The 109007-nt window shown below is 34.2% G+C and overlaps 11 protein-coding genes and 2 long non-coding RNA genes across 26 annotated transcripts; 2 read left to right on the top strand and 11 right to left on the bottom strand.

Annotated features, from left to right (window-relative positions):
- Positions 1–12573: 12573 nt before the first annotated feature.
- LOC111015603 (gibberellin 3-beta-dioxygenase 2) lies at positions 12574–14416 on the bottom strand. Its single transcript, XM_088128347.1, has 2 exons — positions 13751–14416; positions 12574–13628 (listed from the first exon to the last, which is right to left on the bottom strand). Exons 1-2 carry the CDS (start codon positions 14239–14241, stop codon positions 12998–13000), a joined length of 1122 nt encoding a protein of 373 aa, XP_087984473.1. The 5' UTR covers positions 14242–14416; the 3' UTR covers positions 12574–12997.
- Positions 14417–17878: 3462 nt separating this feature from the next.
- LOC111014937 (uncharacterized) lies at positions 17879–21265 on the bottom strand. The gene is made up of 8 exons (XM_088116965.1): positions 21262–21265; positions 21050–21135; positions 20883–20946; positions 20606–20746; positions 19508–19609; positions 19215–19358; positions 18365–18439; positions 17879–18153 (listed from the first exon to the last, which is right to left on the bottom strand). The coding sequence occupies exons 1-8, from the start codon at positions 21263–21265 to the stop codon at positions 18068–18070; spliced, it is 702 nt and encodes a 233-aa protein (XP_087973091.1). The 3' UTR covers positions 17879–18067.
- A 177-nt stretch (positions 21266–21442) lies between these two features.
- ERH3 (P-loop containing nucleoside triphosphate hydrolases superfamily protein) lies at positions 21443–25706 on the bottom strand. 4 transcript variants are annotated; one of them, XM_022295225.2, is made up of 8 exons: positions 25428–25706; positions 24582–24742; positions 24262–24476; positions 23426–23620; positions 22760–23004; positions 22493–22651; positions 22269–22356; positions 21443–21954 (listed from the first exon to the last, which is right to left on the bottom strand). In XM_022295225.2, the coding sequence occupies exons 1-8, from the start codon at positions 25547–25549 to the stop codon at positions 21673–21675; spliced, it is 1467 nt and encodes a 488-aa protein (XP_022150917.1). In that variant the 5' UTR covers positions 25550–25706; the 3' UTR covers positions 21443–21672. The 4 variants fall into 4 exon arrangements, with proteins under 4 accessions (XP_022150917.1, XP_022150907.1, XP_022150913.1 ...); XM_022295215.2 differs by having other exon boundaries at positions 24262–24742; XM_022295221.2 differs by having other exon boundaries at positions 24271–24742; positions 25428–25705.
- Positions 25707–26399: 693 nt separating this feature from the next.
- Positions 26400–31540, bottom strand: LOC111017541 (Pyridoxal phosphate (PLP)-dependent transferases superfamily protein). The gene is made up of 9 exons (XM_022293333.2): positions 30831–31540; positions 30634–30681; positions 29908–30036; positions 28946–29005; positions 28519–28675; positions 27721–27827; positions 27537–27595; positions 27172–27280; positions 26400–27093 (listed from the first exon to the last, which is right to left on the bottom strand). The coding sequence occupies exons 1-9, from the start codon at positions 30891–30893 to the stop codon at positions 26641–26643; spliced, it is 1185 nt and encodes a 394-aa protein (XP_022149025.1). The 5' UTR covers positions 30894–31540; the 3' UTR covers positions 26400–26640.
- Positions 31541–32678: 1138 nt separating this feature from the next.
- On the bottom strand, positions 32679–39128 carry LOC111022094 (cyclin-A2-4). 3 transcript variants are annotated; one of them, XR_015787415.1, is made up of 13 exons: positions 38929–39128; positions 37441–37788; positions 36823–37105; positions 36079–36206; positions 35146–35238; positions 34790–34923; positions 34445–34520; positions 33933–34009; positions 33798–33831; positions 33558–33707; positions 33335–33469; positions 33123–33243; positions 32679–32943 (listed from the first exon to the last, which is right to left on the bottom strand). XR_015787415.1 is itself a non-coding variant. In XM_022299261.2 (12 exons), exons 2-12 carry the CDS (start codon positions 37735–37737, stop codon positions 33190–33192), a joined length of 1461 nt encoding a protein of 486 aa, XP_022154953.1. In that variant the 5' UTR covers positions 37738–37788; positions 38929–39128; the 3' UTR covers positions 33029–33189. The 3 variants fall into 3 exon arrangements, 2 of the variants coding, with proteins under 2 accessions (XP_022154953.1, XP_022154959.1); XM_022299261.2 differs by lacking the exon at positions 32679–32943 and having other exon boundaries at positions 33029–33243; XM_022299267.2 differs by lacking the exon at positions 32679–32943 and having other exon boundaries at positions 33029–33243; positions 36079–36203.
- A 6088-nt stretch (positions 39129–45216) lies between these two features.
- On the top strand, positions 45217–49604 carry LOC111020805 (P-loop containing nucleoside triphosphate hydrolases superfamily protein). 3 transcript variants are annotated; one of them, XM_022297587.2, is made up of 12 exons: positions 45217–45617; positions 47246–47631; positions 47820–47899; positions 48006–48057; positions 48132–48173; positions 48274–48352; positions 48427–48464; positions 48553–48621; positions 48698–48772; positions 48928–49044; positions 49133–49183; positions 49262–49604. In XM_022297587.2, exons 1-12 carry the CDS (start codon positions 45419–45421, stop codon positions 49403–49405), a joined length of 1332 nt encoding a protein of 443 aa, XP_022153279.1. In that variant the 5' UTR covers positions 45217–45418; the 3' UTR covers positions 49406–49604. The 3 variants fall into 3 exon arrangements, with proteins under 3 accessions (XP_022153279.1, XP_022153285.1, XP_087974154.1); XM_022297593.2 differs by having other exon boundaries at positions 45218–45617; positions 48433–48464; XM_088118028.1 differs by lacking the exon at positions 45217–45617 and having other exon boundaries at positions 47317–47456; positions 47573–47631.
- Positions 49605–50535: 931 nt separating this feature from the next.
- Positions 50536–53514, bottom strand: LOC111019270 (auxin-induced protein AUX22). The gene is made up of 3 exons (XM_022295616.2): positions 53144–53514; positions 51989–52082; positions 50536–50794 (listed from the first exon to the last, which is right to left on the bottom strand). Exons 1-3 carry the CDS (start codon positions 53496–53498, stop codon positions 50710–50712), a joined length of 534 nt encoding a protein of 177 aa, XP_022151308.1. The 5' UTR covers positions 53499–53514; the 3' UTR covers positions 50536–50709.
- Positions 53515–63546: 10032 nt separating this feature from the next.
- Positions 63547–64363, bottom strand: LOC148208838 (uncharacterized). Its single transcript, XR_015787447.1, has 2 exons — positions 64295–64363; positions 63547–63920 (listed from the first exon to the last, which is right to left on the bottom strand). It is a non-coding gene; the product is annotated as an uncharacterized LOC148208838 (long non-coding RNA).
- A 571-nt stretch (positions 64364–64934) lies between these two features.
- LOC148208837 (uncharacterized) lies at positions 64935–65560 on the bottom strand. The gene is made up of 3 exons (XR_015787084.1): positions 65435–65560; positions 65172–65285; positions 64935–65086 (listed from the first exon to the last, which is right to left on the bottom strand). It is a non-coding gene; the product is annotated as an uncharacterized LOC148208837 (long non-coding RNA).
- A 4226-nt stretch (positions 65561–69786) lies between these two features.
- On the bottom strand, positions 69787–90967 carry EMB2753 (tetratricopeptide repeat (TPR)-containing protein). The gene is made up of 26 exons (XM_022290841.2): positions 90745–90967; positions 90243–90321; positions 90007–90089; positions 89761–89910; positions 82891–83006; positions 81650–81755; positions 81351–81422; positions 81078–81193; positions 80409–80541; positions 79473–79550; positions 79327–79380; positions 79122–79192; positions 77294–77348; positions 77102–77197; positions 76478–76606; positions 76282–76364; positions 75962–76192; positions 75241–75373; positions 75056–75163; positions 74847–74978; positions 74265–74321; positions 73368–73465; positions 73230–73288; positions 72466–72577; positions 72265–72365; positions 69787–70502 (listed from the first exon to the last, which is right to left on the bottom strand). Exons 1-26 carry the CDS (start codon positions 90793–90795, stop codon positions 70300–70302), a joined length of 2706 nt encoding a protein of 901 aa, XP_022146533.2. The 5' UTR covers positions 90796–90967; the 3' UTR covers positions 69787–70299.
- Positions 90968–93774: 2807 nt separating this feature from the next.
- ATXRCC1 (BRCT domain-containing DNA repair protein) lies at positions 93775–98799 on the bottom strand. Of its 2 annotated transcripts, none has more exons than XM_022294998.2 (8): positions 98641–98799; positions 97860–98230; positions 97567–97755; positions 96920–97031; positions 95717–95802; positions 95401–95511; positions 95091–95177; positions 93775–94213 (listed from the first exon to the last, which is right to left on the bottom strand). In XM_022294998.2, the coding sequence occupies exons 2-8, from the start codon at positions 98082–98084 to the stop codon at positions 93881–93883; spliced, it is 1143 nt and encodes a 380-aa protein (XP_022150690.1). In that variant the 5' UTR covers positions 98085–98230; positions 98641–98799; the 3' UTR covers positions 93775–93880. The 2 variants fall into 2 exon arrangements, with proteins under 2 accessions (XP_022150690.1, XP_087974177.1); XM_088118051.1 differs by having other exon boundaries at positions 93775–94171.
- Positions 98800–99576: 777 nt separating this feature from the next.
- On the top strand, positions 99577–104913 carry CENP-C (centromere protein C). Of its 6 annotated transcripts, XR_015786997.1 has the most exons (12): positions 99577–99836; positions 100471–100676; positions 100758–100846; positions 100936–101038; positions 101139–101350; positions 101532–102400; positions 102497–102590; positions 103103–103179; positions 103770–103839; positions 103932–104039; positions 104311–104509; positions 104644–104913. XR_015786997.1 is itself a non-coding variant. In XM_088116835.1 (11 exons), exons 1-11 carry the CDS (start codon positions 99675–99677, stop codon positions 104448–104450), a joined length of 2037 nt encoding a protein of 678 aa, XP_087972961.1. In that variant the 5' UTR covers positions 99577–99674; the 3' UTR covers positions 104451–104913. The 6 variants fall into 6 exon arrangements, 5 of the variants coding, with proteins under 5 accessions (XP_087972961.1, XP_087972962.1, XP_087972959.1 ...); XM_088116835.1 differs by having other exon boundaries at positions 101532–102307; positions 104311–104913; XM_088116836.1 differs by having other exon boundaries at positions 99578–99836; positions 101139–101227; positions 104311–104913.
- A 982-nt stretch (positions 104914–105895) lies between these two features.
- Positions 105896–108574, bottom strand: LOC111014969 (putative receptor-like protein kinase At4g39110). Its single transcript, XM_022289855.2, has one exon. It carries the CDS (start codon positions 108572–108574, stop codon positions 105950–105952), a length of 2625 nt encoding a protein of 874 aa, XP_022145547.2. The 3' UTR covers positions 105896–105949.
- Between the last annotated feature and the right edge of the window lie 433 nt (positions 108575–109007).

Genomic DNA, 109007 nt, shown 5'->3' with positions numbered 1-109007 from the left:
ACACAAGTCTTAAGGATAATAGTACCCTCAAGTATCTTTACAATTATATGATATTGTCTGCTTTTGGCTCAAAAGACCTTATATCAATAGAGATAATGTCATCACCTATATACGATGGATTATGCCATTTTCCCTCCCCAATATGGAACTTTGTTTGAATACCTTGACGAACCTAATAATTTTACCATCAAACAAAGTGTCACTTTTATCTTGCCTCAAATAATCATTCAGCCAACTACTCCCTGACACGAGAGCTTATCTGTTGACTCCTGACTGACAACGAGAGTCTACTCTTATCCAAGACATGCAGTTAGCATCAACCCCAGATAGAACACCTGCTACACATATCACATTGTGGGAACATCTGGTGTCGACGACCACTATCACACTCTCAATCTCCTCCCCTCAAACAAAGCTACACCATCATTTCTATCAATTTATCCGACTGTGATAGGTTTCTTATCAGTAAGGCATGTCTTGCTCATCACTGGAGAACATAACATATCTTGTTCACCACATGGAACACTTTTTATCTAATCTAGAGATTCATCCACAATTTCCGTAATGACTTATAAGGTTTGCCTATGGTACTTTTTCATCAAAAAAAACTTTTAAGGTTCGTCAATCATTCTTGTTCAACCTCCAAGGTTTCCTCACATAGCTAGGTTTTAAACCATGACTCTGATACCACTTGTTAAGGACAATGGTACCTCTCAGTATCTCTCTACAATTTTATGGGATATTATCTATTTTGGGCATAAACTCTCGTAGCTTTACTTTTTGTTTCACCCAAAATGTGTCATACCATGGAGTTAATTGTCCTCATCTATATACCATGGATCATCATCTACATAATCAATTGAGACTTTGTTTACACTTCTTTGCATACCCCAATAACAAGAAGCTCAACTTAATTTACACACACTTATATAATTGACCCTTGGAACAAACTGAATGCAATTTTGCCTCTACTACTACCGCAACAAACAGAAGTAACAAGCAAAAAGAAAAAGGGTGGAAAGATGATCAGTAAATTACATATAAGATGTGAAATTCAGAGAGAAGTGGTATTGAACTTTTAGATATTTCTTCATATGAACAAAATCTTTGTAGATTTAGGCATTTGCCATGAAGTTGTTTTCTTTTAGTTTTGTTAATTTCTACCATAAGCCCATTTGCTCCTCAATAGCGATTTCGAGGAACAAATTAAAAGTTCTAATAACTTTTGTTTCTCTCTTCTTCTTTCCCACCATTCATAAACAAGCCCCGCTCTCTCTATCTCTTGATTTGTTTGTGGTCAAAATGGAAGAAAATTAAAGATGTTATGAGTACATTAATGTCATGCAATTCCATGGCCAACCCTCGTTGGGAGGACCATCATAAATGGGACATATGCTCGTGAATCTTCCAACATAAATGCATTATATTATGGTCATTTTACATGCATATGACTCTCACGTGGCCTAAACATGATGAGGTCGGCTTCTAATTAACATACCACAAGATAATGCTATAATTTGCTCCATATATCTTATACTCAAACATCAATAAATAAACAAATATATATATTCAACGACAACATATGTATGTGTATATATGGGTATTATTGATGCATGACTTTGGCCAAGGTGACACTTCGGCGGGCTGTCTGATGTGGACTTTAACTTCAGTTCCGCTAGAACCAGTTAATAGAACCTAGCAGTAGTGTTATGTTTGGCCATGTGTACAATCAAAAGTTTAAATTAGAACTTAGTCTGAGCTGAGATATCGATTCGAGCTTATGTAGAACGCAAGAGTTTGCATACTTTTTTGAGGTGGGAGTTGGAAATCTAATCTTTGCCACGAGTATAGTTTGCAATGGATTTTTCCACCACAAATTGGAGGATCCTCTAACGACGGAATCATCCTTCCATTGAATATCAGTGAATTTCTCATCAGTCAAAATTATTATCAAGTCGGGGCTTAGATGAGTTCTGCTTACTTTGTCATAAGTCCTTGATTCTCTTTATCTTTAAAGATGACACGTGTCCAAACAGGAGAGGGTCACGTGTACGATTGCGCTTGATTTTACCCTTAACACGTGTATATAATATACATACATATACATGCACATTGACATGAACTAGTTAATTATATAGGTGAGCGATGAAATAAATTTAACTATAAGATATATAAGAAGAATAATGCAGAAGGTGGAAGAAGGGTGTTATGGAGAAAGGTGGGGACTGATGGTAATATCCAAATATTTGGAATTATCGAAGCTTCTTGTAGTTTTTTTTTTTTTTTTTTTTTGATATCAAAGCTTTTTGTAGTTAGGGCTAATGATTTAGGTTAAGAATATTGAAAATGCATGATATATAAAGAGGCCAAAAGATATGCTTTTATCTTTTACCTTATTCGGTCGCCATCATTCTCATTTTCAACAATGTGCTCCATGCTATTCATTGAAGTTGACATTCTCTTTCATATTCATTCATTTTTTTTCTAATTCTTTTTCTTCTTTTTTTTTTTTACCTCTTTGGGTTTTTTTTTTCTGTTTTTCTCTTCACTTAAGACCCAACAAATTAGATTTCCCTTTTAATTAGTTGAGGGAATAATTCTACTTGTTTTTTTAATGTGTAGTAATGAAGAAACAACATAAATAAGACAAAAATGACATCTGAAAAATAATTTCTAACTTTGGCCTTGACTTGTGATATAACTTATACGTTAAATAATAATATAAAATAAAAAACAAGAAGCTAGTCTACCATATCATAGCCTCTCTCTCTCTCTCTTCATCCTAGCTTATACGAATTCACCAAACTTTCTATTTGAAAAGGACAATAATAGATAGCAAAAGAGAAAAAAGAATAGAAAATAGAAAATATTAGTACAACCAAATTTGTGTAAATGCCAAAAAAAAGAAGGGAACCACACATCATAGTAAAAATTTAATGGGTGTATATATACAAATAATTTTTATTTATTTTATATATACAAATATGATTATTTTGATCTCATATTTATTTCAAGACATGCAAGACCTAGCTACCAAGGTTCGTATGTTGTCATGTTTAGGGAAGAAGACAAATTGAGCTAGGAAACCACAAGGAATGGGAAGAGAATGACACTTGTCGCCATCGAGTTGGACCATCCTAGGTTAATATGTTGAGGTAAAATCAAAGTCCAAAGTACAAATCAAAGAACATCTCAGTTATGTTTCCATAAAATGTTTAGTTTTACACGATTGATTAGTCGTGTTCTTTAGATCCATGATTCGATTGGATTATGAGATGTGTTAATTAACAAAATATAGAGGAAATATATAAATTTGAGAATAGTATAATTAGTTGGAAGTACTATTGAAACAGTTATTATAATATAATATATGATGTTTGTAGTGGTTGGTATTGGTACACAATTTCACTTAGCCCTTTTAAATGGAAAAAGAATGTCAATGAAATGATGTTAATATAATCACTACAATAATAAATAATAATTAGAGATTGACAATCACTTGATTAATCTCAAATCTAATTGCCAACACCCAGCGGCAGACCCCAAAAAAAAAGGCTTTTTTTATTGGGTTTTCTCCAAAAGCATGCAAATTTGGGGTCAATCACTCTCTTTTCAACCAATGAAGAGATAAAAGATTGATTTGAGGGGGAAAAAAAGTTAGGAAAAAACCCATTAGAATATTTATAGATTATGTCAACAATAACCAAAAATCAATAGCATGGGGCAATTGGAAAAGACAATTGATTTCCAATTTCCCACTTTTTTTTCCAACTACAAGAAAAACAATGACTACCACTTCTTTGTCCCCAACCCAATTTCCCCTTTGTCAAACCTTTGTTTTTTGCATTTAATTAGCTCATCATTAATTACCCATTTCAACAACAAAAAGTATAAACAGTCCAGTATAGAAATCAAAATGGACGTTTTGAAAATATAGAAATTAAAATAATAAAAGTTGAAAATACATGGACCAAAAAGATTCAAAATCGAAAGTATATTAAACTAAAAGTGTTTAACCCCACCTATATTCCACGGAATGAGAGAAGGAGTAGCTCGTGTCTATTATAAATTTTTATTAGGTTTCTTATCTTTTCAATGTGAGATCCTTTAACACATATCAATGAAAAAAAGTGTCATCATTTATATACCATAGATCACTCATCACTTCTCTAGTCAACGTAGAATTTTATTTGTACTCGTTGCGAAACCAACATATTTCTTCAGAGATAAGAAAGAGAAGTTATACAAACTTCCAAAACAAAAAAAAATTTATATTTTCAAGAAAAAAACAACCGTTACAGTTCTCAGAATTATTGCTTCTCTCCCCACTTCTTTGATTAGTGTTCTCACTTCTCATCTGCATCCATTTTCTCAACATGCAGAACACCTACATTATAAAATTGGCTTTAGGTTTTAACAAGTGTAAGAAACACACACACGAAAAAAGGTTACATGCAAGAGAAAAACGACAAGACAACCTTATCAAAAGTTAAACCAAGTGCAATGAACAATAGCATGAGTTGCATGCAAGATCGAATAAGGGTATTTTTTGGAATCATTTTATAACGAGTAATTTTAGCAAAATAAATTTAACGGTAATTGATTTTGTGGGTATAATTATTTTATCGTTTGGTTACACATTTTTTCAAGTGATTTTTATATAATTAAAAATAATTTTGAATTGTTTTAAAGTTTAAAGAGAGAATTCTACAAAATTTTTAGAAGGAGAAAAGTTGGAGAGAAACAAAACTCTCTAGAGAGAGAAATTTTAGAGGTTGGGAGATAAATTTTAAATAGAGAAACAAACTAAGAAAATAGATGAGAACTAAAATTAACTTAAGGAGAGATTAAAAAATTTTAGAGAAAAAATTAGAGAGGATAAACAAAATTAAAGATAAATAAATTAGAGAGTGACAAATATTTTAGAAAAGAGAAAAAAAAGTTACCCATAATTTAAAGTGAAAATAAGGTGAATAGAAAGATTATTTTTTAAATTAAGACAATAATCATTTTAAGAACTAATTTTATATTAATTTTTAGTAAAAATCACAAGATTCACAATCCATTAAAATGATTTTGGACTTTCCAAAATTACTTATAAATCTTTGTTATTAGAGTGAGAAGTGATTTTGGCATGAATAAAAATTATTTGAACCCTGTCAAAATAATTTTTAAACATTCTCTCGGACAACACTCTCAAAAGTGAAACACCCTTTTGATATTAATTAATATTTTTTGTTTTTTAATTGAAAATTTATAGTTAAAATTGATTCATTGAACTAAGCCCGGATTAGTTCAAAGGAATTGAGAATAAAAATGTTCACGTCTTTGGTGTTTACTAAATTACATCAACGAAATTAAGTGGTAGAACTCCTTTTTCAAACTTTTCGATCAAATCTCATTCTTCTCTTGCAATTCTATCAATTTCATCCTCATTTCTATTTTTGTAGGCTCATTTCTTTATAATTTTTATTAGTTGATGTGATTTTATTATACAATATTTCAAAATTTAATTTAATTTTTTAATCTGGAACTTGGTTATTATTAATTAATATCAATACATTTTTTAAAAATAAATAAATTTTAATAGTACTTTATATATACACTTTTTTTTAGTACAATAGTACTTTATATTAAATAATGGTTGTTCTAATAAAGATTAATTTTAATTGATATTGTCGGCTTTGCTTTTGATTTCACCCAAAATGCTTCACACCAATGGAGATAATTGTCCTATCTTATATATCCATGATCATTCCCTTTCCTAACCAATGTTGGACTTTGTTTGCACTCTCTTTATAAACCGAACATAATTGTTGATGTATATGGAAGTTTTGTTTTATTTATAGCAACGACAAATCAAATTGAATGAAACATTACATAGATTCAAACCCTTTTTGTGTTCTTCGAGATGAGCAATTAATGAGACAAAGATTCAAACTTCAAAGAACTCCCACCTTGAAAACCAATAAACTACCATTGTTGTCCATTTGAATTAACAAGTAGAGGAGAGTTACATGCAATGCATGAGAGAGAGAATTAAGAACCAGCCCTAACAAAGCAAAAATCCCTTTCAAAATTCAAAGATAAGATCAAAACAAAAATCCATGCAGATAAACACAAGAATTAATCCTGCAAGAAAAATTTGTAGTTAATTACTGATTGAGAGAGTTAATTAGCACATGCAATGGTGGAATCCAAACCCAATAACTCACAAGTCAAGTTGTGTAATTTTGTAGGGAACCCAAATGAAATGAGACACAAGAAAAAACAAAAAAGAGAGAAAGAGAGAAGCTAACTATATGAATAAACTTGATGAATGTGTCACTATTACCCTCTACTTTTTTCCTCCATATCCACTTACTTAATGCCTAATGTATGGTTCTTCCTCTCTTGAAATTCATGTTGTTTGGCCAAATAATACCAATTTTCAACTTCTGTTTCTGGACCCCTTTTCATGCATGCAACTCATCTTTCAACTTCCTATAAAAAAAGTCAAACCATGCAAGTTGGTTTAGCCAACTTCTTTTTAGGAAAATCGTGAGTAGTCGCTAAATTTTCGTCCATAAAAAGATCATAAGTTTTATAATTCTCAATAATGGCCGACACTTGTTTTACGAAAATTATATTTTTACTCCTAATTAGTTCCTTACCTATTTAATTCTACCTACTGACTCATTTTTACTTTTAATTGTTGTAAATATTCTTATACCAATTTCACTAATCATACTATTTATTTTAGTCTTTCGTCTACTGTTTGAAATTTTAAATTCATCAACATTAGGAATTCTAAATCAAGCGAAGAAATCACTGGTAAGATATAACAAAGATACAAAATGGGCCAATACATGTAGTATACAAGAAGATGTCATAAAGCCCAATGCTAAGTCCAAGGTTCTCAGGCCTACTAAACCGTACCAAGATCGGTTAAGCAATCCAACAAAATAATTAAGTAACAAACAAGGGAAATCCTTAGAAATTGCTGACGTTGAAAAAAATGGCCAAAGTTTTTCTAAATTGTATATCATCGTCAAATTTGATTTCGTAGAATTTAGGGGAGGTGTATAATTCTAGATTTACCCCTCCACATATTTCATGCCCATGTTGTCGTTGCACCCTTTCCCCATTTTAACCATCTACATTTTCAGCCTCCTGCAATTCCCTCGACACCAGAGAATATTCTCATATTTTTTTTACATAATTCTTGATACAATCTCGTATTTTTGATCTTCTTGTAAACCTTCGGAATATTTTTTGAAGTGTGCAAACCAAACATAATGATGCCCTTGGGTTTCACCAAGTCTAAAACCGAATGGATTTATTTTTTTGTCCCATAATCCCTCATTATTATAGATGTCATAACACGTAATATCTGTGTACCAACAAGATTCCCAACTTAATATTGAAACCACCATACTACCAAAACAAACCACCAAATCTACCTATATCATTCAAACTATTTTAAAATATTATTATTTTCTTTTTAACAAACCGGTTAGTAAATTACACGGGAATCAACAATCTTAAATACCTTGTCTCTTTAATATTCTTACACAAAGTTTCATCAATCCCCACCCATTTTTGTTACATTTTTTGCGGAATTAAATTAATCAATGCGGAAATACTATGCAATCACAAGCCACGGTTTTACATGATGGAAGCTAGGAGGGGCAGGACAATTATGAAGGGTTCAGTACTGGGTACGTTTCAATTTCATTCGATTCCACCCAGCTACATCAACTCAGTAATGTATCTCTAGAGATCTTCATTTTCCAGTAGGAAGAAAAATTAGACGACTTTCACTGTTCAAAAATCGTGCTAACAAGTCGATTACTATGAGGCTGTCAGTAGATAGGGACGTGGCGTGGGCCATATCTCTTTTGTCGGATGTCATGTGTAGTGACTGTTGCATAGTTGTGGATACTGGCATCGTATATAACACCATCTACCGGAGCAGTGGAAGTGTAGACGCCACTCAGAATACAGTTTACCTTAGGGGAAAGAGTTATTTTATTATTTGTTTCTCAGTCAACGATTACACCATCACCAATTTGGGGGTCGGATAGGGTCGTTACAATTAATTACCTTATATAAGTTGCATTTTGATAACATAGTATTAAACAGTCCATATACACAGTATAAGATTAAACTGGTTATGAAATGCAATCATCATAAGGGATTCCTACACCCGGTTGTGAAATGCAATCAGATATAGGATTAAACTGTCCATACATCGTATAAGTACTTGGTTACCCCATTTTCAAAAGAAAGCATAAACAAGTTACAAAAAGTGGTAACTTACTGATCCTGCAAGTCAAAAATAGGCGCCAACAAAAAAGGCAAATAATAAATAAAAGGTCAAAAGAAAGCATAAAAAATTACCATAACAGAGATCCTACATATGTTTATCAAATGCAACCAGATATATGATTAATATGGCCATACACAGTATAACTATGTAGTTACCACATTTTCAAAAGAAAACATAAAGATTGTAACTTCCTGATCCTGTAATTCTAGGATAGTAGTCAAACAAAGTTTGTCCATGCATAGTCTAAAATAGTAGCAAAAAAAAGCATAAACAAAGTGATTTGTCCATACGTAGTTTAAATAAAACATAATTAAAGTCTAACAGAAGTAAATGTTTTAGAAAGTTTCAGGCATAATTGTATCACCATTGCAGTTCCTGGGATTGGCTTAAGAGTTCAAACGACTCCGATGGTATCCCCTTTGTGTCTTCTCTTGCGCAATGCTTTTTCTCCTCATTGCGTCTATATAAATGCTCGTAGCAATATTTTCGGTGGAACCCTCCACCCTCTTCATTGTTGCATCACGAGGCAATAAATCTTTTTTTTTTGTATTATTATATTGGTGTTCACCTAAAAAATCAAATAGATCATGTTATCATGACAGCGCATGTAGCTAACTACATTTACAGTTAGGACAATACAGTACCTCTTGAAGTGCTGACCTCCCTTCAAGTTCAACCTCATATAGGGGAGTACCTGATCCTGTATTTTCATCCCTATAGCGACTGAAAATAAAGCATCATAACATCACCATTTGGAAGGAAAAAGAATTGTTCAAATGTTATAAAAATAATCAATGAAATTTATAAGAAAAAGAAAACTTTGATACAATCTCAGTATTGTACATTTTTTTTCCCATTTCTTAGACAATATAATTCTTTATCTTTTGAAACTCTTCCATTCATGTCTTTGATAAGACATGTCAAACAAACTTACATAGGCAAGAACCAAGCAGAAACCAAGAGGCAACCTTTTTTCTAAGAACAAGACACTTCTCACAAGTCAAATCCTTTAATAAAATCTCTACCTCTTCTTCATAAATTCCATTTCAAATAGATCAAAATGACACATTGAGCTTCACTTTTGATATAATTAAGATTTTGCTTCCTTGTAATTATTGATTATTAGCTTTATTACCTTAAGAGGGAAAAAATATAATTTTTATTTGGCTTAATGGATAGATTTTAACTTGAAAATTAAGTTACACTCCGTTCAACTAACCAAACACTCATATTTAAGTTTAAGCACCTGAACATAAGGTAGCTATAAACTCAAACATGTGTTCATGCTCGAACTACTAAGTCCAACTAAACAGTATCCGATACGACAATAAGAATTAGTATTTAGTACTCAAAAAAAGAATCTCGTGTTGGGTTTGTAAGGTGATTGCAAACAAAGTCCACATTGGCTAGGGAAGGGAATGATCATGGGTATATAAGAGAGGACAATTATCTCCATTGGTATGAGGCCTTTTGGGTGAAACCAAAAGCAAAGTCGTGAGGGTTATGCCCAAAGCAGACAATATCATATCATTGTGGAGATACGTGGGGTACTCTGGGTACCGTTATCCTTAACAAGTGGTATCAGAGCCATGGTTTAAACCTACAAATAAGTGGTGAGTCTCGAAAGGTGTGGTCATGGTGTAATCCGTAGGTGTGCTCCATTGGTATGAGGCCTTTTGGGTGAACAAATAAGTGGTGAGTCTCGAAAGGTGTGGTCATGGTGTAATCCGTAGGTGTGCTCCATTGGTATGAGGCCTTTTGGGTGAAATCAAAAGCAAAGCCGTGAGGGTTATGCCCAAAGCGGACAATATCATACCATTTTGGAAATACGTGGGTGTCTTCAACAAGAAGATTGTAGATAGCTAGTCACAAATCTTCGAAAAACAAACATGGATAAAAATAATTTTTAAAGGGTTTAATACTCTTTTGGTCAATGTAGTTTCATTTGTTTTTAATTAGTGAGGAGCCGGCGGCCCTTTGACCTTTATCCCCCTATTCTTAGAGTATGTGCAATGAGTTCCATGTGATTTGAATCCAAGATCTCAAGAATATTTCTTGAAGCCCTAAGTCGCCTAAGTTATCTTTGGGAGATTAGCTTCATTTTAGTTCATTTGTTTTGAAATTATAATGATCTAAAATGAACAAAATTTAAAAGTACGGAGATCAAATAAACTGAAGTCGAAAGTATATTAATCAAAATAGTATTAAACTCACCTATATATTTTCAAAGGTTGGAAGTTGGTTCCTCACCTTTTCTAAAAATTTTTAAAATATATATTTTAGAATTATATTTATCCTATGGAATGAAAAAGAGGTTAATTCCACGAACTTCCAAACTCAAAAAATAAGTTTTATCTTTTCAAGAATAAACAACCGTTGCAATTCTCAGAATTATTTCTTTCACCTCCTCCCTTTGTTTCTCTCTCCTCTTCTTTGATTATTCTTCTCATCTGCATCCATTTTTTCAGCATGCAGAACAGCTACATTAAAAAATTGGCTTTAGGTTTCGACAAGTGTAAGGAAATAAAAAAGAAAAGAAAAAGTTTCATGCAAGAGAGAAACGACAAGACAACCTTATCAAAAGTTAAACAAGTGCAATGAACAATAGCCATGAGAGTTACATGCAAGAGAACAAGACAACACTGTCAAAAGTGAATGTTTCACTTTTGCATGCAGTTTGAAAATTTATGGTTAAAATTGATTCGTTGAACTAAAGATTAATGTTGAGGTAAAAAAAACCCTTTTCTTAGTTATTTATTGGAAACAACTCGTCTAAACGTCGATAAAAAAGGACTGGATTACTTAATCAGTTTATAATAGTGTCATTGATATGAGATCAGAGCTTAGAAAACTCAAACGAGAACCGTCTAAAAATGGGATTTGACCAAAATATTGATGAACCCAAAAAATACCATCTCGAAGGGTATGTTATCCCACATTGAAAACATAAGGACCTAACAATGGTTTGTAATAATTAGGGACTATTCATCTTCTTGCCAATTCAATAAATTTATAACAAAAATGCTTCGACACATGTAGCACTCCTTTGACCCGATGATAGGGGAGCCGGTGACTGAAGCCCTAGTGAACGGTGGCCGTGACTATAATAGTCCTAAGGTAGCGAAATTATTTGTCGGGTAAGTTTCGACCCGTACGAAAGACTATCGATCTGGGCATTGTCTCGGAGAGAGGTTTGGTGAACTAGACATGTCTGTGAAGATGCAAACTACCTGTCCTTGAATAGAAAGACTCTATGAAGCTTGAGATTGGCTTTGGGTCTTTCCTGCGTAATTTAGATGGAGGGCGAAGACGACAAGTACAGAGAAGAGACAGCCCTAGCAAAGCAAAAATCCCTTTCAAAATTCAAAGATAAGATCAAAAGAAAAATCCATGCAGAAACACAAGAATCCTGAAACAAAATTTGTAGTTGATTACTTGAGAATGTTAGCACATGCAATGGTGGAATCCAAACCCAATAACACACACACAAGTCAAGTTGTATAATTTTGTAGGGAATCCAGATAAAATGAGACAGTAGAAAAGACAAAAAAAAAAGTGTTTGGAGAAGGAAAAAAAGAAAAAGCTTACATTTTGTTTTGGTTTTCAATATCTGATCCCTTCCCACGAGGGATAGAGATCTTCATTGGGCACATGCAGTACCTGTCTTGTTGTGAATATATGAATAAATTTGATGAATGTGTCACTGTTACCCTTTACTTTTTTCCTCTATATCCACTTACTTAATGCCTAATGTATGGTTCTTCCTCTCTTGAAATTCATGTGTTGTTTGGGCAAATAATGCCAACTTTCAACTTCTTTTTCTGTACCTTTTGATGCATGCAACTCATCTTTTCAACTTCCTATACCTATTTACTCCTTTGTACAATAACAACAACAACAAAGGTCAAACCATGCAAGTTTGTTTGAACAAGTTCTTCTAGGGTTCACAAAATGGGCCAATCCATGTAGGACACACAAGAAGATGATCTAAAGCCCAATGCTAAGTCCAAAAGTTCTGATCAGACTTACTAAACTGACCCAAGATAAGTTAAACAATCTAATAAAAGTAGTTTTTGTTTTTGAAATTCGGTAAAGGTTTCGAGTGTGTTTTTAAGAAAGATATTGATGCAATGATGAAGGGTGATTAAACGTTGAAAAGAATGAATCATGATGTGTCCAATTAATAGTTAACAATATATTATTTTCAAAGATATGCAATTTCGTTGCAATGTCCTTTTACATCGAAATGATATTTTTGGAACTAGGCAAATATTTATATTATTTCATTTAAAATTTTTCTTTTTCCATACAAGTCTAATCTAAACTTACACAACAAACAAAGACCAATAACATCACAACTCTCACACACACACTCTAGACTTGATATTACTTACTACATCCACCACTCTCCTATTATTCAATCCTATATCTAAAACGAAAAAAAAAAAAAAGAAAAGAAACCTAAAACAACACCTCCTTCCTTGAGTTGGTTTAATTACATTATATTTATATAGTTAGCCTGATTGGGAAAGTTTTTTTACTACAACAACGCTGGGAGTGGGGATTCAAATCCATGATCTTTTAGTTGAGGATGTCTTAACCAATTGTGTTATTCCCAGATCGATCAAAACGGAGGAAGTTGGCGCTCTATTTACTTGTACGGGATAGGGGAAGGGAGGGGAGGTGTTATTCCACATTGACACTGTTGTTATCATTGACTTCCGATTGACCAGTAAGAGAAGCGGGGAGGCGGATGAAAGAGAGCGTATCGTTGAAATGCTTGGCCTTGGTTCCGACGTATTTAGACCTAGCGATTCGAGGATAGAGAGGGGGTTGGGTTGGACCCAATAGTTTCTTGAGTGGTGAGATTTCAGCGCTTTCTGGGGACCCAAATAGGTACACAACGGATTGCCGCTTCCGGGTTCGGTTCACGACCGCTTGGTGGAGCACAGTAGGGTACAACCCGTTTGTCATAATGTGGAGCAGGTCTCCCACCTGGACCACTAGCCTATCGGGTACCGCCTCTACCGTCACCCACCGGTTCCCCTCCCGTAACACTTGCAACCCTTTAGTATTATTCTGGTACACCACCGTGAGGAGGCTGGTGTCGCTGTGGACCCCGAGACCCATTGCTCGATCGGGATTCGGACATACCGGGTACGAGTTCAACTGGACCACTGTATGGTTCCCTTGGAAATCGCCATTCGAGTCAGCCCATTTCACGTCCTCCCACGTTATCCCTAGTTCCCCCAAGGCCAGCCAAATCAGTCTCTTACATAAACTCTTCATTTCCCGCTCATATTCTTCTATCATATCACTACAAAAAAAAAAAACCATATCTTCCTTTTATGGAGCCATAGCGCGAGAATATTGTTGTTAAAACAAATATAACTCAACTGATTAAGGCATAAGTAGTTTACATGGTAGCGAGATTAGTACCAATATTTAGTGTAGTCATTGGGCCAAAGTTGGCGAAAATGGTCGCGAGGGGAGTCGGCGATGGTGAAGCCTTCAGACCACATACGTTTGGGGAAGAAGGAGGAGATGTGAAGAATGCCATAGCCTGTGACACCATCGGGGGAGCGAGCAGCCTTGAGTTTTTGATCGGGCGGGAGGGAGAAGAGAGAGTTCACGGCAGTATCGATGCGGTTAAGGAGAGAGCTGGGGATGCCATGGTTAATGACCTGAAATGCTCCCCAGGTGCTGCATGCAGTAGCAATGAGGTGGGCAGCGTTAGGGAGAGAAAGGTCAACAAGGGGGACGGTGTCAGAGTTGGAGTCGAGATCAACGACGGGAGGGAGGTTGGCAGGTTGGACCCATGCATAGGAGTCAGGGAGCTCTTGGGAGGAGTCGAAGTCCAAGTTTTTGTGGGCGGGGACGTGAATAGGGCGGGATTTAAAGGCGTCTGTTAATTTTGTGGTTGTGGCCATTATGATTTGATGAGGAACTTTCGATATGCAAAAAAAGAAAGGATTTCAAAACAACACATAAAAAATGGTGGGAAAGTTGTTGTAAAAGAAGTACTTTTCAGGGGAGGGGCAAAATACATAGGATTTGTAATTTGTACAAAGAAGATATAATATAAAGTGCAAGAGAATAGAATGGTATGGAATGAGTATTTATAGGGGATGATAGCGAACACGTAAAACAAAGAACAATTGGGAGAGAGAACGAGAGAATTAGTGAGGGAGAGAGACAGTAGTGGGGGAGAAAAAGACAATATTTTTTTACTGAGTGGCACAGCACCCACCGTTTAATTTTTTATAGGTAAGAGGGAGGAACGCAAAAAAATTAATGGTTGAAAGGAAACTTTCAATTGTATCTAGCTGGTATTGTCGTTCAAGAGATAGACCTGCTATCATGATAGAAGAGAGACTTTTCTTTTATTTTTTTTCTAAAATTAGTAGCGGTAAACAAGTTCATGGTTTACAAAAGAATTTTCAGGTAGTCTAATCAATAGAGAAGTAATGTTGGAGAGAGAATTAAAAGGAGTGCAGAGGATAAAGAGAATGAGAGGAATGAGAGGAAGGACGGGATGGGTACAATGTGGGTGAGACTAGTATTTTGTTTAATAATAATAATAACAACAAAAGAATGAAGAGGAATAGAAGAAATTACGGGGCATCTCTCACTCTAATGATAATAAATCAAATGGACTTAATATAATTTCCATCAAATAAACATGACTCTTTTTCTTCTCTATTTCCCTATATGCCTCTAACTTGTCTTCAAGTAAAAAATTATCTCAATCAAACATATTCCCCTTCTCTCCTTTCTTAATTCGTTCTTTCTGAGAGACCGTTGTATTGCTTCCACTGCTACAGAATTATTCTGGATCCGTCAAGTGCTCAAAGATCTTCATATTTACAGCTCAAAATCTCCCACTTTGTGGTGTGATAACACCTCTGCTATACAATTAGCTCGTAATCTGGTGTTCCATGGGCGTACAAAACATATCGAGATTGACTTTCATTTTATTTGGGAGCGTGTTCTTCGCAAAGACATTGAACTGTGCTATGTCTCTACTGCTTTTCAGTTGACTGATCTTCTTACAAAACCCCATACCTATGACCGTCTGCTCTTCTTCAGATCCAAACTTATGCTTTCGACAGCATGAGTTTGAGGGGGAATAATAACTCATATTATTGTATTAGTTAAATGAGTTTGTTAGCAGTTGAATAGATGTGTAGTTAAGCTTTAGTTAGACTTTCAGTTGTATTTGTTATTCAAATACATATAAATACGTCTCTTCTTCCTAAACCATACTCTCTCAAAACTATATGACAATGCTCCTCTTTTTATTTTGACTAAACTATACCCTTCCTCACCTGTATACCCACACAAGTGTTAAGAATAATAGTACCCTCAAGTATCTCTACAATTGTAAGATATTGTCGACCACTGTGAGCATAACTCTCATGACTTTACTTTTAGTTTCACCAAAAAGACCTTATATCAACAGAGATAATGTCCTTATCTATATACCATGGATTATGTCATTTTCCCTCCCCAATATGGGATTGTTTGAACACCTTGGAAAACTTAGTAATCGTACCCTCAAACAAAGTTCCATTTTTATCTGGCCTCACATAAACATTCACCGATCTACTCTCCGACATGAGAGCTGATCTGTTGACTTCTGACTGACAACGACCAATGTCTGTCTGCCCTTATCCAAGGTCTGCAATTAACATCATATCACATTTTGATAAGGTTGATTTTTTGAAAATCAACTTTATCAAAAGTTAAACCAAGTGTAATGAACATACGGTGAGAGTTGCATGCAAGATCGAGTGAGGGTATTTCTGGAAATAATTTTATAATAATTTTCAAACTTGTTCTCGCTCGAACAACACTCTCAAAAGTGAAACACACTTTTGATATTAATTATGTTTTTTCTTTTTTCTTTTTTTTTTCAATTGAAAATTTATAGTTAAAAATGATTCATTGAACTAAGCCCAGTTTAATTCAAAGGAATTGAAAATAAAAATGTTCACAGGTGTTTACTAAATTACATCAACGAAATTAAGGGGTAGAACTAGTTCTTCAAACTTTTTAATCAAATCTCATTCTTCGTCGGCAACTTTATCGATTTCATTCTCATTCCTCTTTTTGTATGCCTCATATACATTTATAATCATTTCTTTACAACTTTTATTAATTTATGTGATTTTATTATACAATATTCCAAAATTTTATTTAATTTTTTAATCAATTAATAGAATTTTGTTATTATTAATTAACATCAATACATTTTTAAAAAAATAAAGTTTAATATGTTTCAAAAAAAATTAAATAAAGTTTAATAGTACTTTATATTAAATAATGGTTGTTCCAATAAAAATTAATTTTAGTTGATGTAATTCTATTTTAATTATTTATTCTTTGTTAATATTAAATACTCTTCATGGTAGCTCATTGGTCCAAAAGAGCTAGGGTTAATTAAAAGGGAATGAGTTCAAATCTTATGGTGGCCACCAACCTTAGAAATTAATAACGACACCAAATATTATAAGGGTAAGACGGTTGCCCCAAAAAACTCCCACCTTGAAAACAATAAACTACCATTGTTGTCCATTTGGATTAACAAGTAGAGGAGATTTACATGCAATGCATGAGAGAGAGAGAGAGCAAAAATGCTTTAATCTTTTCTCCTATATATCCACTTACCTAAAGACTAATGTATGGTTCTTCCTCTCTTGAAATTCATGTTGTTTGGCCAAATAATACCAATTTTCAACTTCTTTTTATGTACCCTTTTGATGCATGCAACTCATCTTTCAACTTCCTATAAATAAAAAATAAAAAAAGTCAAACCATGCAAGTTTGTTTAGCCAACTTCTTTTCAGGAAAATCTCGAGTAGTCGTCAAATTTTCGGTAATAAAAAGATCATAAGTTTTATAATTCTCAATAAGGGAGAACACTTGTTTTACGCCGATTTCAAAATCAAATAATCTCTAAAATCTCAACCCTACATAGACGAAAATTACAAAATTATCCTAATTAGTTCCTTACCTATTTAATTCTACCTACTAACCCATTTTTACTTTTTATTGTTGTAAATATTCTTATACCAATTTCACCAATCATACTATTTGTTTTAGTCTTTCAATGAAATTACTGGTAAGATACATGAAAGATACAGAATGGGCCAATCCACGTAGGATACAAGAAGATGTCATAAAGCCCAATGCTAAGTCCAAGGTTCTCAAGCCTACTAAACCGTCCCAAGATCACTTAAGCAATCCAACAAAAGAGAGTAATAAACAACTCTTTTTTTCTTTGAAACCACCCACCCATTTTGATAAATGTCCTTAATTTACAAATGTTTAATATGTAAATAAGGCAAAAAAGTAAAATCCATGTCAATCAATAATTACTATTTGATTACCTAGAGGCTACATCAATCATAAATAATCTTTAGTCTTCACCTTATGAAATCAAATCCTCTAGAAAGTTCAAGACGAATGTTACCAAGATATCACAATGGGTCATTTTCACCAAGTCTTCATTCTTTTACATTTTTTTAATTATAAGTTATAGGAAAAAAGTAATACGTACAAATATAATTACAAATTTTTAGAACATAATAAAATTAAGAATGGCGGGAAATTATATATTTAACACGAAAGTATTCATATTACAACTTACGTGCTACTTTTATTAGGAAAATAACCTAATATAAAATGCTAAAATTATTGGAAATATATAGAAAATTTAGGCGTGATGTCCATTATTGTAAGCCTAAGCAGCTTTCAAAGCCATGTTTGGATGGTAACAGCAGTCACTTGAATGAAAATGGAAGGGAGATTCCATGAGCCTTTCAATTTGTTGGCTGATCCTGTCATATTTTATATCTTAGTGTTACGATGGCCAAAAATTATGGGCTCAAGGAAAAGAACAAGTACATCAAGCAATGTATCTTCGGAAGAATAGAAAACTCGTAGATTTGTTTATAGACTGGATAAGAAATAACATTGCAAGAATTCAAATTCACGACTTCCTATTATAATATTGCATTAAGTTATCATTGGATATGGGGAGAAATTTACCAATTATTTGCAGCACTGAAGCGGAAGAATTTCTTTGTGGAGATGTAGCACCAATACAATATTCTCCAAAATAGCCTGTAAAAATAGGTCGAGATAGTTGTTATCAGTCAAAACATAAAACATTAAGAAAGTCATACTTCTTTCCTTTACTCCCATGCTCTGCGCAGCAAGAGTAACTATTTACCAACCTCAAGATAATTGAACTGGTCAAGACATTATAACTTTTTGACCAGGTATTTTTTAACTCAAAACAAAAATAACAAGAGTAACTATTTACAACCAAACCAAAAACTTCAACAGAACCCCAACTAAAGTGAACATCTTTTAACTTTTGGTATAGTGAAACCTTTGGTTGGAATATAATATCACATAATAAAACCATTTTTCTTTTGTTGGATTAAGAGGAATTAACATTTATCTCGAAACTGGACATATGTCGTTTCTTTGTATAAATAATATGAACCTTCTCAGTTATTTGTCACACCATATTTATATAATTATCTTCTCGTGACCATAACTTAAAAAATAATGGAAGATGGCCAGTCCAAGATTTAGTCATCCGAGTGAAAAAATATATATATTATATTAACTTAAAGCTGCCTTCCAGAACTAGTATATTAAGGCATTATATCTTTCCGTACATTAGTGGGTGAGGCTCAAAAGCAATTACCACAATTGTTAAGACAAATGAAGACAAAACTATGGAATAAAGTCTATTTTACTAACCTCAAAATTCTTTAAGAATCATGATATGAAGTAATATGGCATTAAATAAAAATAATAAAAAATAGTGATATGGCTAAATTCAGGTGAACTGTTACTGTAATGCTAGAAATTTTCTCTTACTTACAGCGCTTAAAGCATGGTAAGAATGTCAAGTTCAATAAATTCTCGAATCCTTCGTGGCAATGGCAAGAGTATGGGAATGCAGCTGCTCCTGCTCCATCGGCCACGCAGGTTCCATTACCACACCAAACAACCCTGCAAGCTGAAACTTTAAAATAGAAGCTTTTTTATCAATTTCAAATACAACATTACTGAGTTTCGAGATAATATATATAACTTAAAAGTCTAATTGATTTACAGAGTTCGATATATAAACAAGAGAGCAAATTTCTTCCTGTAGTTTAGTGAGCAGCATACGGTTTGAGAAACCAAAAGGTGAAGGAAGGAAAGGAACCACCGTGGTTGGTGGCAGTGGTGGTGGAAGTGGAGATCCACCGCCACGTCGGAAATCTGGAATCCCTGAAAGTTCAGCAACAGCTCATAATTTGTTAAATTACAAGTTCGTCTCTAAATTTTCATAGTTTATTTAATAGATCTCTAAACTTTATAAAAGGTATAATAAATCTCAAAATATTTAAGATTGGGGCCTAATAAATTTTAAAAATTATTTATTATACGTAATTCAAAGACCTGCTAGACACTTTTTAAGTTCAAACACATATTAGAAACAACAGATACTTTTTAAAGTTTAAAGATTAAAATGGTAATTTATCTTTTTATTTTTATTTATCCTTTTTCCGAGGATAGCTTTGTCCGCTTCATGCACCGTACCCATTTCTGTTTTCTTCTATATTTTTTCTCCCTCAGCAGAGAGTATTGTTGCCGTAATTTGTTCCATGTTATAGCTAATCTTGTTATTCACCATCTTTGATGTGTTCTTTATATTTTATATTAATACGGATAAACTGGACACGCCTACCATGAGAAAAGACAGTTCTTCATTCTTGACACAAATTGTACACCCATGAATTTGACTAGAAAACAGTACACTATCAAACGTAAATAGATTAACAAGTAAAAATCGTACTATGCTATTACGAAATTTACAAATAAATGAATTTGATTTCTTTAAGTGCGATTCTTTCTCGTTCATATTTCTGCAAGTGTAAATGCATGACATGCGTCCTATTCTCTAGCTCAATGATGCAGATGTCTTTGTTAAAGGTAAAAAACCAACTAATTCACGTTGATTTTGAGGCTTTACAAAATTACATTGCAATTTTATCTCATTCGAAAACTATGGATCGATCCAATGGTCAACATAATTCATTAGTAGATTAACGACTTTTTACTTCTAAACTTTAATCACTATTCTATTTGATGCAATTTTAATTAGTATAACAAAACTAGGAGGCCTATTAACCATATGAATATGTATGGAATACCATTAATATAAAGGAGTGCGCGTGCGTTTGTGGATGTGTCATGTGTGTGTATAGAGAGAGAGATCCTTACAGTTGGGAAGAACACAAGGAAAGGTGAACGAACCAATCTGGAGTCTCCTCCAACCAGAATTGCATTCACAATCGAAACCAAGAAATGAAGCATTAGATGCCTTGCAAGTTCCTTGCCCACAATTTATGACTGAGCACACGCCTACAAATCAAATCGGAATATTTATAAAAGATTAAAACCAATCTAACTAACCCAAAGAAATGAACAACAAAAGCAAAAGCCAAAAGTATAACTTGACGCTGCATAGACAAACTCACATATAAAGGATAATGCCTACCTTGTGATGAGCTTGAAACCAACTCTTGTGATGAGTTTAGAGTTCTACTGGTTGCAAGGAAGAACTGGAGAGAAATGAGGATGAGGATGTAGAAATTGAACTCATCCTCCATGATTTTTTATAAATGACTGCCAAGATTTATTCCACTATTTAAAATAGAAACTCACCTCAACAACCCCCCCCCCCCCCCCCCCCCCAAACCAGTGCAAGTTTTTCCGCCGGTGGCAAAGATTGGTGATGTCATGAATGAATGCTCAACCTCCAGTACAATACACACACAAAACCCACAGTTAAAAACTTTAAGACAATAGAAAACTAATTAAACATAAACAAGTAAACACAAGGACAATTCGAGTATAATTCAAGTAAATAAAGGCACCCATACTTAAGGTCAATGGTTTGATGATCCTCATGCCCACAACAGTTGAACCTAAAAAAAAAAAAAAACAAACCAGCAAATGCAAGTACTATAAATCAAAGCTAGTTTCCGAAAATTTTCCCGATATTAATTTCATAGCGATGAGTCTCGAAAGAAAATTATACATTTCATAGGTGCAGAATTGAATCTCAATCGAAACTTCAACTTCTTCGTAATCAATAAGTTACATAGAGTCAGTGGTCAAAGGAACCAAAGTTTCACAAGCTGTATAGGACGCTGCAGACACTTGGATTACTATTAATCACACCACGACAACACAATGATTATCATAAAGACAAAATTAATAAACAAATCACTTAATCAACTGGAGAAGTTGTGAATCCGTTACTGATCTTGATAGTAGCTTGTAATTTATGCAGACCCAAAGTCTGAAAACCACTTCTCATGCCGTTCGATATCAGCAGCAGAAACACTTCGTTGTACCTTCTTCAATGCTTCTTCAAAGTCACACATGGCAACAGGGTCCTTTGAAATCTCATCCTTGGGCATATTCTTGATCTCATCGCGAGTTTTTCCAGCAATTTTCCGTCTCATTCCATTCAAGGAAGCATCTCTGCAAACATTTGTGAGATCGTCCCCACTATATCCTTCTGTCCGGCGAGCAACGTCATCAATATTCACATCAGGAGCCACCTAATATAGACAATCATAATTATTTTGCATCAAATAAGTTTATTCACAAACTAAGAAAATAGTTTTGCAAGGTAAGTTCAAACCAACGAACAAGTATAGGATTCCTTTACGAACAATGATAACTAAACCAAAAGAAGTAATTAAAACACAAACGAAGATAAGAGAACAAATATGATAACCCACTTAAGGCAATTGGTGCAAGAATTAAGCACCTAAAATTTTCAAAGGAGATGAGAATTAATATAAATCCCTGTGCAAGTACAGTCATTCCAACAGCATTACTTATACTAAGACCGAATAGTCACTTGATTTACCTCAACAGTTTTTAGATTTATCCTGATAAGCTCCTTCCTGCTCTCAAAATTAGGAAGAGGGATATAAATACGCTTTTCAAGCCTCCTCCTGAAATTGTAGCACCAATTAAAAGAAGAAATCAACTAGCAACCCCAGTAAGACTAACTGCCGCACCAATGCGTCCACCACATAAACAATCAAATTTACTTGAAGAATGAAGTATAAGCATGTTAACAGGACCAACCTAAGTGCCTCATCAATGTCCCACGGGAAGTTTGTAGCAGCCAAAACCATCACTATCTTACGGCTACCATCTTCGCCTGAGGAACTATTATTTACACCATCTACCTGAACTAAAAGCTCTGACTTCACTCTTCTGGATGATTCATGCTCACCTGAAGCCCTGAAGAAAACACCTTGATGCAGTTATTTTTCTCAATAAAAATAAGAGGAAGAGAGTTAAAGAACGTTGATCGTAAGCAAAATCATCTAATTACATGAAGAATCTTACCCACGAGCATTGCATAGAGAGTCAATTTCATCGATGAAGATAGTACTCGGTGCATAAGCTCTTGCAAGATCAAACAAGCACCGGACCATGCGCTCACTCTCCCCACGCCATTTTGAAGCCAAGGTAGCAGAAGAAACATTAAAAAATGTTGTGCCACACTCAGTTGCCACAGCTTTAGCAAGTAATGTCTTCCCAGTCCCAGGAGGGCCAAACATTAGGACTCCTTTCCACGGTCTCCTTATTCCCTGCAAGGAAGAAGCAGCAAGAATCAAGATTTATATGTATGACATATGGACACAGGTAACAAGCACGCTATGGCCAGCATGGGACAAAGAAAAATATTAAGTCAAACAAATGCCCTCTGCAGATATAAAATCTAAAGCTAAAAGAAATTTTAGGTTCAAATTCTGTAAAGTTTCAATTTCTCTATCAATCATCTGGCAGTAACATAATAAACCCTCCTAAAGGTCAGGTTGAATGGGCAGCCCCTAGAAAATATTATTGATTTCCATCGTTGAAGGCTAAAGCACTCATCAACAACAGGGATAGATATAACCAAGCATACTAATCATCATGGCTAGAAAATCAGTACAGATTGATGATTGTTTTGGTATCGTTCCACTCAACTAATTTACAGACTTGTCTAGTTCACTAATTCAATAATACCTGAAAATATTCTGGCATCCACAGGGGAAGAACAACAGCTTCCTCCAGAAGTCTTTTTGCTTCACTCAGGCCTGCAACATCATCCCATCTCACTCCTGGACTGGTTTCCAACACATCTCTTTCAAGCATAGCAGCAAGATCAGGATCAGGTCCCTCATACTGTCCCTTCTTAGACTTCCCATCATCATCACCATTCTAACAATATCATTCATTAGTTAAATGATCCATAGAAACATAATATATACTACACTACACAACCTTGAGATAGAAATTACAACAGATTAATAATTCATGAAAACAAATATAAATAAAAGTGATTTCTGATTTATGATTTCTGTAAAATGAATGTGGGTTTCATTAAAAATAATAATAAAATAAATAAAGAGAGAGAGAGAGAAAGGCAATGGGAGACAATAGATAAAAAGAAAATTGAGATTAAGGGCTTGTTTGGCAACCAATTCTTAAAATAGTTTTCAATTTTGGTTTTCAAAAATGGTTTCAAACTGTGATCTGATGCCTAAAGGTTAGCGCTATTGTGCACTGAAGTTATTAATCGCAAACCAAAATACGTTAAAAAAACTCCCAAACTGGCCCTAAATCTCTTTAAATGTGAGAAAACAAACTATAGACAGGTGAAAGGACAGAAATGGCTGAACTTGTACGCACAAGAGAAGAAGGTAAAACATCATCAAGGAAAGGAATTTCGCACGCAGAGCAATCAACTCAAAAGAAGGTTGGATCATATGTCTCATGCAACAAATGGAGAGTGTCACACATGCATAAGAGCCAAGTTATTCGTGGAGGAAAAAGGAATTGAGAAATAAATTTGGGCTTACAGAACTTACTGCAGAATCTGTCTTGCTAGATTTACCACTCGTACTAGAGCCTTTCTTTCCAGTAGTTGATCCACGGACGCCAGTGTTAGCACGACTTGAACCACCAGCCTTCGCACCACGCGCAGTAGTATTTGGTCTGGTGGAACCACGAGCCCAAGCCCCATCTTGTGGTGATTTCCTCATACCAACTTGACCAGCCCTTGCAGGCCTTCTACCTGTAGAGTCCCTACTTGGAGGCCTCCATACATCAGGATCATCCATTGGAGGGGCTGAAGAAGTTGGGTACTCATCTAATGGTTGAAAAACAAATGATGATTTACCATGAATTGGAGGAGAAGCTGGACGCCGACCCATGGGTATTTCCTTAAAAGCCTTCCTCTCTGCATCTAACTGCTTTACAACTTCTATTTCCTCAGAGAGGGCTTTTTTCACATTCATCCATTTTGCACGCATTAAAGGGTCATCTACTGAACTAAGATGCCTAAAATTGATAAATAAGTGGAACTTGAGTCAGAACCATACTGAAGAAAAGAATAGTTAAAAACGTCAAAGATTTAAACAAGAGGTATTCGGCAGGATTGATCTTCCCAGCGCTGGAGTACTACCAATCATCAAATTTTTAGATCTCTTTTGCTTCTACATCTTTCACGGAAACTAGAAACTAAATTGGCGGCAGGTAACATGGCATAGCATGATCGTTAATCAACAACCCCAAAATATGATCCACTAGTACAATTTATGGTCATACCAAGACATTAAGTCTAACTTAACTATCCTTATAGAGAACTACAAAAGCTGGGATGATTATCCTATCCCATTCCTCTACTCCCTAATTTTCACAATAAATTTAAATTAATATTAGAACAATCCAGAGCGGGAAATTGGGTTTTCGATTATCCAAAATAAGAAGAGACGATATCATATCTCCTTACTTTATTCTTCCTTTTTGGGTGCTTTTTCACAATAACACAACACAGGCAGCAAACTGAACAAGTCAAATCACATCAATCTGACTTCGTAAACATGAAGAAAATAAAAACTAGTTCAGTACGAAGAAGCAGCTAATTCAAAACGCAAATAAAGATCAAGATCGAAAAGCAAGCTCAAATGAAAATCAGGTAACAAAAACTGAAGTTGTAGAGATGAAATTGGTAAAGAGAGAGTACTTGTTGATCTGAGCTATAACACCGTCAAAGAAGATTATAGAAGTGTCATAGAGCCCCTCAAGAGCGTATTCCCTCGCCAATTTCAGATGGTCCTGGAAGCCCACCAGTGTAGAACCTCCCATTATCTCTCTCTCTCACTCGAATTGGCAACACCTTAAAGCATAGAACTGATGAAGATGAAGAAGAAATCAACCTCCACAGCCTCTCTCTCTCTCTCTCTTCTATCTCTCTCTAGCACGTCGACGATGCAGCGAACTATGACGAAGACGCATAAGCGTTCAGAAGCCAGAAGCGAGAAATCGGAGAAGAAGACTAAATTACTGAAATAACCTTGGGCTTCTTATGCAAGTTAGGTCCATATTCGCTTTCCCTTTGGAAAGGAAAAGGTTTGTTAGAACCGTTAGGATTGTAGGGCCGCCCCGCCCAATAATTTTGAAGTTAAAAGTTGGGCCGAAATGGGCCCATTAAATTTGAAGCTAAAAGTTGGGCCAAACTGGGCCCACTTCTACTCATTGCCACTCCACCATCTCTTTTTTCAATACTTTAAACGATTTGATTTTATTGGTATAATTTTAACACAATTTTTATATACAATCAAAATTCTTTTATAAAAATTTATAGATACATTTCAATAAATTTAGTGAATAAAATGTAAAAATTATGATAGAAATAAATAAGATAAAAATGAAAATGAATGAACTAAAATAACATTTACCAAAATGGATGTATTTTAAAAGTGTGGAAACTCAAATGAATCAAAAGGGAAAAGTATAGAAACCAAAATAGTATTTAAAAACATTTTTGAAAGCCTACATTTAGCCACTGTTCTCTAAATATTGATTAATAATTTCTACTTCAGTTGCTTGTTGATTATCAGTCATTTATTGAGTAAAGATAGTTTAAACATAATAACTAAAATACAAATTTCATGGTAACTAAAGTTGAAAGAGTAATGGAGGTTAATGGAAGCTGTTAACAGAAGACAACTTTAATATAAACAAAAACAGTCATGAGGATGTGATTGATGTTTTTGTGTCACATTTCAATAAATGTTATTACGTAATTCTAATCTTCTTTTTTTTTTCCTTCATATGCCAATAAGGTCATAAATACTGAAGATTTATTCAAATGCAGCAAGTTAATCTGTTGGCTTAACTTGGCAGCAGGGCTTTCAAATTTCAGCTGTTGAATCAACTATGATTGGAACTTGCAGTCACTGTACCATTCCATCACTGACCAACTCTTCCAAACCTTTCCTCAACCTCTCTGCCGCAGCTCGGCATTCGTCCTCCACCAGACCTCCGAACGAGATCCTGACATTTCCCGGCGACCCGCAAGCGGTTCCAGGGATCACAACTATCCCGTGCCTGTTGGCGAGCCACCGAACAACTTGGTGGTCGTCGATGAACTTGTCGGGAAGCTTGGCCCAGAGGTATATGGCACCCTCCCCTCCCTTAACAGCGCCTTCTCCAAGAGGAGAGAGTGCTTGTAGGATGATATCTCTGCACTTCACAAGGTCTTTTACTTGCTCGGTGACCCACTCTGGGCCCAGCTTCAGAGAGTTGAGAGCCAGATGCTGTGATAATATAGAAGCACAGATGGGAATGTTATCCTGAACTTTTAGAAGTTGAGCTGCAAATCCTTCAACTTCTGTAGGGTATGCGATCTGCTTGGTGATTTCAATCATCAGTTACGACTACACGAAAATTTACGATAAACAGATCGAGATGAGAGCGTAACTTACGTAACCGACCCTCCAACCCATCATTCCATAGGCTTTTGAGAAGGAGAATATATTGACAATATGATCGCCTTCGACACATGAGTGTTTTAAGCCATCAAACATGAAGTACCTGCAACAACAGATTTCAAGTATCTCAAAAAACTCTCATTCAGAGCTTAAGGCAATTGCAAACTGGTTACTCCTCAACAAGGAAAGACATTTATTATCTTTGTTGCAACAAAAATATAATACACAGTCCATCCCGATTACCAATGAGTTCGTTTTGTTGTTTTCTTCGGGCCTCCGCAATGAGTCTCTATAAATGTTTCTAAAGATGATAATGTATTCATGAGTTTAGAAAGAACGGCAAACATCAATGGACTTACTCATAGGTGTTATCCACAACCAGCCAAGAACCAGCATTCCTGCAAATATCTGCTAACCTCTATGCACGGCCCCGAGGAAGAAGCAAAAAGTCGATTCAGGTAACATTAAAAAGAATAAATTCAAAAGAAAAAGAAATGGAAAGGAAAATTTAAGGCATCAGATAGATAGACAGAGAATCAAGACCTTGAGAAGAGGTTCCGGAATATAGGTACCAGATGGATTCCCAGGATTAACAACAGTAACAAGCTTAGGGGTCGGCTTGTTTTCTGATAGTGTTTTTTCCAACCAATCTGAATACCGAAATATGATAAGGAACAATGAGTCGAAGAGCAGATGAACCACCGCAAAAGACTGTTTTATCACAAGACTTCATTCACGCGTAGAAACACAACTAGTTTATGAGTAACTTAAAGAGAAAAAATAGTATTGCCCTGTATAGTTAATAACCAATTTCAATACATGATAGATGTAAATAATAAACATATATTGAATGTATGAGCATAACAGAGCTATGCTCTTAGAGAATTCTGATCAAGCAAGAACTATGGTCTTAATTATCACATCCCAATTAGAAGAATCTTCAATGATACCCTTAGAAATTTTGCCCAGCTGTGGGAAGTCACTGTTTTTGTTTATTTTGTTCTTGTATTAGGTCTGAACTATTTTGTAACTAACACACAACACTACATCAGCTAAGACCTTTTTTGTAAAGCTTCCCCTTGTATGGTTCAATCAGATTGTTTCTCATCTTAAAAAAAAAATTAAAATAACATCAACCAGGTTAACAGCTGAACTATAGATCTCCTTTTTCACCATAAGAGCAGAAGCTGCAATTTCTTTTTTCACCATTATATCTATCTATACTTATATTTTAATAACAGGAGCAATGTAAGGACAAAATCAAGGGCCACACAGAAAGGGCTAAAGACATAGTGACTGCAATTTTAGGTTACATATATGTAATCGACAGTAAATGCTTACCTGCATCTGGATAGAGTGTTTTCGGGTCACCAGGACCTACCAATATATCAGTGACACCAGTCATTTGGAAAGACATGTAAGCATTGAAATAATACGGAGCAAACATAACCACCGAGTCCCCAGCATCACATAATGTAAGAACAATATTCACGAATGCCTGCAGTAAAATTGTTACTATATTTTACTATAAGAATAAAATGGATAAAAGTAGTTAATATGAGAGAATGACCGAACAAAGAAAAGCTAATATATGCATGCAATGCAATGTTGCATTTATGTTCGTCAACTGAGCCCTTTCCTCGGTACCCTTTAAGTCAATGAATGGCATCATGTCTAACAGATAAGTGATGCTCAACTTAAGCTGGGCATCCTTGCCAGTTTTGATTGATAATTATGAACAATTTCAAATGATCTGCCCAATTCTCACCTGATTTGCACCGGCTGTAACCATCACAGAAGACTTGTACAGTTTATTTTCCTGACGCAACTGCAAAACAAACAAAATGATAAAGTTTCCCAACGACTTTCCAGGATCCAATTTCAAAAAAAGAACACTACTGTCATGTTAAAGAATAAGAAAGATATTGTTATGGAAGATGGACAAGAATCTAATCTTTTCAACATGTCAGAAACTAAATAAAACGGTTAGTCGCAGAGAAAAATCCAGTAAGGTGAGTACAAATATAAATTGTCAAATGATGAAGAAGCCATCTGGAAAAAGAGAGAAAAGAAAAATGACTTCATATAGCAAACTCACAGATAACAGTGATAGGCAACAGTTGCATTGAGAGTTATAATTTATAAAGCAAGCGAAAATTTCTAAGACTAGAAACTAAAAGGGTATGAACTTTGACTGAGAGATGTGAAATAACGTTACTGTATGTTATGCATTTCAGTCAATTGGGAAATCGAAATGGTAAGAAGTTTGAACGATAATGATCATTTTTACTTGATAAAACAATGGTCAGCTTTAGAAATGAAAAGGGTATGAAGTTTGAGCCCTCTTTTCGTATATTCCTTGTATAATATCACAAGGAAGTTCAATATGTTGACATTAGTACTGATAATGTGAACCATTGAAAATATAAATGGATTGAAAATAAATCCCTGCAAAGGGTTAAAAATTTCAACACAAAGCAATTAACTGTTTTCAATTCAGTAAAAACTAGAAAGATCAATTCAATAGGCACAATGATTAAGCACAGGATTATGAATAAAAAATCCTAGATTCAGCTCTTTGTTCTCTTTCATTGGTAGTCTTCTATGAATTCAATCAACTTTTACAAGTATTGCCACCAAACTAAGAGATTGGTCTCTGAATCATAGACCACTGGAAAGCCATACTAAAAGAGAACTCAAGTATATTAAATTTGATAAAAAAATATATACCTTTCTTGTCAGTGCCTCTCTCAGCTCAGGGATACCTTCATCAGCCCCATAGCGACTGATTGAAGGCTCCCAAACAAGTTCTGTCACCTTACTCAGTGCCTGTTTTGGAGGTTTCCAATATACCACTCCCTACAGCATGTTAAAATGACAAACTTTTAAGTACCAGCAAAAAAATAGCCAGAACATGAAAGCTGCATCTGTAAGGGTTATTGTTAAGAGCAGTGGGGAAAAAAATCAACATTGATCAGCTTTTTTAGTAATCATAATTTGGTTCCAATACCGTAACAGTATAATAGTTTGGATCAAAGTTTATATTTACAAAAGTCAGTTTCTTATTTTACTCGTTTATTATTTGGTCACAAGGAAAATAAGGCAAAAAGAAACAAGTTGAATTATGCAAAGATTACTAAATATATAGAAAAATGTATATCCATTACTGGGAGAATAAAGTTTCCAGAAACGATTTTTTAATAACCTTGAAAAATACATTTCCGTTAAAGTTCACCCCAATACGAAAATCTGCATTCAGTTAGTTTCCAAACGCAATAAACAAAGAGAAGATTCTCCTTGTACAACACAAAAAACCATATAAAAAAATTAGGCCATCAACGCCATGGCAGCATTGAGAAGCCAATACAGACCTTTTTTTCTTTTCTCGTTTTCTGAAACTTTCCCCATCAGCATAACAAATCAAAAAAAACGAGTAATTGAGAAACACTTCCAAACCTGAGCAAGTGACAAAGCATTTTTAGCTCCCCGGAATAATTCTTGAATCTGCAAAAAATTTCACCGCCCATTATTCAATAATAATCACCCTGACCAAGAAATAAACAAGCACGCACATTTAGACATAGAAACACACACCAAAGTTGGGAGAGAGATTGAAACAGTAATCTGATGATAATAAGATACGGCTCGAATACCTGAACCATGATGGGCATCTCGGTCTCCAATGCCCTTCTCGCAAGTCTTCCATAGGAACCCATTTCTGTATCGCCAACCCCAACAGCTTCAACCCCCCAAAAAGACCCTTTAACTTAAAAGTTACACTACTTTACCCACCGATCTCGAAACCCCAAAAGAACCCCAGATTCTGAAACTTTCCGATAGACCCAAAAAATATATAATATAGAGGATTAGTTGATTACTAGCCTTCTTTTTTGTCTATTTCCCCTAAGACCCACCAACCCAAAATGCCCCAAAACTCAATTTTGAGGGCGAGAAAGAGAGCTGAGGTAACGGGGTTGGCACGCCTTGAAGAACGCCAATGTAATAATAAACAACATATGATTCTCGTCAAAGATAAGGCAAAATAAAGCCAAACGGCTTTTGATCTCCCTCTTTTTTATTCTACTTTGGGGAGTGGAGTGGGGAGGTTGGGCTACAATACACGCTATTCTGAAGTTTTTGTGCGTTACTTTGACTTCTCTGGCTTGGCTTTGTCTGCTTTTTTCACCCCCCCAGAATATTGCCAAATTTCGTCCTTTTAAAGTTTAAACTACAAATTTACATGGGTCTCTCAACTAGAGGACCCCCTACGAGAAGAAAGTTCCATTTCCACCCTCCCCCGCCACGAAAATCCAGAAAAAGGAGAGGACCCCTTTGGTAAAAGCCTCTCTCACAGATAAGATAATTGATGGAAGAGACCAAATTGCATCATCATCTTGTCCCTTTTCAATAATTAAGCAAACCCTAACTTTAATTGCTGCTAATCTGGACTCTCAAAAACTAGTTTTTCTTCCCCAATTTATATAAGAAAAAGAGAATACTTTTGGGAATATAATATTGCGTTTGAAATTTACCAATTTCTTGGATGGCAGAGACAAAAAGACCAGTTCAGGCTGGACCCAAATCAAATTGAATACCTTTTTTCTCTCTCTCCCTCCTTTTCTTCTTTCTTTTCCTTTTCTTTGTCAGTGTATGAGAAGATGACAAACGAGTTCTGGTTCTCTGTCTCTTCGCATCGATCAATCTGCGCTCACTTTCATAAATTCATGGAACCTATAATCGACCACTCATACAATTTTTCCACCATTTCTAGAAGAAAATTCACGAGAACAGAACTCAAAGTACGAATCCTTCTGGTATATATTTTTAATTTATTATTTCTGAACTCTATCTTTTTTGGGTTCATAAATTTGATCCTTCTGCCTTTTATACTTTGAATTATAGATATATTTTTAAGGTATCTAAATTTAAACTTTGGGAATAAATTTTTTATTATTCCCTTTTAAAGTTTAAATTAATCATTTTTTAATGGTAGTAACTTTTTATTTTTTGATAATGCAACATAATAAATTTGAAGTTTTAATCCGTAGGAAAATAGAATGTGAGTTGATGGATTTCAATTATTAGATTATTATTTATTAACTAAAAATTTAGTATCATATCAATTGACTCCTTCTATGTCAATTAACTAGAAAATGCAGGAACGGTAATTGACACACGTCTCTAATCAGGAGATCACCGAATCTTCCAACCCTATTTGTTGTACTAAAAAAATGAAAAGAAAATGAAGGACCTAAACCTCAGAGTTAAAAAACAAAATTTATGCTTATATAGTGGAAGTATGTTTAAATAACTTCGTTGAGCCAACATGAACATAACACAGCAGTAATTGACATATATTCTTCTTAAAGTCGAAGGTTTGATCATCATGTTCCCAAATTATTGTACTAAAAAGATAAATAAATAATCTTGTACTAAAAAAATAAATAAATAACTTTCGTTGAGAAGATGGGAGAAGTAAATATAAAAAGGATACAAATACATGATCCACAAGACCCAATTCAATCTTTGAAACAACTCCATGATACAATCCCCAAAACTTTGAAACTGAGCAAAAGGATGAGACAAAGTCTAGTAATAGAATTCATTGAGAATTTTCATGTTTTGTATCATCAAGCTCAAAACAAACAGGTCAAACTTTGGCAAAGTGAACCAAAGTATAAAAGAAATCTTGGGTGGCAATTCTACATGGTCTTACAGACAAAGATTCCCTTCTGTCACAATGTATGTTCAACGGCCAATCTCCACCTGGCACGAGATCGATTGGGGAGGAACATGACCAAAAGTCATAGAACTATAAACAGAAGCTTCAAAAAATGTAAGAGAAAGAATGTTAATGGGAAAAGGGTAAGGATTAACATTAGACTTCAGGCTTAAACATGTAGAGTTAATGACAAAAAGAATCTAGTTCAGGGAGAATCTCTAACTTCTATATCAAGTATATATGTAACTGTTGGCAAATTGTGGATGGTTGTTCTTCATCTAACTCGTGGCTCAGAATAGCGTGTCAAGTAATTTTGGGGAAGACAAAGTTGCGACGGCTTTGAACTGGTATTGAGACAACAATTTGTGAGATGACATGTGCATATCCAAGTAACAAGATATGGTTTCTGGTAGACTAATTCTTGTACTCATTTACCTTTTCTTGCCGATACTTGACGCGAATCGAACTGAGAGGACAACCATTGGTGTTCAACTGTAAATCTTGTAGAGCAAGAACAGTTTGTTTCAGATCCGATGCTTTATACGAGGTGTAGTATTCCAGTGTTGAATTCTGTCAAAAAGAGAATGAAGTTAGCAAGTCTAGCATGTACTTTAGGATGACTTGAATAATAAAGGATGAGTTAAGGGAACATGCAAACCCATGGGTGACTTGATTGATCCAATGTCCACTTGGAAAGAAATACAGCTGATGCAGCTATAACCGAGGGAAGAAAATTCAAGAAACCATAGTCAACCAGTGTTAGTTCGGCGAGATAGTTGGCAAGGCACTCGAGTTCAAGACTAGGGGTCTGCAGAAATCAATGAAAGTTAAGCATTATAGCTTTCCCTATAGGACAGAAAAAGCAAGGAAGCTCCCATTAAATCGACCATATTATTACCTTATACGTCGTTTGTGCAGCTCGAACATATCTCCTGAAAATCAGAAACATGCACAGATAAGAACACGGAGCCTACGTACACACAAAGTTGTATATGCACTGCCTTGCTCGTGCAGCTCATCAAAGCAAAAATACCTGAGAAAAGATTTTGCTGTTGGTGCAGAAAGTTGAAAGCCCATATGCTTCAATATTTGACCTTCCATTTTCAATACCTAATAAAATTCGCCGAACTTTTAATAACAGAGAACAAAAGGAGAAACCTAAACAGCACCCTTAATCTGATTTCTAGAGGACATTGATGTGTTACTCTTGAGAAATATGTTATCATCTAATGTTCTTAAGTCAGCTCTACAAACTTTAAATAATGATCTGGCTCTAAAGTGAAGCATCATGAACATGACCATGTTGGGACTAGGAAAATTCATTTTAGGACTCGATTCATTATTAAATGCAGACAACACCAACAAATCATTCCATCTCTTATATGTTTCTATCCCTCAGAGAAGTAAATTTCTTCCTACTTCATTCCTTTCATTGCTGTTCCTTTTTTTCTCCTGGAATCAGCCGTTCAACCACTCATCAAACCATGATTAACATCAATGAATCTCATATACCATCCACTATTCTGAATGGCAAATATGTCATACCTCCTCTTTCGTGTAGGTGCTGTCCGTGATGAAACAAAAGTCTTCAACACGTGGTGCACAAATTTCTTCATACTTCCTGGAGGGCACAAGGACCACTGTTGTTACTTCCTTCATATTCAAACTAATATAGCTCAACTAATCTTTTTAGATAAGCTTTTGCCAGTTCTCATATTAAATAGTATTTGCAAAATACTTGTATTAGAAAAGGGTTTGGGGATATTAATTGTGTTCTCATAATACCATCGTTAGTTGCATATTACAAGGGTTTATCACTTAACCTAAAACACAATTTAGACTTTTGGATGATGTCTATAGACAACTTTTCTGGAGGTCTGAGAAACTTACGAGGCAATTAACATGCAAGTGATACCCAACAGTTGTAGCTTTTGTCTCTCAATGTGATTTTGAGAGAGAAACCAATCAATGAAAAATACAGTTAGGTAGAGTGTGTCTGGTACTAACTTGTATTCCTCCGATACCTGAAAACAATAATTTGTTGATCAGCCATATCATAATTGTGTTTTTGCTTCAAGATGAATGCTCATCGCACTTTCCTTGAGGAATAAGTTCGTTCAAATATTAGAAATATGGAAGAAGAAACACAAGAATCGTCTACAGCTTGAGCTTCATGAAATCAGCTATTAGTCTATGATTTGTTTTTACAGACAAATGGTAAAGAAAAGGCATGAATCGACACTAACCTCTACAAGCCAATCAACCAGAATACCCCGCATGCTTTGGGTGATATCACTCTGCACTGTTTCCATGAAAGTGGAACGTGGTCTTCTGGTTAGCTATAGAGAGGGAAATGCAATCAGTTAAGATAATAGAACATTTTAGTTTAAAGCTTAAAAGTGGGAGTCGAGTTTGAATCAATCAATCGTGGAGTTGAATGAGTATATGACCTGACACCAATATTGCATACCAAGTACATCCAAATTTCTATTTTAAAACAAAAATTTCAGATCCTAAAGGCACAAAGCAATGATTGCATCATCCTAGCACAACGATCATGGATTGATTGATTACGTAAAAGATTTCTGCTTAAATCAAAAGTCAGAATAGAAAATGGTCATTTGTCATTTCAAACAGATTACTTAAATTACATATAGGGTTGATTATCTGAATCGAAAAATCAATTGAGGGATCTTAATGCTCTAATCCATGTAAGGAAACATGACACTCTTCAACTGTCCAACACATGCAGCTTTTGCACGCTGGATCATTTTCATTACTCGCATCCATAGTAGGTCAGTACTAAGTACTGTTTTCAAATCTCATAATGTGGAAACTGCTTAGAATAAGAAGTAACATCGATGTAACTAAAATCTTTATCAGAACTCGCAAATCCAAAATGATCAGACAGAGAAGAGCACAGGACTAAATTGTTGATGTTAGCATTTCTAATTTGGATTCCAACTTATTAGAACCCCTTATGGTCAATATAATCACGTTTATGCTGAACTAGTATTGTTTCCCTGCATTGTCAATGCTATGAGTGCAAGATCCTTTATGTTCTTCCCCTCATTCACTGACCATGAGCAAAAATGCCAAACGACAAAAAAAAAAGAAAGAAGACAATAACAATAATAATAATATTTAAAAATTAAAAAGACAGAATCATCATCACATACCTCAGCAACACGTAAATTGTTATAGATATCATTGGCATAGACGGTGCACAGTTGAGCATCTCTGTCATTACAATCAATGTCCGTAATGTCCAGGTTGCTTCTTGTCCCCAGAAGCAACTCTTTCTCTGCTGTTGCCATTTCAAACATGAAACAAATATGTCAGTTTTGTTTGTCTTCTGCAGTTTTATATGTTTGAGGTGGCAACATTATCCAAACATGAAAGTAAGAACTTCAATGTGATTTATTAACCTTATCCTTGAAGGAAGGTAGCTCCAAAGTCAAATTGCCATAGGTTTCTATAGTAAACATGTAAATACATATTGTTGCTTGAACTACTGATTCAAACATTGTTTCAAATGTTTCCTCAAAGCTCAAACACCAGCTTTGTTGTTAGTAAACCCAATACCAACTTCATTAAATTTGTGCTCCGAATCTGACTTCTAGAAGCAGGGAAAGTAACATGGTTTTTGAAAAGTAAAACAAACCTTGCTGGAATAGTCACCTCAAGCTAACCAAACTAATTAATTTTCTTTCGAAGTTATCAAAAAATTGCAATCAAATTTCAACATTATCGGCTTATCGGGCTCCATATCTAGTGAAATGCATGTAGGTTATGTATAAAAATAAGTGGAAGATGTGTTAGAAAGAGTTTAAAGCACAAAGAAAGCTGAATTTGCACCATTCCTACTTCTGAGAGTGATGAATGTACTCGAGTTTAGAGAACAAAAAGTTAAGAACAAGGACCTTTATTTTGAAAATTTTGAGACTCTGAATGACTTTGAGAACTCAAATTATCAAGCCGAAGATTGCTTGTGGCCTCCTCCTTTATACCATCTACTCGACGATGTATCTCATGGTCTTCAGAATTACTTGAATGTTCAACTTTCAACTTAGCTTTTGACTGGACTTTTTCTTGTATGCCTTGTGTTCTAAGATCAGGAGGGAACTTGGATTGAGCCACACCAACTGATGGGGCTCCTTTGGACTTCTTGAGACGGTTTCTGATCGTCAGTTTACTATTATTGGCCTGTCAAACAAAAAAAAAATGTAAGTTCCAATCCAGCATAAAGAAACCTGAATCTTTCAACAAAGCTGCATAACCTTGCCAGATATCTGTCTATTATGTCCTTAAAGCAAGTAAAACCTCGTATAAGAATGGCCATGCAAATGCAAAAGGAAATTACTAAATACAGCAGGGCCCACAAGACTTCAATTATATCATGATCTCTTCTTGCTCAAGCCATTTATTTAAGAATCATCAAAAATTGAAGCAATTTTAGAAGTCTCAAGACATGGGAAGACTATTGTAAGGCTCACAGAGATCCATAATCAAATATTGCGGAGAAGAAAAAACTCGTTCACCTGAATTTTAGCTGCATCAAAACATTTAGAGTACGAAGATTCACAGCATATATTGCTGACATCCTGAAGCACAGCCCTTCTCTTACATGGCCGAGATGATTTAGCAGTAGAATGGCAGCTATTTTCATCTGAAGCAGCTCTTTTCAGATTAGTCCGAGCAATCCTCTTTTCCGGCTGTCGTGCAGGAACTTTTGGAGGCAGCTGTGCTGATGCACTAAATGCAGCAGCCCGAGCACGTGTAATTCTACCTGGGAATTCTCCAATATTTGCCCTGGTGTGATTTTCTTCTTTTCTCATATTTGAAGGTCTCAAAGAAGATTAAATCATCAAAATGCATCTGAGTGAAACCTGTTGTAAAATGAACAGGACTCAAGTAGTGATCTTAACAACATTACTATTTTTACTTCAAGCTTTGGACTTCGGAGATATTTCCATTTAAACAAATTTCAAGAAGGTCTCAAAAAATTGATGGGATGGAAGAAAAATAGTAGAGTTCCATGATACAATTACACTTGAATGTTTTTTTTTTTCTTAGTACAACATGTGGGATGGGGGATCGAACTCTCAACCTCATGGTTGGAGGTATATGTCAATTACCGTTGAGCTATATTCGCTTTGGCAATTACACGAATGTTTAAAATTCTTACAAAACTTGTTATCGTAGCTGAAATTTTCAAGTGGACTGTTCTATTAAAATAGTGCACACTTTTCACATATCGCAGAACTATCAGAAGTGTAGTATTAATTTGTAGCCATGATTGAGATTACATTGGTACAACAATGAATGATATGTAATAGATTACAGACTCCAGAAAGATTGGAAGAAACAACAGGAAATTCAAAGTAAAAGATGCTGGTTTAACAAATCTATAAGATCAATGGATCCCATATGAGCTTCTAACATCTTGTAATTCTTGAAAATCCAAAAAAGTAGCAAATCTGAACTTACGTATTATGACAAATGACTCTAATTTCCCTATCCCCAGAAGTACCTCCACCACATTCTTCGACAATGCAGTGACCAATCTTTGAGAATATATGAAAAAATCTTACGATTGGAAAATTGAGCAGGTTAAAAGATTGATAATCACAACTTCTCCCTGTTAAAAAATAAGAAAATTTTGAGACAAAAAGTAACAAGCAGTACTTGGCCTCCAAGAATATAGAAGAAAAGGGAGGAACACAAAGGATCTACACAATGTGTGGCTCCACATCAAAGTTTCAATGCGTGTAATTTGCGTTCTTGCACTATGTCCAAATTACTATAATTCCATTTCCTTATTACACAGTCTTTTAAGAAATAATTTAAACTTAAAATTTAATTTCTTCCTCCAAATTTCCAGCTAAAAATCAGAACCACGAAAACCCATCTTCCCAACACATCAAATTAATCCCCAAATCTTCAAGAACATCATCAAGTCCACTCCGCCCTAATCCACAGCGACCAAACAATCGTGAAATCAAAAAGATGCAGACAAGAAACAAAACCTGAATCTATCGTCCAAGCTCCAAGACCTCCATTGGAGCTAGAGATGAAGATCGGGCCAGAGAGAGAGCGGAAAAGAAAGAAGTTGAATCAATGCAAGAATACTGGAGAGAAAAAGACAGTGTGGATGAGTAAAGTTGGAGTGGGAGTGAGCGGGATGCGATGGAAATTTGAAACACAGAGAGAGGAAGAAAAAAAAAATCGAAAATCAAAAAGAAAATTAAAAAGATTCAAAAGAACAAAATTAAGAGGAAAAAAAAAAGATAAAACAGTTAATTATTATTATTATTAAATGAATAATCGTGTTTAATGGCGTTTGCTGTTTTGACCAAAAAAGTGAAAAAGACACTTCGTGGACTCGGAGCTGTCAGCTGTTCAATTTTTATTATGACCTTACGGCAAGCTCGCGCGTGAGACCAGCTCCTCAATTTTCATTCCGCCAATTTACCTTATTACCCTTGCTTTTCAAATTCTTTTCCCACTTTCCTCGTCTTCTTTGCATCGTACAAAAGGCTACTTTTGTAATGTCGCCATTCAGGTAAAAATTTGTTACGTGAGGGAGAGTTCGGATCCTCTACTTTCCGGTCTTATGGAATCTTTTTGTTCGTCCTATGGTGCTGTGCCACGTAATGCGTTGAGATCTAGTGCTGTCTTGTGGTTGGTTGACTGTTTCGGGCCTAGTGAATTTGGCTACATGTGACGTTTGTTTTTATTTATTTTATTTCTGGTTTGGAACATTATCTGATAATTCCTTTTTTCTTCTTTGTGTTTTTTATGTTAGTTCCACTAATTTGGGAAGAAATTACTGGTCGTTGCTATATGAGGATAACAGATTTTTACTAATTATGTTTGATTACTGTCATTTGGAAATATAGTTGTACAATTAACTCATATACCATTTTAACGTCTATTCTATTTTGATTACTGGACTTTAAATTTTCTATTTTGGTAAATTTTAAAAATATAATTTTGATTGTTAAGATTTTCAACAAATAATTCAATTTCGTCATTGATGCTTATTGTGGAGTAGTTTTCGGCCGGATCAAATATACATCTCAACTAATCATTATAGCATCTTATTCATGTTTGAAGTCACAAGAAACCAAAATTGTTGGCCTTCATGGATCAAGAAGTCAAATTTTAACTCAAGTTGTATTTAGGTGTGATACTCAGTCAGTCAAGTAGTGTTTGACCTAGTAGCGTCAATTGTAACTAAACATATACGATGGTAAACAAGATAATCACTCATTTGTTCAGGAGTATCTAGTTAGTGAACAAGCAGGGTTGTACCCAAATGAAATTGTTTATGTAAGAATTTGCACAAAGTTTGACCTTGTCAAGGTCGAACTCGATCCAAGCTTAAATTTCGAGCACAATTGAAAGACATGCATAAGAGTGCAAAATCTTTAATGCTCAAGTCAGTAAGTAGCTCGAACTCAATAGTTGTTTGAGGAGAAATTCGATATACTTGAGATTGAAGTGGGGCCCTCTATTTATAGATGTAGGCTCCGACAGGCGATTACTTTGGTCAAAGTGAAGGGTCAAATCTGTTGGATCTCTCAGATCGAACCTGGACGGTTTAACTAAGGAATTACCAGTTAATGAAGAAAATAGTGACTAAGTCTTCCACCTCGGAAGGTCCGAGGTGGATCTGCCTAGAGCTTGTATGCTATTTCTTGACGAATCATTGTTCTCCACGTGCTAGTACGATTTTCACCCCAAAAAGAACTTATTACCACTAAACATACATATAATAATGAACATGGATATCACTCGGGTTTAAGAGTGCTAATCAGGCAACATAGGGATGGAGAATGCATCTCTATCCCTAAATTTGTGCGAGAGGATTCTCCATGAGGAAAATCACGAGGTTAATTCCCAGTAGGAAAATTATATATAACGAAACATTGTTTTTAAGCATCGCATAAATCAATTGAAAGACAATAAATGAAAAACTAAAGTCAGGGAACAAAGATTCCATATATCCTATCTTCCTTATTTAAAATGGGAGATTGTAACGACCGTTCGAAGCAAATGTATATCTACATATTTGTGTTATTGGAATTTTGCATGAATGCAAATAAAATAATAAGTCAGTAAAAAGTAGGAGTAGCAACCAACGAAGTCCAACGTGATTAAACATGCATGATTTTAAATGTGTGGTTAATTACTACATGAACCCCAATTTAAAATGACATAGTATTAAATTTGGGACTAATTAGGAAGATAATTAAGACTACTATTTTCATAGTATAATTCATATATACACATGCATGCATGTTAGAATCGAGGGAAGATTTAGATAAAGAAAGAGAAACAGTTGTTGTGTTGCAGTAAAACAACTATCTTGAAAGTAATTTCGACATAACCATGGTGTCAAATCGTATGTACGTCGATTACTCTCCAAGGTTAACACAACATACAATTTGAGCGTGCGTTTGTCGAAGCATATTAAAATCGAATAACTAGTTCATAATTTTGTAAAGAACCGAGAGAGAAAACAACAGAAACAAGTGGAAAAAACTTTTCATAATTTTGTATCTGTTTCTTCCAAATTGGCATACCTATATATATGAGTGAGACCAAACGTTATTAATGAATACAATTAATTTATAAACGTTGCAACTATTACAAATTAATATCATGAAAATAAAGAGATAATTTGTTCAAATCTCATGATGGTCCCCTCCCTTAGAAATTAGTAATTTCTATGTATTTTCCGACACCAAATATTGTAAGGTCATTTGTCCCATAAGATTAGTCGAGTTGCACGTAAGTCAGTCCAAACACTCACGAATATTAAAAAAAAAAATTCACGAAAATAAAATGTTTAATTATAAAACATTATTAAATTACAAAAAAACGTCTAAGATTAGCTTGCGAGGCAGTTCATTTGAGATATTCGATTCTTGGGGATGAAACTTCCCTTTGTGGCTAAAAACGATCGGTCTCTATTTGCAGCCTACATGCATGACATCTGGGTTCTTTTTATTAAATCGTAGTTTTATTTGGCTAAAAAATACAAATTCCTGGGCTTACATTAACAGTGAACCCCCATATTTATAAAGTCAACCTTCGGACCAATAAGAATTGCTACTCGAAATTAGTAAATTTAATCAGACATCCACCGTCGACCATGAAAAATGTCCCAATTTTTATTGCTTGCGGCAAACTAATTTCTAAGAATGATAAATTACTTACTATTTTTTAAATTATTTTTTAGGTTAAGAGGTTTATTTTGATTTCTATAATTTTAAATGGTTCGTTTTGGTCCATAAATTTTCAATTTTTACGGCACTACATTTAATATATTTATTGAAATATTACTAACGACTTTTCATTAGGTACATAATTCGTTTCAAACTTTTGTAAATATAGATAAAAATGATAATCTTTTAAAAGTAGTACCAAGTACGAATGATTAAAATTAAAGTTGTAATTACAAGAATCTAAGAGTATATTTTGACATTTACTTTGTTTATTTATTTCTTCCCAAATTACCCGTGTCTCTCTAGTCACATGTGCTCTCTCACCGCTGCCCATTTTAACCTTTTCACTGTCGGTTTAGTCTTAACCGATATCATATAACCCAAACCGGTCCAACCAAAATTATTCAAACCTGTCCGATTCAATCAATAATATAACCTACACGATCGAAGATTTGAATTTGGCCAAAAATCGAACCGAACCGAATCGGTGTTGAAATTCGACAATTTCTATATTGAAGGAAGAAGAAAGTAGATAAGATCAAAAGGGAATTTAAGGTAAGCTAGGTCGGAAAAAAAAAAAGGAAAAAAGAAAAAACTGGCGAATCGGAGATGGTGGGACAGTGGGACAATCGTATGCGAGAAAAAAGGTAAGAAAATTGGGCGGCGGCCCAAACCGAGAGAGGAGGAAGGGGCTCAAAAGAACTTTTTCACGGGGAGACGTGAGGCATTCAAAGAGTAATAATTCAATTTGGAACTCATATTTTAAAATTAATTTTCATTCAACTACTTCAAACGACATCTATAATTTTAATTAAGAAAATTTATAATCATATGATATTTTTTCAACATTTTAGCAAGCCACCTATACTTTTTTATTCGGTTTGGTTGAGTTTAAAAAAATATATATCTTTTTATTTGAGTTCGGGTATTTATGTGATTTAATTTCGAATGTTTTATTACTGTTAATTAGGGAGTTCACTGGTAGGAATAACAGTAGACTGGAGTGGGATTCCCCACATAAAACTTATGGGGTTGAATTCTCCATTGAAATTTCTTATTTTTTAATTAAATGCTTTCTCTAAATAAATTTATAATTAGTTGTTTAACTTTTAACGGCGTGAACAGGTAATGGAAATGGAGAAAATATTTTTATTAAAAAAAATGGAGAAAATATTTCTCACCTTGTCCACATTTACATAATAGGAAAAAATTTCTTCCATCCCTCACTATAAAAAATCGGAAATTTCCTATCCTCTTTTGGCCAGTGTCTACCCAAAGCCTATCCTGATGGAAAAATACACATCACTACTCCTAATCGTTCATGCTTGATGGGCAACTAATTTTCTTTAATTTAGAAGAATTATTGATTTCAGCAATTTTTTTTAAAAAATTAATAGTTTGATTTTGTAAAGAAAGTTATAATTTACTCACTAAAATAAATACGGGTAAAGAAAAAAAAGGCCTTGTTATCTTATCTTCCTTTTCCTTGTATATATTATATATTTAAATTTATAATATTTGACATTATTATCATGGGGAAGCACGAGGAGGGGACCATAAAAGCATTGGATATTGGAAGCGTCTCATATCCACCGCATACGTCCAAAAATATATTTATGGTGCTCAACCTGACTCTCACTTATTTGAAAAAAAAAAAAATCTTTAGCATCGGATATTACTTTTTCAAATAGTGATTTGAACTTACAACTGAGGATAGAAACGGAACGGGCCGGGGCCGGGGGTCATCCCCATCCCCCCCTCGTCCCCAAAATTTTGGGGATTGGGGACGAGATCTCCGGTTTGACTCCGTCTTCGGTTAAACCGGGGAATCATCGACCCGATCGGGTTGGGTACCCGCTGGGATCGGGTCCTGCATGTATTTTTGTCATCCCTACTCACAACCTATTCGTTTGAGATATATGTCAATTACAGTTTAGCTATACTCGTTTTGACAATATAGTGATGAATACTGAAACAAGACATAGTACGATACTATTTCATTTTATTGTCAATTAAATATATTAAATTTTAGGTAGATGACCATCATAGTTTTATTTAATTCCATCTAAGCTATTTATTATTTTTATTTTGTGTCTTTATATTGTGTGCATGTGCATAGGTGACAATATTCTCATATAAGTACTGTGAAACAATTTGAAAAGAAGTGATGTCTTTTGAATGGAATAAATGAGGGTGTAGTGAAGGCCAAGGTCGTAGAACTTATAGATTATAATTAGGTATATGAGGGTAGATTGAAACTAGATAATAAATAAAAAAAAAGAAACAATGAATGACAAAATTCCTCCTAAATGTTAGGAGGTAGATTAGAAGACGAGATTTAACTTGATATTATACCTTAGATGAAAAATGAAAATACAATAATTAATTAATCTTTCTTTTCATCAAATACTCGGCTTCTAATAGAATAGCTTACACTACAAGCTATTAGTTCTTAAGCGACAACAAATCATATCATATGTTTGAATTACGTGGTACTATTTGTATTTTGGAAATTTTAGACAAGTTGAGAAATTCCGATAGGGGTGGGGGACAATTCCATGTTATTCATTTATTTTGAAAGTTCTTTATCCTGTCTTGTTTTAGTTGTTGTAGAAACAAGAAACCAATTAAATAATATAGATAAAAGAAAAGCCATTGAGTATATAAACGAGGTATAACACCTCATTAATATTAAGTTTTTGGTGAAATTAAAAGTAAAACAACTAGATGAAAATTAATAATATTCAAAATGAACAATATAATATTATTGTAAAAATATATTTTGTGATATGAAAATTTATAATTTCTCCTCTAAATTTTCAAAACATCGATAGAAATTTTAAGTTTTCTTTCTCTTTCATAATATTTTTTCTTCTTTAAATATTTGTCAATTCACTGAATATACATGTAGGGTAAATTTATCCTCAACTATTTTCAGGAGTAAAAAACTAAATAGGTAATTCAGGACTAAATTAAAACTTTAAATAATAAAGACATTGAAAAAATACTCAAAAGGCTAAAATATATATTCAGCGAATATTATAAATCTAATATATTCTGCACAAAGCAACCACCGCATAGTTTTGATTTGAATATGTTCTTTGAAAAAAGAAGAAAGAAAAAAAGAAAAATAGTTTACAGATTTTTCTCAGAGAAGGGGAAGAGATTGTCATCTCGTGGTCACCTCAATTCATATCCGCACAGCTTTCTCTCTCTCTCTCTCTAAAACCACGAAGAATTGTAAAATGATAAGCAAAGCACACACAGGGACACAGAGATAAGAATGGCGATTCAGCCGCTAATTCCGGCTTCAACTTTTTCCTCTTGCTGCTACAATAACCCTACTCTCTTCTGTACCAACAGCAATGGCGTCGGTTTTTATAAATTCACCTCCTCCCTTCACTCCCATCATGGCTCTGTGCCTAAAACTAACCAATCACTTCCCAGGCTCTGTTATCTGCCGACCCATTTCTCTAAATCAGGTATTTGCGGCTCTACGAGTTTGCTTTCGATTGAATAGCGTCGGTGTTTAATTATGCGATATTATAATTATGAAATGTTCTTCAATTACAATTTCCTTTTCGTTTCTGTCTTTGTGCTACCCCATGATGTCCATTGTGTACTTCCTCTGTTTTCGTTTTGTCAAAAGTCTTCAATTCGTCAGCTCTGTTCTCTTCCATCTCCTATCTGGAACACCCAGATAAAATTTTCAAAATATGGGTTAACGTCAATGGAATGTTGTTAATATTTGGTTTTGTGCGGTTGTTCGTGCGATATTCTCTGTTTCGCATCTTGGAAATTTTTGGGGAACAGATGGGGATCTTTTTAGAAGTTTGGGCCGTTATGGAGGGACATTGTGATATGTTCTTCAATCATGGAAAATTGGTTTCACGATGCAAGTAGTGAAACATATGTTTTATTTTGCAATATCATTTGTTTTTAGCAATGAATTCTGTTTATTCTTGGTGTTTGGAAGTTTTGGTTTAGTCGTTCCTTTTTCTTTGATCTCACATTTCTCTGTGGTATACTATCATTTTTGGTCAAAATTTGTGGTAGTTAGAGGCGGCCTATGTTGTTCATCACTTTACAATTGTATCCTTGCACTTAGAGGTGGCAACCAAGTAAAGTCAGGCTGGATCAAGCCTTCCTAGAGTCAGTGGCCAAGATGATTTGGGCCTCTCTTATATAGGCTGTGGGCTGTAATGTCTCTAATCAACTTTTTCGCTACAAAATTATTATATATTTATCCATATTTTCTCAGTTCTCATCGTAGTTGCATATCATCATTTTGGTTTGAAGTACATGAGGTAGTTACCAGATCTTCGTATGTGCTCCGTCACTTGTATTTGGGGGTGTTGAAAAATTCGGTTTGGGCGGGCCTTCAAGGGCTAGTTGTCAAGTGAGGTTCAAGTCCTTAATGTGGGTTGAGAATGTGCTACCTTGGTGTTATTTTTTTTGGAGTCGTACAACAAGAGGTGGGGACTCCAACCCTAAGGAGGTATGTAATGTCTTGACCAGTTGAGCTATGCTGATGTACCTTGATTATAAGACCAAGGAAAGGCGTGACATTTAACATATGTAATTTTTAGAAATGTTACTTTCAGCCTATAAGGTCATTCTTTTCCCCTCACGTTTCTTGGTTGTTCGTCATCATTTCAGTTCAAAAGGGTAGTTAAAGACATATGTCCTTCATCACTTAAGGCCAAGGGTATCAAAATGGTTGGATTGGTATGGATGGGTCTTCATAAAAGAGATACAATCATTTCTCTAGATTGCACACTCTCTCTCGATTGATCTATTCGTGCTTGAAACATTGCTTCGTCCTTCTAAGGGACATTCTTATATTGTACTTCAGATAAATAAAGCATCATATCTAGTTTGTAGTGAAATCAGATAGTGCTTCAGGATTCTTGTATTTTATCAATAAACTTCTCAATATGAGTTGTGAAACTTCTATACGTAGTTTCAGTAAGCTATAGAATCAATCGTTTGATGGCCAATGCTGTTCTACTATATATTGTTTAGTATGGAAATGCCTTCTTAATATGTAGCCGCAAACTGCTTTAATCATTGATCTCTTCCTTTTGTGTCCTTTGGAATTTTACTCTAGGCAATGGATGTTCATGGATTCAACATAACTCCTTGTGTCACAGTGTTGCTGCCTCTGATGGATGTTATAGAGGCCCCATTTGTTATGCATTACCCACAAAGCCGGCAGAAATTTCCACTGTGGAGGATCTTTTTGATTTTATTTGCTCAGGTCCACTGATAGAAAAGATGGGTCTGAGCTCACAAAACGTGGTTGACTCAATAGATAAATGGTTAGCTTATGGCTCTTATCTTTGTCGATTGTTCAAGTTTAACGAAATGGAGCTCACAATTCCTCAGAAAGCAAGATTTTATCATTACTATATACCTGTTTTTCTTTGGTGTGAAGATCAAATATCTCAGCACTATTCCATGTTTAAAGAAGGAGAAGAAATACCTCCCTTAGTGGTAAGCTTTTGGAATTTCCATATGTTCGTTCTTCTTATTTCGAACCTACTTTTAATTATTATTTTATGTCCTTCCATGGACATTTTATACTCGAGGCATACTGATTATGCTGGCTAGTACTATCAAGCCTTAAAAGTAAAAACCGGTTACTCCCTGACTATTTGTCTTCAAATCACTTTATTGTGCAGATAGGATTTAGTGCTCCACAAGGTTGTGGAAAGACGACTCTCGTGTATGCTCTCAATTATCTTTTCGAAGTAACAGGCAGGTAGGCTGTGATGCTAATAAATATACGAAAACGAGAGCTGACAATTTGCTGCAGCAGTGATAAGAGTATAAAGAATGGAAAATTTCTGACTGAAGTTCTATCTCAGGAAGTCTGCTATGTTATCCATCGACGACTTCTACCTGACAGCTGAAGGGCAGGTTAGCTATCTTTGCCATTTTTCTCATTTTCTTTCTGTTGAAAGTATTATAAATAATTAAGTGTGAAATGGTAGGCACAACTGAGGGAAAGCAATCCTGGCAATGCGCTTCTGGAGGTAACTATTTGCGGTCTCTCATTCTTTTACATTGTAGAATAAGGAAGCAAGCTGTAGTTCTCCATATTTCTTCTGTTAATTATTTTCCTTCTAACTTTAGTTTCGTGGAAATGCTGGAAGTCACGATCTTGGACTGTCGGTTGAAACACTCACAGCTCTATCCAAGTTGACCAAGGAAGGTCAGCTTCTCCTTCACTTCCTTTGCTTTCGTTTTCCCTGTTTTGATATTTTACTCATAGATTTCTCTTGTAAGATGAAGGTTTGAAGATGAAGATCCCAAGATATGATAAAGTAAGTCCAAATTGCCATCATCTTAGTTTGCTTATATCCAATTCCAGCCACGTATGATTTTCAATCCCCTCAACTCTGTTCTATCCAGTCTGCATTCAATGGAAGAGGTGACAGAGCTGATCCTTCTACTTGGCCAGAGGTTGAAGGGCCATTGACCGTAAGTAAATTTTAACTTAAGAAGAAAACTAATTTATCCCGCATAGCTACGTAAACTTGGATTTGGTTACCTGTAGGTCGTCCTGTTCGAAGGTTGGATGCTCGGCTTCAAACCGCTCCCAACGGAAGCTGTCACAGTAGTTGATCCACAGGTTAGAAGTTCAAGCTGATTCTCCTGTGTCTATCATCTAACATCAGTTCTATCTCAACCACATCTTTTCCATACTCATCAAACACTGTACCTCTTCAACCCCACACAGTAGAAAAGAAAAACAATATCACTCAAATAAAGCTTCAAATTGTACAGCTTGAGACAGTTAACAACAACATGAAAGCGTACTATGATGCGTGGGATAAGTTCATAAAGGCGTGGATCGTGATCAAGATAAACGACCCCAGTTGCGTTTACCATTGGCGTCTGCAGGTAGGCTGAATTAACATGATCATACAATCCAATCCACCAGGGTTTCAGAAGCCTTAAAAAAAGACTTTCATCTGATGGGAATTTGCAGGCAGAGATTGCAATGAGGGAAGCAGGAAAACCCGGGATGAGCGACGAAGAGGTAAACAAAACGAAACGAAACAGAGTTCCAAAGTTGCAATAGTTAACACGTTTGTGACAAAGTTGTGGTGCTTTTCAGGTTAGAGATTTTGTTTCACGTTATCTACCGGCGTATAGGGCTTATCTTCCCACGCTGTACTCAGAAGGGCCAAGTGGATCAGATCCAAAGCGCCTGCTTGTGGTTGAAATTGATGAGCAAAGGAACCCAATTCTTGGTTATTAGGTGGAGACATGAACATAAAAAGGTGCTTTCCACAGCTTTCATATGCTCTTTTTGACCACCTTTTACACCCTATATAGTACATATGTTCAATAGTGAATTCTTTTATGAACAGCACTTACCTGCCTAAGTAAGAGCTATTACTTATTCCTTCCTTTGTATTTATCTACGTTGTATTTAATATATGAGTGGATTTCACTAATATAGTTGAATCATTAAACACGAACTAAATTGGAGAATAAGCCAACCAGAACATAGCTCAGCGGGGTAAGACACATGTATTCAATCTAGAAGTCGAGAGTTTGAATTTCCACCCCACATGTTGTACTTTAAAATATATATATGAGCTCTTACTTAAATTGTCGATAATTTCTTCCTAGTTGGGAGTAATATTCATATACTATTGTGGTACTGCAATTTTTTTGTAGACGACATATATTTTGGGTTAAATTCAATTTCTCTAAACTTTGTCCCCCTCTGGTTTATTTTCCTCTAAAATCTTTGTACTCTCAAACCTTTTTCTCTTCGTTTCTTGTTCTCTAAATTTTTCCTCTTAGTTTTTGGTCCTCATCTCTTATAAATTATTATTTTGAACTCCTATTTAAATTTATTTATGATTTTATAAATATTTACGAAAAATGAAATGATTTTGGAAAAAAAGATTCAGTCAGATTAAATTGATAACAAATAAGGGGTGATCCTAAAAAAATGGATAAATTATATTTTGAATACAAAAAATAACCTTCTATTTCATTAAAATTGTATCCTTCACCTCATTTTATTTGTCTTTTCGCTCTCTACCTTCCTCATAAATTTATATTCCTTTCCAGAGTTTGTATCCAATTCTCTAACTTCTTTCTAAAACATTTATAGGAATTAACAATATTTATTTATAGGAATTACGCAAATAGAAATGTAGTTATTTTATAAAAAGAAAGTCAAAACAATAATTAGATAAAAACAAAATATTTCATTAAAATAACTCAAACAAACCATATGTCAAAATGAAAAATGAATGCCAAAACAAAACTAATGTATCCATATTAAGTAAACTTCATATATTACTATAATCTATAGAGATCATGTATGTCCCTCCTAAAATAAATTAAATCACACCAATGTGACATTGACAATTAACAAACAATTAATAGAGAGGTCCTATTATTAATTAATATTAATTATGTGAATTACTTTTATGTCTATTTTTAAACAAAATGAAGTCATAACAATTAACCAAAATATTACAAAATTTAAAAATTAATCGAAATAAATCTTTCTCTAGTAAAATAGCATCATCTTGTTTCTCCTCATAAATCTTTGAATGGCAGGCCGAACCCTCTGACCTCCGATCTCTTCATTATCCTCAGCCTCTTGCACGATTCAATAAACATCCTGTAAAAGTTTTATAATTGTAATTAGAGAATAATTATTTAAAATATTAAATTAGATTATTATTATTTTTTAAAATTAGGCATGGGATGTGTCGGGGGAGGGGGGCAAGGAGAATTAAATTGAGGGACAGCTTTGTAATCTGGCTGACACTTTTATTAAGGTTTGGTTCGTGTCGGCATCATGTTGCCGCGTTAATGAGTGGGATGGGAGATCTGAAAAGACCATTTTGCCCACTCTCTCTTATCAATAATTTGTTAAATTTGAATTCTTAATTGCAATTGGTATTTGTCAAATCAAATACACCTTGATAATATGAGACTTGAATTTTAAGCACCGTTATCAACGGTATTATAAAACAAAATAAATAAATCATTTTTCTATTTTACAAATATTCTATTTTGATTTTGAATTTTTTTTCTCTCAAAGATTCTATTTTGATTCTACTATTTTTTGGGAATTTGAATCTAAAAATTTACTCGAAGAAAATTTGCATTAACTAATTTAACTACTATTAGATTGGTCGTCCATATTTTACTTTGGTACTTTAATTAAATTTACGTATTGAATTCGATATATAAATCTATATATATATTATATATATATAGTGCCATATGAGTTTTAATTTATTAACCTGAAAATAATTCAACTTAACATATATTGTAGATAATTAAATTTAAATCTACCGGTTGAACTTAAAAAAAAAGTTATGGACTTCAATTTCAAGCTAAATACACATGGCCCAATGCCCAGTTTGAGAATAGGAGGATGTTGTATGATCTAACTGGTTACAACATAAGTTTATGAGACAAGAATAAAAAATTGATAAAAAAACGTAAAAAAAACAAATAATAACCTCGAGGGACAAAATGAGATTTAAATTAAAATAAACTTTAAAACTCTTATATTTTAATTTTTATGATGTTTAATTTTCATACATTTTATTTTTACAATTTAGTCCTCATATGTTTAGAGTTAAACAATATAGGCACAAAATTGAGCAAAATAAGTATAAAGATACATGGTAATTTATGTTATAAGAGCTAAGTGCATAACTCTAATTTTTTATTTATTTTGTAACATATATATATATATATATATATAATATGAAATTAACATGGAGTTTGGTAAAAAGGAAAAAAGAAAAAATTGAGAGAGAGAAAGGAAAAAAAAGAAAAAGAGAGAAATAAAACTTACTCCCAAGGAACGTCTCCCACAAGCATCCAGTCCCCATCTTTGTCCTCATAAATGGGAACGTAATCAGAACTTTCTCCATGCTTTAATGTCTTCCCTGTCATTTTACAAATATGCCACTACTTTGTCATTATTCTTCCATATACATATTTTTTATTTTTTTAAAAATATACCACTAGTTATAGATTTTAATACTATTTTGATCTATATACTTTTGAAACGTCTATTTTGATCGTTATATTTTTTATTTTGTTTATTTTAGTCCTCATACTTTTAAAACGTCTCTTTTAGTCTCTAAAGTGAATATTTTGATCGATATCTACTTGTAAGGTTTTAATAGAAATATTATATGCAATAGAAACCTTTTAATAAAAATTTATCACTACATTTCAAGAAATTCAGTGAGTTGAAGTGTTATGTCTAAAATTGTGATACCAAAATGAATATTTTAAAAATACGGAAACAAAAGTTGTTCGACGTTTTAAAAGTTAATAAGCAAAATAAACCAAAATTGAAAGGCAGAAACCAAAGTAGTATTTAAAGCCTTATTACAATACATTATACTTTTTTTACTCTACTTAATTTTTCAATTTTTCTATCTCATTAATTCTAGATATAAAATTTCACTATATTGAATTCCAAATATTTCGTTTTATATCATAGCTCTAGGCAGAGCCGAGAAGAAAAGGGTCTACTTTTTTTGTCTTCGAACTTATCTTAAATTAAAAATTTAATTTTTTTTTTCGCTAATTTATTCTCTTAACTTTCTAAAATGGAAGGATTATATCTAAAAAAAATAAAATAGTAAAAGTTTGTTCTTTTTATAGAAATTTCATTTATTTCACATTACACTATAAGAGATTAAATAAATCAGCCAGAAATATTACTTCTAGAAGATTTACAATTCATTTTATTACCTCTACTAAAAAAAAAAAAAACCTAATTTCAAAAGTAAAAATTGGATTCTTGAAAACCACGACTCTAGCTCTTACTCTCAGACATATTCTTTAGACATCAAATTCTTCGAAAAGTGCTTCTAATTAAATGACAATTAATCTCTTATTATTTTACCATGCAACAATAATATATAATTAGTATCTAAACCCTAAAAAATAGAGAGAGGGAAAAAAAGAAAAAAACAAAGGATTAAAAATTTACCAGCTCCAAAGCAAGCAAAAAGCTTCTCAAGAGCGAGGGCAAGATCCGGGTATCCTTTATGGGAACCCAAGTCAAGCTTACGAAGAAATGGAGCTCCATCCATGCTAATCTTCACGTACATTTTCGAGTTCTCGTTCTCGTTCTCGTTCAACTCCTTATTTCCAAAGCTATTCTTTTTCCGATACGAACGCACCGGTGGCCACCCGACGACGTGGCCCTTACTCGTGTTATTATTTTTCCCCTCGACGATATCGGCGTAGGCTCGTTTCTTCTCGTTCTTGTCGCTGTTGCTGGGGAGACCGAGGCCGAGACGAAGCTCGGTGATCTCGAGTCCGAGGGCTTGATCTTTTGCCATTGTATTTGTTGAAAGAAAGGGGTTGGAGGGGTATGGAAAAATGAAAAGGGATTGGGAATTGAAAGAGAGATATATAGATTGAAAAGAGGAGTGGGGAACAATGACAGATGAAATAAGGGGTTAGTGGTCTTGGAGATGAGAGGCAAAATGTGGGGTATGGTTGCTCCCTAAGACGCTATTAAGGACCGACATAATAAGTTGGATGGAGGACTCTTGTTTTTTTTTTTTTTAATTTTTTTTAAAGGGTTTTTTTTTCCTCTCATGGGATTTATTTCCAGCCGTTTGATTAGCTCACTTCCTAAATATAATATACCATGTGATCGAGAAATTATTGGAGGAGGGAGGAACGACATTGTGGAGGATAATTGGGTGACACCGTTAGATATATCAAACTTTGAATATGATCAAATGGGATATTAGGAGGTAACAACATTTAATGTCCAATAACAAGTTTTAATATGGTAATGATGAGAATGTTTTAGGAGGTTGATTAAATCAAAAGAACTAAATATTGAAATTTTTTAAAATTATAAGAACTAAAATTGAAACTATATGTAAATTTGTAATTTATATATCTATTAGTGGATAATCTTATAAGAATTTGCTTATCAACGCACTCGTAGAAGTTTAATATGTTAAAATAGGATAAAAAATTTTAAAAAAATTAAAATAGTGGTAAAAACTTTGAACTATGGATGATATTTTAAGTCGTCAAGTAGATTTTGATTAAACTTTTACCTGATTTGGTTGGGTCAAATATTCTAATATTTGAGTAACTTATAACTAGAGATCAATTTGGTTTTATATATTTGTTGAGTTTGTAAGGTTATTCATGCAAATAAAGTTCCACATTAACTATGCAAATAAAGCCTCACATTGATTAGGATAGAAAATGATCATAGGTATATAGAGAGGAGAATTATTTCAATTGGTTTGGGGCCTTTTGAGTGATACCAAAAGTAATTAAAGGCGTGAGGGTATATAGATATATATACACATACATACATATACACGTATATACATATACATATATAATCAACTATGCAGGTACTCAAAAAAAAACAAATAGTAATAATAATAAACTAGTGGGGAGATAAAACTAGGTAAAAAGGCATATGTTATTTTTATTATTTTTATTTTAATTTTTTAGTACAACAATCGTGGGAATATGGAATGTCAAATATCCGACTTAATCATTCAGCTATATTCACGCCGATACTTTTTTTTTTCCACTAAATATATGTTTTGTGTCATTTCTAAAAAACTATCCCTATTTTGTTTGAAAGTTAAAATTTTTATCATTCACGTTAAGGATTTTACTCAAGTAAAAAAGATGAACATTTGTATTTTTAATCATATAGCGTTAAGGATTTTATTCAAGTAAAAAAGATGAACATTTGTATTTTTAATCATATAACTAGTTAACTATTGAGCGCACAAAGTTTACATTATATATACATAATGACGATATATATATATATATATATATATTTTTTGATGATTTATTTTGTACCAAATACATTGTAATATATAGCTTGATAGGTACAATAATGTCACATGTGAGATGAATGATTTTCTATGTGTTGTGTTGAACTTATATTAAAAAATATTAGTCGAGCATAGCATATAGATCTTGATCTTGATGTTTTGCCTTTTTATTTTTTCCTTTTTCAGAAGCAACTCTCTCTTTTTATCTTTAAAGTTTTTTGGGTCGGCTTATCATGAATTTAATTTTGGAAAGAAATACTTTCTAAGTTAGAAATGTAGAAGACAAACTTTCCCACCTCACAAAGCTTGTTTGACATTTTTCTGAAAACAAGACATTCTAAATAATAGTAATAAAAGAAAAACTTAGAAAACGTTTTTTGAAAATATAAATAATACTAAACAATCATTTTTAAGCTATTATCATTTCGAACTCTCTAATTTATATAAAATAAACTATTTATAATTGCTAGCTGAAACATTAAGGTCTCTTAGAACACTTGAAAGACTGATCCTACAATAGGAGAAGTTAGCATTTCGAAAGCTCGATGATGATGTGTCTTTTGTTATGATTCATCCTTCATCAATGATAGTATGAGTTACTACTCATATGTATTTGAACTCGTAACCTCATGATTGGAGGTATATGTCAATTACTGCTGAGCTATGTTCGTTTTGACAATTATGTTTATTGGCTTAACTCAATTGGTTAAGAAATATATATTGGTGAAAGAAAAAAATCAAAGATTCTGAGAATTTGAAAAAAGAAAATCTAATTAATATTTATCATGCCATATAAATATATACAAACAAGTAACTAAATCAAACAACGGAAGTTGGATTTATTAGTACATAAATGTAATTTATATTTATCCTTAATTTTTACTGCAAAATATATTATGCAACATTGTAGATGTTAAAGTTTTTTCTATGCCAATAATTTTGTTTTTTGGTTTAAAATAATTCAAGAACATCTCAAAGAGTACATAACGATAAACAATAATTACCAACTTGTAAAAGATGCCTCTTCTATTCATTTATTATAGTTATTTTTTCACGAGTATTTTGTAATAGGAATACTCTCCATTCTTGAAGATACCGAATTGAATTATTCTTCAGAATCAGATTATTCTTCTTCTCATTCGACATCTGAAGAAGCTGCTACCACTAGAGAAACAGAAGTCTCAGTTAAAGTTGAATTTGAAGACGCATCGACAGACGCATACGCAAACATTGAGGAATCCACCTCATATGAAGGAAGTAATAGATGAATTGATTATGTATACTGATCAAATGATCTTACGTATCGTTGTTGTACTAAAGAGAATATTAGGGGTGTAAGTATTGGAACCGAACCGAATCCGGTTCGGTTAAAATAAAAATCAAGACGGTTCGGTTCGGTTACACCAAACCGACCTTTATAAACACATAATCCTAGATTTGCTCCCTATGTTGCCCCGTTTACTCTCTCCCTCTCCCTTCCCCAAATGCTTCTCCCTCTTTCTCCCTCCCAAATGCTTCTCCCATCCCTTCCTCTCCAAATGCGTCCGCAAGAAAAATATCCACGAATGTAGCGACAAAGGATCTGCGGCGGTGACAAAAGGAGATGCGTGACGGCGACGGTGCAACGACCTCCCTACGCGCCGACGAGCTAATTGATTCAGGTGGAGTAACGACGAGATGGTTCTGATTCTGAAGTGAATTTTCATGGAGGTCGCTTTCGATGAAGAAGATTCTAAGTGGATTTTTTGGATTTTCATGGAGGTCGGTTTTGAAGACTAAGATCTGTAGTGGATTTCATGGAAAGAAGATTTGATTTTTGTGGGTTTTCATGGAAAGAAGATATGAAGAAGAAGATTTGATTTTTGTGTGTTTCTATGGAAAGAAGATATGAAGAAGAAGAAGATTTGAAGTAGGTTTTTTGGGCTTTCTAAGATCTAAAGAAAGTAAAAAATTGAAGTGGGTTTCAAAATCAAATCAAGATTTGTTTAGATTAAAGTGGGTTCAAAATCAAATTACACTAATTTTGTAGGTTTCTTTAAATTTTATGGTGGATTTTTATTTTAAGTGAGATTTCAGAGATGGAGAAGACTGAACAACCCATGAAAAGGAAGGAGAAGAAGAAGAAGAGGGAGAGAGAGAAAAAAAAACAAAGTTGACCCGATCCGACCCAACAACAACCCGAACCGAACCGACTTGAGTTCGGGCCGGTTCGATTTCTTGAGGAAACTGACCCGACCCAAAATTATTACACCCCTAGAAAATATAATAGACAATGATGACTTGGGGTTATATTTTTGGAAATAAGCTAAGAAATATCAAGCATGTGCATCTACCCATTTCTTCTTATATGTGATATAAATCTTATTTGATAAGCATATAAATATGGAAATAGAAATAATTAATCTTTTGATCTCAACCCAACAAACTTACAATAAAATTGAAAAACTAATCATCATTATTCTATCTTTTATACCATATACATGAAATTAATTATTGACTAGATCAATGATGTACATATAGTATTTAACACTTTTTTTCTATTTCATATATATAAATCCTCCATAATTAATAATTAGCATATAAAACAGGATTTGGTCCTGAGAAAAAGAAAGTACTCATTTTATTTGGAAAAGGGTATTATTGCAAACAAAATTATAAAAAACTTTATGATCTTTTACAAATTGTGTGTCACGTTTGTTTCTTTTTAATTTTAAATTGACTAATTATGAAGTAAATACATTATTCTAAATCTGAAGATGGATTAAAAGGTTAACTTGTCCCGATCAAATTGAACCAAATAAATTTAAATTGGCTTGCGGTTTTTATTGGGATTAAAATATGGTCTCATATGGGCTCAAATGTGGAAGATTCTATTTTATGAGAAAAATATTGTAAATATTGGGGGTTTTAGTATAGTTTTTTCTTCTGAGGGAAATTTTTAGTAGAGTTTAAAATCATGGGAATATTATACCAAAATCTGCTTGAGATAATTAACCATATTTCTTTTATTTGTATTTAAAGAATCATTCACAATTCTACGAACAAACTATATATGTTTTTGTGGTTCTAGCTATGTTTTCTCAACGTCAAAAATAATTCTATCAATAAAATAAAGTTAGTTTTAAGTGTTGATACTACGTTTATAGACAACAATTGAGTAATTTCATATATCTTCGTAGCAGGACAAATATGACATTAATCCACGCTTGGGCCTAAACCTACATGAGTTGGCTTTTAATTTCTATTTAAAAACAATAAAAAAATTCTACTTGCATACACGACCATCTTCTCTCTTCTCTATTTTTAACTGTCGTGTAACAAAAGTAATTATAAATCATGGGTCTTTTTTGGAGAATGTTTAATTAACTTTGATTTGTTTAATTTTACATTATTATTATGCATGAAGAAATGATTTTAGAAGAAGCACTTTTTGGTAGAAAGAAACGTAGAAAAAGAAAAAGGTGAAGCATAAAAGTGAATTGTTTGATTGTAGCTTGGATTCATCATCATTGAAAGAAATTAGAGAATCGTTTTGAAAGATTTGGGTGTGCGAAAATAATAATGAATCCAAGGTTTTAACTTCTGACATTAATTATATGTCTCCAATCAAATTAACAAAACCTCTAAACAATCATACATTTTCAACATTTATAACTCTCTCTCTTCTCCAAATATATATACTAATATAATATAAAAATATCATGCATATAATATATAGTCGGGAAAAAAATTATGGTATATATAGTTTCAATTTTTATCACTCTTTTAATCATGTCAATAAAAATGTTAAAAAGAATGATAATTAACCTCTAAAAACTGCCAAAGCCAGTATAACTCAACGGAAATTGTGATATATCTGGGTTGTGAGTTCAAATCTCTTCCCAACGTGTTGTACTAAAAAAAACCTCTAAAAAAATAATGATTAAAAAAATTAAAATCAAACTTTTAATGAGGTGGCAACTAAAAACGGTAACTTAATAGCAACAAGCCAACAACCAATCTTAAACCAAGTCGTAAGTTTTCAATTTATATAGTGGTCAACATATGTAACTTATTAAATTATGAGGTATATTTTTCAGCTCAATTAATAAAAACATCTAATTATTTTATTTGCCAATAAATTGTAATAAATAATTAATAGATGAATTTGAAAACTTTTACACATTACAGATAAAACTAAAAAAAAAGACACAAAATTTAGAGACCACATGATATATTTAGTCTAATTTTTAATACTTCCATTGAAATGTGATTCACATGAATGGTAAAGTATTTTGTCAACGGTACAATATATCATGCTATATGTAGGGATGAACCACAACATAACTTTGACTAAAACATCCACAAATTAATAACTAAATCTTAGTATCGTTAAAGCGTTACCTTTTGTTCAAAGCTTATTATAAATTTATGAACAGTTGCGACTAAAGCATATCTTATGGGTTATTAAATTAAAGAAGTTGGGTTATGCCGTTAGTTTTTGTTTAAGCTCAAATTATGTGGTTACTTTATTACATGGTGCAACCCTAATTTGAGACAATTCCCCTTGCCGTGAGATTAAGAACAAAGAGAAGCAGATTTTTGTTGTTTACCGAAATAGTCGAGGGTGAAAAAATCTATAGAAGAGCTTGTTTTTGTCCATTGTTTTCATCTTCTTCGTGGGTTGTTATGCTTAGAGTTTGAGTTTGTTATTCTCCCTCCTTCCGTTTGTATTGTTCTTGGATATTGAAGCTAATAGAAGTTTTGCTCTCACCTTGTACAGTGGATGTAGACCACCTTGGTCGAACCACTATAAATTTTGGTGTCGTCTTCCCTTCCCTTATCTACTTGATTCAGTGTTAATATTGTTTGGTGGATTATTTGGATCAATGATTAATATTGTCTGATAAAGAAACAGTGGTTATTGGTGCATTTTTCACGACAAAAACAATCTTGAAAATGTGAAAACCCCAATTGAGAACTATTCTCTAGAAACAGTCTACTTTGACTCGACGCATAGCTTATAGTTTGAGTATGGTCGAGAGAGATTGATGTTTGTTAGCAACCCAGCATATGTTTGGTTGGAGTTGGACAAAGGGGAAGAGGAGTGAGATTAGAAGAAGGGGGAGAGGCATATCCCTAAGAGGAAGGCACACGTGAAAGAGTTGTCTCCGGCATATCAATAGGGTCACCAATGTCTAATTTGGTTCTTAATTCACGCCAACCCATAAGGACATTTAGACCAAATTATTTAGATTTTGCCTCTCAACCAAATCTCTACCACTCCCCCCAAAAATATAAATGGACCCACCACCCACTTTCATTGCATTTCTTCCCTTTCCTTTTGGTTTTTTATTTTAGGGCTTAATTTTTTCACTTTCGATCACTATTAATTTCTTTATCGTATCTATAATCTTACCATTCTAGGATATGTATAACACATTTTTGTGTAAATTGAACTCATTAATGGATGATAGGGATTTGAAATAGGCCTACGGGTCAATGAGGGCCAATGTAAATAGCAAAGGACTTAGAGGGAATGAACTCAAACTATGGTGGCCACCTACCTAAGATTTAATATCCTACGAGTTTCCTTGTCAACAAAATGTAGTAGAGTAAGGCGGTTGGTTCGTGAATAGTCGAGATGCGCGCAAGCTAACTCAGACACACGGATATCAAAAAAAAAAAAAGAAATAGGTATTAGTGGCAGAAAGTGAGTGTAGAAAGAAATTTAGTGAGAAAAGAGAAAGACTAACGAAAAAAAGTACACGTACGTGGAGAGAGATATCCGTTGAAAGCTAATAGAGAGATTTATGAGAGAAAATACGAGCAAGGAATATTTTTTTTCCTTACCGAACATATATGAGAGAAGATTTGAACATACCTAATAACGGAGAGTAGTTAAAAAATAAAAAAAACCTCAATTACTAATATTAGGTTGGGGAAAGTGAATTAAAGGGAAGTCATGAGTTAGTGTGAGAAAAAGTTAGAGAGAAAACATATATACATAGATAAATTAGTGAAATATATTACTGAATTGTAGATAGAGCTAGAGATTGAAGGATAATTTTCTTTTTTTTTTTAATACAACATCATGATATGGAAATAGTCAAAGATAAGTGTCATAACCGCTAAGTTTGAGTCGATGATATAAAATTAATTAGTACATATTTATAAACGTATTTAAATTTTTTTTACAATACATATATATGTCCTATAAACCTAGAACATTTTAATAGCGTATAGAGTAAACATAAAGAATGATATCGAAACGAGAGGACAATGTTATAATAAATAAATATCAACATATATATTTGTGATCAATTATCTTTATCAACAATCAAACACATGAAATGATTTTTTTTTTTTTATGAATTTTTTTATCTCTCTCTTTCGCTCTCCCTAAATTATGGTTTAGCTGAAAGAAGTATAACAGCACATTTGTTTTGAAAAGGAACATGATTGTTGAATGTATGAAATTGGCTAAAAAGGAAGACATGACACGTGCAAGGGTCACATGCCCTAAATACAAACCAAATAAGAAACAACACTTGTCACATTCCCTCCTTTCATTATTTTATTTCTGGTCACACAATTTACAAATTCCCAAATTTTTAAAAATTAGTTAAATTGGTAGAAGCTATCTCTATGCTTACAACCTCGTGTACAAAAATTTGAAGTCTTTTTCAGTATAATAATTGTGGAGATAAAATTTGAATCTTCGATCTCAAGAAAAAGAGTAAATGTCATTTATGCTCAACTATATTCATGTTGGCGAGAATCATAAATCTTTATATTTTAAAAAAGTGCACATCAGGGTTTTTTCCTTTGTTTGAGTATTAAAGAAAAAGTTACTAGGAGAAAAACATTGTTTTAGAATGGGTTAAGATTTATGATTTTGAAGCTCGAATAATGTAGGCCAATAATATTTCGAAGTATTACTTATAATTTATTAAAGTTTATTTTGTTCATTTAAATTTATAAACATTAGTTCAATTTTAAAAGTAAATACATATATATTTTTTAAATACCACCGTACTTATAGCGGACTCATTTGGGTCATTTTACTTTTAAAATATCAATTTTAGTTTATGTACTTCCAATTTTTGTTTTTAATCTATATATCTTCGAAACGTCTATTTTGACCCTTGTATTTTAAAAAGTGATAATTTTCATCCATTTATTTTAATTTTTACTCAATTTTAACACGACACTTTCACCCAATAAATTTCTTAAAATATAATCATAAATTTATATTAAAAAGTTTAATTCCTATTATCTATAAAATTTGTGTTAAAATTTTGTTTAGAGACCGAATTGATCAAAGATCAAAATAGACATTTTCAAAAGTACAAGAATTAAAATATACAAAAATTGAAAGTACATGAATCAAACTGAAGTACAAGAACTAAAATATAAAAAATTGAAAATAGAAAGATGAACGTTTTAAAAGTAAAAATACCAAAATAAACCAGTGACAAATATACAGTGACCAGGATAATATCACAAAAATGACTTGCAAGTACTTTTGACGGGATTCAAAAACAAGGGTAAATTCGGAAATGCGGAATAGAAACAGGACAAACATGGACAATATTTGCATTAAATGGCGGGCCCACATATTCCTGGAGCTCGATTTAGTGGGTAAGAATCTGATTTTATACGAATGGCCCATATGTTTCCAAGCGGTGGCAAATATGGGCCACCCGTTGTTCTATTTTGGGCCACTGTGATCTTTCAAAGTCCGGACCAGACCATGGCCCATTAAGTCCAACAGATGTAGACCCCGATGGAACAACATGTTTTCATTTGCAATCAAATAATTCAAATAATTTATCAAACCGACTTAAATATAGTTCAACTATTCTTTTTTTTCCATTTAAATATAATATATGAGAAGTAGGGAAATTTGAAACTTCGACTTCAAGAAAATGAATAGGTACTCATAAACGTTTAAATATAGTTCAATTGATTAAGACATATAAATTGGAATTGTTCAAATGTGTATATTTGAAAAACAAAATGTGATATTTTAAAAATACATATTCAAAATTTATGTTATCCAAGAAAACTCTCCAGAGAAAAAAACCCACAAAATTTGGCAGTCTAACGTACCAACAAATTAATTAGTAATTTGTACTAAAAAAATTAGTAATTGGACATTAATTGACTGTTTGGAACTTCAGATTTCGAGTGATTTCAATTGCATTGGTTGTTTGTTATCCAAAGAAAAAAAAATTATTTATATTTATTTCAAATCATTCTCATTCGAAACAAGATTAAAAAAAAAATCTAAAATCATTCTCCAATTTCAAATCACGGATTTTTTTTAAAAAAATAATAAACTTTCTTGATGCCAAACAGAAGGCAAAGATACGATAGTTCGTTTGATTAATAGAATTGAACCTAACACGAAAAGAAAACTTCAACTCAATCTCATAGATACATATGGAAAATTGTAAACAATAAAATTAAGTAGTCCTACATGCAACTTGGAGGGAGATCTTTCGTATCTTTCAATACATCTACCCTACTGCGACATTAGGTCAAAAAAAGCCGAAACAAATGATTTTAGTCTTAATAAAACAAAAACCAATCCTTCTTAATCCCTTTTACACTCATGTCATGTCAATGCACCGAAAAGTTGTAAAACAAAACCTTTTATCGATTAGTTAACATAATGGAAATTGTTTTATTTTCGAAAACACAAAAAAAAAAACAACTTTATGTAGGTTTAGGTGTCCAAATGGTTCTTCCTCGAACAAGTTCAATCCCATCTGCAAGAATGGAGTGGTGGAACTTGATGTCTTTTCTTTTGTTGTGGTCATCGCCATTAATGTCGTTTTTCATGGGCACAGTGAGAGATTGCAACTGCTTGTCCATTCCACATTCTCTGAGGTACTTCATTGTTACGGCTGACAGCTGATAATTCTCAAACAACCATCGAGGAGTACTCTGAAACAAAATTTACTATTTTTAAGAGAATTTACTTTTTCTTTTTTTAAGTTACATCTTAATGGACGAGTCAAATTTAACCTTAAAGTTTAAACTATGTTGAAGTATCTTTTTAGCAAGGTTTGTGTATTTCTATAACTGGATCTTCCACCTTTTCAGGTCATGAATAATTTTTTTAATTTGAATTTGAGTAGGTCTTGATTTTTTTACTATAAACTTCTTAAAAAAAAAAATCGTTTATTGGGTAGAATTCACACTTTAATTTAGCATCAAAATTGACCCATTAAAGGGGTAATAACACATATAGAAGATTGTTGTGCTCAACCACTACCATAAAAAAATAAGGTAAAAAGAGGATAAAAGAGATAACATACCTCAAGGACGAAGTTGATATAACTAGCATTGTTAACGTGTAGATTCATATCTAGATCACTCGGCCTTGTCTATGAGTTAAAAAAAAAAAAAAACTATTTTAGTATGTGTTGTTAATTCTGAATTCATTATTAAATAAGAATCTAAATCTATTTGGAAATTTCCAATACTTGACTTACTAAGTAAATAAAAATAAACGTGAAAGTCTAAGAATATAATAAAATTTTAAAAAATAGTATTATGAAATTTAAACCATTTGACACATATAACGTTAAAGAAACAAATACCTAATAATCAAAATCCCATGAGAAATGAGTTTTCTTTTTTTTATCCCCAAAAACCTAAAAAATTCATTATTGGCATAGCCTTTCATAAAAATAGAAAATGTAATAATATAAATCGTTGTAATTTGCTCAAAATTATTTGTTTTGTTTTTTTAACTTTTTAAAGAATCAATTTTTAAGAACAAAAGCAAAAAAATTTTCACCAAAGTTTCAAAAATATTTTGAAAAAATGAGAATTAAGGGAAAAAAAACGGTTGATAATTATTACTAAGTTTAAAAGATAAAAACTATAACCTTAATTAAATAGAATCATACATTTTTTAAATAAAAGTACTTACAACTAAACATGTTATGTGGGAACCATCAGAATTAACATCTAGTTTATTTGAAATAATTTTCTCCTCTTCGATAATCGGATCACAATCCAAAAAGTAGGGAGTTATTTCGGTCTTCATTTCATCACAAAACTTTGATAATTTTCTTGTTTTCCTGTTCATCACAGCGTAGAAACTGCAATATATGCAAACATAAATTAACGTCGAATTTATTTTCGTTTTTCTTATGTTTAAAGTAGAAAGAGAAGAAAAGAACAGACCAGATTGCACGAATCAAAACTTCGCCAGTTTTATGATCTCGAATGATCCAATCTCGACGATAACCGTGCTTCCCATGAATACAACTCCAAGTGCTTAGTTGAACAACATCCTTCCTAAAAAAAATACAACCAAACACACATTTACATATACTTGTATACATTTTCCTACCCAAGATGAAAATGAATCGATAAATTATTCAATATGGCTATTGTTTTTCAATACGTTTAAATTATGGAATTTCAAAAAGAAAAATTATAATTACCAAGAAGGATAGTGGTCGACTACCACTTGCATTTTATGAACCACCCATAAGAGGTCCCTTTTATCCATTTCTATAGTTGTTCCCAATCCTCCATTCACCAACCCACAACTTTTCAAGTGGTTTAGTTTTGACTCCTAATAAGAAAAAACTCACAATTTTTTTATGTCTATCGGAATATAATTCGACATGTTAAGATACATTAATAATTATTCTTATAAGTTTAATGTTGGATCCAAACCTGTAATTGGTTGATAATGAAAAACATGGCCATATTTTTATCAACTCCCGACTCGTATGCTTTGATCAAGAAATGATGTTGATAAATCTGACCATTGTTTAATAGCTCTCCCATGCTCGAGTCGTCAATAGTCATGTCAAGTTTTTTCGGGTTGCGACTATCAATATTTTTAAACCCACCTGCCACCAAAAACAACAAAAAAAATCAATAAATCATCTCTCAAAAAACCCCAAAAAAAGTTGGAGAAAGCAGGATTTTTCATCATCATCATCTTACAGGCAGTGATTTGAGCAATGTTAGTTTTGAGGCGTAGAGAGGAATATTGGGCATGGCCTTTGAGCTGCAAATTGCCTCTTATTGCATGTCCAAAACTTTGTTCTCTCTTCGAAATTGTGATTATTTCCTTACCAAAATTACAAATATTTGATGAAGACATCACTGCCATATTATGATACTTACAAAAGATTTGATACAGTGGAGCCTTGGATGAGAAATCAAGAAAGCCATATTTATAGGAATTTTAAGTTTTCTCAAGTTACATCTAATTTTAGATCCCTTTTTTCCTTTTATGTTTTTACTTTTGAACTCTCTTCTTTAAATGTTTAGCATTAACGTTGTTTTTATGATTTTTCAAGCTTCAAAGATCAAGTTCGAAGATGATGAAGGTGTCGAGAGTTAGGATCCGTTCTGGTTGACGTTGAGTATTGTGTCACCATCCGTTAGCGAAAAGTCTCTCGTATATGTTTATATTCTCTTTGTGTCTCTGTTCAATAAATATTAATTTTTTTTATTATTACTATCTATCATATATTTTCTATATAATGAAATCATAGTTTTAGATTTAAAGAATTGTAATTTTATTTTAGAGAGAAATTTGAATATTTTTATAAGACAATAAATATATATATATATATGTATGTTTTTAATTATAAAATAGGAAATTAAAAACTTTTTTCAAAGAAAAAAAGGGTAATAAAAACCACATATTTTAAATTTTGGAGTTTCTTAAAACTGAAAAACCGAGAAATAAAGATCATTAATTTGTGAAATGTATACGTTTAATAAGAAAACCAAGACAACGTTATCAAACATTCTCTATATTAATTGTCATTAATTGAGAGTTTAGGAAATAGTTTTTTTCGTCTTTTTCTTGAAAAGTTTGGTTAGGCTAAGGTTAACTATTATCATTTATTATAAATATGCGAGTAGAGAATACTTATAATTAATAAGAGACTTCATAGGGATCGGACAGCTACAGGTACTTTGGTGTCTTTGAAGTCTCAAGTTTCGAGATCCAAAATTTTGTATAATTCTAGATTTCTCAATAAATTTTTCCCATTTTTTGGAATTCAACTATTGTATCATAGAGGTCCAACTTTCGATGTTTGGGAGGATGATGATAGGTGTACGTTTTATTCATTGAAATATGTTTGGATTGCGTAATTTAATGATTCAGAATTGATAGTATCAACAAATTTCAAATTTTAGGTGTGTTTGACACTTTTTTTTTTTTTTTATGATATTGTGTGTCTGTCACTTTTCTTATTTTTAACGCTTAAATATAAATTTTCCTAACAGTCCTATTGAAAAGTAGTTAAATAGCAGTGGTATTTCAAATCATAATTAATTACACGAAGTTGCTCTTCACAATAGGGTCAAAGTCCATAAGCTAATGTTCTAAAAAATGATAATGATGTAATTGCTAATTAAATTAAGTCCCTACCCTTATAAATAAGTTAGGTTCTACCCTCCAGGAATAATGAAAGCTTATTAATGCTGGAATTTTTATTCATCTACAAAATTATCAAGAACCTATCCTTTTAAATATTTAAAATATGTTCACATGTCAAGATAAGAATCAGATTATGTTAAAAAGAAAATAAAAAATTAGAACCTTTCAAATATTTAAATCATAAGCAGGAAATATTTTAAGGCAAAGTGGGTGAGATATCTCATTCCCGAGTCAAAAAAGTTAACAAATGGCCATAAGGGATAAATATACGGAAGACTTTTTAAAAAACCTAATTATATAAATAGTTTAAAATTTTATAATTGATATATTTACGCCCATGTGAAAACTATAAAGCTACCCATATTCATATATTTTTAATAAATAAATAAATAAATAAATTACAAATAAGGAAAAAATCAAAATTTCTGCTACCTCAAGATTTTTATCCCAAATTTAAGAAATCCTAATATCTTTCCCTCTCAAAACCTACGTCTCTCTCCCTCTCTTTCTCTCCCCACCCTTCTTCTTGTGTGAGTCGCCGCCCCCTCCTCCAATAGTCTCCTCTCCAACGACCTCAGACAACGGCGGTTGACGACCACGACAGGAGCACAGCGGACTATTCCTCCTCCACGAACTGACAGCGTCCCTCCACGGTGCAAATTTGCAGCAAACCCGACGACCCTACATATCGCTGAAGGTTGTAGCTACTTGAGAAATGAGAAAAATGAAAACCTAGAGTTGCTTTTGTTCAAAGAGATACTATATATTGAGTTTCATTTTTAGGTGTATAAAGTATATGTTGTGTATATCTTTCTCTTTATTAAATCAAGTATATACAACGCAGGTAGGATATCTTGTGGAGTATATATTGGGTACATTTAATATGGAGTAAATTTTGGATGTATAATATATTTCAAGATATATATTATATAACCTAATAGTTTAGTATATACCACTAAAAGCTATATATTATATAACATGTAAGTTAGAAATAGAAAAAAATGCATATATATTATATAACCTAATATTTAATATATACCAAAATAAAGTATATATTATATAACTTTTTAAAGTAGTATATATTTATAAATTATAACACTCTAATACCAATTAAAAATATATATATACCTTATATAACATTTTTTAGGAGTAAATGTTCATAAGGAAAAAACAGCCGCAAGAAAAAACATTGCCAAAAAATAATGTCGGAAAAAGTAAATTGGGCCCCGTGAGATTGAATTGAAAAAAATTGAATGGATTATGTTTAATACATGAATTCCAAATATGGGACCATTTTTAATCAACATTAAATCTAATTATTAAAATACACATAAATCCCATTAAATCAAACAATAGTAAATTGAAGGCAACTTACAAAATCATAACAGCTATATGAGCAATTTGGAAACAGAAACCAACATGATTGATATGAATGAAGAAATGCATTTTTAATCCAATGTATATTTTACCACCCAATCCAAAGTCAATTCTTAACATAAACCTTCTAAACCAAGTCATTTTTCACCCTAAATTTGTAATGGACCCTTCAAACTTTAATAAATATTACATTTTTTTTTTAACTTTTTCAAGCTTGTTATAAAAATATATATCATTATGTGAATTCAAACAAATATAAACCTTAAAAAAAAATATATATATATATATATACAACTTCAAAAAATACAACACCAAGGCTCGACTTTTATTCAAATCGATCAGATTTCACAGATTTACTTGCCATTAATCTTGAGACTTAATTCAAGTAAAAATTACAGCACTTCATCCAGATATAAGATTTGCTAGATGACACCAAAAAATTAGAAGAAAAATTTACTCGTAGGAGTAAAAATTGGATTGCTTTTGCCTTCTAAAAAAGATAGAAGTTTTTGGAGAAAAAATCATATCTTTAATGGCTTGTAGAACACCTACAAGTTTTTTCATGTCATATAGAATACATTACAAACTCATTTCCAATCGATAAATTCACTTCTACATTCTTCGTAAACTAACATTCCTTAAAATATACATCGACAAAGAAGTATGTCGTAGAAACTTCTACTTGCTTGATGTCAAATTGTCAATCTCCGAGCCAAATATAATCAACCAACTACATTTCAATCGAGAATTATCAGTCCGAACCTAACTCAAGTGAATAAGACTCTCTTCCCTGCAATTGTTGAACTAGAAAACAAAAAACCCTAAACACTAAAGCTCCACCGAGAATCTTTTCATTCTCTGTGATGGCTTAAACTGAAGCTACTAGAATCAGATATGATCACCAAAATGATAGCATAAAATTGAAGAGCCAATACATAAAGGTTGTCAAAAGTAATTTCATGGCAAAAATTTCCACATGATGTTTATACATAACAATGCAGTCAGTGAAAAAGTCCAGTATCTCTATTTTTCAGGATCAGGATGATGTATATATAACCAAGGAGGATATCGAAAAAGGGAAAGAAATCTAGCTCTCTTCTCCTAAATATAACCTCAGATTTCGAATTCGAGCAAAACCCATACAACATCCTTCGTCTAGGATCTACAAAAATTGTGAGCATACGAAAATGTCTAACCCTCCAAATGCAATGGGAATTGAAGTTATACACATTTGCAGAAGGAATACATATCAGAGAATTGGGTAAAAAGAAAACAAATAAAAGAAGGGAAAAAAAAGGAGAGAGAAAAACAAGATCTTAAGCAAACTACAAACCGGATCACCACAGCTAGCTATGGACCTAGCTTGTGACGGTGTTTGTTTGTTCCTTTGCAAGTCATTAATGGACTCCGGACAGCTTTCGGAATGACGCTTTCAAATCATCTAGGGGCATTATACCATCTCAAAAATGAACCTGCAAATGCAACAACTCGTTATATGTTTGGCATTAGACATTGCGGTCAAATAGTGAGCTCCTTGAATCCTTCTAGCTTTCCGTTATCAGAAATGGAGTTGGCATTTCGACTGCTTTCAGAACGACCGGTACCAATCCTTTCCACATCTTTGGATATCTGGTTGTTCACTGAGTTTGGTATGGCAGAGCTGAGGCCGCCCTCAAAGCACGTTGAGTAAGGAAAGAACTCAGAACAACGAGTTTTCCATCCTATGGCAGAATTCACATTGGCAACACAAAACACCAGATCAGAAATCAGTATATATAAATTAAATTTCAAAAATCACGCTAATTTGATACAAAATGATCAACTACTGTCTACTGCTGTCTGCCAGTATGCCAGTATCATTATTACACAAACTCCCCCTCCCCATTAAAACAGGTTGATAAATTGCAGAGAGAAATCTTTTTCATTATTTAATGTTTACAACCTAGCCATGTTCATATGCTTGATAGGCACGGTGATACAGATTTTACCGTGGATAACTAACATAACTAACTTCTAAATTACACATTACCACCCCACCAGATCACAACAATGTAACTGCCTACATCAATTTCCTCCCTCTAGAAATCTCGAGTTCAAATTTGTCATTACTGTTCAAGGGGAAGGCAGTACGTAGTATCCCACTACATATAGACATTGAATGTATTTGCTAATGTCAACTTTAGCCTGTATTCACTGAAAATCCTTGCAGGTACCAAAATCTCCACATCCACTGATCTCTCTTCTTCAGAAGTTGTTCCTTTACAGATTCTCGCACAAGAGCTAACTTAGATTGCAGAGGACCAATGACTGATAGGAATCCCTACTGTTAGCATATAGTTTTTTTTTTAACAAAGATACGAACTTCTCAGTGGAAATGCATACGGGTTATTGTTACTGCTTCATCGTTCTACTGCTTTAGTTACCCATCATGACCTTCAACTCAACTCTCTGTTTACCATTGGCAAGTGCAGGGTAGGTATTTGGATAATACGCTATCTTCTTGTTCACCACGATTTTTTCTATAGCAGGTGGATGCTTCAAAGTTCTCTTTCTTTAAGGCGTACTGCTTTCTTCTAGTAGTTATAACCGACAATTTTTCTATCTTATTTTAATCCATACATACCCTACTACTTGCTTGTATTCATATTCAAACAAGCTGTCGTGGGTGACTCTAGACCATCAAAAGTACACTCGGGCTTTGGTTTCCTTGTTGGCAATTCTAGCAGCCTCCATATAACAACTACTCATAACTACAGAATAAATGTTCTCCAAAAAAAAAATTCTTCCCGTACAAAACAGATAACTTGCACGCTAACTGTAATTTTGCTGGGGAGAACATATAAATATTGATCTCAGGCTTCATGCCAGATTTTCTCCCTCAACCAAATTCCAATTCATTTGAATTAGACTTCCATTTTGAGCCTGCTATGCGACCAGTCTCCCCTTCTTGGGAGCACTTTATCGATTATACAAATGATTTCTCCGTTGGAGAGGAGAGGAGGAAGGGGATGGAGGAAATGAGACAAGGGCCCTTGGCTTCCTGAGAGGGCAAGAATGTTCTCAAAGCAAGTTCTTACGAAGAATCCATCAAAGGATGTACACATGATTAAGTGAGATATTAGCCCAAGAATGCAATTTTAAGCTTACCACCAATAGTCTGCTCAATGCTCCATTCTTGCCACGAAATTTACATTTTCGGACTCAATTACCATAATATCAAGAGGTTTACATGCCAAACGAAAACCATTTGATCTTTTATCTAATGTACAACAAAGACTGGACCTGGTTATGTGTCTAACAACTTTGATATTAAAAGTTGCCAACTCATTCTAATGGCAACTGCTGCTAGTGATGAGATGAGGTAAGAATATATAATGACTAAATGGTTAGAACTTTAACATTGCACACTATGATATGAGTTTGAAAATTTGAAATTCAAAAAGACGTGGACATGTGATTTGGCAGGGAACTTGATTTGCTTACTTGATGCAGCAGCGTGGTCAATAAGGACCGTTTCCAAGAGCTTGTGAATGGCAATGCAATCCTTGAGCTTCCACTCCCTAACCGGCCCAAGTGCTCCATTTCTAATAAAACCAGATCTTACTTTGGTTACAAATACGAAGCCAAGAATCTAGAGATATCCCGTATGAAGAGTAAATAAGAGACTCATGAAGATGTGTTAACCTTGGCACCATGCCATTTGTTGACTCTTCAATCAATTTGATAGCCTCAGATCTTCTCTGAGGTGCTAATAAATTTAGCATTTCTGCAACTGCAGCTCTATGCATCAAGGAGTCTGCAATATGAAAAAAAATTGTTTTAAAAAACATATGAACAGATCCAAACACATTACGAAATGAATGCACACACATTATGGAGCTATGGGCCAAAACAAACATCACAAAAAAGTTAGTTGCGAGGAATGTTTTGGTCGAATTAAACATAGAACAGCAAGTTGCCTCGTAGTCCTCTTTCCAAATATTTTAACAATTATTCTTTCAAAAATTAATTATTGTAGGAAAACTTTTTCAAGTTAAAGAATTATCTTTGGAAATTGTATTTGTATTTTCAGGAGTGGGCTTTCTAATTTTTGTATTGATCTTTCGGGGAGGTTTTAGACTTGAAAAGGGTCAGACAGTGTTCGTTGCTTGTATTTATAGGTTGATTTGGAACTTGAGAATCTAGTTTATTAGTCAGAACTATTTTCTTGATATATTCTCATTAATTAGATGTAAAGTTTGCTTTCCTTTCAAAAAAAGGAAAAAAAAAATCCAGATCACTTGTCTAAACATGTCCTATTATGTACAGAATAAAAACTTCATTATGCAATACGTGTCGACACACTACATAAATCCACCAAGAACAAATATCCAATATGTGTCGATGTGAACAAAATTTAAATATTCAAGTTTTATGGTATACGAGACTGCAACAAAGTGGATGATAACCTTTGTATTTCTCAAGAAAAACTTCATTCGCCTCCATCAAAGATCTTTCATGCACTTGACTGCCGAAAGGAGTATTTGAGCCACTTAGAGTAAACAACAGAATAAATACTAGAATGTAACTAAAAGATATTCTAAAACCTGATCAGAGGACGCTCAGCATCTAACACACTCCAGACAAGTTTTTCACCGTCAGTTGTTGGAGCAGGCATTGAGTCCACCTTGCAGAAGAACTTGATCTGCAAACAAATATGAATGAGCTTTAAACAATCCACAACATTCAGACATGCTAAAGACCCACACACAAAACAGAAAAATAAGTTCTTTCACACACAATGAAACACCTATTTAGAAAAAGAAAAAAAATTCACCTTAAGTTTGTGACCTGGAAACAAGTTATTCAAACAAGCAATAGATAATTTTCGAGGACAAACAAAGATGTTGCGGAGAACATTTTGATCTAGCCAAGGCTTCTCAATTGTGTTCTCTTTCTAAATTGTTCATTAATTATTCTTGCATTGACATTTGTATTAATTGGGATGCATTCAAATCTCATCCTGAGAGTATTTTTATTTTTATTTCTTTTTACCCTTTTGGTAGTTTGTATTATTTAAACTTCTTTGTTTATTTTCATTAATCTTAGTTTTTCGTCAAAAAAGAAAATAAGGACTTGTTTAAGAATGATTATTTAGAATGGGTGATTTTAGTGAAAGAGATTTAATAACAAGTGATTTTTATATTATAATTTTAACATTTGGTTACACAGTTTTTTGAGTAATTTTCATATAATTAAAAGTTATTGTGAATGATTAATATTTGAAGTTTAAAGAGAATTTGACAAGCGTTTTAGGGAGAGAAAAAAGTTAGAGAGAAAGGAGGCAAAAAGACTAAAATGGTTTGTATGTCTTTGAAAATAAGCATGCAGGTTTAAATTAATCATATAATCCAGTTGTTTCAAAAACATAAGAAAAATGGATAAGATATCAAATATAGCCTCCTAGTAGCTCTATGAAACTATACACATCACATGCAACATACCAAACAACGATGTGAATCCGGGTGTTCTGCGTCCAACCTTAGAAGTTGCTTCACAGCCTACAGGAAAAAATAAGCAGAAAGGATGACTTTTTTTTTTTTTTGGAGAAGAGACAATATATTATAAACACAAGAACACAATAAACAGCCTACAGGCAAGGGATGAGGCATTCCCCAGCAAAACTAATGAAATAATGCTTTCCAATCTTGAAGAATCAATGAATCATGTATAGGCCATAGTTACAAATAAATTTCTTGTGTTTTAAGCACTACAAAGTAGTAAGATGCACACTATTTCTAATTTCTAAAAGAATCAAAAGAAGCTTCAATGCCCTCAAAAACTCTTTGATTTCTTCCCCTCCATATATGCAAAATCAAAGCTGTAGAAGCGCATGGAAAAGATGATAATTCTAATATAAAGGAAAAAAAAATGGAATAGCAGATTTGTCACAGCTGGAGCAACTATTTGGGCCAAAAAGATTAATCCGCAGCAATAAATAATTCTCGTGTACCACAGCTGGGGCAATTATGCTGGAGAAAAGCATGGGGCAGCCCCAAGATCTGCATTTAAAACGTACTACGTACCTGAAAGGCAAGCAAAATTTTCTGCTTTCTCATATTTACTTCAAAAGAAAGTAGGTGTGTCTCCAAGGAATCGGGAGAATGCTTCTGAAGTAACTTCAAGTACTTTGTAGCCTCCAATAATGGATCTTCAACCTATATAATTTGGAAATGAAACTTATGGAGCTTCACAAACCGACCCACCAACATACACAAAACAGACAGAAAGCAACCTGCACCAACTTTTCCCCATGCGGGTCTGTATCAACAGGTTTGATATGACGTTTCCCAGACTTCGAGACACCAGAATTATTTGTTTCTTCATTTTTCACATCTGCCTCCTAATGTGCAACAAAATATATTAGAAGCCAACAGAGAAAAGCCCTCCAAGAACAACTGCAATAATAAATCACAATACTTTCTTAGCTCGTGCTTCAGCCTTTCTCTGTTTTTGCCTCATCTTCTTTTTCTGAGAAGGAAGCAAATTTGACATATCATCATCCTCTCCGGTACTAGATTTAGGAGGAGAATCATACAACTTTATATAGCATCTGCACTTCAAATTCAAATAAAATGTTTAGAGTCCTTTCTCTAAAAAATAAAAAAAAAAGACCACATAGAAAAATTAACAATAAAAACATTTTTCTAAGAATGCAAAAATGACACTGTGAACAAATAAAGGGGATAAATCTCTTTTGGTTTTGGTCTAAGATTATGTAAATATTTGGCTAGCTTAGCTATGGAGGACGAACATTTTAGTTCTGGAAACTTTTCAATAACTAACATGTGCTGAACACTAAGAACACTTAACTAGATTGCTATATTTTTCATGATAGTTTTGACGCATGCACAAAAAGTATATTATAGAAATATGTAATTAGTTTCTTCACCTTCTTATACATGTTCAATATTTCAGTCTTTTCTTTATAGCATTTAAAACATAAGACATTTTAAGATTGAAAAATGAAAGGCATCGAAATGTGTAAAATCTTTTTCATGAACTAAAAGATATTCCCATTATGTCCATATCTATGCATCTTAGTTGGAGAATAAGAATGGAGAGAGGAGGTCATATTGGAAGTCAAAACATGCAAAAAGTTGCGAAAGAAAACAATACAGATCCTATCAAAAGGCTTCACCTGATGGCCCCTATAGCAGCTTTTTGAAAATATGCCTGTGAATGCAATCGATCTTGGAATCTAAGCATATCAACATATGCGCGCAGAGTCATCTTCCGCAAGCAATAAGAATGGAAGTCAAACTGATCTTCGGTGATATCAGCATAATGCTTCTCAACAGCCAAAAAATTCTTCAGAGCCCGTCCAAGATCACCTTGGCGGTAGTAACTTTCACCAGATGCAAGTTCATACCTTTTACAAGAAAAGTTGATCATATTTAATTGATATTAAGAACAATGGTATTGGATAGTTGAAAGAACCGGCAGCGGATGGAGACAAACCACATGCACTGCATATCATGAAGGTTGTTGTGCTGATCTCCATCTTTTGTAAACAAAACTGCCGTTTTTTCTGCCAAGGCTACCTTTAAGTACGACATTATTTAGGAAACATTAGTGGTGCCCAGTGATGGAACATAAATAGCCAAATTTTGCACCAGATGAAATATCATATCCAGAAATGGAAAAATTGTAAAACCTGATCTGCCTGCAGCATACGCTTGACACATTCACTATTAATGTAACGATCTGCAAGATCCATGCACCTCGCTTCATCTGCCAATGCAGCAGAAGCAGCTGCATCACCGGCATGCTTTAATATCCGGCTCTGTAGAATAATAACACAAAAAACAATATAAATCAAACATGATTCTAAATAACTAAAAGACGACGAAAGGTCAACCTGAGTATAACTCAACTAATTAAGACATATATAAAGCTTCGAATTCCCACCTTACATATTGTTGAATTGAAAAAGATTGATGAAAGCCTTCACCACAATTTTTAAAATTTACTACTGTTTTTCTTTAAATATTGTTACAAAAAAACAAGTTTTGAGAATATGTTTCATCAATCAGAACAAGCGTTCAAGCCTTAAATACATCAATAGGTAACATTTAATGCTTCAAGCTGCCTTCTTCTCTAGTACATTGAAGGCCTATTTATATCCAAGTGTGATCTGCCAATCATTTTATGAAACCCTAATTAAACTAAATCATACCAAACCAATCCAAAACATTATAGGAAAACATCCCAAACCATGGCACATAAACTAACATCATAACCTAATCAATGACAACATTGTTTTCCCATCCTGTATCACCTTCACAGAGTACAAGTCAATGACAGTTGGAGTGTGCTTTATAGCCTCATCAATCTTGGAGAGAGCAGTGTCATATTGGCCCCTTCTGTCATAATGCTGCATGCAGAATATCATGAGCACAAGCTATACTTTAAAGAAATAAAATCAAGAGAAAAAAATATTAAAGTAATCATTAAACTGAAAGACACTAACCTGAGCCAGTAAGAACAAAATCCACATGAGTGTTGATGGGGGCTCCTTTCCGGTACTGCAGCAAAGAAAATGGAAGGTAGAAGCAGAAATAAATGATGCCCTTTTTGAACAGCGAAGAAAAAAATAAAAGACACATTCCAGGCAGATCATCGGTGTCCACTAAATGAAGGATATAAATTATAAAATAACCCCTATATCATGCCAAAGATAGAAAAATTTTAGGAACGGAAGCACCCCTATATGATGCCAAAGATAGAAAATTTTAGGAATGGAAGGCCAATTGCTTTCTAATGCTTTAGCCAAAGCGAGCATAGCTCTGTAGTAATTGGCATATATCTCCAACTAAGAGGTTGTGAGTTCGATCCCTCACCCCCACATGTTGTACTCAAAAAAAGAATTGCTTTCTAATGCTTTACTCATCAAGCATGCAAAATTCAATCAAGGTTACAGAACTTATTACTAGTGATGCTGGCAAGGGTACTCCAAAACAAAACAATAGGATGCAAAAACCATGAAAACTAGTGAACTAATGGTCAGATTTTCAACACCACGCATCAATACATTAAGCAACTTTTTATAGAAAGGGCCTAGTAGAGAAGTACAAAGATTAAAAAAAAAATAAAAAAGCAACTACTTCAAAAGATCATGGAAATTGAATTTTCTTAGAAGCCACAAGGCACTAAAATGATAAATCTCTTTATAAAAGCTCATAACGTTGCAGCTTATAGGCGATAATAACTCCATCAGCTACCACAGAAATTATGAAGTACCAGAACAAACCAACTTGATTTTTTTTTTTTTTGGATAAGAGACGATTTATTAAGAGAATTCATTTGAGCAAACCACGGTAGCCTTAGAAGCCCTTAACATTCTCTAGGCATGCATAAAGCGCAGGTCAGCTTTGCTTTTAGGGCTCACAATGGCAGTAGGATTAACTTCTGAAAAATCCTTATGCACCAGTATAAGCCTAAGGAGCATAGACATGGACAAGATGTCATTTTATAAAAAGTCAGGACACAAACATGGCAATAACACATTTCTTTAAATGCACTTTTTCTAATTAAATTTGAATACTTCCATATATTTTAATGATTTTGACAATGGAAATATTATGCATTCATGTATTTACATATTTCTAAGATGCAATGTTTTAAAGCAAAAGTTGAAAAGATCCAAAACCAGATAAAGGATTTCCTAAATGATAAAATGAAGCCCTAAATGTGCAAAATCAATGAGATAATGAGCAATTACTCTTCCTTTTTATTCAAAGTCAACCAATCCATTTTGAAATCCATTGACTTTCATCGGAGAATGTTGTAAGGTATCCCCTTACAAGTTCTTGGAATTCAAAGCAAAAATGCAAGAAACACGCTAACCAGCAAATTCGAGAGCGCTGGTAATCTCTCCACACAGCAACAGCCATCCTCAATACAAAAATAAAACCTACCCTCCACCCTAAGACATCGATTACTCTATATTCCCCTCCCTCCAGTCTCTCTCCTCTAACCAAAGGGCCCCACCCCTAACTAACTTAATCACAAATTCCCTCTCTGCCCCTTCTAGCATAAACCCTTACAATTGGAGGCCTTACAAATGTCTTGTCCTGCAATTTGTACCTCATTTTTTCTTTATAACCCATTCATATACCAAGTTTTAAAAAATGAAGCACATCAACAAACTAAAGGCAAGAAGTCCAGTCATTGCACACTTTCCAAGTGGGTTAGACGAGTTGAAAGAAATAGAGTTTAGATACGTATCTCAATCTTCTACAAAAGAGTAAACACTTGTACCAGTAACAAAAGGAAAACAAAACAAATAGAAATATTACCTGCCAGGGTATTGACCGCTCGATCTGATTGAATGCTCTAACCAAAGAATTAATTGCTCTAGTATATCAGCCTGGACGAGAGTTCATTAAAGGGGACATTAGAAAATTTCATGAGTTGATTGTTCAAGCAATACAGACATTAGACAATTACATTCAACAGTTCGAAACTGTTCTAGAAAAATTCCCAGAAATAGAGCAAACTAACCTTTCCAGGCTGATCGTACAAAGGGGATAGATCAGAAAACAACGAAGGAACTCCCTAAAGCAAATAAAAAAAGAGATTCACTGACGTTCAGCACCCACTACAAATAGAGAACTAAAAAACATAATGAATAGCCATAACATAAATACCTTGGTTAAAAGAGGCCGAATATAATTATCAGCTGCATCTCTAAATTTGTCACCTTGAAGAAAATCAAGTGGTATTCTCTGCACAAAAAGAAAAAAAAATACACAACTGAAGGAGGAGTTTAATAATGTCAAGAAACTCAAACTATGATAGATGTTGACACGTTGGACAATAACAACAGAAACAATGTTGGTAAGAAAGGAATAACAAGAAAGACAATAATAACTGAATTATACAATATTTCAATAAAAAGTTTGGTTTCTCTCCAGAATGAAAAAGAATCAAGATTCTTTATACCTGATCACCCTCCTCGCTAGTTCTGTACAACGTCTTCCAAATAACTAAATGCACCCCACCCCCTCCCCTCCACACCGTCCTAAAGAAAATTTCTCATAACCTTTTACAGGGTTTTCATAACAACTCACGAGATTTTGAGAAGGGCGAAAAAGTACAAGTGGGATCCTCCTCAACATTGATAAAATCAACATAAGGCATCCTCCCTCAATAGAGAAAAGTTTCCTTTAGACCTTCTCAACTACCTGATTCTAGAAAAATGACGCCCTAGGGTGCGTCCAAAGGGCATACCAAGATACTCGTGAGGTAAGGAGGAAACAACACCACCCAGCTTAGTTAGAAAAGGTAGACAAAATGCATAAAAAGGAAACCAGTGAGCATTTGAATTTGTCATACGACTTTTTTCAATTAATTCAAAACTATTCTTTCACAAATAGACACGTCCTTGAATAGTATATTAATATGACATGCCAAGTTATCATTCCACACTAAAGCGTGCAAGAAATCCACTTGCAGTTAGAAATCTTGGTCATGTCAAGTTTTACAATGGACAATTATATTTCTCCAGCCAGTCTAAAACTCACAAAACGAAAGTTGAAGGAAAAGTTCAGAGAATTGAGAAAATATTGGTCAATCTGTCATACCTTAACAGCAGATGACCACCCATTTTGCTGCCCCAGAGATTTGTACAATTCATCTAACCGTTCAATTTCTTCTGGAGAATACTCAGAATTTTTTGAAAATAGCCCAACACAAACTTGCAGCCCTTCATAGTATCTAATCAGTGGCAAGAAAAAAAATAGCATCATCTAGAACCTAACCAAATGGATTTTCCAGACCAAATTTTTTACAAAAAAATCACACCTACAAATATAAATAATTGATCACACATCAAAATATATATGACATTCGTAGGTTGGTGTGAATACACACCTTTGTGGAAGAAAGAGAGATAACATAGTTATGTGGAACTCAGCTAAGTTAATCATCTTCTGAAGCTTTTCAAGATGTTAAGAAACTGAACGTGCAGAAAATAAAGTACGAGAAGGGTTTATCATCAGTAAGCATCCTTCAGTTTTCCTTTCTTTCCTCATTCATTACGTGTTTAAATATGAAACCTACTGGCCTATGCAATAGGAAGTAGAGTTCAGCAATTCTCTTTTTGTTCCTTTAAATGCCTTAGAGCCAAAGAAATATGTCCATCATCAGTCGTTCCATAAAGCCATACAGTTCGAGATCTTTTTATTCAAAGAGAGCACAACCGGAGATTCAAATCCTAAAGATCAAAGAAAAAAATTAAAGCCATCTAATACCTGTAATTGTCAGGATTAATGGCAAGTAGTGTCTTGTACAATTTTTCGCCTTCTTCCAGACGTCCAAGCTTAACTAACAGTGAAACCTCTTGTTCCTTGTAAGACAATTTGTCAACCTGTAAATGGACCAGATTGGTCATACTGAAGGTTCTTTTTTTATAGGAAACTTAAGAGATGTATTAATCACACAGAAAAGAACAGCCCAAGTGCAAGGGGGTAGAGAAAACCTTAAATAAAAATCCCAAGGAGATGGAACAGACAGGGCCAACTTACAATTTTCAGCTCTTTCTTGCGCAACTCATCAAGAGCTCTGTCAAGAAAGCCACACTCATCCAACAGAGAAATCTGACAGAAGCATAAAAATGGTTTATCAACCAAATAAAGCTTTGCTAATAACAATCACCAACAAAGTTCAACCTTGGATATTCACGTGCAAAAAATATGTATAGAAACCTCATAAAAAAATAAAAAATAAAATAAAAAGAACTGACAAAGCAATTACAACAGTAATTACAGAAAAAATTAGGATTACTGATATAGAATTTGTTTTTATAATTTGTTAAAGAGAATACCTTATATAAGAGCATCTCTCCATGCTCACAGCGTTCACCCTCTGGTGGATAATCATCTTCAAGTGTACCCTCGTATGCTTCCAAAATTTCAACTGCTTTTGATGGACTAAAAGTGACAAAAGAAGTTCAGTGGAAAACCATATGCCCTACTTTCAATAATCAAAAAGAGTAAATACTTGAGTAAAATAATGCGGAAACCCTTTACAAATAAAACCAAAATATTGAAACCTCTGCTAGCGGATATGAGATAGAACAATGAATTGTCTATCGAAGTAACAGTCACAGGTTTTCAACTTCTTTATCTAACAAAAACAAAATTAAAAGTTTAAAACCAATACATGAGGTGTGGTTTCTTACAACTAATTAATATATATACACACACACACTTCAAAAATTTTTTTCCAAAACATTGATATTATTATAATTGTCATTGTTATTAGCTTTAAATTGTGTTTGAAAATAGATATTTTTCATTTTCGGGAGCTTTCAGAAGATATTTGAACTTAAAAGTTACTCTAAAATTGCTTGGAAATGCTGTTTGAACTTCTCTTCTTTTTCTAAGATAGGGTTTCGTAAATTTAGACATCTCATTTGTATAAAAAAAAAATTATCGAAAGAAATCAAACTTTCATTGAAAAAAATGGAAGAATTCAAAAGGGCCCACAACCGGGCAAACAAAGAGAACAGAAAAGCAAGCATACAAAAACAACAAACCAACAAGGAGCCTAAATTAGCCTAACCGAACCAGAAAATGCTCAAATCCAAAAGAACAAGACCAAGCGAATAACTACAGAAGTCCCTCGAAATAGAGGCCCACAGCAAAGCACTAAACCTAACCAAAGACCAGACTTCCTCCCCCTCCCCTCTGCTTATTATACCTCTCAATGCAAATACACCATAATAATGAAAAAAACTAGTCCGACAAAGGACTTTACCCTTCTCCCGAAAGGGAGGGTGAAACAATTCAAAAGGACTCACCAACAGGCCAACAAAAAGAACAAAAAAGCGGGCATAATCCCAAGACCCTTCCCCTCCCATCCCCCAAATATTCTATTATTCCTCTCGATCCAACCATAACATCGGCAAAACAACCAGCCCACCAAACAACTTTACCCTTCCCCCTGGAAGGAAGGGTGGAACAGAACCACCTCCAAAATTATAAAACATCATGGAATAAATGGACCAAATAATCCATAGAACAACAGAACATATAATTACAAGTCAAATTGATGGGATCATACTTCGAATTTAAGTGATGAGCAACAGAAAATCCAATCCAATTCATGCGGTGATTTGGTTTCAAGGTCAGAAGTTGTTGTCTGGTTTCAACAAAGCCTTTCAAGTCTCGCATTTGGGCCTGAAACATTAAAGATCAGAATAATTAGCCAAAAGCATGCCCAAAAAATCAAATAATGAAGAAAATGATTGCATCATAATGATAAAGTCATTAAGACATAACACATCAAATAAAGATCATCATCACGTGGGAGGAAATAGCCCTATTCTTTTTTGGAGGCAATCTTGTCATTAATCAAGCCACGACTCTCTAAAGCTCTGTTGTTTCTTTTCTTTCTTTTCTTTTTTTTTTTTTATAAATTGAAACATGAAACTTTAAGTTGATGCGTAAAAACTACAAAAGGGCATAGCCCCAAAGGGCTCTCAAAAAAGTGCACAACTAGAGATAATAAAACAAATATTGCAAAATGGTGCAATTACAAAAGGATGCCAATGAAGTGCTACAATTAGAACCCTAATATTCAGTTGTCTCCATACGCCCTTCCATAGATAAGTTCCATGAAAATCCTTATATTTTTGTCTTTCCAAACCTCTCAAAATAGATAACACAAAATTTTCATCAAAATGCAAAATCATTTCCCCTTAATTTAGGATAAAAAACAATTCGAGTGACATAATTTACGCCTTCCAAAACACCTAGAAAAGCCAAAATCAAAGTAAACTTGTTCAATACTTTCAGGTAACAGGTCTTTATCTTAAGAAATAAAATTTACATTGATAATTGAAAAGGTGCAATAGAAACTACATTACAAAACTCCTTTTAGGAGATTAAGAAGAACCCCCCAAGTCGATAATTCTCCCCAAAAAAAGGCCATTATTGCAAAAAGGCCCCCAATCCCGAAAAAATCAATTCAAGAGTAATTGCAAGTGAAGAAGATAGAATACACCAAAAACAAAAAAAAAAAAAAAAATCTAAACAAACCAAGAAGGGTAAATTCAATTGAACTAACTCAAATATTTCCCTACGGCTCCAGTCTTTTGCTTACCCATTAAAATTTATATGGTTCCTTTCCCATATACATAAATAATTAATTTGATTAAATTTGTCCAACATCTCTTTGCTTTCTGCCTGAAAAGGTGACCAAGACACATTCGATACACAATATCTTCCAACACATACTTTTGTGCAATAAACAAACTTTTCTTGAAACGTTACATATATGTTCAAAGTTACTGACTGCTTGAGGAGTAAATGGGAAACGTCTACCATCTAAAGATAGATCAAAGTGGCAAGAAGGGCACAATTTTGACAAATGTTATTTAAGGAATAGTTAACAAGAATTGAAGATAAACAACACCACCAAGATGTTTTATATTTAGCTAGATCCACTCTAACACTCTAGAGTTCTGTCCTTAAAAATCCTTTGATTTCTTTCCAACCACATTTTTGAAATAATAACTTTGACTGCATTCATCCAAATCATCTGGACTTTAGACTTGAGCTTGTTACCACAATTTTCTTTTAACAAGAAACAAACTTTTCCATGATAGATGAAGCGGAACAAAAATATTCAAGAATACAAACTCCAGAAGGGAGCTAAAAAGGACAAAACAGCCAATAAAGAACAAATCTTCAAAAATCACAATAGAATAAGTCATTAAAGAACAAAACACCTACTAACTTGACAAAACGACGAGCTGAAACAACCAAAACCACTTCAAACAGGAGAAAAGAACAACCATAAGCCTCTGGTGAGAGCACAAATCGGAGAATACCCCGACAAATTGTTCTAATAGAAAATCACATATAGGAGTTGAAGAATATCATCGTTGGATCATTTATCAATCACTTGGATCCTTTACCAATCATGCAAGTCATAATCAAAGATTGGACCACGAACAAGAGCTACCAACATTTTTGTGCGAATGAATAAAAGAAAAAATATGATATTGATCTTCAAAAGCAAGTCAAAAATTCCTTAACAGTCAAAATATTAGTAGAAGAAAACATTAAAACTCTTCATGATAAGGACACTGAAAAAAGAAATAGACAATCCAAATCTTCACAAACTTCCAAACAATGCTCTTTATGGGAGATCGTTTTTTTATAAGAAACAAAACTTTCATTGAAGAAAATGAAAAAAGATACAAGGGCTACAAAAAAGCCTAAAGGGCATACAAAAACAGCCCTGAGAGAGGAAGCCCCTTAAAGAAAAGGACTCAAATCCAAAAGAATAAAGCCTAGCGAATAATTACAAAAGGCTTAGAAACCGAGCCCCATAACGAAGTATTAAATCTAACGATATCCCAAACGTAGTCCACGGACTTTTTACCCCCTAAACAATCTATGATTCCTTTCCAGCCAAATACCACATAAAATAGTTAGAAAGCAAGCCTGCCACAAAATACGACCCCTATCCCGAAAGGGGTATAAAAGCACCTCCTCCATCATAGCCTACAATCCCTAGCATGAACCCAGGACATCCCAAACACATAAAGAAACGATGCCAGAGATCCTAAGCAAACTGACAAGTCTACAGCAAATGATCAAGGTCTTCTGAGACGCTCTTACAGAGAACGCACAACTGCGAACCCAAACAAAAGGCCGACATCCTCTGGATACGATCCAAGGTATTGACTTTTCCCAGAAGAACTTTTTTTTGAAACGAAATGATTTCACTGATATAATTGAAAAAAGGAGGGAGAGATGATTACAAAAAGAATGAGAACCCATAGGCGGGTTACAAAAAAGCTCTCCAATTTGTCATTAAGAAGGCAAAGCTATACGAGTGGAAGAGGGGTGAGCATTTAAAACAAAACAAGTAATGACCAAAAAAACAATGGATTCAAAAGTGGCATGTGGTGTGCGCTCCAAATCTTGAAAGATTCGACGGTTCCGTTCATTCCATGTAGTCCAAAGAAGAGCCCGAATGAAGTGGATCCAAAGGCTGGCTTTTTCTTTCTTGTATGGGTGGCCCACAAAAATCGATGCAAGCAGTTGAGACATATTGGTGGGAAGGGCAGCCGACCATCCAAATAGTGGTAAGAGTTTGTTCCAAAGACTTTTCTCAGAAGAACTTGCCACCCAAAGAACTTGATCTTCTTAGGAGCTTTAATCTTCCAAAGATAGGCGAACCAAGGGGTCGAAGGGAGAGAAGAAGAAAACGGGGAGCTCAATATGAGATAATAAGAACTACAAGAAAGCCTTTCGACGGGCTGGGGGTCCAAACCTTCACATCCTCCCTCCCAGGGAATAAGGACACCTCGGACACCAGAATAAGCAAAACGGACACCTCTAAGGTTTCCCGGTCCGTTAAGGCACGAGTAAAGCCCAAAGAAATAGAAGGAACCCCTCCCCGAGGATTCAAAAGCTCGGCCACTGAATGAAGCCTCTTTTCAGAAAGATCAAAGATGGTAGAGCCAAGGAACGCGATACAAAGAGGTTCATCTCCTACCCAAGTATCCTCCCAGAAGTAAGTGTTACGACTCTCCCCCACCACAGAATGTATGGAATAAGAAAAGACGAGAAAACCCAAAGCCATAGTCTTCTCAGGATTATAATTGATCACCTTAGACCCACCTGCCAAAACCCAATCAAACGAATGAGACCCATACTTGCTCACAATAATCCTTCGGCACAAGGCGTTAGGTTCATGGAAAAAACGCCATGACCATTTAGCCAAGAAAGCCTCGTTCCTAAGCCTTAAATTCTCAATACCCAAACCTCCCACATCCAGGGGCTTCGTAACCTCTTTCCAACTCACCAGATGAGCGCCACCCCCCTCTTCCACACCTTCCCAAAGAAAATCCCTCATGATTTTATCTAAGGTCTCACTAACTGCCACTGAGATCTTAAAGAGGGAAAGATAATACGTCGAGATACCCCTCAAGACAGAATGTATTAAAGTGAGTCTGCCTTCTTTAGAAAAGAAGGATTTTTTCCAAGAGGAAAGGCGCTTCTGTAATTTCTCACACACCAGCGTCCAAAACATCAAACTTTTTGGGTTATGACCTAAGGGAAGACCAAGATAAGAGGAAGGGAACTCACCAACTTCACACCCAACGAGGGTCGCCAACTCTCTAAGCTTATCAGCGTCACAATTAACCCCTAACAACGAACTTTTTCCTCTATTTATCTTAAGACCCGATAAAGTTTCGAAGAAATCTAGGAGGCAATTCAAGTTCATAAAAGCACTTTCCTTACCAGAACAAAAGAAAATAGTGTCGTCTGCAAACTCGGAGATCGTTTTTCTAAACATTTTGTCTTCTCGTCTATCAATGAAAGGTGGTTTCGAATTCAAAAAAATAAGATTCCAAATAATGAACATCTCCTGGATGCATGGCCAACATGGGACGTCTCCTCTAGAGCTGGCAGAATAAATTTAGACCATGAAGACAAGCTAACCAAGCAAATACTTCTAACTTTTTAGTCAAAAGTCAAAACCACATTTTTGAAATAATAACTTTGACTGCATTCATCCAAAAATCATCTAGACAAGCTAACCATCCCAATAGTCAAAAGCACATTTCCCCATTGGTCATTATTGCATAAAGGTTTGGAACTTTACAACAAGTGGTTGGAAATCCAAACACACATACTCCCAATATAACCATCACTGGTAACAACTATCTACTTTTACAACAACCAATCGAATCATACAGCACACAAAGGGTCAAATCGGCAATAAACAAGAACATTTTGATAATGCATTGGGTTCTCTCTCAGAGAGAGATAGTCTAATGACCGAAGGTATTTTTCTTTGGGCATTGTTAGCTCCAAGTGGCTTTTTTGGGTTGCTTCTCCTTCGATTGGGTGGCTCCAGTGGTCGAGTGTTCTTTTCATCATGGAGTTTTACTTTTGGGTTGTTTGGTGGAGCCTTGTGATTTATTGGTTCTGCTGTCCCGGATTCTTTAGTTTGTTGGCTCATTGTTTTGTATTTTATTTATATATCTTCTTATCATTGTAATGCTCCTTGTTGAGCTTGTTCTTTTTTTTTTTGGTAGATCTACTATGTTCTGGACAGATCACTGGATTGGAAAAAAACCCACTAATCATGGACTGCCCCTTATTAAACTGCCAAGCTTGCTCTAAGAATGCATCAGTGGCTAAATTATGGAATGCTGAAAATGGATCTTCGTAGGAACCTAAAAGATATAGAAATTGAAAAATCGGCATCTTTATCAACTCTACTGTCCTCTTACAACCCAACAGATGGAGCGGATTTATGGCTTTGAAAACTAGAACATCATGGCCTTTTTACAACCAAATATTTTACCAAAAGCATGCAGCAAGGATGGCTTCCCCTTCAAATGATCTATTCAAACTAGGAAGGCCTCATATCCAAAAAATGTTAAATTTCTAATTTGGGAGCTCAACCACAAATGCCTAAACACCTTTGATAAGCTACAAGAAGGTGTCCCTGGTGGTCTATCTCCCCTTTTAGGTGTTGTTTGTGCAAAGCAGAAACTGAATCTAAGGCTTCCATTTTCATGTAATGTCCTTTCACATCTAAGATTTGGAACCAGTTTTTATCCATCTTTGGATGGTCAGTGATTCTACCAAATGATTTTCAAGATTGGATGGCATTGATTCTCCTTCATCACCATTCAAGCAAGAAAAGGAAACCCTTTGGCTTCACATCAACAGAGCCTTCACTTGAGCCTTCATTTGGTCAATTTGGAACAAGAGCAACGCTAGGCTCTTCAATGACAACGAAACCTCTCCTCAACATGTGATAGAATCTATGTCACTCCTTCTGTCAACTATAGCTTCAATTATCTTATAAGCAATTAGAGAAGTTTTTCATAACTTATTGGATAGGATTTAATCCTTTTGTAAATTCCATATCCTATAGAAAAAAATTCCTTTCCTTTTCCTTTTCCTTCTCGCTCCCTCAGAAGTTTGTTTCCTGATCATTTTCTTTTCATATTATCAATGAAAATTTTTTCCTTGTTCAAAAAAGAAAACAACCAACCGAATCATAAAATATCTAACTTTGAACCACCCAACCAACTATTTAAAGTAGTAACAAATGCAAAAAGAAAAAGCAAAATGACAACAATCCTGAGCGATACAAATTTCCTCCCTTCCCCCTTATGATGGACTCATCCTTCCCTGAGGCTACGTTAACTATGATTATGAAAAAAGATTCCATGCATAATAATCAACACGGTCCAATCCATTTTCTCTTCAATTTGTTTCAACTCCCAACTGGAAACCTACTTTTTTTCTAGATGGACCAAGGCTAGAGTACCCATTTCAAACTCTTTTCTTCATTCCTTAATATCATCGACTACCGTATACTTTTGGTTGGCTTTCTGCAAGTTGATACTTACTTCAGCATACATTTGTGCTATTTCTTCAGCATAGCAGAAGCTTCCACATCTATATCAACACCAAGTGGAAGATTCACTTGAAACCTAAGGATAGACAACTTCAAAGGATGATTTGCCTATTGAACAATACTGCATATAGTTAAAAGAAAACTCTGCTTGAGCTAGTGTAAACTCCCATTGACAGAATGATATTTCAGGAATTAATGGTCAAATTGATGTTTTGTTAATAATACAAAAATGCATTGCGAGGTTTAGCACTATTTGGTTCTACTTAAGCAAAAAATCATTGTCCTATTAGTAACCTCAATTTGACTATTAGGTTCCGTAAATTTCATTCTATCAACATAATAGTTTCTCTAAATCAAATATAGGCTCTTGTAAAAATTATATTTGTTGATGGCTAAAAGTATCATCCAAATTTCACCAATATAGTCAAGATTCAGAAGCAACAAAGGGTGTTTCTGTGTTGCACAAATATAATGATAATGCAAAAAAAAAAAAAAAACCGTAGGTTAAAAGAAGTAGCATAAAGTTCAAACCTGTAGAAGTGACAGATCACGTAATATTTCAATATTGTCAGGATCTATTTTCAGGGCATTTCGATAACATTTAATTGCCTCTCTGTATTCTCTATCCGAACGATATAGGAGACCATAAACATGCCAGCAAACATGACTTTTGAGATCATTCTGCATCAAAACAATAAGTTAGATGGCCACGAACTATATTATGGATCAGCTGCTATCAAACAATATATCTCAAATACAGTAAGAAGGCACACCAACCTTTAAACCTAGACGAACAAGTTCATATGCCTCAGCTTTACGATCCATACAATTTAATGTTAAACCCTTCATGGATAAAGTTTCTGATATCATGGGGGAACAAAAATTACTCATGAGAGTAAAAAAGACAATAGGAAATGACAGATAGTACTCGTCCATTTGATGTCTATGCTTTCTGCCCTGATGTTAGATATAGACTTCGAATTGAATAAGCATTAGCCATGAGTTGGAAGTACCTCCATGTTCGGGAAATTTTCTCAATATTTGATCAGCTGCTTTCAGGCCCTTCTTGTACTGTTTTGTTTCGTATGATTTCTGCAACAAGCGTAATACCAAATAAACAAAAAACACAATACTCGATTATGTTTGCAACAATCTCTCAGTATTGATCAATAGTACAGCTGATGAATATCACACAAACTACAAAGTGAACAAATCACGACTTAGTAGCACGTAGTGGAGCAGTACACGACCCAATTAACACGAGAACTAGCTTACTCGTTTACAAGTACTCAGAAAACATAAATGCAATTTCAAAAAGAAAACTCCAAAATTTCCTCTATTGCCCACGTTTCTGAATGGCATAACAGACAAAACCAGCAGAAAGTTGAGCAAAGAATCTAGGGTTTTTGTTGTACGAAAACAAGAAGAAGGGATACAACTATTCCAGTTCGATCGAAGTATGATTAAAGTGATGATGAAGCAGGAGGAGATAGGAGAAAGCAATCGAGAACTTACGACGATGAGCTTGAAGAGGTTGGCCTCCTTGGGTGGAAGTGAGGCACCCATTGTTGCAGAGGAGAGAGGGAGGGAAGAGGAAGAGCGAGAGAGAGAAAAATAAGGAGAGTGAAAATGAAGTGAAAAGGAAAAGCTTGAGCTTCTTGTAGTTCTGAGTTTATAGAGACAGGTGCTTGTGGAGTGGTGGCGTTTATCTGCTGCAACCCTACGGGGAAGGAGAAGGGGAAAAAATTATTATATTTATTTAAATAAATAAATAGATAATTAATGGAAATGTTTAGGAAATTATATTTATAATTTGCTATTTACACTGCAATGTGCGCGCGTGGACTTCCTCGAATAATTTGGGTTCTGGTCGTAGGGTGTTTTTCGTCGGAATTAAAAAAAAACAAAAACAAAAACAATAAAATACTGGTAAATGGCAAATTTTGATTTGGGCCATTTTATGTTTATGATTTTAACATTTTTAATTAGGTATCCATGGTTTGATTTTATTTTCAAATTGGTTTGTATCATTTAGGTTTCGTTTTAATTTAGATTTGATGATTGGGCTAAATATGTTCTTAAATTTTGTTTTCTTCGACCTACTAGAAAAAACATGTTTATTTTTTACTCGACCTTAAATCATTATACAATTAACTAATACGATCCGTAATTAGAAAGCTACCATGCAAAAATAAAAATTCTGTCAATATGGTAATGAGGTTGCTAATTTGTGAAATTGGATTAAATAAGAATTTAAATTTTTAAATCATGTGAACTAGGACTAGACTGAGTCCAAATTATATGGACGATTTTTAAATTACATGGACTACATTGAAACTTCAAAAACTACATGGAGAAAAATTTCTCAAATCATATAAACTAGTTATGTAGAATACAAGATACTTGTTGACCTATTTTGTTTTGTCTATATTACTTCTGACATATCTTTAAATTGGTACTTGCATTTTTTTTTAAGCTGCTATTTATTGTCTACGTTTTAGTTTAAAATTTTTAACTTTCATTCCCACAACTTAGTTAAGTCTTCTAAAATGACCCTGAACTATCTGTATACCATCCGATAAACTCATATATTTTAGTCTACTCTTTACTTGACTCTATATTATTTAAACTAACAAATAGGTGTCTGCATGAATCATGCATTTGGGAGTGAGGATATAATATATAATTTTGGAAAAAACCAAAAATTAACTATTGTTGATTTTCCAAAACCACCATCAAATTGATACTTTAAAAATCAAAATTATAATTTGTCAAGCATGATCAAGAAGAATGATGAGATTTTGACACCTGAACACACCTAAGTTGTTGTCAAGTGAACAAAAAATAAATTAATATGATAAAAAAAAAAGATCGTTAATGTTTTAGGTTTAAGTAGATCATATATATTAAATTAAAACTGCACCTATGAAGTTTAAATTTCGAACACAAACCTAAATCATAGTATATCTGGTTAAAACTGCGTTCAAAATATAGGGAGAAATGTGTAATTTAACCGAAATAATACTTTTGGTATTATTAATCAATGACTAACCTATTTTTTAAAACTGATATTAAAATAACACCAACTAAATAACATTAAGGAATTCCTTCATAAATATATACGTGACATATATATATATATATAATTTTATTTTTTTGTTTGTTGTGTACCCCGCTTTGATTATTATTATTATTTTTTTTAGCAAGCTTTGCTTATTATTTGGGCCAACATTTAAATCGTTGGGCTCGTCTGCTCACTACATTGTTGACTTTACATTGAGTGCCCTTTGCAAATATATATACATATTAGAAATTAAAAAATATTATAGAACATGTTTAAATTTTCGTATGACGTCAATAAACTATTAAAATAAAATAATGATAATATTTGATTTTGCTATGAAGCAGGGGTGGCTCGAGGTTATTAAGGGTGTTAGACAAATATTCAATAGGAAAATTTTAATATAAAAAATATATCAAATTTTTAACGACTATTAGATTCATGATTCCTATACTGAGAATCGAGATTAACCGATTAACCTTTTTTTTTTATTACTAGACACGGGAGGACTCGAACCTAAATATTGGGTGTCAACACCCAACCCTCTTGTCACCGTGCCAACATCCGCGGGTGCAAGATTAACTTTAACTGTAAGTAACTTTTAAAATACAAAATTCAAACATTCATGGAATTATTATTCTCCAATGTATACTATGTAATTTTGAAGACAAAAATGTCAAAATAGCAAGTTTTATAATATAAAAAAAAGAAAATGTTCACTTCCAATGTCATTTCTAAACAATGAAAACAATGTATTCGTGAAAGTTAAGAATCAAAATAGATACCAACAAGACGTGTCATCTCAATTGATTAATATATACATTTTGAAATAATTAAAACATTACTTGCACCATTTATAAGTTAAAGGTTCAAATTGTAAAGTTATAGGCCTGATTTTTATTTATCATTTTCAACCAAGATAAGTCAAGAAAAGTATCAAGGAAAGCGAATTGGAGAGTACATCTAGGAAATCACCTTTGGATCTTTCCTATTCCCATCTATTCATTCCCTCCTCTTGACCGCCACTAGTTTGTTCTCCACAACCAAATAGTAATAATGAAACATAAGCATTTAATAACTATTTATATTTATTGTCTATCTATCTGTAGAAACATTGTTGAAATATAGAAATTTTAGAAACAATAAATTTTTTTTGTTTATGGTTATTATTCGTAATTTGTTAAAAAACACATATAAACATATTATTTTATGATTATTAAATCTATAGATATCGAGGCAATGCAATTCTATTTTTCTTTATTAAAAATAAAGAAACAGAATTGAAACAAAAAATGAGAATGGTATTAAACGACCTATATGTTTGCGTGATTTAGCTTATCCACACTTTCAAACTTCAACTTAAACCATTCCAATAGGACCTCCTTTCCTTTATGGAAACAGGAAAAGGCAGACCATTCCAATAAACAAAAGGATCATCGCAAATCACCAGTCATGCAAGAATAAACTTGAGAGGCACAGAAATATAGGAACAACAAAAATGGACTTGTAAGATTGAAATAGGCAGATCATGGCAATACATACAGCAGAAGAGTTTTCGCTTCATAAACCAAGAAGTGAAAAGGACCTCAGCTAAGTCTTCTTACAAGCTACATTCTGGAATGCAAGGTCAATCTCCTCCTCCGTCATCTCAATCGTGTCATCGCTATCATATCCTCGTGCGACACGCTCATCTTCCTTTTCCTTACAACCATTTTTCAGTTCTTTGCTGATATTTGGCCTCTTCTTTCTATCTGGGGAATTGTCAAGTAGAAAATTAAGTTCTACTTCATAAATCTTTTTAGAATCTATAGCTTGCCTGCGAAGTTCCTCCTTTGATATTGACTCTTTCTTACTGCAAAGCTTTGCCAGCTCTTCCACCACCTGAGGAACAAATTTCCACTCCTCTGTCACTTGATTGATGTCCTGGATACGAATTAAATAAGGATCAAGTGCCAATCTAGGGATAAAAGCAGACACCTTTGTTACCTTCGCATTAAATAAAATATAACTGAGAACGAAGTATGCAAGCAGAATGCGAAGATATTTGGTTGAGCATAATGAAAGAAGTGGCAATATAAGATTTATGAGGACCGCTTGAAAGTACCAATTGAACTTGAACTAATTTTCGACCAACAGAAAACTTTCAAAAAGTAGGGAGAGAAAAAAGTCCGGTGGTTCTCGAGTTGAGCTGCAATGAGCTATGATGTCCAGGTTTGAGTAGCTGGTATTTCATAGCATTGTTGATTGGTCATTCATATCAGTTGTTTTCTCACACTAGAGATCATTTAGAAAATGATGCGAGGCTTGAGCTACATAATCTTATACAAAATAGCCAGCTCAAATAATGCAGGGGCAAAGGATACTTACCAGAGAACGACTAACAAATTCTGTTTGCTCCACAGGAGGGAAAAAAAAAAGAAAAAGAAGTGACCCATGCCTAGAACAACAATGTTCAAATACTGCATTCATAACTAGCCGAAGATGTGACTTACCAGGCACAATTCACTTGCTAATAACTAAAACCCTCAGAAGAAATTGATGAAGGTAAATCTTGAAGAATTTAATAATAAGTAAATAGGATTCTTCAACTATTTGAGGACAGTCGCAATCTGAAAAGGCTTTTTGTTAAAGGGCAATCCCAACAAGATGCTTGAAACGTAACAAACAAATCTACTACTCAGTCATTGATATTTTTCACACATTACCATAGTATTAGCAATGCATTTACTAGCATAGTGCTGCAAAGGATGTATGAATTAATCATAACTACATCATCGCCTGCAGGAGAAAATTTGTCTACCTGATCTTGATGAAGAGAATCTATAGCATCTTGTAAACAAGTTAAAATTCCTTCTGCTGCTATTTTCTTTATCTCACTTGGATCTGGCTACAAAAGTTTTAAAATGAAGAATTAAAATCAAAACAAAATCAAAATAAAATCAAAGAGATTTCACCATTATACAAACTTTAAGCGTGCAAAAGGAAGAGTTCCATGACTCCTAAAACCATCTAAGCAATTTAGATAGACAATTCCAGGTTGTCAACTAACTCGCATGTACCACTGGCTGCATAAAAAAAGTAAAACATATATCTTGCACATTTGATCTAACCTTTTCTTCTTGACTCTCCAGCCAGGAAATTGTTTTATTGTAATCATCAGTAGCCCATTTCTTCAATTTCGGAGGAGAAAAGCACTCTCTTGAAGAATTATTATCTCTACTCTGCAATAGTGCACAATAAAAAGTAATAGCTATATATCAGCAATGACATTTATATGAATATAAAAAGTGTAGCTGAAGAATAATCTGCATTCCCACATAAGGTCTAGCTTTGTTAGTTAGCTCCCACATAAAGCATACAAATCAGGATGGAAGAACAAAGATATGATATAATAATATCGAGTTTCACAAGTATCAGACTATTTACCTGAGATATATCTTGCTCATTTTGTTTTAAATGTGAAGTTCTTTCAACTGGCTTCTGAGGTTTCTTGGATGACGATGCAATCTTAGCTGCAACCACATATCCGGGATGAATATGAAGGATGGGAAATTTGGAAATGCTTCTTCAGCATTGGGTATATGATGAAGGCACAACAACATCAAAACTTAGAAAAAACCAGGAAACCAACGAAATGATAGGCATAGGACTTTGAGTTCCAAAGTCATGACATCCATCCGTATTACATAGCCATAGCATATGTCAATATTACCCATGATGCAATTCTATAATAAAAGCAAGTAGGTACAGGCATAGATTGCTTCTTTCTCTTTACCATCATTCAACAAATTTTATGTGTCTAATTCATTCGTCAAATTCATTGAAATGTAGTATACACTATGTAGTTGGTACTGGTGGTCTTAGTATTCTAAAAAGGACAAGTTCTTTGTTCAGCCTATGATCTAGAGTGGGCACAACACAAAGGATGATATTCAGAAAATAAGCCCTTATGCTACTACTCATCTCCTAGTTGGTGCATCTCATGCAAGAACAGTGAAACTGAGAACCACCTTTTCTTTAGCTGTAAGATCACTTATAGGTGCTGGAGTGAGGTTTTTTAGGAGTTCCACCAAGGCTGTGGTATGGTAGACTCCCTTGCTGCAAATGTTGTGCAACTCCTTTGTGGCATCCATTTTACAAAAAGTTAAGGTTTTGTGGCTTTGTGCAGTAAAAATGCTTATTTGGAAGGTTTGATAGGAAAGAATAAAAAAACATCGAAGAAACTATTGAGGGTGGTAGGAGATTTGGGATTTAGGAAGAAATTAAAATTCCAGGGTCATTTTGGTGTACAATTTCTTCCTTTTATGTGATTATAATACCTTTATGATTGCAACTAATTGGAGCTGCTTTTTTGTAAGCTCCTTTAGTTTTTCTCTCTTTTTATTTACATATCATCACTGAGACGTTTGTTTGCTGTTAAAAAAAATTCGTGGTAGATCAACAAAAAATATCCATAATTGACAGATACCTGTGAATTCATGACTTCAAAGGTATTTGAACATACGATTTGCCTCTTTAGCTATAAATATTGTGCCAACCTATGGTTACGGTGGCTATGTCTAACATTAATTTTTACATAAACGTTTCTTGGAACTAACAGCTATGCAAATGTAGGCATTTCTAGATCACCTTGGCGGGCTTCATGTGAAAGGTTGCTTCTTCGCCATGGTTTTCCAGCATGCAGAAGGTGGCTTTCAATGTCAATGAGCTTCTTCTGTGCATAACAACCTGAAATCCACTCCTAACGAAGTACACAGAATACGATTACTGAGAACCTAAATCTAAAGTTTGAAAACATGTATGGTACCGACCAATGACACAACCAGAAAATGGTTTGGTCGGCAAGTAAAAGTTTGAGATTCTAGAGTTGATTTATAGAAAAATCTAAATCTAAAGAAACAAATGTGCAGATATTGTATGCACTCGAAAGGGAAGCACACTGCCTAATTGTTGATCAATATCATATTATATGCAGGAATAATACATATGATCACACTAGAAAATAAGCCAATGACAAAATCAAGACTCGGAATATTTCAAAATAACCACAGAATTTTCAGAACCTACTAAAATAGAACAGAAAAGTTATCCTATATCATCAAAACTGATAAATTGACTGCCAGCATATTGCCTTCAATTGTTCCATTTAGTCAAATCTGGCATCAGATATATCGTGAGTTACTGACTCTCAGATTCCTACACATCAAAAACCAACACAAATTTCTTTGAAAAACTCACTTGGTTAAAGTTCAAGTTCTCATTAAATAGGAAAAAACCTTTGATACTATTGTTCCGCAATCTGATTCAACTTGTCGAAATTTTGGAGTATTTGGGAACGCACAGATCAACAAAGTGCAATCCGAGTTCCAATCCGGTTGATATTGAGCTCCCATTTCTAATGCTTGGGACCGAAGAATGCTGCGCTCGGGATTAACAAACCCTGATAACACGAATACTACTCCTTCCTGCAGTACAACGTTGGTATTTTAATTTAGTGTAAATTATTAAAATCTGTAGAAATGACACATCAATAGGAAACAGAGGGGGTGAAGGGAAACAATGAGTGAACCAGAAGTTTGGAGAAATCTCGGTGTAATGAACTGCTGATTGGGTCTTCACCGTTTCCACTCCCTTGCTTACCCTCTTCTGCTTCGGCAATCACTTCATTTCCACCAGAACCAGAACTGGTAGGTTTCTTGCCTCGAGAAGTACTCCCATCGTCCTTCCCACTCATCCATGAAGGAAGACTGCGCTTAGCACTGCCACCACCCAAATTAGTCTTCGAATTTGACATAAAGGATCCTACTAAAACGATATTATTTCTACCACAAGCCTAAAATCTATCAGTTCATCTCAGCTGCAATGACTCGACGACTTGAAAGAATACTCTGAGAGAAATTCGCGCTCCAAGCACCATTATTAGAATGCTCAAAGAGGTGCCTGCAAATATAACGAATGCTGTTTTACAATTCCGAAACAACTTCAAATTATTGACAAGATAGAAGGCAGGAACATAGAGACAAAATTCACTAAGCCTAGCCAAAACTAGTCGAATTCATGTCGTTGATGTATCCCATTCCAGCCTAGCCAAAACTAGTCGACTTCATGTCGTCGATGTATCCCATTAAGCAAAATATAGCTAAAAATTATACGAAATTAATGCAACATTTGTAAGCCAACTTGCACGAAAACGGAAGTTTCAAGCTGAAATGAGGTCAATACTCAAATTGTACAAAAATGCATAAAGTTTGTCATGAAATCGTCTCACTGCAGTGAAATTTGATCATTGACATAAGAGCGTTCGGAATCAAACAGCAGAGATTGCAGGAAGACGATGATACACACAATACCTAAATTCAATTTCACTGAGTTCACTCGGAAGGTCCTGAGTCGATTCGCAAAGTCAGCAATCAGCGCTTAGCCCCGCCGCGCGACTGCCACATTTCCCCGTTCCCAAATATAGAAACTATTCCATTTCATACTTCCGCCGCTGAAATTCATCGATTCGTATTTTGGGCTCATATTTCTTTTTAATTAGTCCAATTTTCTGTAAACAGATTTTTTCTTTTTTGGTAAATTCTTGTGAGAAATAAAATTATATTTTTACAGAAATAATAGTTATTTAAGTAGAATAAACTGGGATATTAAAAAAAAAGAGTAATTTTCCTAATTTTTTCCTTCATAATTATGATTAAAAAAACATTTAGTAGATGTTAGCTTAACCAATCATGTTGGTTTAAATGTCTTTTTAATTAAACACCATTTTATTTAAAATAAATTAAAATACTATTTTAATCATCGTACTATAGTTTAATGGTGGTTCGTATACTTTTAAAATTTTATTTTGATTAACACACTTTCAACTTTGGTTTATTGCAATTCCAGTACTCTCAAATGTCTATTTTAGTCCCTCCTTCTTAAAAAGGACTATTTTGGTTTATTAATTTTATTTTTAATATTATTTTTCTATCACAATTTCAACACGAAGCTATACTTAATATATTTTTTGAAATGTAATTATCACTTTATATTAAAACGTTCATGTTAGGGGTAGAAATTATGTTAAAATTTTGTAAAAAAAAATCAAAATTATTAGTAAATGGATGGATACTAGCCTTTTAAAAGTACATAGTCTAAAATAAACTAAAATTGGAAGTAAATATAAAAAATATTATTTTAAAATTATTTTGTTAATGGTTGGGATTTTAAAATTACTTTGGCAATAGAAATAAGTCTACTAAAGGAAAAATGGAAAAGTTTAAGGACCTCATCTGCAAAACAATAAAAATTTAAACGGAAGAATACGAAGATTTCGCGCTCTGGTTCTTACTTTCGAATTACGCAGTCGCTCTAGGGTTCGGTTCGAATATTAGAGAGTGCAACAATGGTGAACGAAGAAGCTCGAGACTCCGATGTAATTGATCCTCTTGCTGCTTATTCTGGCATCAACCTCTTCCCCAGCACATTTGGCATTTTACCTGATCATTCAAAGCCACATGATCTTGGAACTGGCCTCGACGACATCCACAAGCACCTCAAGTCGATGGTATTTGTTTTCTTCCAGATTCATTGTCTATGAAGTTTCCAAGTTATCAGTATATTTGGTTTATAGTGCCTCTTGCTTGCCAAGAGCTTCGTGAGCGGTTATGTTCAATCCCCCGAGGTGTTTTTTGCCATGTTTTGGGAGGAGAATTGAAATACATATTCTGCTCCACTGTTGTTAGTCTGCCAGTGAGTGGGTGTGGTTCTCCATTGTAGTGGTAAAATTTTAGCTCAATGGTTAAAGTGGACTGTTTTCTGGTTACTGTGAAAATGTGAGGGATTAAAATGTTTTGGGTTTTGTATATGATGGTTTCTTCTTTCCTTAAAATGCAACGCATACTCTCTGGTTTTTGGTGGTAAAAGCGGATTAGCTCTTCTGATTTGTGAACTGGGATCCGAGAAACTTCCGGGCATGTTCGTTCGTTGGTTTAAGACGGGCGCTTATTTATTTATGATTTATTGTTATTTTTTTAAGTGTATAGATGCAAGAGTACTGGAGTTTATGGTGTTACAACCCTGCTTCTCATTTCTGCCCTTTAGTTTTCCGTCTCACATCATCTTGCCTCCTCATGAAGCAGTTTGTATCTAGTTTTGGCTTAATTGAGGATCAACAGCTCATGGATCTCCTAAATTTCCAGGTCTCAAGAAGTCCTAGTAAACTTATAGAGCAGGCCAGAGCCATTTTAGACGGTAACTCAAATGTGATGCACTCTGAAATTGCAACATTTCTTGTACATGATGATGAAAACAAAGAAACTACAGCAAAGGTGGAGGAAAATCCACAAGAAAGAAGGCCAGCATTAAACCGTAAGCGGGCAAGGTTTTCTTTAAAACCTGATACTAGGTAATGCATATAATTTACCTGCCTTTTCTTAAGAAAGGAAAAAAAAATCTGGTTGACTTTTATGATATCGTTATCTGATAGACAACCTGCTGTTAACTTGGAGGCAACATTCAACATTAAACAATTGAAAGACCCCGAGGAGTTCTTTTTGGCCTTTGAAAGGCTTGAAAGTAAGTTGTGCTAATTTGTTTTACAACCCAAATTTCAGATGCATTTAGAATTCACATATTTTTCTTCCCATTGTGCAATTGCTCCATAGATGCCAAAATAGAAATACAGAAACAAACGAGAGGAGTTTTGAAGGACTTGAACCAACAGAATCCATCCACGAATACACGTCACCGTAGACCAGGGATTCTTGGGTATAATCACTACCATGCTATTATATTAACAAAATTTTGTGTCTTTTCTTTGCGGCATCATTTTTGTTTGGGAACCAAAATTTGGTTGTTGTCCATGCAGGAGGTCTGTTAGATACAAGCATCAATATTCATCAATAACATCTGAAGATGATCAGAACGTAGAACCCTCTCAAGTTACATTTGAATCAGGTAATATTAGTCCATCAATAATGGGCACAGAAAAATGTCCCAGTCCACCTATAATTGGCTCAGAAAAGAGAACTGGTGAACATGTCCCATTTGAGGAGGAGGAGGAGGAGGAGGAGTTAGTTAGTAAGTAATTTCTAATGGAGATTTATAATGCAACATTCTGCAAGCATCATGGTCCAGTAGATTTTAGATATCTCAAATATCATTGTCCTCTCCCCCTTTCCTCTCCCTCTCTTATTTTTTCATATTTCGGTGTCAGTGTAGACCTTTTTTTGATGCTATGATATTTTTTTCCTCTTTGCAGCCTCAATCACCAAGTCAGAGAACAAAGTGAATAGAATTTTGGATGAGTTACTGTCGGCTAACTGTGAAGATTTAGAAGGTGATCGAGCCATCAACAAATTACAGGAATGCTTACAGATTAAACCCATCAATTTAGAGAAATTATGCCTTCCAGATTTGCAAGCTATTCAGACAGTGAATTTGAAATCTTCAAGAGGCAATGCGCCAAAGCGTAGTTTGATCAGTGTGGACAATCAATTACAAAGGATAGAGACTTCGAAGTTTAAGCAGGATGATGAAAGTTCTGTTCATCTGCTTTCTACGCCATCCTCAATGAAAAGTCCATTGGCATCAGTATTAGCCCTAAATAGGCAAATTTTGCTTTCAAATTCATCAAGTGATCCATTTTCAGCTCATGACATTGACAAGTCCCCAGCAAGAAATCCTTCCTTTTCTGAACACATTAATCACTTGTCTGACATAGTTGATATTGCAAAGCAGTCGAGTGTTTCTAAACTGAAGTCACCTTTAACCAAAGATGGTGAGGCTGTACCTAATGGAATTAGGTCACCCAAATGCCCTATTGGAGATGTTGATTCTATGTCTAAAATATCTTTGGCTAATGTTTTAAATGTACCCGAAGTTGGTGGCAATGCTGCCTTAAATGGAAGTCACGCCAGCATGGAAGCTAAGGAAATTAGTGGTAGCGACACAGAAGTGGAAGTAAATAAGAAATTGAGTTGTCTTGGAGCCAAAGCAGATGGTTTGGCTAATGCATCAAATGCATTGGATGATGAGGTGCATTTTGTTGTGCTAGTAAATAAGAAATTGAGTTGTCTTGGAGCCAAAGCAGATGGTTTGGCTAATGCATCAAATGCATTGGATGATGAGGTGCATTTTGTTGTGCTAGTTACTATTTTTACCGCTGCCCTTTAGAGTTATAAATGTTTTGAAGTTGGATATTGTGTTTGTTGTGACAATAAACAGATGGAAGATCATGATGAATTAGCTTCAGAGCAACTGAACACATCCAAGGTGGATGCGACTAAAGAGTATCCGTTTGGTATTCAGAGTCAGTTGGGTATGATCACCAGTACCAGAATCATTAGTTGCTCTAGCTGATAATTTCTTGTACAATCTTGTCTAAGGGAAATTATAACCAAACGTTATGTTATTGCTCATCTTAGTGCTTTTGATGGTTGGACTTTTTTTTTAATAATAAATTTAGGATAAATATGTTCTTCTAGATCTGAGGACTAATATATAACTTTATAAGAAATATGTCCTTGATTTTGAAATAAATTTTAGTAGTTAAGCGTGTACCACTTCAATGCTTCACATTATGAAGGAACTCTATAACTATGATGTGTTCTTCTGAATGAAAAGACACATGCTAAAATATTTTTCAATCATGTTATAATTATGAATTGATTTCAGCTTTCTCATATGAAGAACCATTTTCTTTCTTCACAGATTGCACTGTTTATGTTCTTCCATTTTTAGGTTGAAAAGGCAGAAATTAATTGTTTGCTTAATAATTCCCAGTAGATGGATTAGATGATTTCAGACTCTGCATCCTTTGTTTTTTAACAGATCAATCAACTGCTACTTCTACTGATAATAATGTAGACGGGGTGTCCAGGAGCAGTGGAACGGATCACCATGATAAGGTTTTTGACCTTTCCTTTCTTTTTTCCTCTCTTGGACCTCTATTTCCCGTTGCTAATTATTGATGACTTGAAGTGCTTTGTCAAATTATGGTGTTTGTGAAATATGAAGACTTTCTTTATTGTGGTTACCATTGTCCTAAGGAAGTACTGTTTTTTCTTTTTCTAATTAATATATATATATAAATAAGAAATGGTACATTCTAGATATTTCATTGTAGTACTGTATTCAGTTTCATTGTTCATTTTTTCCTGCCCGTGTTTGTTTCATAATTCTTAATTTCTCAAAACTACTAATATTGTCACATTATTGTTGACTATTGCTTGATTTCATGTGCTATTCTATTTTTATTAATGTATTGCCTGCTAAAATTTAAAATTAGTAGCAGCATACCAACTCCACTCGCTGCCCCTATGTACTCCGTAGAACATTAGGAATAAGTAAATTAACTTGTCACCACCGAAGGAAGAAATTAGAAAATGATAAAGACCCCTCCTTTTATTAACTCTACTTGTTTGCTAGAACATGGTTGTTACTGATTTGACTTTTGAGAGAAAATCAAGGATTTTTTGGGTTTTTGATGTATGAACAGGTCAAGCCAAAATCTCATGCAAACAAACAACGCAAAGACAAAAACATTTCTCGGAGGCAAAGCCTTGCAGGTGTTTATACGTAAATTTAACTCAAATTTTAAATTCTATATTATTTAGATTTTTCTTCTGAAAATACTTTGCATATCTGCTAATCTTTCCAGGGGCTGGTACAAAGTGGGAAAGTGGGGTAAGAAGAAGTACGAGGTTCAAAACACGACCTTTGGAGTATTGGAAAGGTGAAAGGCTGTTGTATGGACGTGTACATCAGAGTAAGTGGACGCTTATTATTGCAACTTTCTTTGTTAATGTCTTTCATCAATAGGCATATCCATATGTACATGTTTCTCTTTCTCACAAATTCCTTATTTAAGACTCTTTTCGATTGACAATATTTTGTTAGTCCTGAATGTGGACATGCCTAAAGTCAGTTTTTCTTCTTGTTCAATTTTAATAAACCATTATATGAACTGGTAAAATAAATGAGTGTTCTTCGATCTTATTCCATGGTGCTATTTCATGTGCATGTAAACTAATTACCAGACTCCTCCTTAGGCCTGGCAACAGTAATCGGGATGAAGTATGTGTCTCCAGCAAAAGGTAATGGCCAACCAACTCTGAAGGTGAAGTCTCTGGTCTCTAACAAGTACAAAGAACTAGTTGAGTTTGCAGCTCTGCACTAAGGGTCAGTACACAAAGGAGGAGCAAAGAGCTCTGCAGCTTTTTGGACTTTTCAAGTGCGGTAAGTAATTCTCTTCTTGAATATAAGTAGGAGAGTTATGCTTATGCCATAGTATTGTATATTTCTGCGCCATTATTCTATATCATCATATATATATATATCCATCACAAGCTGTCTCACTTGTGTGTAAACAGATGAACATTATGTTATCGCTCATGTACTCGTGTCATGTGTTCCAGAAAGAATTGTAATCCTTTGGCCAACTTGTATTTGCCTCACTGTTTTTTTTCCTCTCTTTTTCTTTTTTGAGGGTGGCCAAATTGTAAACCTTTGGTAGCCTTGAGAATTGCTAGCTACAGGATCTTGTATAGGATTGGTTGTAGTGTAGTATAGTAGAGCAAAATGTAAGGGACAGCTGAAATAGAAAAAATTGACAATATCGATGGAAGTGAGGTGGTTTTGTATTTTGAACTATCCTTTAACAGTTAGCGTAGCATTATTTGTCTGTTTGGTCTAGGGTCGGTGCTATCCTTCGTTGTGAGGAGACATCAAGAATTTTTGGTATTAAACTCACTCACTCGAAGGTTCGAAGATAAAGACAAGATTACAAGTGTTACCACAAGGCTCCATGACCTTACCAATGGAACCGGTAGCAGATTTGAAAATTGAATATCAATTTTAAAAAAATTATTTAATGTGTTTAGTAATATATTTGAAAACTAGGGGTAGTTACTAATTATATTTAGTTCAATCTAAAATAATATCAATTAATATGTGAATATTTTTGTTATAAATTTTACTGAATTATTTACAATATTATATAGTTTATAATATTATATTTTACATGTTTTAATTTTAAAAAAAAATGAAATGAGTTTGTAACATAAAATAATATATCTATCAATTTTTTTTAAAATTTTTTTCAATGCAATTCTACAATTAAAATTTAAAATTTAAAATTCAAAATATAAAACTACTGAAAGCATAAAGATGTTAGTTTTAAAATTTACACTATTTGAATCACACAGAATTCAAAAACAATTTAAAAAAACAGATCTACCAAACATTCTAATCAAATCTATCAATCTTTCCAAGTCTAAAGGCAAATGGGGAAATTGGAAACCAATTTGCCAAAAACTTTGTTAAAGGGTTAAATGGCAACCAATTCACCATCTAAGATTGAAATATCTTATATGGTTACAAATCAGGTTGTAGCTTATAAATTGGAGTAATATATAGGATTAGCTCTACTGCACGTTTACATTGTTAAACATCAGTATAGAAAATCACAACATATTTACCAGATTTTTTTTTTTGCTTTTCTTTTTCTTTTTTTTTTTTTGCCTTTCTGATCCAAACAATCAGACACTCCCACATAGTAAAATAAAAAAGAAAAAAGGAGAGAAAAAAGAATGGGTAAGGAAGAACACACATCCAATGCAGATTAGCCTATCCAAAGTATAGTCAATTCGAACCTCCATGCTTTAGGCCTTGTTGAAATCATCTACCATTGAGGTTAGAAAAATGAGCAAACATTGCACTTCCTGAGTGATCATCAATGGCTTGGACCTCGGCCGGTGTCCTATTCTGTTCCGGCTGCACAACAGGGCGGTCGTCGGAGTTTGGTGCAGTGTCGTCGTCGTCGTCAATGGCAGTAGCAGGGGGGGCTGCAGCCGTGCCCGGGGATTTGTTTTCTTCATCAGCCTTGCCCTGTGCAAAAGCTTCTTGAAGTTGTAAAGCATACTCCAAATTCCACAGCACATCCCCCATGCTTGGCCTATCAACACCATGTTCAGCAAGACATTTCTCTGCTGCTTCTGCAAACTTCTTCATGGACTCGGGATTTATGGCTCCAACTAGATGAGGATCCATGATTTTTTCCAAACACCCCTTTCTCTTGCACTGCATTGCCCAATCAGCCAAGTTTACTTGTTCTCTTGTCAAAGATGGGTTGATTGCTGGCCTAGCACATAGAGCCTCAAGAAGAACAACTCCAAAGGAATAAACATCTGATTTTTCTGTCAACTGTTGTCTCCTAAAGTACTCTGGATCCAAATACCCAAAGCTTCCCTTCACTGCTGTACTCACATGCCCTTGCCCCATTGGAGCATCCTTCGACAGCCCGAAATCGGCCACTTTTGCGGTGAAGTTTTCGTCCAGCAAAATGTTGGTTGTTTTGACATCACGGTGAATGATTCCCTGTGCTGTTCCTGTGTGAAGGTAATGAAGACCTCGAGCCGCTCCGATACAGATCTCTAGCCTTTGTTTCCATGATATTGGAGATAAGTCCTTGCCATACAAGTGATCTCTGAATGGCCCATTTGACATGAACTCATACACCAAGATCATCTCAGAGTTTTCATCACAGTACCCAATTAAAGAAACCAAGTGCCTGTGTCTGAGCTTGGAAAGCATCTGAATTTCTGTTTGGAATTCTGTAATGCCTTGTTCTGATTGTGGGTTCCCTCTCTTGACTGCCACTTTGGTCCCTTCATCAATCACTCCAAGGTACACATTTCCAAACCCACCAACACCAATTATTGAATTGGAATCAAAGTTCTTGGTGGCCTCTTGAAGCTCTGCCAAAGTAAAGAACCTGCCAAGGCCTAGAGTAGAGGAGTAAATGTTGGTTTTGTGTGATCCATATGAGGTCTTGCTCATAAAGCTTGTGTCACCAGCATGTACAGGAAGCAACCAAGAAGAGAAACTATTCCTCTTCTGCCAATCTTGAGGCCTTTTGTGCCATTTCATCACCATGGCACCCAGCCCGACAAATGCCCCGAACATCATCGCAAACCCAACTGCAGCGACCGTGCCACGATTCGACCCATTTGCAGACCTACCATCCACTCCAAACTCTCCATCCAGACTATTAACAGAATTGCTTATCTTCAATACCTCCAAGCCATTTAGAATGGCATTCGCATTGCCCGTATCGACATTAGCCGGACTAACTTGAACTTTCAGTCCCTCTGTAATCTGTGAAGCATTAACCACAACATCCTTGTAATATGCAGTCGCCAAACTTCCGAGCTTGTGCGACAAATCCAAGTTCATTATTGCTGGCTTCCCGTTTACATAAACATTGAAGTAGAGACTGTTGAGAGCTTTGCTGACAATGTCACAGAAATGCAAGCGAATTAGATACCCAAATGAGGGATCTGCCTCAAGTTTCCATGTGATATTGAAAATTGGTACATTGACATTAGCCTCTCCCATTTCAACTGCACTTGCATACACACTTGGAGGAGCAATTAACATGCCTTTTTCTTCCAAACCATCTTGGTATTTGATGCTGCTGCTCTCAACAACCACTCTCTTACCAGCAGCTTTTGGTATTCTGTAAGTTTCATCTGTCTCCCACGTCCTCCCAAGAGTGTCATTTCTTGGAGTGATTACAGGTCCTCCCATGTTTACCCTGTACAATGTCTGAAATGCATACTTGGCCAGGCCCTCGATCTTCCCGACTGGAGATAGCTCAATGTTCGAGTCAGAAATCAAGTCTTCTGGGGCCGAGACCACCTCGATGGCGTTGACAAAAGCAGCCGAATTCTTCATTGGAAAGAACTTGATTGACAATTTAGGATCAGTGATGTTGAGCAAAAACTCCTTGAGAACATATGTGGATGCATTGTTGATGTTGAAACTGTGAAGCAACACATACTTCTCTGTGGTTACTGAAAACTTGGCCTGCAAGAGATCAAAGGCATCGGTTTTAACAGGGAGGAAATGGAGGCGCACCCAATGCCATCCGGGCTCTGTCATCTGAAAGCTGTAACTAGCTTCTTGGAGGAAGATCCTGGCCGTCAAGTCGACCGGGGATGGCGCCTTTGTCTCCGGTGGGGCGGCCGCTATAATGTCATCCTTGGCTTCTAAGTACTGCTTGGATTGCTCATCCGATTTGAACACTCTCCCATCAGGGAGGGCGCCCAGTTCCTTGTTGGCACCACAATCAATGAGGAAGTTGTCTTTGGGAATGAAGGAAGCGGCGGGGCCGACCGCGAACACCGCGGTCGGGCCGTAAACAACGAAACAGAGAAGAAGAACCAGGAGGAGAGTCATCGGAAAAGATGACATCAATGGAGAGATGGAATTTGAAAATATGTTCTTTTCTTTGATCTCCATTCCTCCTGGGTGAGGAGGTCTGAATCAAGAAAGAAAAGAAAGAAAGGCAAAGCTGAGGATTTTTCTAAAAAGAGTCTCTATTATGGGTTTTCCCATACCAATTGGTTGTTTTTATTTACCTTTTTTTAAATGGATGAGATGTAGTTTTGACAAAAATTCCAACAATATTGAGGCAAGAATTGGTTGTGGGAGGGGATTTTGGCCCATTGAAATGCCTGTTGCTTTTTGGCCACTTGATTTTTTTAGCTTCACCACCCAAATCAAACTAGGAAGCATTTGAAAGAGTCAAAAAGGCCTCAACTTTTGTTGGTTTTTTTTGTTTTTCTTTATTTTTTCAATTTTTTATAAGGTTCAACTTTTGTGGTTCACCATTCACCCTTACAGTTTTTGCATCTTTTGATATAGAGTTGCCATTTCCAAATAGTATTTTTCC

Source organism: Momordica charantia, assembly GCF_013281855.1.
Source record: "Momordica charantia cultivar OHB3-1 chromosome 9 unlocalized genomic scaffold, Mcharantia_2.0 BLBB01000009.1, whole genome shotgun sequence".
In the NCBI taxonomy this organism is placed as follows: Eukaryota; Viridiplantae; Streptophyta; class Magnoliopsida; order Cucurbitales; family Cucurbitaceae; genus Momordica; species Momordica charantia.
The sequence above is the reverse complement of the archived record's forward strand: the minus strand, read 5'-3'. Positions and strand labels throughout refer to the sequence as shown.

Excerpts from the sequence above, each read along its gene's own strand:
- LOC111015603 (XM_088128347.1), bottom strand. The coding sequence starts at position 14,241 with ATGGCCACAACCACAAAATTAACAGACGCCTTTAAATCCCGCCCTATT. Across the intron at positions 13,629-13,750 it reads AATGACTACACTAAATATTG|TGATATGATAGAAGAATATG; the intron begins GTACTAATCTCG and ends TTTTTTTTGTAG.
- LOC111014937 (XM_088116965.1), bottom strand. Across the intron at positions 19,359-19,507 it reads ACCTTTTGGTTTCTCAAACC|TTTCAGCTTGCAGGGTTGTT; the intron begins GTATGCTGCTCA and ends TCTATTTTAAAG. Across the intron at positions 18,154-18,364 it reads TTCAGTGCTGCAAATAATTG|GATCAGCCAACAAATTGAAA; the intron begins GTAAATTTCTCC and ends AAAATATGACAG.
- ERH3 (XM_022295215.2), bottom strand. The coding sequence starts at position 25,549 with ATGGGAGGTTCTACACTGGTGGGCTTCCAGGACCATCTGAAATTGGCG. Across the intron at positions 23,005-23,425 it reads GGATGCCAGAATATTTTCAG|GGAATAAGGAGACCGTGGAA; the intron begins GTATTATTGAAT and ends TCTTCCTTGCAG. Across the intron at positions 22,652-22,759 it reads TCTCTATGCAATGCTCGTGG|GGCTTCAGGTGAGCATGAAT; the intron begins GTAAGATTCTTC and ends TGTTTTCTTCAG.
- LOC111017541 (XM_022293333.2), bottom strand. The coding sequence starts at position 30,893 with ATGGGTTCCTATGGAAGACTTGCGAGAAGGGCATTGGAGACCGAGATG. Across the intron at positions 30,682-30,830 it reads AGATGCCCATCATGGTTCAG|ATTCAAGAATTATTCCGGGG; the intron begins GTATTCGAGCCG and ends AATTTTTTGCAG. Across the intron at positions 30,037-30,633 it reads ATGCTTTGTCACTTGCTCAG|GGAGTGGTATATTGGAAACC; the intron begins GTTTGGAAGTGT and ends AACATGCTGTAG.
- LOC111022094 (XM_022299261.2), bottom strand. The coding sequence starts at position 37,737 with ATGAGAAAAGAAGAAAATCACACCAGGGCAAATATTGGAGAATTCCCA. Across the intron at positions 37,106-37,440 it reads TTGATGCAGCTAAAATTCAG|GCCAATAATAGTAAACTGAC; the intron begins GTGAACGAGTTT and ends TTTGTTTGACAG. Across the intron at positions 36,207-36,822 it reads TCAAAATTTTCAAAATAAAG|CAGAGAAAGAGTTGCTTCTG; the intron begins GTCCTTGTTCTT and ends AAATGGCAACAG.
- LOC111020805 (XM_022297587.2), top strand. The coding sequence starts at position 45,419 with ATGGCGATTCAGCCGCTAATTCCGGCTTCAACTTTTTCCTCTTGCTGC. Across the intron at positions 47,900-48,005 it reads CTTTTCGAAGTAACAGGCAG|GAAGTCTGCTATGTTATCCA; the intron begins GTAGGCTGTGAT and ends GTTCTATCTCAG. Across the intron at positions 48,465-48,552 it reads AGATCCCAAGATATGATAAA|TCTGCATTCAATGGAAGAGG; the intron begins GTAAGTCCAAAT and ends TGTTCTATCCAG.
- LOC111019270 (XM_022295616.2), bottom strand. The coding sequence starts at position 53,498 with ATGGCAAAAGATCAAGCCCTCGGACTCGAGATCACCGAGCTTCGTCTC. Across the intron at positions 52,083-53,143 it reads TTTTGCTTGCTTTGGAGCTG|GGAAGACATTAAAGCATGGA; the intron begins GTAAATTTTTAA and ends GTAAAATGACAG. Across the intron at positions 50,795-51,988 it reads GTGGGAGACGTTCCTTGGGA|GATGTTTATTGAATCGTGCA; the intron begins GTAAGTTTTATT and ends AAACTTTTACAG.
- EMB2753 (XM_022290841.2), bottom strand. The coding sequence starts at position 90,795 with ATGGGTGCCTCACTTCCACCCAAGGAGGCCAACCTCTTCAAGCTCATC. Across the intron at positions 79,381-79,472 it reads TTCGGCCTCTTTTAACCAAG|GGAGTTCCTTCGTTGTTTTC; the intron begins GTATTTATGTTA and ends TATTTGCTTTAG. Across the intron at positions 73,466-74,264 it reads CGGATTCACATCGTTGTTTG|ATCAAGTTCTTCTGCAAGGT; the intron begins GTATGTTGCATG and ends ATTTGTTTGCAG.
- ATXRCC1 (XM_022294998.2), bottom strand. The coding sequence starts at position 98,084 with ATGTCAAATTCGAAGACTAATTTGGGTGGTGGCAGTGCTAAGCGCAGT. Across the intron at positions 97,756-97,859 it reads GAGATTTCTCCAAACTTCTG|GAAGGAGTAGTATTCGTGTT; the intron begins GTTCACTCATTG and ends GTTGTACTGCAG. Across the intron at positions 95,178-95,400 it reads TGGAGAGTCAAGAAGAAAAG|CCAGATCCAAGTGAGATAAA; the intron begins GTTAGATCAAAT and ends AAACTTTTGTAG.
- CENP-C (XM_088116833.1), top strand. The coding sequence starts at position 99,675 with ATGGTGAACGAAGAAGCTCGAGACTCCGATGTAATTGATCCTCTTGCT. Across the intron at positions 102,591-103,102 it reads TGGTATTCAGAGTCAGTTGG|ATCAATCAACTGCTACTTCT; the intron begins GTATGATCACCA and ends GTTTTTTAACAG. Across the intron at positions 103,840-103,931 it reads TCGGAGGCAAAGCCTTGCAG|GGGCTGGTACAAAGTGGGAA; the intron begins GTGTTTATACGT and ends TAATCTTTCCAG.
- LOC111014969 (XM_022289855.2), bottom strand. The coding sequence starts at position 108,574 with ATGGAGATCAAAGAAAAGAACATATTTTCAAATTCCATCTCTCCATTG.